We start from the raw sequence: 121,896 nt of genomic DNA, 5'->3' as shown, positions 1-121,896 counted from the left end.
GTTTCGTTTTGGCTGACCAGTCCCAAGTCTTGTGAATCATTTCCGGACTGGTGGCATTTAAAAAGAGGATTTTGAACCAGCTATTGAGGTTGGATTGCTACAGGCGACGTAGTGGAATAATGGCGATTTGCTGTAGCATCGTCCGCTGTGTTCATGTCCTGTTGTCGCTCCTCGGTTGCTAGGAAACACCTACTTAGCTGCTGCTGTGTCGCCTGTGTTGACGTTGTTCTCCGAAGTGCTGGTCACATTGGTGATATTGACCTGGTTGCTAATTTCCGAAGTAGATTGCGGTGGAGTTGATGTAGAACTACTTGATAATCGTGGCACGATGTCGATCAAGGGGTCCCAGTGAGGCCAGGTCTTTATCTGATTGTACAGGGCTTCTCCTGGACATTCTGTAGATCGCACTTGCTTGTGACCGACCAACTTATAGTCGGACTTGATTGAGCCACGAGCAATTCCGCATGCGATCAAGGACTTCGCTAGGTTGAGCATCTCTTCACTTGGCAACTCGGCTGAAAAGGGAACAAGGAACAACGTGAGTTATTTTGATGGGCTAGAAAAAAGAAAACGTTAAGGGGCTGAGGAATACACGTTTTATTAAGTGAAATTTAGTTAAATTCAAATTGGCCACATTGGTGATATTGACCTGGTTGATAATTTCCGAACAACACAACAGAGAGAGGATCTGCCACTTGAGCGACTGCCCTAAATGCAGATCAGGATTGATTGATTGATTGATTGATTGATTGATTGATTGATTGATTGATTGATTGATTGATTGATTGATTGATTGATTGATTGAAGTTCCGAAGTTATTTATTTATTTATTTATTTATTTATTTATTTATTTATTTATTTATTTATTTATTTATTTATTTATTTATTTATTTATTTATTTATTTATTTATTTGTAAATCCCCCTGCGGCATTTACGGGTTGCCACTATGATAAAGAATACCGAATACAGTACAAGAAAAATAATTATGTGGAAGTAGATAGTTAGAAAGAGAAACGAATGACTAAGTATGTAACTAAGCCATTTAATAAACAGTTCTCTTATAGTCTTTAAGAATGGTTCCTAAACATGCAAATAGAATCTCCGAGTACAATTGGAGCAACTGATATAATAAAGGTTCTGGTGAGGCCAAGACGTTTTTTATAATTCAGCGAAGAAATTAGACGTAGTTCCTCTGGCTATTATAATTAAATCAATTACAGTTTCAGACTCAAAATTATATTTTTCTCGGAAGTCTTTAATAGTACGATCGTGGATGCGTCGACTTCTTCAGGTTGGCTATCGTTGGTCTTGAATATGTGTCTATTTCTGCCATCGGTGAAGAGACCATGTACCGCTTCATACACGTTAAATCCCTTGAATGCACCAGCCAGTTTCTTGACATGGCTAGTAAACAGCATTCTGGAAATTGTCAAATAATCTTCGTAGCAGTTCATTTCTCTCTACCAGATGCATACAGAGACAACCAGTTCAAGATCAAGGAACTGAGTTTCTTTCTCTGAATGTAGACCGTCCTACCGGAATTGGCTGATACGCCTATCCGGGGAGTGGAGGTTTTGGGTTCGAATCCAGAAGATAAAATAGATCATGGGAGACTGCTGGCAAAAATGAATGCACTTGGACTAGACAAAAGAGTGACTGAATGGGTGGCTATATTTCTAAAAAATATAACTCAGAGAATTAGAGTAGGCGGAGCTTTAACTATCCCTGTAATAATTCAGAGGGGGATTCCTCAAGACAGTACTTTTGGACCTTTATGTTTTCTTATGTATATAAACGATATGAGTAAAGAAGTAGAATCAGAGATAAGGCTTTTTACAGATGATGTTATTCTGTACATAGTAATAAATAAGTTAGCAATTGCAAAATGACCTCGATAATGTTGTGAGATGGACAGCAGGCAATGGTATGATGATAAACGGGTTTAAACGTCAGGTTGTGAGTTTAACAAATAGGAAAAGTATCCCCAGTCTTAATTACTGCGTTGATGGGGTGGAAGTTCCTTTTGGGAATCATTGTAAGTACCTACGTGTTAAAATAAGCAAAGATCTTCACTGGGGTAGTCACATAAATTTGATTGTAAATAAAGGATACAGATCTCTGCACATGGTTATGACTGTATTTAGGGGTTGTAGTAAGGATGTAAAGGAGAGGGCATATAAGTCTCTGGTAATACCCAACTAGAGTATGGTTCCAGTGTATGGGACCCTCACCAGGATTACTTGATTCAAGAACTGGAAAAAGTCCGAAGAAAAGTAGATCGATTTGTTCTGGGTAATTTCCGACAAAAGAGTAGCGTTACAAATATGTTGTAAAGTTTGGACTGGAAAGACTTGGGAGAAAGGAGACGAGCTGTTCGACTAAGTGGTATGTTCCGAGCTGTCAGTGGAGAGATGGCGTGGAATGACATCAGTAGACGAATGAGTTTGAGTGGTGTCTTTAAAAGTAGGAAAGATCACAATATGAAGATAAGGTTCGAATTCAAGAGGACAAATTGGGGCAAATATTCGTTTACAGGAAGGGGAGTTAGGGATTGGAATAACTTACCAAGGGAGATGTTCAATAAATTTCCAATTTATTTGCAATCATTTAAGAAAAAGCTAGGAAAACAACAGAGAGAGGATCTGCCACTTGAGCGACTGCCCTAAATGCAGATCAGGATTGATTGATTGATTGATTGATTGATTGATTGATTGATTGATTGATTGATTGATTGATTGATTGATTGATTGATTGATTGATTGATTGATTGATTGATTGATTGATTGATTGAAGACTATCATGTTTTCACCTCTTTTGCCTCAGATGGTAGTAATGATAACACAGTAATTCTAATGTATGTTGGGTATTCAGCCCGAAGGCTGATTTGATCCTCCATTGCTCCAGCAACAGCTGTCATAGACAGCCTAGACACCACTGAAGAGGCGTACTAGAGAAATGAGGAGTGAGAGAGTTTCCCGTTGCTTTCCTCACTGGGCCAGAAGTTGGCATTACATAACAGTCTGCCAAGCCCACTGAAATGCATGCACTACCCGGCCCTATGAGCGAAGTTTTCAAACCATTCATAACAGGGACTGGCTGCATAATGAATGGTATTGCTAGCATCGCTCATACCTCAGTCACTTTGATATTGTCTAAGCCAAGGATAAGACTGAGACAGGTCAATGAAAGTAACAAATTTATTCTAGCCCATACCAGAAGACATAGTGCACTGTAATCACTATATCTCAACAGCAAAGGCATGTTAGTCTAATAACGCTGCTATCTGCTCAACATCCTCTCAGTTGTTATGGTATTTTTTTGCGATAATGGAGTAGTGGTGGGAAGATAATTGTTTTAAGAGGAAATACAACTAAGCAACTATTCTTCAGAAGAATAGAGCGTTGGGGGAAGATCACTTTGGCTTCCGATGAAATGCAATTAAATAAAATTCAAGTGTCATGATGTGGGAAATTACGGAAATCAGTTCCAGCCATTTATTTGTGGGTATGTTGCTTTGTATGCATGAGTGAAGCGTAAAATTAACGTTAAAGCTTGACTGTGTAATCATATTTTGTTCCGTGCTGTACTTACTTCGGTAGTCTCCGATGAAAGAAATTCCGATGCTCATGAAGTTGTATTTTGGAGAATGAGCTCCCACAATATCCCATCCTCGTCCTTCGTACACCTTATTGTCGCCACCAATTACGAAACTGAAATATACAAACACATTGCTTTAAAAATTGATGGTATAAAAGCAAAGTGGCTAGGAATATAAAGGGAAAATTAGTTTATCAAGATGTATAATTGAGTAATAGAATTCGAGAGGGAGCTAACCCACACAGGTGTAGACCTGAGGTATTTTGAGTTGTCTTTATTTCATGAGATTTAGCACTTTAACAGTTACATTTTTGGTTCATAAACAATTATTTTCTGTCCAAAAAATAATTAAAATCGTCTTCTTATATCCATTATTTATCTGAAAAATGTCAGCTCCAAATAGCCAAATCTGAAAAATGAAATGTTAAAAATCTGTTACGTTTACAACAGTCCAATTTTAATCAGTTACGTATTTTAAAATTCAGTTAGGTTCAGGTTTACTTCAACATGGAATTCTTGTTACATCTGATTTACTAATAGTGTCTAGGGTTTAATTCACACCGAGTATAAGCAGCCATCTGTCACCGCTAGTCCTGATGTCAACACTAAAACATGTGACAGTAAACGCGTGTGCTATTGGTTACCACTAGCAGACGTAATGTTACCGCGTGGCTTAGCTCCCTCTCGGATTCTAGCACACAGTTGTAATCTGTGGTCGGAGCAATGAGAGCTAGGAAGACCTACGATTACAAATTCAACAGCATCGAAAGGACGGGTATCAAAGATGGACGAGAGAAGAACATGAGGATAAACGAAGAGATATTTAGGATGTACCATAACTATGTATATTAAGTATTTTGCATATTCGGCCCGAAGGCTAGTTTGATCTTCCACAGCTCCGCCAACCGTTGTCATAGATAGCGTAGGCGTCACTGAAGAGGAAATGAGGAGTGAGGTAGTTTCCCGTTGCTTTCTTCACCGAGCCAGAAGTCGCTATTATATATCAATCTGCCAAAACCAAACCAAACCCGATGGCACTATAGCCCTTGAAGGGCCTTGGCCTACCAAGCGACCGCTACTCAGCCCGAAGATCTGCAGATGTCGAGGTGTCGTGTGGTCAGCACGACGAATCCTCTCGGCCGTTATTCTTGGCTTTCTAGACTGGGGCCGCTATCTCACCGTCAGTTATCTCCTCAGTTCTAATCACGTAGGCTGAGTGGATCTCGAACAGGCCCTCAGGTCCAGGTAAAAATTCCTGACCTGGGCAGGAATCAAACCCGGCGCCTCCGGGTAAGAGGCAGGCGCGCTACCCCTACACCACGGGGCCGGCACATCAGTCTGCCAAGACCACTGAAATGCATGCACCAAGCGACCTAATGAGCGATATTTTCACACCATTCATAACAGGGACTGGCTTCATAAAGAATAGAATTACTAGCATCGCTCATACCTCAGTCACTTTCATATCCTCAAAGCCAAGGATGAGATTGAAAGTAACAAATTTATTCTAGCCCATATCAGAAGATATCGTGCACTGTCCAAGGTACCGTCCTCTGAAAAAACAGGGGAAACACAAGGAAATCAAAAAGCAGAAAACATATAGGGAAAATACTGGGAAATGACCTGTCACGTCAAAATTAAGCTTTCGGTCTAAAACTGGACCCGAGCAGATAGAGTGATCGATAATGTAATTCCAGGTCTTTACTTTGATAGATAATTACGTTCGCCTATTAATTTGCAATTGCCTTGTTCTTATTAAACCTAAACTTAAATAATAATACTAATAATAATAATAATAATAATAATAATAATAATAATAATAATTGTTACGAAAATCTCCGTGGTAGAAGGTGCGGACTCAACTACAAAATTAAAGTTAATTTACAACTTTAACAAAGGTTATATTTTCTTTTCAAAATCAACAAATAACAGATAACAACATTTAACAATTTCCACTAGGTGAAATAACAACGAAAGGCAGGTACAAAATAATTTTACCCGTTCAGGGGTTTTTTACAAGGTTTTGGGCTTCGAGCCCCACAGTCACAATCCTTGAGCTATTAGCCCAACTTTACCAAGGTACAAAATTGAACAAAAGGGCAGAAAACCCCATCATGCCAAGGAGCACTTGCTCCTAATTACAATGTTAAGCCTCCTAGAGGCGCACAGAGATCAAATTTAGGAAAGAGCAGACCTGCTCTCAATAGTTCAAGCCTATCAGGAGGCCATAAGCAGACCTTACACTCAACTGCCCTTAAGGCATTCTTATAAATAAACAGGGGCAACTTGTACCCATTCTACTGGGCCTAAAATGAAAAAATAATAGATTAATTTAAACGGCCCTAAATACAAGGGGAATGGAGGCGAGAACTTGCACTCCTAAATACACATATTAAAACCTAAGAGGCACTAGGCCGATAATACATGGGCTAATCCCAATCTATGGAGGTGACTCGTATGAGGAAACTTAACACATTAAGGAAGTGTAGAAACGGTTATGAAAACGTAGTCACCTCAATTTCAAAATGAAGGGGAGCTCGAGAGGGTAAAGCACTCTCTATCCCCGCTTTACAGTAAAAGAGATTTGTAGTTTTTACATAGACTGAAAAGGAATTTACATTTTAAAGTGGTAGGTTACATATTAAAGGTTTCGAACCTTCCCCGAGAGTTAAACTGCTGAGCTAGCAAGAGATAAAGATGTTAAGAGGCCATTACCTTGATGAAGAACTGCTGCCAGAAGAACGGGGCGCTTCCCGCCCCCTGCTACATATCCACACACTAAGGTAGATGTTACTGAAGTGGCCAGGAGACCAGAAAATCAGCAGTTTTTATACCCTCGTGGAAAATTCTAGACCTTTCAGGAATGAGTAGACACCCCCACTCAAAATTTATTGGTTGACAGCAAAAACTTGTACACAAGGCAATGAAGAAACCCCTTATTGGTGGGAAATTAATTACAAAAATTCCTGATTGGCTACATTCAAACCAGGCAGAAGGAAAGGATTAATATTGCCAACCCACAAATAACAGAACAAAATATAGTAAAGACAAAACTTATGATTAAAAAATTTCTTCCAGAGAGTTCATTCCATTGCACCAGAGTGCATTACCATAGTTTTTTTTTTGTAGAGACATCTGTTAGAGAATGTCCACACTTCTTGATTAATGAAACAAATTGAAAACACACAGTGACATCTTCTGATAAACAGTAGAGTTAGTTCGGTTTTTAAAGTTCAGGGTTTCTCCTGTAGAGTAGATTAAATTGGCACAAGATTTGAACTTGCGTCGTAGAGGTGTACCGCCCGGTACAATAACAATAATAATAATAATTGAGAAGATAATTTTTATTTACTTAATGATTTTTAAAGTGTCCAATGTTTTAAAGGATTTTAATATGTGCTAAATATTATGGAATGTCAGTAATTATTATGCATTTTACCTCACTATTAAGGAGAAACTATTACAGAAAAGTCAAATTATCACAAGAGAAAATTCTACAAAGAAAGAATCACTACTTGAACAGCATACGTGTCCGAATAACACTTCCATTTGCTACTGGATCTTATTGCTGAGCTTCTGAACACTAACCCATATGTTTCTGTTAGGAGTGTGTTTAGAAACTGGCGTACTCACTCACGCCAATTCCAAGAATAATGTCCCTGATAAACGCAGGCATTAGTTTGAAGATTGATTGACTGATGGCTAGGGGCGTCACTTTTATGTAGAATGTCCCTCTAAATTTAATTGCAGGGAAAATGAGAATACCCCAGTGAAATCACAGGGGAAACATGTAGGTTACTAGCAGGTACCCTGTAAAGACTACACCTGGTCAGCAGAGCTATACCGTCGGTAGATGCAGAGTGGGTCTCGGCCCACCAGTGGCCACGGCTGGTTCGTGGTCCGACAGCTCTGCACTCCGACCGGCCAACCGAGAAGGGGAGAGGTGGCCACGGCTCTACCGTGGCTCTACGCCTCTGCATTCGGGAGACAGGACAGGGCTGGACCTCACGGCTGGCCTCAACCGTCGGCTGTCCTGAGAGACGGCGTCACCGTCTAAGAGGCCCGCCTCCCCCCTTCAGGGGAGGAATGAAAACGTTTAGTAGTAGTAGTAGTAGTAGTAGTAGTAGTAGTAGTAGTAGTAGTAGTAGTAGTAGTTCGTCAATTTGAATCAGCCAATCCGATTGCATCATCATTCTTAATATAATGCGAAGTGCATCATGATGCTTTTGTCGGTATAGTCATGACGCTTTCTGTATAGTGTGATTGGTGGATACCGGATCACAGACAGATAACACCATCGTGCATATTCCGTGCTGTATAATTGTAAACACCTGCCATAGGCACCCCCCTGCCGCATTTGAACCGACCGCCGCTGCAATATACTCCTCTAAACGTTCCAGAAGGATTGTTTGGCTGCCTGAGGAAGCGGAAGTTCCTGCCTTATTTTCATTACTCTTTCCATCCGGGAAAGAGGAAGAAATTGCATTTTGACATAGCAAGTGAATACTGAAGTTGTGGACTAGGTATTAGTTCGTGCTTTAGATAAAGATTTCTAGACCTACATGGTAGCCATGCAAATAAAACCACTGTCTATACGCCCAGAAATCATGTATGCAGTCTTACTTAGGCTAGGTCCACGCTTGCGTGATTTCAAGCTGTGTCCTTCCGTCTTTTTCACGCATCTGGACGGCCTGCGTGGTGAGTAGCCACACTTGCGTTTATAAACGTACCCTCATCGTAAAATATGGCATATCTGTCTGCCTGTTCTTCGGCTTCTTCCGCTGTCATCGTCTGCTGGCCGTTGCTCCGTTTATTTCCACTTTGAACATCGTCTTTATAGTCTACTCTGTCTCCTCGCCATGTTGATTGTGTTCTGTAGTGCGTTGCTCCCTCCCTTACCTGCTCCGTTCTACGTCATCTTGCCACGTCACCGATCCTTCTCGACCTTTTTCTGCTGACTTGCTATTCCACTATATAAGTGAGTGTGATTGCTTAGCTCGTCTGTCGGGCATCGAGCAAGGAACCTTGTGTATGGAGGGAAAAATTCACTCGTACAGCTATGCTAGTCAACGTCCTCCTGGGTGAGCAATATTTTGTTCTATCTCTCAAGGTTATGCTGGAACTTTTACTTTGGCCTTCAGCCAGCTGTGGCAATTCTAACTTCACGCCCTCACCAAAATGAATTATTCTATGCCCTTTTCTGAAAGATTTCTTGGCATAATAGATTGAAGCCGTGCTTGATCTTGTCCTATATATTTTGTTACGTGTGGACTAAGAACGGGGAAAATCAAATCACATTGCTTTTGGGAACACTGTGCACCTTATTTTGGTGCACCATACGTATTTTATATATAAAAAAAAGCAAATCAGCCGTACTCTCCTTCCTTTTTCCTCACCCACTTCCTTTTTTTCCCTTCAGTACTAATATTCTTATTTCTAATATTTCCTGGTAAGTTTCATGTCTATAGAAACTCTGTGTGTAACCCTGGTGTTCTTTGTACTTTACCACGGTGGCCTGTTAGGTATCTAAGCTTAGAAAGCAATCTTTGCTATGGCCTTTATTATATTTGTGCTTAGTGCCACTTTCCTTTTGTTGCCGATGACCTTCGATGTTAGGCCCCTTTAAACAACAAGCATCATCATCATCACTTTCCTTTCGATAGCGATATAAACGCTTTATTGTTATATTCATTTGTGATAACTCTACTCATGATCCTGAAGCGATATATTCTATTTTATAAAAAAAATTATACTGCTGTTAAAATAGGGCAATAACGATTACCAACTTTTGTCTCCTATTCAACTAAAACTTTTTTGCTTGATGGATGTTTACTCCAGTGCAAATACTGAAAGCGTAATGAATTTTTTATACTTCTGCTTAAGTAAATGATAACGATTACTAAGATTTGTCCGCTATTTTAATCAAAGCTTTCGCTTGAAAGATGATTACCTTTGTGGAAAATTATGAAAGGATAAACATAGGCTATGTTTGGTCATTTTACTGAAAATCTTTCAAAATATAATGTATTGTTAGTTTTGTTGCTGAGAAACGTGTGTCTGTTCTTATTTTTCTTAAATCTTGTTCCCCTTTTTTCAAACCTGTACCTACCACGGTTTAGTCTGGATCGCCAGTACTGCTTTCGCGTTACTCTGCTGATTGATCAATATTTGGTATTATATCCCGATCCCGCAAACATATGCTTCGTGTGTATTATTGAATCGAGGATGGTGTTGTCCTTGAAAGTCTCTTGCGCGTTGTGAAGACAATACAACCTTTGTAGCTGATGTTTTATGGTTTAATTTCAGATGTTTTTCTCCGCCTTTTCATGTACCTTGAGTTCTGCCTTTGCTGTTTCAAAATTTGAGTGTCACTTAAAACAACTTAGCTAAATAATATTTGTTCTATTATTACTATTTCGACCCTATGGGTTAAAGTGTGGCAAGTTGGTAGCGGTGTTTTTTCCTTTCCAAAATTAGCGCAGCCGTATTGCCTGTCACACACCTTTACGAGAACACTTTATCCAATACGTGCCCACTTCATGATGCAATCCATACTTACAATAACTAAACCATTACACGTTTTGTCACGCTAGATTTCTGCGTGATTTTCCACGCAATTCGATAACAGGGCGCGTGACCACACTTGCCTGTTTGCAAGGCATGATTTTATTAGTCTGCTGCATATTGTATGTAGCAAAGCATCGCCATTGCTCTGCATATGGAAAAAAAATCCATTAAATAATAATAAGTGAGAGGTAATCAAGTGGACAATGTGTGCTCCTATACAATAAACTAAATGACAGCCAGTAGCAATTTTTGAGTATTACAGACTCTCCATGAAATAATTTGAAATGCTTTTCTGTTTGTTGAAAAATGCTATCACCAAAAGAAACACAACGTCTCTCCCAACACACCACCCGTTGCTGATAGCCACGCATCTCTCCTCGTGCCTCTGTTTTTGAATTCTCGGTCTTTCATTTCTCCAATATTATTAATTCACTGTCTAATTTCATTTTAGCCGGGCTGAGTGGCTCAGACGGTTAAGGCGCTGGCCTTCTAACCCCAACTTGGCAGGTTCGATCCTGGCTCAGTCCGGTGGTATTTGAAGGTGCTCAAATACGACAGCCCCGTGTCGGTAGATTTACTGGCACGTAAAAGAACTCCTGCGGGACTAAATTCCGGCACCTCGGCGTCTCCGAAAACCTTAAAAAGTAGTTAGTGGGACGTAAAGCAAATAACATTATTATTATTATTATTATTATTATTATTAATTTCATCTTGCAAAGTGAAAATGCAAAACGAACGCAGATGGACCATGCGCAATATTCAAACAATACTACAGCGTCTCCACCCCGCAAGTGTGGCCAGGCACCGAATGGGAAAACACGCAAACAAATTGGACCTCGGCGGGCGACCTTGAAGACGCGCCTTGTCGCTGCGGGTAATCACGCTGTGTGTGGCCCTAGCCTTAGCGTCATTTATCTACAAAAATCATAGCCCATGACTGGCTAGTCTCTCTGCCTCTGCAGTGGCGACGATAAGGACCCCGCAGACCCCGCGGCTTGTGAGGGGCCCTTGACTGTTTTATGCTTCAGTAGCTGAAGAGTGATTTTACACATTAATAAAGCTACAGCACACAACACAGTATTATTTGTATTACAGAGGGTTATTCCAAACTTAGGCTGTCGTAGTGCAGAGCTTCTTTCATCAATAGTTTACCGAAAGAATGTGGGTTTGCCAGCCTGTTCCAAAAATAGCCATCCCTTGCTGCCACTCACAACAATCAACAAGGCTTTTGAAGTAATCAGCCAGTTCTGAGAACCCAGCAGTCAGCGAACATGCGATAACAAAGACATCCTCCTTATCTTAACTCTAAATACTGAAGTTTCGAGCCGGCTTAGAACTCTCTGCAGTCGGTGTAGGTAAATAGGCTTACGATGGATAGTGTCGTTGTAAACTGTTTGGTCATAGGAACGAGATTATTTCTTAATATTGTGACGGTCAGCGTGTTTTGGTTACTATAATTAGAATATGCATTTCTTGTGCATGTGTTTGTGTGTACGATAGAAGTGTATTAATTTAATTTAATTCCTTCGGTTGTGAAAACTAAATTGTGTAACTTGTTGTTGTGTTGGGTATTCAGCCCGAAGGCTGGTTTGATCCTCCACAGCTCTGCCAACAGCTATCATAAACAGCCTAGGCGTCATTGAAGAGGCGTACTAGGGAAATGAGTGAGGTAGTTTCCCGTTGCTTTCCTCACCGTGTAACTTATTATTCTTATTCTTATTATTATCGTCTTTGCTGTTCATTGTACTAATATACAACCTTGTACTACGAAATAAACTTGCAACGTTCCTTATCAGGAAACGATGGGCCTATTTTCAATTTTTGCGGGGGCCCCGAGCTCTTAGCGGCGTTACTCAGTCTCTGAGATGTGAAAGGTTGTAGTCTTATAGAAATGTCACCGCTACTCCAAGCATTTGCGAATCGAATTTAATAAGCTGAACATGCTATTATTCTGAGAACATACTTGTATCCTATGTCGTTCCAACCCTTTGCTTGGTGGGACCGTTGCATTGCCTTCATTCCCTTGCTGCAGCCTTCCGTGGTGTTACACGCTCCAGGGTGATACGTGTGATGTATGACCACGTACGGTACAGGCACTGTCATGTTCTGCTTTAACGTGACCGGACCGGCGCAGCATTCCACCCCTCCTTGGTGACGATATCAGGACACACGCCTGGAAACAAGTTGAAATCCTTAATTAGTCAAGAAAAAAATCACCTATACTTTTTACCATGCCGTAGAAAACGTCATCAGAGAATGAAGAAAAACCCTCGAAGGGAAAGAAGTCCAAAGTAGATTCAGCTTCAATGGATCTAAAATTAGACTTCAAAAATTGCCTGCTTTTTACAGACTTGATTGATTTGAATTTTATTTTATTTTATTTTATTTTATTTTATTTTGTTTTGTTTTGTTTTGTTTTGTTTTGTTTTGTTTTGTTTTGTTTTGTTTTGTTTTGTTTTGTTTTGTTTTGTTTTGTTTTGTTTTGTTTTGTTTTGTTTTGTTTTGTTTTGTTTTGTTTTGTTTTGTTTTGTTTTGTTTTGTTTTGTTTTGTTTTGTTTTGTTTTGTTTTGTTTTGTTTTGTTTTGTTTTGTTTTGTTTTGTTTTGTTTTGTTTTGTTTTGTTTTGTTTTGTTTTGTTTTGTTTTGTTTTGTTTTGTTTTGTTTTGTTTTGTTTTGTTTTGTTTTGTTTTGTTTTGTTTTGTTTTGTTTTGTTTTGTTTTGTTTTGTTTTGTTTTGTTTTGTTTTGTTTTGTTTTGTTTTGTTTTGTTTTGTTTTGTTTTGTTTTGTTTTGTTTTGTTTTGTTTTGTTTTGTTTTGTTTTGTTTTGTTTTGTTTTGTTTTGTTTTGTTTTGTTTTGTTTTGTTTTGTTTTGTTTTGTTTTGTTTTGTTTTGTTTTGTTTTGTTTTGTTTTGTTTTGTTTTGTTTTGTTTTGTTTTGTTTTGTTTTGTTTTGTTTTGTTTTGTTTTGTTTTGTTTTGTTTTGTTTTGTTTTGTTTTGTTTTGTTTTGTTTTGAGTAACCCCACTGTGCGGACAGTGAATTCTTTGCCCTTTTCCTCAATCCACGTGAAACGTAGCAAAGACATCTGTTCCCCGCTATGCGTGAATTGTTGGAGAGACATCCACTTTTACAGAGATTGACAGGTCTGCTCAACACTGTGGCTTCTAGCCAAACTTACCTGAACCAGGTTAACATACCTTCTTCGCTGGGTGCTCTTTCCGTGGTATATGCTGTGATACTGTCGTACTGTGGGCTGGTCTGGACTGGTGAACTGGACGTCGAGTCCTCCAGTGATCTTGCCACAATGTTGTGGGTGGTGTCCCAGTGAGGCCACGTCTGTAGATGTTTGTGCAGTGCCTCAACGTTCCCATGGCCAATCAGCTTGTAGTCCGACTTGACAGAGCCACGCGCTACTCCACAACCAATCAGGGATTTCAGTGCGTTGAGCATCTCCTCACTGGGCAATTCATCTAAAAGCAAATGAAAACATAGTCTTTACTAACACACTATTGTAAGAATACAATCCTAATACTGGAAAAGTCCCTGCCATCCCGTAGCCATGGTGACGAAAAGAAGTGTGTAGGCGCCAAAAATGTCCTAATTGTGATTGCTAAATTCCATTCTGAGAACAACACAGCTTTTTCATTATTTCTTTCTATTCTAGAAAAAATGAAAATCCATAGTCTGTTTCTAGTTTCAGCCGGGTCAGGAACGGAATGAATGAAGCCCCCATCTAGCGGCGAGGATAGGAATTGTGCCGGCTGCCGAAGCCTGTCACACTCCTCTGTGGCAATGAGTAATGACTGACAGATGAAATGAAATTATATTGGAGAGTTTTGCTGGAATGAAAGATGACAGGGAAAACCGGAGTATCCGGAGGAAAACCTGTTCCACCTGCGCTTTGTCCAGCACAAATCTCACATCGAGTGACCGGGATTTGAACTACGGAACCCAGCGGGGATAGGACGGCGCGCTGCCCCCTGAGCCACGTACGAAAATTTAATTTTGGGCATTTAAAAAAATAGCCACGCAGTAGTTCTTTTACGTGCCAGCAAATCTGTGCGTAAGTCGATGTTTTCTATTAGCAGCATGTACGTTATTAGGAAGGTTCTGCTATCTGTCGAGTATATTTAGAAGCTGGAGAAGGTCAGAGAAACAAAGAGTATATAGCACAGAATAATATTCTTCCTTGACTTAATTAATTTGTTCATTTATGGCCGGTCAGTAACTAAATTGAAGCTAAGTAAAAGTTCCTAATTAAGGGATGAGTTTGAGTGAACTTAAAAGCACTGTTGGATTCCTTCGTCTTCATGATGATGGTTTAAATGACCTACTGTCTTCCCAGTCGTTTTCAGAAGTTCTCTTCATTGTTGCCAACTTATTTTCTAGTAAGTCTATATAGACCACTCAGGATGTGCCTATGTTCATTATTTTGAAGCCCCTGTACCACATAACATTGAATGTAAGTAAACAAAATACGTAAGATTAATAAAAGTATTACCTATAGGAAAAGCACCCATTAGACATTGATATATGTGAAGGAATAACCTTTTTAGCAATTTCGGAAGCTATATATTAAAGAAACTTAAATTATCAAATTATCAGTCGTTGTGTTCTTCTTATTCTTATTCATACCGGGCGAGTTGGCCGTGCGGTTAGAGGCGCGCGGCTGTGAGCTTGCATCCGGGAGGTAGTGGGTTCGAATACCACTGTCAGCAGCCCTAAAGAGGAAATCTTCTTCTTCTTGCCACATTTTCCTATACTTTTATTTCCGGCTTTATTTCTCAGCTCTGTCTAGTTCTCCTCAGAACTTCCTTCTTCCTTTACGGGACTGATATCGAAAGAAACTGTCGCTACCGTACCAGTATTTTACAGTTTTTTTTTGCTAGGGGCTTGACGTCGCACCGACACAGATAGGTCTTATGGCGACGATGGGATAGCAAAGGCCTAGGAGTTGGAAGGAAGCGGCCGTGGCCTTAATTAAGGTACAGCCCCAGCATTTGCCTGGTGTGAAAATGGGAAACCACGGAAAACCATGCTGCTCCACAGCATGCATTATAAATACGTCACATAACTCGTCTTGCTATGCTTGTCATAGTCACATTGTTTGTCTACCCTTTCCAATACTTTTATGAACATTTAATGTCGGTTCATGATAACTTTCCATGCAGCATTCACTGTGCTTCGACCATTCGGGCTATCTGGATCTTTACAGTTTCAAACGATCTTGCCCCAGATGGTGCAACATACAATTGGCCGAGACTAATTGAAGGTCCCCCCCGGAATAAGGGTCTATACCACATTTTCACAAGTTTAATACAGTGTTACTTATTGCGAGATGAATCACTTCAAATCACTATAGAATCCTCTGAATTCTTGAGACATATAGTCACACATCTTCAGTAGGTCATTCTTCTTTCTTTCTTTCTTAATGGGCAGTGTTGAGCCGTAGAGTTGTGGCAATTCTTGAGGCAGGAATAGTGGCTGATTCCGTCTGTTCTTGACACCTTTAACTAAGGTATATCTTTCCCGAGGAGCAATCAAAATGTGGCATCTTCGCATAAACACAGATGTGGGGTCATCTTCTGGAAACTTCAGTTACATTGCTTCAGTAACCTTGAATTTAGGGTCTTTGACCAACATTTCGCGTCTTTGAAGTCAGAACTCTGGACAGACAGACTAAACATGTCTGAGAAAGTTCTTTTACATACCTGTAGTGAACTAATGTCACTAACTTTTGCTGGAACGTGGTATTCAAAAGAATGTTTCCGACGTGAAGTGGCGTCTGTTCTCTGATTACACCTCCTTTTCGGTTCAGAGATTTTGAGGCACTTATTCACAAGAAACGAAGACTGCTCATCTAGGTCCATGGTATAGTATTCTGTACACTACGTCTCCTTTTCACAGTCAGTGAGCTGAATACACCCATTCTTGTTACAGAACTCTGGATCATACACACGGCCCCGAAACAACGAAGAAGCAGAAAATTATTATAATGTTATACCCTATACAGTTTTACTGTAATGATAATTAAATGAATGGTTTGTATAATGCATTATGTATTAAACAATGACCAAATTTATTCTAAGGATCTTCCTTAGCACAACATAACCCATTTATTATAGACCGTTATTTCACTCACTTGTTGTGGCCTCGTGTTTTGCTTCTTTTATAACGCCTTTCCTTGCTGTTTAAGCCTCACCAATATTTCGTTTCCTTTTACGTTCATTATCCTTCCAGTTATCCATATTTATCTTAGTTTTTCTGGTTTTATTCAAGTTTTTTAACTCGTTGGACGAAACATTCAACACAATGGCAGCCATCTTGAATGAGTGGCATAGACCCTTCTTGCAGGCAAAGAAGTTTTTTAACAGACAAATAACCTATTTCTGTTAAAGGTATGACTATCATAGTTCGCATGCAATAACCTGAGATGATATAGACCCTTACTCTGCAAAAAACTCAAATTGCTGAAAAATGTGGCTTAGACTTTTCTTCCGGGGGGGCCTTCAATTACTGTTTCGGGTAAGTAGACACCCACCTTTGTCCCTGCGCTTTGTTACTGGTAATGGTCATAGTCGACTTCCCGTCTGTGCGTACGTCCATGTCTTCTGTTTGCAGTATGAAAGTTATTAGGAAGGTTCTGCCATCTGCTGAGTATATTTGGAAGGTGGGGAAGGTCAGAGAATCAAAGAGTATACAGCACAGAATAATATTCTTCCATGATCAGAAGAATTGTATACTCCCAACTTGGCAGGTAGTAATCAAACATGGCTGCATGTAATGACGTTACTAAGGATGGAAATCATATATATCAGAATTTTAATGAACCTGTACTTAGCAACCTGCTAGGTTGCAGGTTGCTAAGTAGAGAATGTATTGCGGGTTAGGGTAAGCCATAGCTTGCAATTATTGGAGTGATCATTTAACGATTTGACTTAATGATTACTGTTGTGTATGTCCGCATCGCAAGCTCTGCGCCTACAAGCCCCGCAACCCGTCGCAGCACCGAAGTTTCTAGCAGCTACGAGGTGTCTTCACTGCGCCGGGCACGCTCACCGATGACGTCAGCCAGCGATATATAAGGAGCTTCCTTCCGAGCCTCTCCAGGACTACCCCAATGTTCGACGACCAGACCACACCGCAAGTCAGACACGGAGGCATTCCTCTTAAAAACGTGTTTTGAACAGGTGGGCAAATTGCTGGCCGTGAGGTTTCACCTCTGAACAGTGCTTCATTATCTTGAAACACGTAGCCACGGCGAGCCCCGAGTATAGCATTCTGCTACTCCCTTTAGTCCTCACCAGTGCTCCGACGTCCACCTTAGCATTCTGCTATTTGAATAAATGTATGCAAGTTCCTTGCAAGTATAAACCTAGTACCAGCATTCTGCCTCTCTCTACAAGTTACGCTTGTAATTTCACAGAAGATAGTTTTCGACTATCAGGACAATTTATTAGTGAAATAGACTATCTCCTCAAGATAGAACTAAGTGTATATAGAACGCTCGTATTGTATAATTGTACATATGCAACAGACATTCAATTTAGGATTCAATTTCAACATTAACTGCGTGCATTCAAACAAGTTTCAAGAATAATTCAGTTTTATTTCTTATATATATTGTGTCAAATGATTGAAACAATAAACTTTATGCTGTGTCACTGTATACCAAGTTCCTTGTATACAACAATTACTCCAAACTGGATGAACTTATTGTCTCCTGATTCACCGTCGGATAACTCCGGACAGAATAAAACAAATATGGTGCCATTCGGTCCAGTAGAATTAACAGACGGATTTGTCAAAGCTGTTTTTAGTAAACTCGTTTAATATACAGATAAATGCTGAAAGCTATAGTGTAGGTACCATATGAACAGATTGTTTCACTATGTAATAAGACAGCTAACAATTCACTGCTTGATTACATGCCTTAAAATCCTGCGGGCGGGAAATATCGAGAGGATTCCCCTAGCAACATACATCCCTACACAGGACGAGATCATGTCCACCAATTTATCCAAACATAGTGGAAAATTTGTATTCTACTGTAGAAAGTACTTATTTTTTCTGTAATTCCTTATTGTCTCCGTATATGGTTAAAAGATCCCTACATTTTGAAGTGGAATCAGAAATCCGTCCCTACATTACAGTAAAATGAACCAAACATCCCTTTGCATGGGGAAACGTCTGGTCGGTTGGCAACACTGATTTTGTTTGCTTACGAATTGTAATAACTTAGTGAAACTTTAAACAATGGGAACTCTACGAATTCCATCTTTCATTAATCATAATAGTACCCATTAGACCGGGCGAGTTGGCCGTGCGCGTAGAGGCGCGCGGCTGTGAGCTTGCATCCGGGAGATAGTAGGTTCGAATCCCACTATCGGCAGCCCTGAAAATGGTTTTCCGTGGTTTCCCATTTTCACACCAGGCACATGCTGGGGCTGTACCTTAATTAAGGCCACGGCCGCTTCCTTCCAGCTCCTAGGACTTTCCTATCCCATCGTCGCCATAAGATCTATCTGTGTCGGTGTGACGTAAAGCCCCTAGCAAAAAAAAAAAAAAAAAAAAAAAAAACAAAGGTACCGGTAACCATTAGAATCTGTACACTTCTCCCAACGAGACGCCAGTGCAATTACAGAAGTCTGAATGTTTTAGACGGCTTTTCTCATTATCGAACCAATTCCCTGCCAAATAAGATGATATAAATATTTAACAAGGAGTTGTGGTTGTTCTCAGCGGAAATACTATGCTAAGTGTTTATAAACTGCTTTTGCTGTCTTTTGAAATCAAAATGTAATCAAACTACGAAATGTGTACTAAAATACGAATAAATTCGAAACCCATCCTCTTTTCAAATAATACTTTAATTATATTCTTTATTCTTCTTCTTAAACCGATGAATTAGTACACTATTGGACTACCTGCAAATGCTGTTGGCTGTTAGGCTTAAACGATCAGAGTTTGCCCAAGCCGTTCTGCAGTGTGTTTTGTGAGTCCTACGAATATTGTAGTCACTGGAAGATATTTTAATAAATACAATTTTATTCAGTGAAATGAGAGTCCGCCTCTGTGGTGTACTGGTTAGCGTGATTAGCTGCCACCCCCGGAGGCCCGGGTTCGATTCCCGGCTCTGCCACGAAATTTGAAAAGTGGTATGAGGGCTGGAACAGGGTCCACTCAGCCTCGGGAGGTCAACTGAGTAGAGGTGGGTTCGATTCCCACCTCAGCCATCCTGGAAGTGGTTTTCCGTGGTTTCCCACTTCTCCTCCAGGCGAATGCTGGGATGGTACCTAACTTAAGGCCACGGCCGCTTCCTTCCCTCTTCCTTGCCTATCCCTTCCAGTCATCCTATCCCTCCACAAGGCCCCTGTTCAGCATAGCAGGTGAGGCCGCCTGGGCGAGGTACTGGTCATTCTCCCCAGTTGTATCCCCGACCAAGTGTCTGAAACTCCAGGACACTGCCCTTGAGGCGGTAGAGGTCGGATCCCTCGCTGAGTCCGAGAGTGAAGCCGAACCTGGAGGGTAAACAGATGATGATGATGAAATGAGAACACGGACGATGGAGCAAAATGTTCAGTATATTTTGTGATTTTCTTCAATGGTAACACTTATTCATTTCAGGTTCATTTTGTGTACTTCATTTTTGTAATTCTGATATTGCATCAGTGTAAACGCGTTTTCATCTATTTTATGTCTTGGCATATATAAATTTGAAATAAATGTATAATTTCATCTATTTTAATTTCATTGTTAGCTTTACGAATATGATCAATTTTATCAAAATATTTATTTATCAGAATTAACTCAAATTCCAATTTTTCTTCAAAATACTACAAAATATTAAATTCGATGGTTTTATCCATCACTTAACCAAGCACCAAAATTTGATTTTTTAAAAAATTATTGCTCCATCTGGTAGCTAAAGGAGTAAACTTTATACACGTAGTAGTATCATGAAGTTCGTGTACTGGCCGCCTAGTGTCGCGGTAGGGCACTACAGCGAAGAGTTTCATTCGGATAAGGTTCAACCATGTTTCATTCCCCGCTCACCTCAACAGGATTGGAGTTCTCCAATCAGCACAATGTCCGTGTAGCGCAAGAAACGCGGGAGATGTGAACCACATTATCTTCGAGTGCGGTAGAACTGTATCCTTTCGCAGAGAATTGTTCGCTACCCTTGTGCATCTCCGGGTTCCCTTACCCACACATATTCAGCTATTACTGGCAACTGGAGACTTACGTGTGTACAGTGCAATTGCAACATACTTCACAAAAACTGGAGTTAATATCTAAAGAGTAAGTGTCTTTATTTCAAGTGTGTTTTGCTTCCTTTTTTGCTCTGTTCTAGGTCATTTCTGTTATTTTGTATGTCTTTTAACTTGTTGTCCCTTTTTATTTCTCTTTTCTGTAACAATTTTTATCATTGTACATTATTGATGGCCAAATGTCCTATGGACGAAGGTCAAAATAAAGAAAAAAAAAATACAGCGAAGAGTTTGTACCACAGGATATTGCCATAACAGTTCTTCCTAGTTCCTTTAAGAGACAGTTGTGTACATAAAGTATAAGCAGAACTACCGACTGTATTGTGAAGGATGCTGAATGTCAGCGGTGAAACTTGAGAATGTCCTACTTTGAGCAATGGGAAAATTTCAAGTACTCCCAAAAACATTAGGCATATCCGCTAGTGAAACGTTTGAGGTGATCCAAGTCGAAATCGCTTGGAACACCACGACGGAAATAAGACGCGAAAAGGCAGGTCGATAGACCATGTGATCCTTGAACTGTTAGCGCCTGTCCACGAACTTAAGATACTGAATGTAGTACACGAGTGTATGCCGTGTTGCCTACGCTCTGGGCACCAGTCCAAGAACTTAAGATACTGACTGTAGTACACGAGTGTATGCCGTGTTGCCTACACTGTAAGCTCCAGTCCTCGAACTCGTCGAATAGTAGTAGTTTATAGTTCGGACTTTATTCTCACCATGGTTTCGCGGGAAATTAATTTTGACCAAACGCCTACCCCGCAATTATTCAATTAGTTTTGCGTCAACTGACTAACCACCATTTCTGTGTCTGAATTACGCACCAAAATTGCAGGCATTTGTAAAAGAGGTCTCTAGGCGAATATGATCAGTACAGTATAACACATGATATGATTTGACAGGATATAATCCTGTACTTAAATGAGGAATAACATTTGTTAAAACGTACCATATTCTACACTGCACTGAACTTGTAAAAGTCAAATTGAATCAGTAAATGACATTTTTGTTGGTTAGATGATGTTATTGGCTTGAGGTTCCCCTACCTTTACTGTTCTCGGAGACTCCTAGATGCCTGAATTTAGTCCCACAGGAGTTCTTTTACGTGCTAGTAAATCTACCGACACGAGGCTGACGTATTTAAGCACATTCAAATGTCACCGGACTGATCCAGGATCGAACCTGCAAAGTTTAGGTCAGAAAGCCAGAGCCTCAACCGTCTGAGCCACTCAGCCGGGCTTTTGTTGGTTAGTAAGTGACGCAAAACTAAAGGAACCGCAATAAAGCACCAATATATTTAAAATATTACTAATTTTGATACATTAAAAATGCAATTTTGATGTACAATACTTTACAAAGGACTTTGCGTTTGTGTACATATCTCGGAATCTATTTTTGGCGTTTCGTCAATTACAAATGTATAAACGCTACCACCCCCGCGCTATGGCGCAATATCCCCGAAGGGCCATGGCCTACCAAGCGATCACTGCTCAGCTCGAAGGTCCGCAGATTACGAGGTGTCGTGTGGTCTGCACGACGTATCCTCTCGGCCGTTGTTCTTGGCTTTCTAGACGAGGGCCGCCATCTCATCGTCAGATAGCTCCTCAATTTTAATCACGTACGTTGAATGGACCTCGAACCGGCAGGTAAAATTCCCTGATCCGGCCGGGAATCGAACCCCCCTCCGGGTAAGAGGCCGACACGCTACCTCTACACCAAGAGTTCGGCTATAAACGCTACAGAATGATAAATTTCAGATTTAGAAACGCTGAAAGTCACGTTGTTTGTACGTATGCGATAAATCGAAAAGTCATCTTACTGTAACTGTGAACGTATCTGTTTGTTGATGTAATACTTACTGCGATAATCACCAATGAAGGCAATACCAATGCTTCTGGAGTTGTATTTGGATGAATGAGTGCCCAGAGTGTCCCAGCCTCGACCCTCGTACACTTTGTTGTCGCCACCAATCACAAAACTGGAACAGACACACGAACATTGTACAAATGCCACAAGTTAGTAATAATGCATGTGAGATTAATTGATAATTAGTAACACGAAATGGAAATTATAGTAAAGAAAGAGTATCAGTTAAACTAAGCGCACTTTGTGATTATGATCGTTGAGGCATCTGACACCATGGTTAGCCGGTTCGAGTCCCGTTCGTCGAAACATTTTCACCATCAGAATGTTTACCGGCAGGCTAGGACAGGAGGGGGTATACAATTTATCATTTCTAGACTGCGTACTAAAAGCCTCGATTAAACTCCAAACCTATCCGCAGTGCTCAAATGGAGTGGGGGGGGGGCATATGACACTGTTGGTGATTTGTCCGTCGGATGGGATCGTTAAGTCTTGAACAGACCCCTTGGTGTTATTCGACAGGAGTAGGCTACATACTGATACCGGATTTCACCCTCTCCCTACATCATCATCAACATCCCACATCCAGAAGCGCATGTCGCCCATGGGGGTCAAAATTAAAATCCGTACCGGGTGAGCCGAACACGTCCTCGGACACTCCCGGCACTAAAGGCTATACAATAAATAAATAAATAAATAAATAAATAAATAAATAAATAAATAAATAAATAAATAAATAAATAAATAAATAAATAAATAAATAAATAAATAAATAAAATTAGCACCCTGGCAACTTAAAAAATAAGTACAAGGAAATCTGGGGCTCCAAAATACCGCGAAGGGACAGAGCTGAGAGATTCATAACTGGGACGCAGAACGTACCCGTTAAAAACACGCAAGTGTAAGCCCTTGTAAGACAGACTCTCCGGTTGGGGTGGACGACATCGGCAATGTGTAAGTAACTGCGTGTTATTGTGGTGGAGGATAGTGTTATGAGTGGTGTGCGAGTTGCAGGGATGTTGGGGCCAGCACAAATACCCAGCCCCAGAGCCATTGGAATTAACCAATGTAGGTTAAAATCCCAGACCCGGCCGGGAATCGAACCCGAGACCCTCTGAACCGAAGGCCAATACGCTGATGATTCAACCAACGAGTCGGACAAGGAAAGATATTGCAGGTAGACCCCTTTGTCTACCGCAGCCGTTTTATTTGGTGACAAGCCTTTATTGTTTAACTGTTTAATTTGCAGTTTGTATGCGAATGAAGGCGCATGGGTATAAGACAATTAAAATGATCTCTTTCGTTGTCCAATGAAGACTTTTATATACAGCGCATTCTTACTTGTAGCCGATATCGCCCCATCCTTCGTGCTGATGGTATCGCTGCATAGATCTCATGCTCGAACTGCAGTCAGCAGTGTTGTTACACGCTCCTGGGATAAGCGTATGATGTATAACGATATATGGTACTGGTAGAGTGAGGTTCTGTCTTCCAGTCACTGGTGCTGCATTCCAATCCTCCCTGGTCACAGTTTGTGGACACGCCACTGTAAGAGAAGAATAAAATCAATTAAAATCAAACCACTGAATTCAAAATAAATCCATTTTGCAAATATGTTTAGTATTTTTGATTCATTAATTAATTAGTGGCCAGTGTAGCCATAGTTTTTTTTACAAGTTACTTTATGTCACACCGACACAGATAGGTCTTATGGCGACGATGGGACAGGAAAGGGCTAGGAGTAGGAAGGAAGCGTCCGTGGCCTTAATTAAGGCACTGAAACGATCTTTCCTCATCCGTCTCCCAACTCCCTTTAACAATCTTTATAAGAAACTAGCTGTTACCCACGGCTTCGCTCGCGAGGATTTCCTAAGTTGATAAAAATTAATTGTTCCTCGGTACTGCACTAAGATATCTGAAAATCCCTAAAGTATAAAAACTCGCCGAAAAATTGAATTTCATTTACGTCAGAACCTGTTTGTAAACCACGTTTGTGGTATTGCCTTTTGGGGCTAAGGTGACCAGGCTACTGGCAGAGTTAAATCTGCAACATGCGACATGGAACTCTACATATGAGAAACAGTCCAAAAAAAAGGAGGGGGGTTCCTTATTTCTAAAGGAGATTACAAATACAAATTTTCACGCCTGTAATGTTAAGTTTATGACTAGAGTCCGGATTATTAGGTACTGATAGGTTAGAATGCAAACTTACTTATGCCAGTAACAAGTATACCCTACACTGTACAACGGTTATGCTATAGAACTCCTTGAATTTATGCTACTCTTCCTATACTGTGGTACAACGGGTTGCATTACACTTCCTACAAACCAAATTACTTTGCATTCTAACCTATTACCACCTAAAAATCCGAGGTATATTTATGACATATACTGTAGCTATTCTAATTTTAAAAACTGCACCACTCCTTGGCTGAGAGTTCATCGCTGAGGCCTTCGGTTCACAGAGTTGCGGTTTCGATTCCGAGTTGGGTCGGATATTTTAATCGCGTGTGATTAATTCTTCTGGCTCGGGGACAGGTTGTTTGTGTTTGTCCCAACACTCTCCTCTTCATATTCACTCAACACACCACATTACCAACCACAACAGGAATACGCAAGAGTAATTACATCCCTACACATAGGGAAGAGCATCCAGTCATAAAACAGCGTCAAATCTACATGTGCGACACAGTTCGCACCCGTGACCCCACAGGTGTGGAAAAACCGGTGTAAGAGAAGAAGATACTCATTTTAAAATATCACCCGCTTAAAAAAATGTCACCCCCTTAAGTGGATTTTCCAGAAAAGTGCGTTCATTTATTTTTAAAAGAGATTCCAAGTACGGCCTACCAATTTTAACGTCTGTAACATCTTCCGTTTCTGAGATATATGTATCGTCATATAAAGAATTCAACTCCTTCCTCACTTCTTTTCAACCCTCATCCCTTAAGTGGATTTACTGAAAACAAAAAATTGTGTTCTTTTATTTTAAAGGAGATTCTAAATACCAAATTTTATGTCTGTAACATGTTAGATTTTTGTGATATATTGTAGATAATCTCGCTGCTGTAGGCATACTGGAGCTGACGTTGCCGTGGTTACGGCAGTTCATTTCTTTATCCGATTACTAGAGCAGGGTTAGTGTGGTGCCAATATCTCAATAACTGTTGGTTTTAGGGCCTTAAAACATAGTTATCGGTCCCGTAGGGCTTACTGAGTTTTGTTCTTTGCGTCAAGGGGCTTAAATAGAGCTTTGTCTCGATCTTGTACGACAAAATGGATATTTCGCCTATATTAGCCTAGTATTTTTATATCTCCCCACGTCGCCCGCCCCCCCCCCTCTCGAATTGTTTTGAAAATAAAATATAGCCTATAGCACTCAGGGATATTAGTGAAAGAATTTTTAGAATCAGTCCAGTAGTTCCTGAGATTAGCCATTACATACAAACTTTACCTCTTTATATATTAGTATAGATAAGAGCTATCGGTGTTATCCCTACGGACCTTTTTAATGGTCCGGCTAACATAACCTAGATATGTGCTAGTTACATAATACACAGTTCAAAAAATATAGGGGAACATGATTTGTAACGTCTGCTATGTGAACGTTAATTTGGTAGATGAGGTTCCAATGGTCGTTCAGCATACCTTGAGACCTTAGCTAGTCAGGGTATGTCAGATCGAAGTTATACTCCATCTGTGGGCGTAGCCATGCATTAAACTGTCAGGTGACCCCTCAAAACAAACTGAATAGCGGTGCGTCCGTGTGGCGTTGTGAGGTACACAGACTACTGCGGTCGTTTGAGCACGTTGTACGTCAACCAGCATATCCCATGAGACATCTTAACGAGGTTCAAGTCGCAAGGGCCGTCACTTTGATCCAAGAAGTATGGACTTTTCGTCGTGTTGCTGTAGATCACAATGTCTCTACGTCAATTATTCACCGCTTGTGAAATCGCTACAGTGAGACAGGCCAGTTCACAAGGAGGGTTGGAATAGGTCGTGGACGCATGTCAACCCCACAGGATGACCTATATCTAACCATCTGTGCGTTGCAGCGTCGTTCAGCAACTGCCAGAGAACTGCAACAAGACCTCAGGCAGGTCACTGGAGTCACGATGTATGACGAGACAGCAAGGAACAGGTTAAGAGAAGTGTCCTTACGACTCAGACATCCTGTTCGAGTGTCTTATTTAACACAGCAACATCGCGCAGCTCGCCTTCTGTTTGCCCGTACCCACGTCAACTGGCAACTTCGCCAATGGAGACGTGTTGTTTACAGACGAGTCCATATTTCCTTTGACACAGCGTGATGGACGTCAACGTGTATGGAGACGCCGTGGTGAGCAGTTCATGCCAAATGTTTTCCAAGAAGACGACCGATTCAGACAAGGTTCTGTGATGGTGTGGGGTAGCATCCGTATTGATGGCTATACGGATCTTGTCGTCGTCCGTGGTAATCTTACCACTGCGGGGTGCATCGAGCAGATACTGCTACAGCATGTGTAGGTTGCTGCATACGGTGTTGGCCCTGAATTCGTACTCATGCACGACAATGCCAGGGCTCATGTAGCGCGCATCACCAGAGCTGTCTTACGAGAACTGGACATTGAAGGGATGGAATGGCTAGTAGTAAGTCTCGATCTTAATCCCATCGAGCATGTATGGGATAGGCTTGACAGAAGTGTCCGTGGGCGTCCTGTTACACCACAGACTCTCCAAGTCCTCGAACAGCCTCTCATTGAAGAATGCAGGTTTACTTTCTGTAGGACGTAAACTATTCCTACCAACACTGCCTCAACCTTGATCTCTCTGCATTTCAAGTGTTAGCTCTCACTGTAAATGGAATAATATCATTGTCTTTGAAAACTCTTATCCTTCAAATGCAGCTAGCCGAGCAGTTACGACCGACGGGTTGCATACTGTACAGGCGTAATTTATCGTGTCGTCTCTCTCACTATCAAGATTTTTATCAAGATCTATTGTGTTGTTCCAATATAATTAGATGGCACAATCCACAAAGGAGAGCCTCCGAGGCTCAGACAGCAGCGCATCGGCCTCTCACCGCCGGATACCATGGTTCAAATCCTGGTCACTCCATGTGAGATTTGTGCTGGACAAAGCGGAGGCGGGTCAGGTTTTTCTCCGGGTATTCCGGATTTCCCTGTCATCAATCATTCCAGCAACACTCTCCATTCTCATTTCATAGCATCTATCAGTTATTAATAACTCGCTTTGGGAGTGGCGACCCCATCGTACTAACAGCCTATATACGCTTCATTCATTACATCCCTGACGCGGTCAATGGCTGGAAAACAGGTTGTAGGCTTTCATTTTCAATCCACAAATGATGTAGAGTTGGATATATGGTATAGAAATTTGGTAATATTAAGATTATATTTAAAATTAAATATCAGGACCCCAGTCATTTGAGGGGTTTGGAAATGGCATGTTTCTAAAATAGCATAATTGAATTACTAAATTATAAATATAATGTTTGATTGTTATAGCTCTAGATTTCCAGTTATAAGAGTACAAACAAACAGGCACACAGATTGACAGCAATAAATCATACTTTACCTTCACAAAGTGAAGAACACGGTGTTAAGGGGAGTCGGAAAGCTCTATCTTGATAATGTTATTTTGACAAAAAAGATGCCCCGTTATCTCAGGAAGTAATAAGTTTAGAGCTTTGATATTTTTACTACTTGTATTTACACCCTTTCCATAAGTACTGAACCAGGATGGAATGGTTGTCGCAAACGATTGTAAACTTATGAATTTGTTTATTAAGTTCCAAATTTTTTATAAAAAAGTCATTAAAAGTATATGTAAATGAGAAACTATATTTGTGAAGTGCTTTTATCTGGTTCAGTAACTGTATCATGTTCACTCACACATTTACCCATAAGAGTGCCAAAAATCCAACTCCATTTAATTGAAACTATTGAAATGTTTGTTATAACAGTGCCTGAAACCTCTGCATATAACATTTAGGAATAGAACAACGAAAACCACAGCCTTCTAGATTAAAGGGCTCACTCTCTTAGGAGTCAGGAAGGGCATCCGGCCGTAAACTGAGGTTAGGCCCTTCCATGAGGTTAGGCTAGCTCTCTTACGCATAATAAGTTAGGTTAAGCCCCCCAAGATGGCGGATGTGAGGTTAGGCTCGCGCTCTTAGCCAGCGTGAGGAGGAGGGCTCTCCCAAGAGCGTGTGGAGGAGGTGGTGGAGGAGGCCTCTCCCGAGAGCCGGAGGCGGAGGTGGCGGCAGAACCATCCACTTATTCTACTTTCGATGCTTTCGGTTCCCTTCGGTCTTCTGCTTCCACACTAGCATCACTGTTGTAACATTACGTCCCATACGACAAGCAATGTCGCAGTACGAAAATGTACCTTCACAGGCTGACCATTCGGGCTAATTCAAACTCTGTTATTTTTAGTATAAAATAACGTGAGACGACGAGATATAGAGACTGTTGGAAAAAAGTTGAGAGCCTGTTGACTCTAATTGTTGAGATCCTCAACAACCTACTATTTATACATCTAATATGACAGTTTAGAGTTAAATACTGGGGCCAGGAACGCAAAATCTTCTGCAGTTATAATCTTCTGCTTGTCATACGCTACTTTGCATTTACTGTAAGTATTTTGGCCATTATGTTATTCTTGACTCATTTAACGAGTGTGCAAAATTTACGTAAGATCGGCAATTTCCCGGTACGCGCCCTTCCCTTGTCAGGGCATACATCCGAAAGTTTACGATGTGCATTATTTAGAATCTTGACAGCATAAATCACAATAATAAATGGAAGTTACCTTGGTGACTGGTGACTGCATCTGCATTGATGTATGTGTTGGTGCCTTCAGAACTCGCCGTAATATTGACATTGGTGATGCTGAGCAGTGTGGAGCTGTCTAGCTGTGGAGTGGACGAAGAGTTGTCCAGTACACTTGATACGATGTCGATCATCGGATCCCAGTGTGACCAGGTTTGTATGTGGTTGAAGAGGGCCTCCCCAGGGCATTCCGTCGACCGCACTTGCCTGTGACCTAGCAGTTTGTAGTCAGACCGAATAGAACCACGGGCAATCCCGCATTCGATCAGTGATTGAGCTAGATTGAGCATTTCTTCACTCGGCAGTTCGGCTGAAACAGAAAGAAGCAAGTGCTCAAAACTTCTGGAAAGCAATGGAGAAATCAAACCTTGAGTGAAGTATTAATTAAATGTGTTACAAAATTACGTGAATTTGTTATTCAGTCAGGAAATAAAATAACAAAAATCTTGCAGAAAGGGAAGAGGGACTGTAATTTGAAAGTAATCCTGAGGGATTTACATTTCATGTGAACTTAAAATCTAGAATATTGTAAAGCCTTTTGGGACTTGCAAGTTTGCTTGCAAATATAAGGGAAAATTGAACACCTGCTACAACATGACCATGGAATGGTTTCATTTTAAAGTAATTACTAAAAGGGGGACGATCGATTTCATTTTTGTAGAAAGGGGTAGGTCACTGACGGATCCACAACCGCACCCAATCTTGCACATCCTCGTCAGAATGAAATCGACGTCCACGAACGTCTTTGTTCATGTCGTCAAGAAAATGTGAAAATCACTAGGTGAAAGATCCGGGCAGTACGGAGGATTTTGAAGTGTTTCTCTACCAAATTGCTAAAGCGTAGCCTTCTCCAGACTGGAAATATGGGGGCGAACATTATAATGCAACAGGGTGACTCCGTGCGACAGCATTCCAGGGCGTTTCCTCTTTATGGCGCGTCGCAGTGTCTGCAAAGTGACTTTATACCACTGAGCCACCAGAAAACGAATCACACTTCTCTGTTCTTTTTTGCTCGTCTCCATTTCTACACCTGGCCGAACGGGCCGAAAACACTAGACGAGTCCGCGCACTAACAAAGATGTAACCCAACAAATGTGTTGTCACTATGCGGTTCTCCTACCACAGCGGTGGCAGTATCGATACTTAAGAACAGTGTCCCCATCTTTTGCGTGGAATGTGTGTTATAGCGGGTGTTCGGTTTTCATATAAAAATGAAATGCCATGTGGCCTCCAGAGAGGCCTGGTGCAGATCTTTTGATTTGACTCCCGTAGGCAACCTGCGCGTTGTGATGAGGATGAAATGATGATTCAGACGGCACATACATACAGTCCTCGTGCCAGGGAAATTAACCAATTATGTTTAAAATTCCCGACCATGCCAGGAATCTAACCATTTAGCCATGGAGCCTGATGGTTTTCATATGTCAGCCCCTTATAGCTATTAGCATACGAGGTTGCAGAAAAGTATGGTGATCAAAGAAACCCACGGGAGACCAAAAAAAGGAGGATTTTTCGAAAGATTATGGCACTGTAAACGATTTCCTTTCCATTCCATAATTCATATTTTGCATTCACTGACTCACTTTTGGAAAAACATCTAGGAAATTCGAATCAAGAATTCGGTAGGAACACGAACGTTCTAGATTCAAGGACAATGAAACAGAAATTGTCAAGCAATGGAAGACCTAGGAACCTGTATGTTTACATCCCGGTAGCCCCTGCACTTATACTTGGCTACTTGAAATTTGCAAGGGGATCCTAACATAGGGAATTTTCCGAACAAGATGTGAACTTCCTAAATAAATCCTTTCCATTGTCACACTGACTTATCTTTCACATTAAAACGATCACCTTTCCCCTTTATTCTGGCTTTCGCTATTACCATCAAGATAGCCTCTGGGTAATCATTTAACACTGTTAAAGGACGGAATTTTCCCCCACATACGAAGTTATAGTTTGCACTCCAAAACCAAAAACCAAACCCCATGGCACCACAGCCCTTGAAGGGTCTTGGCCTACCAAGCGACCGCTGCTCAGCCCGAAGGCCTGCAGGTTATGAGGTGTCGTGTGGTCAGCACGACGAATCCTCTCGGCCGTTATTCTTGGCTTTCTAGACCGGGGCCGCTATCTCACCGTCAGATAGCTCCTCAATTCTAATCACGTAGGCTGAGTGGACCTCGAACCAGCCCTCAGGTCCAGGTAAAAATCCCTGACCTGGCCGGGAATCGAACCCGGGGCCTCCGGGTAAGAGGCAGGCACGCTACCCCTACACCACGGGGGCCGGCTATAGTTTGCACTCACCAGAATGAAATCCAAAGAAAATGTACATTCTTCATTCAGGAACGTGATGAACAAGGCTATGTTCTAAGGAGTGATAGATATATGGAAATATGTAATTCAAGTACAGTTTTCTTCTTTATAATTGAGTTGATATTTCCTGTAAACATTCTTCTTATAAAAACCACCTTCTGAATATTAAGAGCCACTAAAATGATCCTTTCTTTCATCATTCAATCCAGCGAATGGAAATGGGATGCTTTTAACTGGCAGAAACAATGCTGTTGTTTTTTTTTCAATGAATGTTTTGTTAGTATATAAATGCCGGGGAAACAAATCTTAGAAGTCAGAATACATAAAGATCAAAATGAACAAGAAGTGCATCTTATACATTAAGAAAATCATTTTTCAAAAATGAAAATACACAGTCTATTTTTAGTCTACCGAGCAGGAATGAATGAGGTCCTAGAGGAGAGGAAGTTATGCCGGCAGTCGAAGCCTGTCCGACTTCCTCTTGGATAACGATTAATGAATGTCAAAGAAATGAAAAAAAATGAAATGATTATAGAAAGTATTGCTGAAATGAAAGATGACAAGGGAAATTGGAGTGCGCGGAGGAAATCTGTCACACCTCTAGTTATCCAGTACAAATGGGGCGTGGAGTGACCGGAGTTTGAGCCATGGACTTCACCTGTGAGAGGCCGATGGACGGTACGTACGACAGACAGTCGTCGGAGCAATGGAGGGGCTTAAAATCATTTTCAATAATATGAAATAATGACAAGTGATAATGTACATTTTTCCTGCACCATATTGAGAGTGAATAAGCACCAAGTGAACTAGCCGCGCGGTTCGGGCCGTTAGCTGATAGCTTGAATTTGGGAGATGTTTTCCGTATTTTCCGATTTTTACATGCAAAATGTATCTTAATTAAGGCTACATTGTTTCACTTACTTAACCACCACTACAAGCGCTAATGTAAGTCAATGCATTGTTTCACTTAACCACCACTACGAGCGCTACTGTGAGCCAATGCATTGTTTCACCACGGCCGACTTGATGCGTCGCTCTAGCTAGAGCGCAGCGAGGTATCCAGTCGGCCGTGGTTTCACTTAACCACTTACCAATACTTACCAAGTTACTGACAAATAAATTAACTGGAAAACTAGACAACAATTTGCCAGAGTAGCAATTTGGTTTCCGTAAAGGCAGAAACACACTACACGCAATAAAAAAAACCTGATTGATGATATAGAAGAATCTCTGAGACATCCAACAGGGAAGCCCTACTGTGTATTTATTGATTATACAAAAGCTTTTGATCTACTAGACAGACAACTACTATTTCAGAAACTCGAAAATATTCTTGGGAAAGTACACGACTAGTTAAATTATTAAGATTCAAGATTCAAGATTTTCAAGATTCAAGATACCCGTCTCCCTTAATCTCGAAAATCATAGATTAGGGAGAGGGTATTATTTATTGTAATCGTTTCATAATTTCATAATTAATTAAGGCTACAGTCACGTCCTCAATCTCAGTCCTGTTGTATCCTATCGTCGACATAAGTCATAGCTGAATCGTTGCGACGTAAAACCAGTCGAAAGGAACACACAGAACGCATATCACAGTTGCGCCTGTGAAAACCGCTATGTAAAATACTTCAGCATAGAACTTCGGCTGGTAAGATTCTCTCATGTATACTCCCTGCCATACAAACTCATAAGGGTACACCCTTACTATTTCTCCCGTGTTAATAGTGAACGTGGTGATTTATAGTAATTTTGTAACCATTGGCTTTGATTCAGTGTCCCTAACCATACACTTTAGAGACCCTACTTGTCGATACGATGTCTTATAGTTTCTGTTACGTTGACATTCCGGAGATAAAAATTGAAAGGATTGGGTATCTTTTTTCTTGTCACGAAGTTGTTCCACTGAATTGAAACAATTTATCAGTGTAATAGTGCTTTGTTAGCCAATTGTAATTGTTCATTTAAATCCCATTTTTCTCCCATAATATTCTGCCAAATGTAACAAAATTTGTACAATATGTATCACAGCTATATTAAAAAAACCTCCGTATGGAATTTTTGATTGAAGAATTTTTTCAAGTAGTAGGGATTTTTAAGTCCAAAATTTTAGAACGTAAAAATTACACAAAGTTTAGTACGGTATATCTCCTTGTATAAATTATGTATAGAATGTTAATACTTCAATACTTTTAAAAGAAGTATTATCTACCTAATTACAAATGTATATTAACATGTTAATTAAATTTCATGAAAAATGGAATTAAAAATTTCAAAAAATATTCTGGAAAAAACTATTAATTGTATATGAAAGAAAATAATGTTCGCGATATCTCTACTTTTATGTAGGTGAGATTCCGACAAAGTTTCGTGAAAATCTATTCATTTGATAAAAATATATTTTTATCTCCGGAGTGTCGCCTTAATCATGCACGTTGGTACTTTATAGTCATGGTATTTTCGTGTCTTGCGAGATATACGTATTTCCACCGCCATATTGTTAAAATCACTAGTGTTACTTTTGCGGGTATAAGTAAAGCATATTTTTTTCTTTTTCTGTACGTGTAATACCAGCTAAGTAGAATTGCGACCTGTTCGAATAATGTATTTAATAACGTAGTTATTCTTCTTCTTCTTCTTCTTGTTTCCGAATTTGGCCGCCTATGGACCGCATTGAACTTAAGGCTTCTTCTTCTTCTTCTTCTTCTTCTTCTTCTCCCAGAACCTCTTCATTCTTTCACTTCTGATCTTCCTTTCTTTCTCAGATATGACCAGTTTGGGTCTACATTTTGGTGGTTTCTCCTGGAATGTTTTGATGCTGTTCACTCGACTTCTAAATTCTTTTCTGTTGTGAACCATATCCACTGTAAGTCCACTTTCTATTGCATCTCTTTTTACCTCTTCCACCCACTTCGTCGAAGCTTTTAGTCCAGTGATGTACTTGAATATTTTCTTAGTTAACCGTTTCTCATCCATTCTTTCTAGATGCCCATAGAATTTTAGCCTTCGCTTTTGCATGGTGACTGATTTTTTCGGTGTATTTATAGAGGTCATCATTTTTCCTATTCCTCCACTCCCCATCAGCATTTTTCTTTGGTCCTAAAATTTTCCTTAAGATTCTCCTCTCCTTATTTTTTTTTTTTTTTTTCGAGATCTTGAAGCTCACCCTTTCTATTCGTTGTCAGGCTCTCTGGCTTTACCACTGAGCTGTGGTGTCTAAGTTTCGCCTTGTAAGATATTGCTCTTTTGTTGTATCTGTTCTGGGTTAACCTGTAAGCCAATTCTAGTTTTCTAATTCTTGCCCTAATCGCCTCTTTATCCAATCCATTAGGTTCTATCGATTCCCCTAGATATTTAAATTTCTCAGTTCTTTTTACAGTCCCATGCTTCACTTCTAAGTGTCTCTCGCCTTCATGTCCATATTCCATGCATTCCTTCTTCTCATATGACACTTTGAGACCCGTTTACTCAGCGATCTCATGTAGAGTATTCAGCATAAGTTGGGCATTTTCTCGGTTGTGAACCAAGAGTGCAAGATCATCCGCGAAAGCCAAACACTTAATTTCTAAGTTCTGTCCTTTCCTCCCTAAATGTATTCCCTTTATTCCCTTCACCTCCAAGGCTTTTTCCCATGTTCTAATGATTTTTTTCTAGAACAATGTTAAAGAGAATTGGTGATAGGCAGTCCCCTTGTCTGACTCCTGTTTTTATTTCAAATGGTAAGTTATTGTTAAATGCTGGGTATTTTTTTTTTTTCAATTTCTAGGGACAGATATTCTCTTTCATATTTCTCTATCTTTTTTGCATTTCTTTTATAGCCCCTGATTTTTGTGCAACTCATGCTTCTTTGCAACATAATGACAAATTTTGTGTGTGAAAAATATGGCTGAATTTCTTAGGAAAGCTCTTCAGGCATCAAAGCCTCTATAAGCCTTATACTTACTTCGATAGTCTCCGATGAAACAAATCCCGATACTGATGGAGTTGTATCTGGGTGAATGAACTCCTACAGTGTCCCAGCCTCGACCTTCGTATATTTTGTTGTCGCCACCGATACAGAAGCTGGAAACGAGAAAAATGTCGTTAGTCCTCTTTGACCTATTATTATATTATAATGTTTTGAGAAAATAGCATTCTTTTACCGTTTAACCTGTTCCAGCACAGTAATTAGTATCAAACTAGTTCAAAATCTGGCTTCTTTAATCATAACAATTATAAAAGTTAAAAAAGATGTGTACATATGTGTCTGTTCGAAAGTTTGAGCATACTTCCTAACATGCTTGAAATTTGATATGTGGGTAATAGAATGGAAAAATGACAATGTAATATTTTACGTCAACTCAATCAATCAATAATGATCTGCATTTAGGCCAGTCGCCCAGGTGGCAGATTCCCTATCTCTTGTTTTTCTAGCCTTTTCTTAAATGGTTTCAAAGAAATTGGAAATTTATTGAACATCTCCCTTGGTAAGTTATTCCAATCCCTAACTCCCCTGCCTACAAACGAATATTTGCCCCAGTTTGTCCTCATGAATTCCAACTTTATCTTCATATTGTGATCTTTCCCACTTTTAAAGACACCACTCAAACTTATTCCTCTACTGATGTTTTCCCACGCCATTTCTGCACTGACAGCTCGGAACATACCACGTAGTCGAGCAGCTCGTCTCCTTTCTCCCAAGTCTTCCCAGCACAAACCTTGCAACATTTTTGTAACGCTACTCTTTTGTCGGAAATCGCCCAGAACAACTCGAGCTGCTTTTCTTTGGATTTTTACCAGTTCCTGAATCAAGTAATTCTGGTGAGGGTCCCATACACTTGAACCATACTCTAGTTGGGGTCCTACCAGAGACTTATATGCTCTCTCCTTTACATGCTTACTACAACCCCTAAACACCTCATAACCATGTGCGGAGATCTGCACCCTTTATTTAAAATCCTATTTATGTGAATAGCCCAATGAAGATCTTTCCTTCTATTAACACCTAGGTATTTACAGTGAATCCCATAAGGAACCTTCACCCCCATGAACGCAGTAATTAAAAGCGAGAGGACTTTTACTATTTGCGAAACTCACAGTCTGACTTTTAACCCCGTTTATCATCATACCATTGCCTGCTGTCCATCTCACAACGTTATCGAGGTCACATTGCAGTTGCTCACAATCGTGTAGATTATTTATTACTCTTACCTATGATTCCACTCTTTTACTCATGTCATTTATATATATAAGAAAACATAAAGGTCCAATAACTCACAACACACATGTGGTAAGTAGTCTACAAAGGTTTCGAAACAAGGCCCGGCTGATGAAGCCATTGACTTCTCTGAATGAACCATCTGGTGATGGTTATGTGTGTTAAATGTCATACTTTCATACGTATGTACACCGGTTATGCCAGCCTCCCTCCTACACCATCTCACAACATTATTCATCCTCTAGTTTTCTCCATATACTTCCTTTCCATTCTTCAGCTCTGTTTTATCCTGGTGTCTTTCGTTGATTTTTATTTTATTTTATTAGTTTCTGTTTATTTCTTCAATGACATTCGTCTATATCCTGCATGGTACTTCTCGCGCACACACGGTGTGATAGAACACCTTAATTGGAGCACGGCCGACTGGATCCCTCGCTGCGCTCCGAGCTAGGGCGACGCATCAAGTCGGCCGTGATTGGAGCTTAATGTTGTCGTCAGCTCCCGCTTGGAGCGCTGTCTCAGCATACAGCGAGCCACCTAGTGGCAAACGAGCGTACCACTACAGTTCCATCGTTCATGCATTTTTGAGTTCAAACGCTCATTATTGTAGAACTTTTCCTCGGGAACTGTCGAGATTTTATTCTGAAGATGCAGAACGAAGTTTTCAATTAAACGTAAAGAGTTTCACCTCGTTTTCTTGATACGGCATAAGCCTAAACGCCCGTATGATGTCTACAAGTTCGGGCCGTGAAAGCATCAATGTTAGTATGATGGTGCTTGTTCCGAGATATCTGTGGAACAGCAGAGGTGAAAGAAGGTGCGGGCTGGAATGGGTCTAAGTACAAAGCTGAAAGATTAATTAAAATTTAAATAAAGGTTATATTTTCAATAGACAACAAGATTTAACAAATTTTCACTAGGTGAAATAACAATCAGGTACAATTATAAATTTACAAACGAAAGCACAAGTTAAGGGGTCTTTACAAATTCTGGCTTCGAGCCTCAGTTACACAATCCTTGAGCTATTATCCCAACATTAACAAGGTACACTCATATAAAGGGCAGAAAACCCCTTCATTCAAGGAGCACTTGCTTCCAACTTTTAACCTCAAGCCTCCCAGAGGCACTTTTCAAACACAAGAAAGAGCTGACACGCTCTCAATTTTTCAAGCCTATTAAAAGGCAATACCAGACTTTACAAAACTTGCCATCGAGGCACAACTTACAAGAATTAAACAGGGGTATCTCGTTCCCAGCCTACAGGGCCTAAAAGAAAAACAATATGTTAATTAAATGGCCCAAAATACCAAGATGAATGGAGGCGTTGCTTGCACTCCTACATGAAACTTTATAAAACCTAAGGGGCACTAGGCCGATGATACAGCGGCTATTCCCAAACTAGGGAGGTGACTCGTATAAGAAAATTTTAATACATTAAGAGTAGAAAATCGATTATGAAAACGTAGTCACCTCGACTCAAGATGAAGGGGAGCTCGAGAGGGTAAGGCACTCTCTATCCCCGATTTACGATTTACAGTTAAATAATAAGAAACTTTTACAAAAGCCGGCACTAAGTTATATTATTCGAAAGGTAGGTTACATTGAAAAGGTTTCGGGCCTTCCCCGAGGGCTAAACTGCTGAGCTAGCAAGAAATAAAGATGTTAAAAGGCTATTACCTTGTAGAAGAGCAGCTGGCGGATGAAAAAGGCGCTTCCCGCCTACTGCAATACTTCCATACACTAAGCTAGATGTTGTACGAGTGGCACAGAGCCAGGAAAATCACCATTTTTTATACTCTCGGGGAAGATTCGAGACCTTTCATGAATAATAAGTAAGACACGCCCACATACGTTTATTGGCTAACTCAAATTTACACATAAAAAATTGGGGAAGAAAGATACAATTGGCTGAAAATTGACAGAAATTATTGATTAGCTAACTTCAAAACTGGCGGAAAGAAAATATTTTTATTGCCAACCCACAAATGAAAGAAAGAAATTTAGTTATAGGAAAACTTATGAGTAGCAAATATCTTCAAGAAAAGTTCCATCACTTCGCACCAGGGTGCATGATCATAGTTTTTTGGTAGAGACATTTGTGAGAGAATGTCCACACTTCTTGATAATAGTGAACAAAAACAATTCGAAATTAACACGGTGACATCTTCTGATAAACGGTTGAATTAATTCAGTTTCAAAGTTCAGAGTTTCAACAGTAGAGGAGTACTTTAAGGCGGAAAATTCAAATGTGCGGCGTATAGGTGTACCAACCGGTACAGTGCTTATTTAAAATCATTTGAAGGGCCGTTTTCATCAACGTGGGTTAAACCTTAACCCCGACTTACACAGTTTTAACACTGAATTAGACTGTTCATTTTGTTTCATCAAGAAGGGTTAATTTTAACTCTAGGTTAAGGCCAGAGTTAACTTAACCCGGGGTTAAACTGTTAACTCGAGGTTAAAAGCAAAGTGGCCGCCGTAAATCTTGTATCTGGTGCAAAATTGCTTCATTTAGATTTGTTAAATGGTGTTCGTAACAGAAATATGCCTATAATAAGAAGGAACGACTTTCAATATATATCTGAGGAACAATTTCTGAAGAGGTAGAGACCATCAGAAACCGTCATCAGTAAAGTCGTCGATGAAATTCGCGAGAGGTTAGAACTGACCGAAACAGGCCTCTCTCTCTCTCCTATACTAAAGGTATTGATTGCATTAAGATTTTATACCACATATAATGGTCTTTTCATATAATGGTCGGAGACAACAAGGTTTATTTTTATGTCAATTGTCAAGTAATCAGTGAATTTAAACTCAGAATTCGTTAGATAGTTGGAAGATGGCCTGTAATGTAGGCAATGCTATTACATTTCCCTGTTACTTTTAATTTTACACCGTCAGTTTTCTTGCATTCTATAATGTTTTAGTAATTGTGGCTAATTCAATAAGTAATCTTTTTCCTAAAGCCCCTATTTCTCTTCTGAACAACTTCCATTTTTCGATCACTGCAATCAGTTCTATCACGATCATGAAATAATAGTATCTACCACGGAACTGAGAAAGAAAACGAAGTACCGCGCAAGAAATAAACAAAAGAACCACGCAAGAAGTGTGTTCATAATCTCTGATTTTTTAGTCACTGCCTCCTTGATCGGTACGGCAGCTGTTTCCGGTGTTAGTTAACCCTCTGCCGAAATAGTTTGGTGAAACGCGTGATTCGTAAGAATGAGTTAAAATATTAACCCTAAGTTAAGAAACCTACGGTTAGAGTATATTTAACCTACGATGATGAAACCGGGCTTTGTAGCGGTATATTGAACACATTGTAAATTATATACGAGACGAATGTTTTATAAGATATTAAATTACATTATTTACTTTTTGAATCTGAAGGATTGCGATTAACTACGCTTTGCATGCTTGTGTTAATTTATACTTCAAATTTCAACAGGCGCTGAGAGGTGGCTCTATGTTCGTAAGAGAAGTCATGAATACATAAAGACATTTCAGAGGTTGTAACGTAAAGGGAAATAGTAAGAAAAATACAAAAATATATTTTCATTATTATGTTCACTGGGTTTAGAGCCTCCGTGGCTCAGGTGGCAGCGCGCTGGCCTCTCACCGCTGGATACCGTGATTCAAATCCCGGTCACTCCATGTGAGATTTGTGCTGGACAAAGCGGAGGCGGGACAGGTTTTTCTCCCGGTACTCATGTTTTCCCTGTCATCTTTCATTCCAGCAATACTCTCCACTATCACTTCATTTCATCTGTCATTAATCATTGTTCCAGAGGAGTGCGACAGGCCTCGGCAGCCGGCACAATTCATATCCTCGCCGCAAGTTGGGATCTTCATTCATCTCATCCCTGACCCGGTCATTGACTGGACAACAGGTTTGAATACATGAGAAGGCAGATTTTCACCTTACACAGTTTCATTCATATAGACTACGTGTTTCCGTCTTAAATGGTAGACTACTCTTTTATCAGTTTTCGTCTTAAAAGGTTTTCATCTTCCCTACTTTACATATTAATCAGGTTTCGACTTGAATGTACAAAATAGCGCGTAACATTCCTCAAACTGTTTTTTTTAATTCCTATTAAGGACTGGCTTCCGCTATGGTTAGGATTCACTCTGATACTCACCTGTAGCCAATGTCGTCCCATTTTTTGCCCTGGTGGAAACTCTGCATTGCTCGCATACTCCTACTACAGTCCTCTGTGTTGTTGCACGGACCTGGAATGTACGTGTGGTGTATAATGACGTATGGCACTGGAACTGTCAGGTTCTTCTTCACTGTGACTGGGCTCGCATTCCACCCTGCCTTGGTCACAATGTCCGGACACCCGGCTGAAACATGCAGGAGAAAGGAGAATGACTTCCTGAGCTCACGTTTCTAAGGCAATAAACAAGCAACAGAATATGCGACGAAAGACAGTAGAGACTTGTGCTTGGAGCGGCTGGCAAGAGCCTCAACACGAGCTCTTGGTTCCAGAATCACGTTTTGTGCATCTCTGATGTACGGAAGAGAAGAACATTTATTTATTTATTTATTTATTTATTTATTTATTTATTTATTTATTTATTTATTTATTTATTTATTTATTTATTTATTTATTTATTTATTTATTTGTCCGCATCTGTGGTGTAGTGGTTGGTGTGATTAGCTGCCACCCCCAGAGGCCCGAGTTCGATTCCCGGCTCTGCCACGAAATTTGAAAAGTGTTACGAGGGCTGGAACGGGGTCCACTCAGCCTCGGGAGTAGAGGTGGGTTCTTTTCCCACCTCAGCCATCCTCCAAGTGGTTTTTCATGGTTTCCCACTTCTCCTCCAGGCAAATGCCGGGATGGTACCTAACTTAAGGCCACGGCCGCTTCCTTCCCTCTTCCTCGTCCATCCCTTCTAAACTTCCCATCCCCCCACAAGGCCCCTGTTCACCATAGCAGGTGAGGCCGTCTGGGCGAGGTACTGGTCATCCTCCCCAGTTGTATCCCCGACCCAGAGTCTGAAACTCCAGGACACTGCCCTTGAGGCGGTAGAGGTGGGATCCCTCGCTGAGTCCGAGGAAAAAACCGACCCTTGAGGGTAAACAGATTAAGAATTTATTTATTTATTTATTTATTTATTTATTTATTTATTTATTTATTTATTTATTTATTTATTTATTTATTTATTTATTTATTTATTTATTTATTTATTTATTTATTTATTTATTTATTTATTTATTTATTTATTTACGTGTATCAAGAACGCTCTAATTTAACGGACATACACAAATTCATTACTTTCTGTCTTCAAACACCAGTATTCTATTTGTATAAACTTTTCGTTACATTATACGTATAGTATTTGTCGAAATATCTTACAAGTTGTGAAAGGATTATAAATAAATAAATAAATAAATAAATAAATATTTAAAACCCCTTTTCATAAATTTAAGTGCGGACGTTTTCTCATATTGTTATGAAAACGAAAAAGACCCCTCTGAAACCCCCATCCCATTGAGTTCATAAAAATAATTTTCAGCTTAGTTTCTTCCCTTGTTTACAGTATCTTGGATTTAAATACTGAGTTTCACCAGTATATATGGCGCCTTTTTCCTGTGATACGGTTGAGCAACCTTGTTCTTAACATAGAATCACCTATAGCATCCGGAAAGTAAGCAATCAACTCACCTTGATGGCTCGAAATATATTTACGTACTGCCATAACCGCCAAACCCCATGGCACTACAGCCCTTCAAGGGCTTTGGCCTACCAAGCGCCCGCTGCTCAGCCTGAAGGCCTGCAGATTACGAGGTGTCGTGTGGTCAGCACGACGAATCCTCTCGGCCGTTATTCTTGGCTTACTAGACCGGGGCTGCTATCTCACCGTCAAATAGCTCCTCAATTCTAATAACGTAGGCTGAGTGGACCTCGAACCAGCCCTCAGGTCCAGGTAAAAATCGCTGGCCTGGCCGTGAATCGAACCCGGGGCCTCCGGGTAAGGGGCAGGCACGCTATCCGCACACCATATTTACGTATTGCACTTCAGAAAATTGAGGCGTCTTGAATGAGGCATATTCTGCAACAAATCAGCAGAGACCTAAGGCTGTGGTCCTTGATACTTGTGATTTGGCACCCCAGTTTCTCCATCTTAAATTCGATAATGTTGATTGGACCAAACTATTTGAAATTCTGAAGTTGAGCGTGATCAGATGCCGAAGAATAAGGATTATTTACAGTCTGTACAAAAATCAGTCTGCAGTCATAAGAATCGAGGGCTATGAAAAAAGCAGCAACAATCCAGAAAGATGTGAGGCAAGACTGCAGTTTGTCACCTTTCCTTTTCAATCTTTTTGTAGAGCAGGCGGTGAAGGAGAGGAAATAAAAACTCTGAGATTTGCCGATGATATTGTTATTTTATCTGAGGAAATTGCTGAATGGTATGTAAACAGTCTTGGAAGAGTAAGGGATGAAAATAAATAAATCTAAAAGAAAAGTAATGGAGTCCAGTCGAACGAAGTCAGGTGATGCAGGAAAAATTAATTAAGAAATGAAGTATTAAAGGAAGTAGATGCATATTGTTACTTGGGTAGTAAAGTTAATAATGATGGTAGAAGTAAGGAGGACATAAAATGTAGACTAGCACACCAAGGAAGGCTTTTCTAATAAAATACACTTGCTCACTTCAAACATTGAAATAGGAATTACAAAGCTGCTTTAGAAGACTTTCGTCTGGAGCGTGGCATTGTATGGAAGTGAAACTTGGGCAGTAACTAGTTCAGAAAGGAAGACAATAGAAACTCTTGAAATGTGGTGTTACAGAAGAATGTTGAACGTGAGATGGATAGATCGAATCACGAATGAGGAGGTATTGAGAGGAGAACAATTTGGCTAAATTTGACCAGAAGAAGATATAGAATGACAGGACACATCTTAAGACATCCACGGCTCGTTCAGCTTGTTTTTGAGGGAAGTGTAGGTGGTAAGAACAATAGGGATAGACCAAGATATGAATATGACAAGCAGATTAGAGTAAATGCAGTATGTAGTACAGTAGTTACGTGGAAATGAAAAGGATGGCATGGAGAGCTGCATCAAATCGGTATATGGACTGATGATCTAACCAAGAACAAGAACAATTTCTGTAGGATGTCCTTTCCGACATTGACCTTTTGCTTGGTATTAGAGCAGTAGTTTTTTTTAATTATTCTTAAGTTTACGAGAATGGTTCAAAGTGACTCCTTGGTATTTTGGAGTGATATAATGTTCAAGAGGTGTTCCATTCCACGAAACTGTTAATTTCCTCGTTGCCTCCCTGTTTTTAAAGTGAAAAGCGCAGAGTTGTGTTTTCATTATATTAGATTTCAGGTGATTAGCTTTATAATATGTCCTAAGTTCTTTCAGAACAATGTCTAGGTCGATCTGCTCATCTTCAGAGGACAAAGGCAGTGTTCTGTAGTTTGAGACATTGGGTCGGGGATACAACTGGGGGAATGACCAGTACCTCGCCCGCACGGCCTCACCTGCTGTGCTGAACAGGGGCCTTGGTGGGGAGATGGGATGATTGGAAGAGATAGACAAGGAAGAGGGAAGGAAGCGGCCTTGGCCTTAAGTTAGGTACCATCCCGGCATTTGCCTGGAGGAGAAATGGAAAACCACGGAAAACCACTTCCAGGATGGATGAGGTGGGAATCGAACCCACCTCTACTCATTTGACCTCCCGAGGCTCAGTGGACCCCGTTCCAGCCCTCGTACCACTTTTCAAATTTCGTGGCAGACCCGGGAATCGAACCCGGGCCTCCGGGGGTGGCAGCTAATCACACTAACCACTATACCACAGAGGCGGATTTTTAATATTTTTAACATTTTAGGGCAAAAATTTATCAATATTACGTTTTAATAAAAAAAAAAGTAACTCTCAATCGATTCTATGGCCATATTTTATAAAAATGTTATTAGGTTAAACCAAAAATACCTTATTCTTAAAATGTACCTGTTTTAATATGTAATTTTTAGTGATTTTTGCAAAGAAACATCATGAAACGTTCAGTCGAAGGGATTTAGGCCCTATATGCAATGCAATCTAATACCTAATTGAAATCAAATGAGGGCGGCTTCATGATGACTTTGAAGGAACATAACCGATAGCACACTAGATAGTTAAAAATAATACAAAAGACCTTAATTGAGACACTACTCGGGAAAGGTTTGCCATCCCTGGTCTAGGTCGATTTGTTCATCTTCAGAGGACGAAATTAGGGTGACCAGGGCTACGTCTTCAGAATAAATAAAAGTAGATAATCGAATTATTGTTGAAATAATCACTAACCTTCTCGAAAGATGGCATTCTCGGGAGGAATGTTGGCATTGATGATGTTAATGAGCACGTTAACATCTGAAGTCTGGTTTGAGTCTCTCGGCACGATGTCTATCATCGGATTCCAGTGCGGCCACGTCTGGATGTGGTTGTACAGAGCATCGCCGGGACACTCTGTTGATCGTACTTGCCGGTGACCCAACAGTTTGTAGTCCGCTTGGATGGAACCTCGAGCGATGCCGCACTCGATGAGGGACTTGGATAAATTGAGCATCTCCTCACTCGGGAGCACGGCTGAAACAGAGGTTATTTCATTAATTATAGCTTCATGTCCGCTAGAAATATACACAAATACGCAACAATAGAAATGAGAACATTATCCATGAATATTCAACCCCCATTAAGGGGAGTAGGAAAGCCCTATCTTACAATGTTAATTTGACAGAAAAGATATCCCAATATTGCAGGAACTATTAAGTAGTGATGGGTTAATCGAATACAAAATAATCGCTTATTCGATTATATTTCCCATTCGAGTATTCATTCCAATGAATGAGGCAATCGAATAGTGAATATATTTTTCCATCCGATTATTTTTAAGGTTATTCATTCGAAACTCCATTCGAATGAATGAGGCAATTGAATAGTAAATGCTTTCGAGATAATCGGATGAAAAGTGATTTTATTAAGGCAGTTAATTCACTAATTTAGTTTCAACAATTGGAGATAGTTAGGAAAAATGCGTATTTCTATTTTTCTAAAGAGTTCATCTATTGGTTTATTTCTATCGATTATCAATCCGACATCCATTCATGACGCATCCTAATATTCTATGCGATACAACTGAATGATATTTCAAACTCATTAGATTATTTGTTCGATTATTTTAATAATCGATTATTAAAAGTATTCGATTATCCCATCGCTACTATTAAGGATAAAGTTTAGAATTTTTTTTACCGCTGATAATTGCAACCTTCCATCTAGTACTGAACTAGTACGGGGCAGTCAAATGAAAACAGACCACCCGCCATAACATATATTTCGTGCGAAAGGTGGCAACACTGTTATTACGTACTGATACTGCCACTGCTGTGCTAGGAGAACTATAGCTGGGCCCACGAGAGTTGAAGTCTGACGTTTAGCGCCACCGGCGAGAACAAATTGACTAACGCTGCTCGAAAAGAGTCTGTTGCTATGGCAACGATAACAGAGATGCCACATTTAAAAAGACAATCACCACGTGGGTTGGCTTGCTCTCAGTCGCTTTTGTGGTATTATTCGGAGTAGTACTGTGTTAGCTGCGTTAGCTGTTGCTGGTTTACTTAATAATTGAAGTGTTTGTTTCCTGAATATGATCTTCGTTGTTAGTTTATTTTTTTTGTAACTTCAACAGTGGCCAGTTGTACAGTTCGATTCTATATTTGACATGTGCATTTTTTGTATATGAAATTTCATATTTATCGGCAATGACGTGTTCTGTCTTAAAAGCCAGAATTATTAGTACGAGCTTAAGAACGGGTCAAAGTTTATTGAACTGCATTAGGCCAACATAGTTGATTAAATATCCAGCCTGTATGAAAGGGTGATATGCCGTAGTTTGAGGTAACTATGACAACGCAGCGTACTTCGTAGTTACTGCTTTTGCCCCTCAAATGTCATACTTCAACTCTTGTGGGCCCAACTATATATAACAAGTCACAGGTGCACGCTGTTGTTAGGTTATGTCTTTGTCAGTGGCGGCGCGTGACTTTCATTACTGGGGGTTCAAAAGAAGAAAAAATTGCCTCCCGCCCCCCCCCCCCCAACCACTCCTCTCCCCATCTCCGCCAGCTTCTCTTCCGTCGTGGGCCGTAACCTCCTAAACTAAGATGGCATACGTTCTAGAAATGTGATCAAATACGAGAGGAGCAGAAAATACGGTAGGCCTACATGCCGAGTTTTACCACATGCAAAATAAGAAACAACTGCTTCATTGAAGTCCGCAGAGTCTCGAACAAAGTTCCTTTCAATTGACAACATAGCAAGAGCAATAAATCTATCCTCGGTCATTGTGCTGCGCTAGAAAGTCTTTATTCTCTTCAGGGTAGAGAAACACCTTTCCGCTTCCGATGTCATGGGAATAGTAATAACTATATTTAAAAGTTTTCATTGGTATTGCCTTCTTCTATTCTTTGCCTCAATGATTTTTGAGTTAAGTTTCTCTCCAAAAGGTAATTATTCCAAAGAAGGCAAATTAATAGGTGTTTAGTAAGTAATGATATATTTGGGACAAGATATTAATTGGAATTTGACAGTTTAATGTGACTTTTGGTAGTAACGATGCTTTTCAACACTAGCGCTAGTTACGTGCACTATTCTCTGTTGCCTAGTCAAATTCCCGTAAGGCCAACAGATGGCAGGCACATACCCCAACCCCAACAACACGACTAGCTAGTCTTGAGACAGTGGCCTATTGCGCATGCGTAAAGAACAGAGATCCGTTTCTGCGATATCCTGGTCTTGCCTTAGTGCTGGCTTTCGTCCCCTTGCACCTCGCCGCTCCCTTCGCCTATGTACGGACGGAGAGATCGCTTTTGCAAGGGGGTTCATTCCAGACAAGTATCCAGCCACAGACCTTGCGCAGCTCACATGGATTGAAAGCCAGTACGAGTATATTACGGATAGAGGGATTTAGCAAGAGCTTCGAGATTGACAAGGGAGTTGTGAAAATTACGTAGTTGAGTACAATTTGATATAAACTGGAGGTTCATTGCTCCATTGCGCTATACCAGAAACCGCCACTGGTCTTTGTTGGTGTGCGGACTGGTCTTGTGTGTTCGTTCAGCTGTAGAAATGAAGGTAAGCAAAGGACAGAGAAGTGTGGTTCGTTTTCTGGTGAATGAGGGTCCTGGAGTATGCGAAACTCATCTGCTGTGTATGGCGAACACTGCATGTCCATGACGAGTGTGCACGAGTGACATAGGAGATTCCGAGAAGGGCGCACATCACTGCCCAGGACAGGCCCATCGAGCCATAACTCCTGAAGTGATAGGGTGGACTGATGGCCTTATCTGGGAAAACCGACGAATCACAGAGGAAGAAAGACCTTCGTGGACGTCGGTTTTATTCGGACGAGGAAGTGCAAGAGTGGGTGCGGTTGTGGATCAGTCAGCGATCTACCTCTTTCTACAAAACTGGAATTGATCGTCTCGTCCCCCAGTAGGATAAATGTATTAACGCTTTTGGTGTTTATTGAATAAAACTATTCTATGGTCATGTTGTAGTGGGTGTGGAAGTAGATTGTGTGAAACAGCTGTACGTTTATTAATTTTTAATGTTCCATATTTTAGCAAAAGTCCTTAAAAATTGTTATAAATTAGAAACCAATCAAAGGAAATGTCTATTTCTAGTTCAGTAGCTGCATTAAGGCATAAAATAATCTCAGAAAAAACAAATGATCTCCTTAGCTTGTATACTTCATGAGATAATGGGTCAGACATGAGAAAAAAAGTCAGTTTTCAGAAAGTGAGTTCAAAGTAAGACAATGTTCACTCTCACAGCAATATCTTAGTGTTTGTTATGGCAGTGCCTGCAACTTCTTCACACTTAATTCTGGAACAGATTAGTGAAAACCACAGCCTTCTAGATCAAACGGTTACAGAAATAGGTAGTTTCAAAGAGAAGCATGCGTGAAATGGTAACAAAAAAAAAAAAAAATGCTTTCCCACTTCCCGTAAGATGTACCACCACTGTACAGGGTGGCCCAAAAGTCCGTTAACATTTGACTACGCAATACTTCACGGAATATTGGAGGTAGAGAGGTAATAATAGGCACACATGTTTGGCATGACATGGAGTTTTATTGACACGAAAATAAAGCTTCACTAACGGTGCCTTTTATGGTAACGTCAACATGCCAAGCGCATCTGACGCCTTCTCTCACGACAGATCCTATTATGCCGTACACTGACGTGTTTCTGTCCATCGCCATCTATTGGCCATTTTGTGTACTTTATGGTAAATATATTTTCAACGAAGGGGACTCAAACTCGCTAACCACGGTTAAAACCATATATATAAACTGGACGCGTTAACGACCATCACCACTAGGTGGGGTGCTGTAATTCGTGCTTATCGACAGTGATAAGTGGAAAAATACGATTAATTCATTTCGCTGAAAGATAGCAGTTTTCACTAAGTTAAAATATGATGGTCTTCATTGCCTTATTCTTGTAGCCCATATATGGTGCCAGTTTAACTCTAGAACGTTCCCGTTTTCTCCATTATAGCATCTGTGGAAAGCAACAGAAGTCGCAATGTACGTAGTTCGACCCCATACCTTACGGCATCATGCCGAATGAGGCAGTAACTTCGCTGATAGAAACATATTTTTCTTATAAAAAGTGTACAAAAATCGTGGTCGTGAGAGGTTCCTTGTGTTTTTCTTGTAAGGAAGACATAACAATGTATAACTGGTACCGATTTTAACTGTTGAAATCTCGTCATTTTCTCAATATCGCTGTGAAAGACAGAATTATAGGTTTTATGTACAGGATGACCAAAAGTCCGTTAATATTTAACGAGGCAATACTTCACGGAATATTGGAGGTAGGGAGTTTATAACTGACGCACGTGATTGGCATGACATGGGATTTTATTGACACCAAAATAAGGTACACAATATGGTCAAGAGATGGTACTGGACAGCAACATGTCAGGTACAAATAGCGACTCTTGCTTGACATGACATGGGATTTTATTGACACCAAAATAAAGTACACAAAATGACCAACCGATGGTGCTGGACAGCAACATGTCAGGTACAAATAGCGACTCTTGCTTGACATGACATGGGATTTTATTGACACCAAAATAAAGTACACAAAATGACCAACCGATGGTGCTGGACAGCAACACGTAAATGATGCTGCATGAGACCCGTGTACGGTATAAACGGAGCTGTCGTGAGAGAGAGCGTCGGATGCGCCTGCAATTGCGGCATGTCATGCTTGGCCCCCTCGGTCCCCCGACCTCAATCCGTGTGATTATTGGTTGTGGGGTTACCTGAAGTCGCAAGTCTACCGCGATCGTCTGACCTCATTAGGGATGCTAAAAGACAACATTCGACGGCGGTTTCTCACCATACCTACGGATGTGCTGTACAGTGCTGTTCACAACATTATTCCTCGAATACAGGTATTGTTGAAGAATGACGGCCAACATGTTGAGCATTTCTTGTATGCTAATTATTGCCTGTGTAACTTACGAAGCGCCATCTTTTGGTCATTTTGTGAACTTCGTTGTGGTGTCAACAAAACCCCATCTCATGCCAAGCAAGAGTCACTATTTGTAGGCCTACCTGACGTGTTGTTGTCCAGCGCCATCTGTTGGTAATTTTGTGTGCTTTATTTTAGTGTCAATAAAATCCCATGTCTTGCCAATTATGTGTGTCAATTATTACCCCTCTACCCCCAATATTCCGTGAAGTATTGTCTCGTCAAATGTTAACGGAGTTTTGGATTTAAGATAAAACGTACCGGGCGAGTTGGTCGTGCGGTTAGGGGCGCGCAGCTGTGAGCTTGCATCCGGGAGATAGTGGGTTCTAATCCCACTGTCGGCAGCCCTGAAGATGGTTTTCCGTGGTTCCCCATTTTCACACCAGGCATATGCTTGAACTGCACCGTAATTAGGTTACGACCGCTACCTTCCCGGCTCTAATCCCTTCCTATCCTTACATCGCCGAAAGTTCTATGTGTTAGTGCGCCGTTCATCAGACAGAGACAAATACTTACAGCGATAATCTCCGATGAAGGAAATGCCGATGCTCATGAAGTTATATTTTGGGGAATGAGCTCCCACTATGTCCCAACCTCGTCCTTCATACACCTTGTTGTCTCCACCAATCACGAAACTGGAAGAAGAAATAAATACGTTATTATTATTATTATTATTATTATTATTATTATTATTATTATTATTATTATTATTATTATTATTATTATTATTATTATTATTATTATTATTATTATTCCGTCCAGATGTTGGTGGTTCCGGTGGTGGTTTCGTCTGCAAATTAATGATTTTTGATAAGTGTTCGGAATTTACATCTACTGGAAAAAGTCCAGAGGAAAGCAGTACGATTGGTACTGGGTGATTTCCGACAAAAGAACAGTATCACGAAAGTGTTGCAGAGTTTGGGTTGGGAAGGCTTGAAAGTAAGGAGATGAGTTGCTCTGTTAAGCGGTATGTTCCGAGCTGTCACTGAGAAGAGTTGGCGGGGAATGACATTAGAAGACAAATAAGTTTAAGTAGACTTTTCAAAAGTAAGAAAGTTCATAATATGAAGATGAAGTTGGAATTCAAGAGGACAAAGTAGGATGTCTTTTTAAATATAAGATGATGAGTTAGTGATTGGAATAATTTATAAAGGGAGATGTTCAATACATTTCCAACTTGTTTGAAATCATTTGAGGAAAGACTAGATAAAGACTGTATAGGGATTCCGTCACGTGGATGACTGCCTTAAATATAGATCAGTGCTAAATGGAAAGGAAAAAAAAAATGGAAAACAGAGATTCATGAGTCGAAAAACGTTTGGGGAACACTGTTGTATTCTAATTCTATTCTGTACGTACCTGTAGCCAATGTCGTTCCATCCTTTACCCTGGTGGTAAGTCTGCATTGCTCGCATACTCCTACTGCAGTCCTCTGTGTTGTTACACGGACCTGGAATGTACGTGTGGTGTATAACGACGTACGGCACTGGAACTGTCAGGTTCTCCCTCACTGTGACAGGACCCGCGTTCCATCCTGCCTTGGTCACAATCTCCGGACACTCGCCTGTGAACAAGATATGTTTTATTTGGTATTATAGTATTTATTTATTTCACAGGTGTGTACAGAGTTATATTTCCATTGCAACAGACACTGCTGCGAATGAATGAATGAATGAATGAATGAATGAATGAATGAATGAATGAATGAATGAATGAATGAATGAATTTAATTTATGCTTGCATTGGGTTGGGAAGGCTTGAAAGTAAGGAGACGAGTTGCTCGGTTAAGCGGTATGTTCCGATCTGTCAGTGAATAGTTGGCGTGGAATGACATTAGAAGACAAATAAGTTTGAGTAGACTTTTCAAAAGTAAGAAAGTTCATAATATGAAGATGAAGTTGGAATTCAAGAGGACAAAGTAGGATGTCTTTTTAAATATAAGATGATGAGTTAGTGATTGGAATAATTTATGAAGGGAGATGTTCAATACATTTCCAACTTGTTTGAAATTATTTGAGAAAAGACTTGATAAAGACTATATAGGGAATCAGTATTCATGATCAAGTGTTCGAATGAACGGATTGAATGAATGGTTCGAATCTGCCAAATTGAGTTAAGAAGGCCAGTGCCTCAACTGTCTTAACTAGAGATGAGATAATCGAATACTTCTAATATTCGAATAACCTCCATTCGATTATATAGTTAATCGAATAAAGTATTCGAATGAGTTTCAAATATCATTCGGTTGTATCGCATAGAATATTCGGATGCGCCATGAATCATTTTTTCGGTTTAAGTGGGTCGGATGGATAATCGACTGAAATAAGCGATTAAATGAAGTCTTATGAAAAATAGAAAGACGCCTTTTCCCAAACGCATCCCCAAATGTTGAAACTAAATGATTGATTTAACGGTGTTAATAACATCACTTTACCGGGTGAGGTGGCCTTGCGGTTAGGAGCGCGCGACTGTGAGCTTGCATCCGGGAGATAGTGGGTTCGAATCCCACTGTCGGCAGCCCAGAAGATGGTTTTCCGTGGTTTCCCATTTACACACCAGGCAAATGCTTGGGCTGTACCTTAATTAAGGCCACGTCCACTTCCATCCAACTTGTAGGCCTTTCCTATCCCATCGTCGCCATAAGACCTTTCTGTGTGGGTGCGACGTAAAGTCACTAGCAAAAAGAAAAAAAGAATATGCGAAAAAATAATCGGATGAAAAAATTCACGATTCGATTGCCTCATTCATTCGAATGAATAATCGAAAAAATAATCAAATGGAAAAATTCACTATTCGATTGCCTCGTTCATTCGAATGAATAATCGAAAAATAATCGGAAGGAAAAAATATTCACTATTCGATTGCCTCATTCATTCGAATGAATAATCGAAAAATAATCGGAAGGAAAGAATATTCACTATTGGATTGCCTCATTCATTCAATAGGCTAAAGCACATTGATCGGTTAATCGGATTTTAGATTAATCGGTTCGATTAATCGATTCCGTCGACAACTCTAATAATAATAATAATAATAATAATAATAATAATAATAATAATAATAATAATAATAATAATAATAATAATTGTACCGGTTGGTACACCTATACGCCGCACATTTGAATTTTCCGCCTTAAAGTACTCCTCTACATCTGAAACTCTGAACTTTAAAACTGAATTAATTCAACCGTTTATCAGAAGATGTCACTGAGTTAATTTCGAATTGTTTTCGTTTACTAATTATCAAGAAGTGTGGCCGTCCTCTCACAGATGTCTCTACCAAAAACTATGATCATGCACCCTGGTGCGAAGTGATGGAACTTTTCTTGAAGATATTTTATACTCATAAGTTTTCCTATAAATAAATTTCGTTCTTTCGTTGGTGGGTTGGCAATATTAATCCTTTCTTTCCGCCTGTTTTGAATTTACCCAATCAGTAATTTTGTGACTTCCCCTCTCGGAGAACAATCATCAAATGAGAAATGCAACCAAGCAAGCAAAGGGCGCCAATCTTTAAGTTGAGGACTTAAAGATAAAATTTATAAGCAAGCTTGGACAGACTCTTATCACAGGGGTGATAGTGATAGTGATAGTGCACTAATCATTAAGCAGGAGAATTAAAAATCAAAAGGCTAGTTAAGGCAGATTGATTAAAGTGAACTTGAAAAATACTATTTATTATATTTAATATAAATGACGACGGTTTAACGAGAACTGAATTTAAAAATAGAAAATGAATTTAACAAAAAAAAATTGAATGACTCTACTTCGCGAAAACTTGCAATATCTTTAACTCGCTTGCTCACCATGTAGTCTTGTTCTGCTGGTCCTGGGAAAGTTTCCATCCTCGTAGCGGGAACATCATCGGTCGTCTTTGAGATCTCTTCATCTGCAGCTAAGTACCATTCCTGCCTTGCCAATTGCACCCACCACTAATTGGAAGATGACTTCAAAACTAACACTCCCTATTATGCTTTATCCCATATATTGGAGATAAGCCCTAAGTCATAGTTAGAAGAACCACCTTGGGTTATATGGAGAGGATACTCAATTAAGAATCCTTCCAACTTTACTGAAAATGTTCTCTGAAGTTTCATTTCTATCTAGATTAAAACTATCTATTGACTTAGACTGGTTCAAACCGGTCTTGTAGCCGTGCTGTACGTAATTCCTGATGAGAGTGGCTCTACATCCCTCATTCAGAATTTCTAAGTATCGAGACGAAGAATCAAGTAGATTATCACGTAGAAGATCAAGTAGCGAATGAATACGTAGAATAATGTAGAGAGAATCGTAGAAGATCAGAAGATCAGTAGAAGATGAAGCCACGAGCGCCAACACGCCCTTTTATAACCTTCTCTCGCGCTAATTACAGGTCGCTACACGTGGTCCAATCAGATGACACGTCTCTCCCCACTCCAGATATTAGAGTTGACGGGCCATAACCAAGATATCAACTGTTCTTCTATTCGTCCTTTCACTCAGTATCCATGGCAACATGACGCTCCTTTCAAAATATAGGCGTTGATCCGTTTGAATAATTCTGGTCGAAATACGGTAGCTTTCGTTGGGACGCGTGAACACGTGCTCGCTTTCCCAGAACTTGGTGTCTAAATTTGTCCTTCCTCCCTCCTCGGTGATGTGGCAAGATAGCGGAAATCTACTGCAAGTTAATTTTAAACAAATGTCGCAAGAATCTAAGTGAATATTAGAATATTCAGCCCTCGTTTATAAGTCGTAGTTACAAAGTAATGAAATGATAGTGAGCAAATGATTAAACATGAATTATAATACAATTACATACTAAAATAAATATCATGACGTTAAATTCCTGAATTAATTACACATAATAAAATTAACATAATTACACTGTAACGTCTGGAACGTTACATACGCCCCCATGAGTTCTTAACAAATATCACATGAGTTGAGAACTCACACACTTACTCCCACATTGACTTGAAATACCTCTATTACCTGCCCATAACGAGCGACATTATTTTCATACAATTAATTATATCTCTCTGTTTCCATATCTCGCTTAGACTGCTTACCATTGCGAATGTCTGTTATTTCAGTTCATCTTGAGGTTTAGATGCTAAATTATGCCCATCATGAGCAACTTTTCACTTTTGTAAAAAAAAACAAGATTATCCTAGAAAATATAACATAATATATATACAATTCAGATTACAGACTCTGCCGAGTGTCTATCTGTCCTTTTACTCCCCACATCTCTCCGACATTCTTTGCTAGATAGCAATAACACGTTCTCTTCCAATCTTTTACATTAGAAACATAGAAAACAAATAATACAAACAATTTACACTTTTATCACTCTTTCGAATGTTTCAACTTTATCTTGAAGCAGGATGCAATACACTTCACTCGAATACACACGTGATTTAAGCTCACGGTAAAATTATTGCAAGTTAGAAATGCACATACGGGAAAATTAATTATTTGCCGTCGTCAGCTTTAATTAGCCTTCTGTAACATCTCAGAAAACAAATATATAAAATTTCATGGCCTCACATACGGAAAACAGATGATCGATCGTCTTTGAACAAGCGTAAATCTACCGCCACACAAACACCTCCCTTGTTTACAAACACAACTAGGAAATACCACCACAATTGAGACGTAAACTCATCCCGCTCGTAGTCTGACATAACAAGTAGCAACTTCCCCGAGTTACTGACCTATATCTCACAATCCGGTTCAGCCACCTCACACGACAGGTATCTCCGTAAACTACTAATGTTATATGAACCATTCATTACGCTCTCGCCATCCGCTAACTTGTAAGCACAGGGTCCTAGTTTACGATGTACTTTATAAGGGCCTTGATATAACAGAAAAAATTTCTTAGTCACCTTATTCTCACTGTTTGACAACATGGGAACTCTCACCAAAACCATATCACCTACCTCAAAGTTATCCAGTACTTTACGTTTCTGTTGCCTTCTACGTTTATCTCCAGATTTAATCAGGTTCTCCCGTGCCAGTCGGACGTAAAATTCAGCATTACGAGGTGGTTCCTCAGGCAAACCTAACACTCTCACTACGCTCTCGCATTCAATACACAGACGTATTGATCCATCAGACTTAGGCACGACAATTAAGGGATTAACATATTGAGTGTTTGATAATTCAATCACATCGTCTGCTAACATAGCTTGAATTTGATCCTCTACGGCTTTTGCATATTTGTGTGGTATCGGATACCGCGGTCCGCTGAATGGAGTCTTATCCAGCACAGAAAAAGAATGTTCATACAGATGGGTAACACCAGGTTTCTCGGAGAAAATCTCCGTGTTCACATAACACTTCAAATAACTTGTCCTTCTGGATTTCATTTAACTCGTTTCTACTTACGGCTTCTTTCAAGCCACATATTTTATCCTCATTAATCCACAACTGACACAACTTCAGGCCCTCACTAGCCTCTTCATTTACTTTAGAAACCTCTCTCATTCTCCACACTGTACTAACTTCCGTTTTCCTCTGAATTTCCTCCTCAAACTTGACCTTGATATCCTCATTATTCCACCTCAAATTTAGCACTAGATCATTGTAATTTAACTGAGCCAATTTTAACATTAACCAGTCAGATCCCAAGATAAGATCAGATATCAAATGCGGAATTACCAAACATATCTGAACGCTAATAAAATTATTAATACAGATCGGGACAACTACTTGTTTACAAATTTGCTTAGACTTCTTTCCAACAGCCGTAATGATAAACGTAGACTTAACAGGCATTTCCTCCAACTGAATACCCTGTTTCACTAATGACTCATACCACTGAGAACTAATACATGATATTTGGCTACCAGAATCAATCAAAACTTTAACCCACGCCCCCCAAACTTTCAATTTAACAACGGGATTGACTACTTTATTACTTGAATCTCCATTATTCTGCTCGGGTTCATACAACAAATCGTCTCTAACATCGAGGTCATATGGTAACACTTTCATGGCAAGACACTTCGCTACCTTCGTACTAGACTGGAATTCTGACCTAACATTACAGCCTCTAGTTAGTTTAAAGGTTCCCTTTGTGTATTGACGTTGGACTCATTAGTACATTGCTCTGGCCTCCGTTGGGAATTTCCTGTCCTATATCCAGGTGCTCCGCTCCTGCTGTTCTGCTGAGGTCTGAACTGATTGCGAGCTTCGTGATTCTGTGTACTACCGTTATGTCTCATTCCGTTGTGATGACTAAAGTTCTGAATATTCTCCGTTCTACTTCTAAGGTTACCTAACGCATCAAAACTGCCTAGTAGATTCTCCATCTCCTGAATAGTTCCAACTTTTTGCATGCAGGCCGCTTCTCTCACCCTGTCCGGAAAATGTCTTAAAAGTAGTCTTACTACATCAGACCCCTCGGTTATACCATCTAAGTTCTGACAAATCATGACATGTGCCAGGAAGTACTCGGTCATAGTAACTCCCTCATGCTGTTTGTACCTCCCAAATACCACCCTTTCTCTCTCCCGAGCTTGTATCGCTTCATTCCAGAATTTCTCTCTAAACTTATTTCTGAATTCTTTCAGGTTCGTCATCGTCTGCCTATATACCATGAACCAAGACCGAGTTTCTCCTACAAAAGCATGGTCAATATTTTCCATAACGTCTTCCCAGTCCATAGACCCTTCCTCTAGACGCTTTTCAAATCGTTTTTCAATCATCTTAAGGAAATCTAGCGGGTTCGTTTGTTTCCCATTAAATTTAGGTAGTTCAATTTCCCTAATGTAGCTATTTCCTAGACATTGCCTTCCCGTGAAAACCTGTTTATCCTTTGCCACCTGTTTTAACTTATTTTCTGCTTTCTCCATCCGGCATTCTACATCTCTGTCTCTCCTATCAATTTCTCTCTCCAAATTAACCTGCTTCTCTTTCAATGTCCTAATTTCAATCTTATTCTCTTCAGCTATCGCAAACCTTTCTTCACTTGCCCGGGTCTCATCTTCTATTCTAAGCTTTACCGTGTCAATCTCTTGTTGGACGTGGTCTTTAAATATCCGTATTTCCCCTCCTTGAGTCTCAACTCTCTTATCAATACTAGTGACCTGCCTCATTACTTCCTCCCTAGTAGAGTTGTTTTCCTTCCCCATTAATTCCAGGAATTCACTTCTCTGCCCCGCAAACTTTTCTTCTACCTTTTTCCCTTGCCGTACATATTCACTTTCCTGGTCCTCTAATCGCTTATTAAAATGTTCATTTTTTACCACCAGATCGCGTAACTGCCTACTGTGTTCGTCCATTCTCCGATTCGCTTCCTCCTTATTTTCCCTCATCTCCCTACTTAATTCAGCTTTAGTTTGCTCTAACTGTTCTTTAAGTTCATATTTAATATTCTCAATTTTAGTGTTAGTTTGTTCTAATTCACTTTTAAGCTCAGATTTAGTTTGTTCTACATCTGTTTTAATTTGTTCCAATTCACTTTTTATTTCAGCTTTACTGTCCTCTATCTTACTTAACATTAACTGCATCATTCCCATTAACTGATCATTATTATTACTTTCATTGTTAGTGTTTACTTCCGCTTCGCCCCCCATCCTACTATCATCTGACTCCATACTGACTTCTTTCTGCTTGCCTTCACTCTCCATACTACTTACACTTCTATCTTCAATTTCCTCTACTAGACTACACAGCTCTTCCTCTGAACTCAATACGTTATTGCCTTTTATCGCCCGTCCACTGCGCAACATCCTCTCCTCTTTCGTCTGATCAGCCATGACCCTTCCCACAATCAAACACTCTTAATGAAACGTGGATATCCAAATTTTGCCCATAATACGAATTCTGATATTGTTACTGTCATTAACTGCTCCGTACTTAATGATTTTCTCGCCACACGTTGGAGCGGCATTTATGTGACTTCCCCTCTCGGAGAACAATCATCAAATGAGAAATGCAACCAAGCAAGCAAAGGGCGCCAATCTTTAAGTTGAGGACTTAAAGATAAAATTTATAAGCAAGCTTGGACAGACTCTTATCACAGGGGTGATAGTGATAGTGATAGTGCACTAATCATTAAGCAGGAGAATTAAAAATCAAAAGGCTAGTTAAGGCAGATTGATTAAAGTGAACTTGAAAAATACTATTTATTATATTTAATATAAATGACGACGGTTTAACGAGAACTGAATTTAAAAATAGAAAATGAATTTAACAAAAAAAAAATTGAATGACTCTACTTCGCGAAAACTTGCAATATCTTTAACTCGCTTGCTCACCATGTAGTCTTGTTCTGCTGGTCCTGGGAAAGTTTCCATCCTCGTAGCGGGAACATCATCGGTCGTCTTTGAGATCTCTTCATCTGCAGCTAAGTACCATTCCTGCCTTGCCAATTGCACCCACCACTAATTGGAAGATGACTTCAAAACTAACACTCCCTATTATGCTTTATCCCATATATTGGAGATAAGCCCTAAGTCATAGTTAGAAGAACCACCTTGGGTTATATGGAGAGGATACTCAATTAAGAATCCTTCCAACTTTACTGAAAATGTTCTCTGAAGTTTCATTTCTATCTAGATTAAAACTATCTATTGACTTAGACTGGTTCAAACCGGTCTTGTAGCCGTGCTGTACGTAATTCCTGATGAGAGTGGCTCTACATCCCTCATTCAGAATTTCTAAGTATCGAGACGAAGAATCAAGTAGATTATCACGTAGAAGATCAAGTAGCGAATGAATACGTAGAATAATGTAGAGAGAATCGTAGAAGATCAGAAGATCAGTAGAAGATGAAGCCACGAGCTCCAACACGCCCTTTTATAACCTTCTCTCGCGCTAATTACAGGTTGCTACACGTGGTCCAAACAGATGACACGTCTCTCCCCACTCCAGATATTAGAGTTGACGGGCCATAACCAAGATATCAACTGTTCTTCTATTCGTCCTTTCACTCAGTATCCATGGCAACATGACGCTCCTTTCAAAATATAGGCGTTGATCCGTTTGAATAATTCTGGTCGAAATACGGTAGCTTTCGTTGGGACGCGTGAACACGTGCTCGCTTTCCCAGAACTTGGTGTCTAAATTTGTCCTTCCTCCCTCCTCGGTGATGTGGCAAGATAGCGGAAATCTACTGCAAGTTAATTTTAAACAAATGTCGCAAGAATCTAAGTGAATATTAGAATATTCAGCCCTCGTTTATAAGTCGTAGTTACAAAGTAATGAAATGATAGTGAGCAAATGATTAAACATGAATTATAATACAATTACATACTAAAATAAATATCATGACGTTAAATTCCTGAATTAATTACACATAATAAAATTAACATAATTACACTGTAACGTCTGGAACGTTACAATTTCTATAATTAATTTCCCTCCAATCACAGGTTTCTTCTTCATTTTTGACTTGTAACTTTTAGCCGACCAATAAACGCATGTGGGTGTGTCTTAATTATTCATGAAAGGTCTCGAATCTTCCCCGAGAGTATAAAAACTGCTGATTTTCCGGGCTCTCCGCCACTCGTACAACATATAGCTTAGTGTTTGGAAGTATAGCAGGAGGTGGGAAGCGCCTCTTTCATCAGTCAGCAGCCCTTCAAAAGGTAATGGCCGTTTAACATCTTTATTTTCTTGCCAGCAGTTTAATCCTCGGGGAAGGTCCGAAACCGTTTTTTATGTAACCTATACCATTTCGATGTAAAATTTTCATGTTACTTTAACTGTAAATCAGGGATAGAGAGTGCTTTACCTTCTCGAGCTCCCCTTCATTTTGATCTGAGGTGATTACGTTTTCGTAACCGATTTCCTTCTCTTTCTTTATGTATTAACATTTTCTTATACGAGTCACCTCCCTAGTGTGGGAATAGCCCCTGTTGAATCGGCCTAGCGCCACTTAGGTTAACAAGTTTCATGTAGAAGTGCTAGTACTCGCCTCCATTCATGTTTGTATTTTGGGCCATTATCTTAACCCGTTTTGTTTTCCTCCCTGCGAAGGCCCAGTAGATTGGGTACGAGATACCCCTGTTTACATATTTGTAAGTTGTGCCTTGGTGGCAGTTAATTGTAAAGTACGGTATTGCCTTCAATAGGCTTGAAAAATTGAGAGCTGGTCAGCTCTTTGTTTGTGGTAAAAGTGCCTCTAGGAGGCCCGGTATGGTTTTTGGAGCTTATGCTCCTGGTACGAAGGGGATTTCTGCCCTTTGAACAAATGTGTATAGGTGGGCTAATTGCCCAAGGATTGTGAAATTTGGGGCTCAAAGCCCAGAATTTGTAAAGGTCCCGGAACTGGTGTTTGAGTTTGTAAAATTATACTTGTACCTGATTTTTCATTGTTATTTCACCTAGTGAAAATTTGTTAAATCTTGTTGTCTATTGAAAATATAACCTTTATTGAAATTTTAATTCATCTTTCGGATTTGTAGTTAGACCCATTCCAGCCCGCACCTTCTTTCACATCTGCTGTTCCACAAATATCTCGGAACAATAATAATAATAATAATAATAATAATAATAATAATAATAATAATAATGTTTTCCCAAAACCCTCTCATAGTAGCCAGCGTCATTGACACGTCTTACATACGTCTGCTGGTAGTTTGTAGTAAGTTGTCTATTGTGCCATAGTCGTTCTGTTATGTCATATCGTATATGTGTGTCGTAGTAAGACACGCTTCAGCTGTTTCAATGTATACTATGAATGACGTCATTGTTCCACAAGTGAATGAATGCCTTTACGAAACGAGATACGATAACTACAAACTGGACGGTTCTTCCCGTCCGAGTATAGTTGATAAGAAGTAGTGGAGTTCCGCGACCCCACGCCTACAAGATAACGGAACATGTGTAGGTTGCTTTAAAAGCCATTAGCTACCCAGGGTTATCGATAGAACTCTGCACGGATGTGGATATCCGCGCGAAGTTAGCGTCTTGGCGGGTGCAAACTCAATGGAAGTGCGGATAATTTTCGCTGATAATTTCTAAATAATGAAATTTATTGATTTTCACTCAGGTATACTGTTATGTTTGCCTGTGGTTAGGTGGCCCTTAACATTGGCGTGGGAGAAAGGTGTTTGATGACATGTCATCTTTTGTTTGACGCCAAAAATAATCCCTATTTTAACATATGGACTGGAAATCATTTGGGATAAGCTAACAAAGAATGACCTACACACTCTAGAAAAAATCAAAGCCCGATTCTTAAAGACAACCCTCTGTGTGTCCAGTTTTACTAGATTAAGACTGGTTTATGAACTTGCAAAGGAGCCTTTTTTAATTGAAGATTTGAGATTCAAGCTTGCTCTACCTTATACAGACCAATGGAACAAACTCTTGGATGAAAGAGTGGCCAAAAGGAATTATATTTGTCCTGAATTCTATTCGACTGAAACAATGGCGAATAGAACTTGGACCAATACAAACCAGGATCTCCGACATTTTATCAATTCTATGCAAATTCATGGATACCACTATAAACTCTGCAAAACTAGGATCTTTCATGAACCTGACGATAGTTGTGCGTGTGCACTGTGTAATTTGACTTGTCCTCGTCACGATATTGTGGAATGCTCTAAGAGAAATAGTCCTATAGTAGACTTATGTTTAAATGACATGTAATTGCTTTATATACACAAATGGTGTGCTCTATTAAATTAATTAATAGGTTCACAACAGACATTGCTAACTTGTGCGGAAGTCTTCATTATAGTTCCCACACTGTAGAAATGCTAATTTATTAGGTCATTTTTGCTATTTTGTATTTGTAGGCCATTTTCTGAAATTATGCGTAATTATTTGAATATTTTATGGAATTTATTAGACTATTTTATACTGTTTGAGTCACTGGTATTGGATATTATCGCTCGCAACTTCGAGGATGAATACGGAGACTTGAGAATCTTCACAACACTTTCTCAATCTGGGAACTGAAGAAACTCTGTTCACGACATTCTAGCAGAGACATCTCCAACTGGAGAAGTCTTCCTCGTGGACAGTCGAGATTTTCTTCTGAAGACACGGAGCAAAGTTGTTTGTCAACTGTTTGTCACCCTGTTTTCTTGACATAGCATCAGTTGATTATATTGTCTATAACATAAATATAGACTATATCAACTCGATTAGTAAACTGATTGTAAAATTTCATTTAAAATTATGTCATTTTCGAAAGTTTTTGGATCACTTTACTGGAATGTTTGCCGTTATTTTATAGATCATTTTTTGAACATTTTTAGGTCATCAAAATCCTGGCCCTGGTGATATATAAAGAGCCTTGAGACCATAAATCCGTAAATCTGATCTAAGCCTAACTGGCTCCGGCCAGGAGTTGAATGGAAGGAAGGTCTCCCTATCTTGAGTCTGGTTACTATGGAGTGACAGTTGCCATTTTGCTTTGTTATTGCTCTGAAGACGATCTTGGTCGCAGGATCGAAACGCGTCAGCTGGTATTTAATATTACACGACCTAATATCCTCAAATAATTATCATAATGTCATTTAGTGGTCGTGAAAGTCTATGTATTAAGATTACTAAACTCTATGGGGAGAGTATTTATTACGACATGAAACGCTTTGAACCGTGAACGTCTTGAGGCTGAAAGGCTCGTATATTGTCGTCTCTAAAAGGTGACGGCTGAGTAGATCATGGCTACCCTCCATAGTTAACTCAACATCTCTCTCCGTGACTCTGGAGGCCCTGGAATGAACTATATTTCTAACAGGGTCTCTCTATCTTGATTCTGGTTACTATGGAGTGACAGTTGCCAGTTTGCTTTGTTATTGCTCTGAAGACGATCCTCAAGTACAGTAATTATATCTTCTTCTGAATCATTTTCTTGTCTAACACATTCTACTCCTCTTTCCCCTGTTGCAACTAAACATATTCGACTTTCCCTCTACATAAGGGAAGTAAGTATTTATACTGACGGATCAAAATCAGCACACGGCGTTGGAGCAGCCTTTTATATCCCCCAACCGAATACTCTCTCTGAGTTTTCCCTCCCTTCTGCCTTTTCTGTTTTTACCGCCGAATTGTTTGCTATTCGACAAGTCCTCATTACCATCAGGTCACATGCTTATGATAAGGTTACGATTTTCACGAATGCACAAAATGTTCTGCATGCCTTATGCTCGCCTCTTTCTTCCCCTAATTGGTACTTATATAGCGTCAAGTATCTCTTATATATTCTTACTTATTCTGGCGTATACGTAACTCTGGTTTGGGTTGCCAGTCACTCTGGTATCATGGGGAATGAGACTGCTGATCAGGCAGCTAAACGAGCATCACAACAATCCCCCCCTCTTTTTCTTGCGATCCCCCCTTCTGATCTCATTCATGAAGTGCGGGATATAGCATATCGACATTGGCAGTCCGATTGGAATGAAACGTCACGAGAAAAGGGATGTTTTTATCATCAATTACAACCTGTTATTCCTCTTAAACCGTGGTTTTATTATGGTACGTACTCTCGGCGCCATATCACATCTATTATACGTCTACGTTTTAATCATGCCCTTACTCCCCAAAATAAAAATCGTTTTCATCTTCCTCCCCCAACTTCCTGTGCTTGTGGCTTGTCTGATACTGACAGTAATCACCTTCTGTTACAATGTCCTGCTTTTGATGTTCCCCGCCAGCGCTTCCTATCCTCTTTGCTTAACATGGGCATCCCCTTCCCCACAAGTATTTCGTGTTTATTATCCTCTCTAACTCCTACTCTTGTGAATAGCATAAATCAGTTTCTTGATGATGCACATATTATATTATAATCCTCTAACAGTCTCTTTATGCTCACTCTTCCATTGCAAAATGTTTATCATAATTTTGGTAGGATATAAATCTCTTTACCCTTTGTCTGTATGTTATCATCGTTTCTTGTGTGACTCCTATGGTATGTTTTTTCTATCAATTACATTTTAAAGTACAATACGAGTGATACATGTGTCAGTGTTAAAGTAATTAATGTTTTCGTGACTGGACGATAACACATGAGTCCAACCACACCTTTCAAGAAGAAGAAGAAGAAGAAGAAGAAGAAGAAGAAGAAGAAGAAGAAGAAGAAGAAGAAGAAGAAGAAGAAATCCTGGTCGCAGGATCGAAACGCGTCAGCTGGTATTTAATATTACACGATCTAATCTCCAAATAATTATCATAATGCCATTTAGTGGTCGTGAATATCTACGTATTAAGGAACACAGGTTTCGAAAGGGAACCAATCAAAACGTTGGTAGGTAGTTGTTGCACGAGGAAGCCCTCATAAAACTGTGACTGTAGGCGGTCTAGTGTCAGGTATCAGGTCTATTGTATTATGTTAACAGATGTGTCCGTTTCGATACCTTGAGTGCAATATAGTTAAATACAGTCGAAATCGGTTACTAACGATGCTGAACGGACCGCCAATCAAGCTCGTTATAGCCGATATTCGCACAAATATTTCCTTCCTAAAACGTCATATCTGCAAGTTTTAGGCTTTCACACATACATCAAGAGAATTAGGGTAAAACTTCAAAAACATAACTGAATTGTTTTGGTTTTTATTTACAGTACAGTATTAGTACAGTAGGAATGCGAGGAATTGCACTGGCTTTCGCTTGAAGAATAGGTCCATTGATCAGAACAACATTTATTCTTTGCCGCTTAAACCATATAAGTAAAAATTCTTCAATACCTTCGTGCTCAGGTCATCTGGCTTGCTTGAATTTTTAAAATTTTTTAAAAGAGACTGTATTTTCTCTCTGTACTTCCAAATTGTAGAAGTCGTTCAGCGTGATACACCCGATTCCATCGCGAAGCTGAAAGTTTGATCGCCGTATTATGTGTGACTTTTTCTTCATTGTTAAACACTTACCTTTCCTTTTGCGCCATCTTCACAGCGATGCTTGCCTTGACAATTTAACAGACTCATTTGTAGAGGCATGATTTTTTCGCATTAATTTATGTTCGATTTCGCGAAAAGAAAACAATTTTTCGCGTTATTTCGCAAAATAGGGCTGACCTCATCGCTTTAATTTCACTTTAATCATTTCGTATAATTTTTCATAAAATGTTTAATTCGTGAGATTGGTGAATTATTTATGTGAAAGATAAATAAATAAAGAGAAACAAAATTGATAATCATTCATTATGCCTTATGTGATCTTGATTAGAACTATAATATAGGCCTAATCAAGATTAATGACAAATTGCCCTAACACTATATATGGCCGCAGCTGTCACTCTACTGTATAATACCATACCACTAAGGGATTTTACAATTTTAATTAATACGAAGAGTTAATTCTGTCGAATTAAGAAGTCGTTATTCTGTCATCTGTTTCTCTTCAGACACGAGATATTGGCGTACAATTTCAAGATCGTTATTTTCAATGAATTTCGCTGCATTTTCGCACTTATCGCAAAATAAGTGCATTTCGCTTTAAACTGGCATTGTCGCTTTAATTCACAGTAATTCGCGAAAAAAGTCACTTATTTCGTAACCAGAATCATACGATTCTTTAAGATATCTCAAAATCGCTCTAAAATATTTCTGTCGCGCTTATCGTTAAAGCGAAAAAATCATGCCTCTACTCATTTGAAATAAGCGTTACATTGTTGTCAGCAATCTCCAAATATGTAAGAACAAAAAAATTAACATTGGACGTTATAGCCGATACATTTATCCGAAAATGTGATTAAAATACATCGTTATATACGATATGTCGTAATAAGAGATTTTTAAAATACAGTGTTTATATAGGATTTAGACGGAACCGCTAGATTTCACCGTTATATCCAGTACGTCGTTAAAAGCGATGTCGCTATAAACGGTGTCGAATTAATATACAATATCTGCGGATAACCATTCGCAGATGCGGGTAATATTTTGTATATCCGCTCAGCACTCTAGTTATCGGTTCAGTCATTGTACGGAATATTAAATGAATTCACATCTGCAGCTTACACCTTGATGTGGTGGTGATTATTGAGGGGGATCTTACAGTACGAACGCTACTCTTTGTTACTACTCTAGAAAATACACTGACTGAGCAAATGTCATGGGATAGCGGAGCACTGATGCGCAGGTGTGTTGTCTGTGCACCACACGTCCCCTGTACCAGCGGCCGTTGTATAGGAGACCTTGTGAGCAGTAGCTGTGCATGTGACAGGTATAACATGGAACGTCGTCGTGAGCTGTCACCGTTCGAACGCGGTTTGGTGGTCGGTGCCCGACGGATGGGAAGTGCGATTTCGGAAGTGGTGCGGGAATTCGACTTCACACGATCAACCGTGTCCAGGGTGTATCGTGGATGGTTGAATGCGGGTGTCACCGTCCACAACAGACGAACGACCGGCCGCCCAGCCACCCTCGATGACCGTGACCGGCGACATCTGAGACGGATTGTCAATAGTGACAGACGGACAACCGTGGAACAAGTCACGGCTCAATTCAACACATGCTGTGCTAGAAGCGTCTCCCAGTGGACAATCCATAGGAACATAAGTTCTATGGGGTATGGGAGCCGGCGCATCACACGGGTGCCACTGTTAACCCAACGTCATCGGGCACAACGACGCGCATTTGTCGCCAGTCACCAGGAATGGACACTGGAAAATTGGCGTAACGTGATATGGTCGGACGAATCACGATTTCAACTGCATCATGCCGATGGGAGGCACCGTGTATGGCGCAGACCACATGAAGCGATGGATCCCGCCTGCCTCAAAGGTGTGGTCCAGGGCGCTGGTGTCTCTGTTATGGTCTGGGGTGCATTTTCCTGGTATGGAATGGGCCCCCTAGTTGTTCTGGAAGAGACTTTGAATGGTACGCGGTATGTTGAGCTGCTCGGAGACCATCTCCACCCAGGCTTGGCCTTCCAGCGCCCAGACGGTTCTGCGGTGTTTCAAGATGATAACGCACCGCCACCTCGCTCCCACGTCGCCCGGGAATGGTTCCAGGAACATGCAACGGAGGTCCAACGACTGCCATGGCCACCCAGGAGCCCCGATATGAACCTTATCGAGCATATCTGGGATGTCCTGCAACGCAGGCTCCGTGCCATGGATTTAATGAATGAGTTAATATTAATTCTTTCAATTACAATAGGTATAAATCTATGGTTGGCTCCGGATCCTGCACCCACGAACAGACCAGCATTGGCGGCCATTCTGCACAACGATTTGGTGTCAGCTGCGTCCAGAGGACTACCAGGGACTTGTCGACTCACTTCGACGGCGTCTCACTGCAGTTCGCAGGGCCAGGGGAGGCCCCACACGCTATTAGGTAACTATCCCATGACATTCGCTAAGTCAGTGTATATCTCCTATATTAATTCATATAGGCTATTACTTGGAAAGTTTGCATAATTCTAGATGACATCCTGACCTATTATTTCTAATGTCATACTTCAAAATTGAATAGAAAATTACCACATTATTAGTACACTTTTATAAGAGCCTCCGTGGCTCAGGCGGCAGCTCACCAGCCTCTCACCGCTGGATACCGTGGTACAAATCCCGGTCACTCCTTGCGAGATTTGTGCTGGACGAAGCGGAGGTGGGACCGGTTTTTCTCCGGATACTCTGGATTTCCCTGTCATCCCAGTAACACTTTCCACTATCATTTCATTACATCTATCAGTCATTAATCATTGCCCCAGAGGAGTGCGAGAGGCCTCGGAAGCCGGCACAATTCCTATCCTCACCGCAAGATAGGGACTTCATTCATTCCATCCCTGACCCGGTCATTGTTGGAAAACAGGTTGTAAGTTATCATTTTCACTACACTTTTATACTATGCATGTTGTCCTCATCGCGAAGGCTGGTTAGATCCTTAACTGCTCCACCATTAGCGGTCATAGATGGCCTAAATATCCCTGAAAAGGCGTACTTGGGAAATGAGGAGTGAGGTAGTTTCCCGTTGCTTTCGTCACAGAGCCAGAAGTTGTTATTACATATTAGTCTGCCAAGCCCACTGATTTTTTCATAGGAAATGTAGGGTGTATACACTTGGATAATAAACAAATCATACCTATAAGACTGGAGACTTGCAGATAAAATTGATTTTCCCAAACATTTATCAAAACTTTCTTTCTGTGCTTAGAGCCCTTAAGGTTTTCTGCGTCTCGTGTAAAATTAGAACACCATAAACTGCTTCGTTCTTTTTCGCCGATCAATGTAGTACAAATGGTTCTGTTATCGTGTCGCTGGTGTAACCTTGAGCTCCTTGTGACGTCAAACGGTCCTCGACCTTGGCTTTTTCTCACGTGTTCGTACCAGACACTAACCACATCTCTGCACTTCGTCATTTATCATACCCAAGCACACTCTTGTCTACCGCCCAAATTCGCGTTCTGGCGTCCTCTGAACCTATTTAAGGCAAGCTTGCAGGTTACGTCACTGTTTATACCCTGTTCATAGCCACGGCACGACTGATGTGCTGTGACTCTGAACAAGTGATATGAATATTCATTTCAAAACTCGCACATGCCGGCTGGATTGCAATAATAATAATAATAATAATAATAATAATAATAATAATAATAATAATAATAATAATAATGAAAACCTACCACCTGTTTTCCAGTCATTGACCTTGTCAGGGATGGAATGACTGAAGCCCTATCTTACGGTGAGGATAGGAATTGTGCCGGCTGTCGAGGCCTGTCGCACTCCCCTGGGGCAATGATTAATGACTGACAGATGAAATGAAATGATAGTGGAGAGTGCTGCTGGAATGAAAGATGACAGGGAAAACCGAAGTACCCGGAGAAAAACCTGTCTCGCCTCCGCTTTTTCCAGCACAAATTTCAAGTGGAGTAACCGGGATTTGAACCACTTAATCCAGCTGTGAGAGGCCGACGCGCTGCCGCCTGAGCCACGGAAGCAAAATAAATAAATAAATAAATAAATAAATAAATAAATAAATAAATAAATAAATAAATAAATAAATAAATAAATAAATAAATAAATTAATAATAATAATAATAATAATAATAATAATAATAATAATAATACTTAGACTGAAGTATGGATTAGATAAACTTGAAGTTCTAGAAAGGAGAATCATGAGAAAATCTTAGGCCCTGTGCCGGGAGTGTCTGAGGACAAGTTCGGCTCGCCAGATGCAGGTCTTTTTGATTTGACTCCCGTAGGCGACCTGCGCGTCATAATGAGGATGAAATGATGATGAAGACGACACATACACCCAGCCCCCGTGCCAGCGAAATTAACCAATGATGGTTAAAATTCCCGACCCTGCCGGGAATCGAATCCGGGACCCCTGTGACCAAAGGCCAGCATGCTAACTATTTAGCCATGGAGCCGGACAATTGCCTAGTTGTACTTCCTCTTAAAACAATAATCACCACCACCACCACCTGACATGACCGGGAATCGAACTCGGGCCTCCGGGTTAGAGGCAGGCACGCTACCGCTAGACCGGGGGGCCGGCTAGTAATTTCATTCATATCCTAAAGGCAAGGCCTTGTCGCTGCAATCACATTTGTCTCTCATCTGCTGAGCCTTTCAAGTCAGGTATTTCTTGAAATTCAGTCTGTCCATCATCGACTCCAGAGGCTCTTCACTTCTTCCACAGAACTTTTCCTTCCAACATGGTTGCGAGGAATTTGTAATGCCGTAGTGTGTAACCAAGGAATTTGGTTTTCCACTTTTATATAGTGGTGATCAACTCCCTTGTTTTATCTAATTCTGTAAAGGACCCTTTCGATTGAATTTTTCTCTGTCCAGCTTATTTTCAGCATCCTTCCTTCTCCATATCTACATTTTCATTGCTTTCAGGCGTTTTATATCCCTTTTTTGTTAAGACCCATGTTTCCGCCACACAACAAAACAAAACCAGTAAAGCTAATAATAATAATAATAATAATAATAATAATAATAAAGTACCTAGGTGTCAATATAAGAAAAGATCTTCGTTGGGGTAATCACGTAAACGGGATTGTAGTTTTTTGTACCTGGTTTTGAGGGTATTTAGGGATTGTAGTAAGGATGTAAAGGAGAGGGGATTAAGTCTCTGGTAAGACCCCCACTAGAGTATGGTTCCAGTGCATGGGACTCTCACCAGGATTACTTGATTCGAGAACTGGAAAAATTCTAAAGGAAATTAGCTTCATTCGTTCTGGGTGATTTCCGACAAAAGAGTAGCGTTACAAAAATGTTGCAAAGTTTGGGCTGCGAAGACTTGGGAAAAAGGAGACGAGATGCTCGACTAAGCAGTATGTTCCGAGCTGTCATTGGAGAAATGGCCTGAAATGACATTAATAAACGAATAAGTTTGAGTGGAGTGTTTAAAAGTAGGAAAGGTCACAATTATGAAGATAAAGTTAAAATTCAAGATGTCATATTGGAGAAAATATTCGTTTATAGGAAGAGGAGTTGGGGATTGGAATAAGTTACCAAGGGAGATGTTCAATAAATTTCCAAATTCTTTGCAATTATTTAAGATAATACTACGTAAACAACAGATAGGGAATCTGCCATCTGGGCGACTATCCTAAATGCAGACACTGATCAGGTGTGGATGTTGTCCAAACGGTAAGCTGTAGCAGGCAGGTAGATTCAGTCACTTTTCAAGACAAGTTACATCGTGTGATCTCATCCTTCCTTGTGACTGTATACAGGCATTCTAATCTTTTTTAAATTCCCCCGCTTTCGCTGTAGGCGTCATAACTGCCAGTTCTTAAAAGTCTCTTTTCTGAGAACAATGTCGCCACTACAAAGTGCCAAATTACTTTTACTTGACTGTACTTCCGTGACATGGACGGTAATTACAGGATATTACGTGTCATTATCCCCCCAGGATTTGCGTTCACATCTACATTCGTGACGAAGAAATTAATTATGTAGTGTGAAACTCTGCTGTCTCCACATAAGGCCCCTTATGGCCAGTTGTAGGTAGTCTACTATCCCCGTATGTAGCTTGGACCTACTTCAGTGGTTGGTTAGTTACTGTCCTTCTGTTTTCAAGACAGTGAGTTCAATCCCAGCTGAGATTGGTGGAATTTCAGTGTGTTTAATTGCGACAACTCCTGGCTGGCTTCTGGAATGTTTAAGAACTCCTGCAGAACAAAATCCGGACACCCTGGTGTTTTCTAAAAACCTTTGTCAGTTGAAACAAATCATCATCTCTATCAGCACAATCATCTTTCTACATTTCCAGTTTTTCGGGTACTGTTGACAAGCCTCTTTTACTCTACTCCATTCATGACGGTTTCATTCTTCATGACACCATCCAGTTCCCTTCCCCTAACTACAGTGTCGGTCCTGACCAGACGCGGCTCGTTCTATATGTCACAAGTAATCCTTCTTAGCCATCATGTTTCTAAATATCATCAAAATCAAATCACAAGTACAATGACAAGAGTAATCTTTCATAATGTTCCACTTCCGTTTACATCACAAGTGAAGAGCCTCGGCGTTATCATAGACGAACGCATGACTTGGTCTGGACATATTTTACACATCTGCCAGAAAGTTTTCTCAGCTCTACATTCTTTATATAACTATAAACATATATTTGCAATAAAACTTAAACACAAAGTAATCGAAGCTCATGTAATGCCACATTTTGATTATTGTGATGTTGTTTTCAAGTGATGTGAGGCCACACTTGTCATTAAGGCTACAACGCGCTCAAAATGAATGTGTGATATATATAAATGCAATTTAAGAAAATATGATCAAGTCGTCGTAACCATCATACTTCGTCTCTCCTCCACCGAGGACTTACTACATCTTCCCCATCTAACCGTTCTTCGTGTTTCAATCACTTCTCCTATGTTCATAACAGAGATACAAGGGCTCGAACATCGAACCTGCTCGTTCCTCACCATGGAACTGTCACATATAACAAGTAATTTTCTGTGTTTGCCGCACGAGAATGGAACCGTTTTCGGGATGACGTCAGAGGAATAGTGCAATTTGACTTGAGAAAAGAGTGACTGAATGGGTGGCTAACTTTCTAAAAAACAGAATTCAGAGAATTGCGTAGGCGAAGCTTTATCTGTCCCTGTAATAATTAAGCGAGGAATTCCTCAAGGCAGTTTTATTTGACCTTTATGTTTTCTTCTGTATATATCAATAATATGTGTAAAGAAGTGGAATCAGAGATAAGGCTTTTTGCAGATTATGTTATTCTGTACAGAGTAATAAATAAGTTACAATATTGTGAACAACTGCCAAATGACCTCGATAATCTTGTGAGATGGACAGTAGGCAATGGTATGATGATAGACGGGGTTAAAAGTCAGGTTGTGAGTTTCACAAATAGGAAAAGCCCTCTCAGTTTTAATTACTGCGTTGATGGGGTGAAATTTCTTTTTGGGGATCATTTTGCTAGTTGCTTTACGTCGCACCGACACAGATAGGTCTTTGGCGACGATGGGACAGCAAAGGCCTAGGAAGGGGAAGGAAGTGGCCGTGGCCTTAATTAAGGTACAGCCCCAGCATTTGCCTGGTGTGAAAATGGGAAACCACGGAAAACCATCTTCAGGGCTGCCGACAGTAGGGTTCGGCCAACTCGCCCGGTTTTGGGGATCATTGTAAGTACCTAGGTGTTAATATAAGGAAAGATCTTCTTTGGGGTAATCATATAAATATGATTATAAATAAATGGTACAGATCTCTGCACATGGTTATGAGGGTGTTTAGGGGTTGTAGTAAGGATGTAAAGGAGAGAGCATATTTGTCTCTGGTAAGACCCCAATCAGAGTATCGTTCCAGTGTATGGGACCTTCACCAGGATTACTTGATTCAAGAACTGGAAAAAAATCTCAAGAAAAGCAGCTCGATTGTTCTGGGTGATTTCTGACAAAGGAGTAGCGTTATAAAAATGTTGCAAAGTTTGGGCTGGGAAGACTTGGGAGAAAGGAGACGAGCTGCTCGACTAAGTGGTATGTTCCGAGCTGTCAGTGGAGAGATGGCGTGGAATGACATCAGTAGACGAATACGTTTGTGTGGTGTCTTTAAAAGTAGGAAAGATCACAACATGAAGATAAAGTTGGAATTCAAGAGGACAAATTGGGGCAAATTTTCGTTTATAGGAATGGGAATTAGGGATTGGAAAAATTTACCAAGGGAGATGTTCAATAAATTTCCAATTTACTTGCAATCTTTAAGAAAAGGCTAGGAAAACAACAGATAGGGAATCTGCCACCTGGGCGACTGCCCTAAATGCAGATCAGTAGTGATTGATTGATTGATTGATTGATTGATTGATTGATTGATTGATTGATTGATTGATTGATTGATTGATTGATTGATTGATTGATTGATTGATTGATTGATTGATTGATTGATTGATTGATTGATTGATTGATTGATTGATTGATTGATTGATTGATTGATTGATTATACCAAGTACAGTACCATTTAAAAGAGCTATAAGAGGTACAGCAGGATACGAGTGAACTGTGTATTTCTGATCTTTCATTGATCGTGCTATTTTATTATTATTATTATTATTATTATTATTATTATTATTATTATTATTATTATTATTATTATTATTGTGAGTATGTGTATCTCATTTCATTTTTATAGTCATATGGGACCTGTTTCGACAAAAATTGTATGTCATCACCCATCACTATCATTGTATATACTTTTGTGGAACGTCTTATAATTGCGTACCTTTTTTTTAGCCTCATGAAACTTGATTACAATACCCATATATTTTTAATAATGTTTTCAATTGTGTGTAAACAAAATATTACATTTATTTAGTGCCGAAAAATTGACAATTGTATACATTTTACTACAAAGCATATTGTACAAAGATTTTTTAGCATATCTCTCCATTATAATTATTATGGTGTGCACCTCATTATATATGTAATACGATTACCAGTTCATGTTTGTATAAACATTTTAACCCTAATATGAATAATTTCCTAAATTAATGGTATAATTTTACTAGAGAAGTAAATTTTAATGTATTTCTAATGTCCTTGTTTTCTTTTCTTGGCTGATGATGACATACAATTTTTGTCGAAACCGGTCCCATATGACTATAAAAATGAAATGTGAAGATTTAACAGACTTGTAGAATCTATCACATAATTTTCAGTATTTAATAGATGGACCTTATAATTCCCTCGTTTATTTGTGAATCCCTAATATTACCCTAATAAATTAACAATATTCAAATATAATATATTAATTAATTGCTCTAATTTTCACGATACAACACTACGAACGTTGGCATCTCAAATCACGAAAAAATGTCGCCAATATGAGAGTTAAAAACTAACCACAAGATGATTTATCAATAGGGAAGAATATATGCTTCAGACGGCAGAAATGGAATTTCTTAGAAATTCAGGTAATTTTCAGAAGATAACGAAGAACAAGAGTAAGAAATGAACATACACGGGAAGTTATATAGGCGGAAAACTGACAAGGATAATTTGGACAAGCGAAACGAATGAATGTAGAAATAATACCTGAGCACGGTGGTTCCTAATCTTTTTCTATCCATAGCAGCCTACATAAAACATGCGTATGAGTCATGCGCTGAACAATTACATCATTGAACAAATCCAACTAAAAAATGCCACACAAATTAATTCTTCAGAGAGCTGTTGCCTTGCTCTGATGTATGTTGTAGTGGTTAGTGTAGTTAGCTGCCAACCCCGGAGGCCCGAGTTCAATTCCCGGCTCTGCCACGAAATTTGAAAAGTGGTACGAGGGCAGGAACGGGGTCCATGGCTAAATAGTTAGACTGCCGGCGTTTAGTGAAAGGGGTGCCGGGTTCGATTCCCGGTCGAGTAGGGGATTTTAACTTCCATTGGTTAATTCTTCTGGCTTGGGGCTGGGTATTTGTTTCGTTTTCAGAATTAGCTTTCATCTTAGGTAGGGCCCCACTTCATAGACGCGCAGGTTAGGCGTCTCCTGAGGCCACACGCCATTATTATACAGTAACTAATACATTTGTCCGCCTCTGTTGTGTAGTGGTTAGTGTAATTAGCTGCCAACCCCGGAGGCCCGAGTTCGATTCCCGACTCTGCCACGGAATTTGAAAAGTGGTACGAGGGCTGGAACGGGGTCCACTCAGCCTCGGGAGGTCAACTGAGTAGAGGTGGGTTCGATTACCATCTCAGCCATCCTGGAAGTGGTTTTCCGTGGTTTCCCATTTCTCCTCCAGGCAAATCCCGTGATGGTACCTAACTTAAGGCCACGGCCGCTTCCTTCCCTCTTCCTTGTCTATCCCTTCCAACCTTCCCAACTCCCCGCAAGGCCCCTGTTCAGCATAGCAGGTGAGGGCGCCTGGGCAAGGGACTAGTCATCCGCCCCAGTTGTATCTCCGATCCAGAGTCTGAGCTCCAGGACACTGGCCTTGAGGCGGTAGAGGTGGGATCCCTCGCTGAGTCAGAGGGAAAAGCCGACCCTGGAAGGTAAACAGATGAAATGTCGTATGGCTTTTAGTGCCGGGATATCCCAGAACGGGTTCGACTCGCCGGGTGCAGGTCTTTCTATTTGACACTCGTAGGCGACCTGCACGTCATGATGACGATGAAATGATGAAGACAACACACACCCAGCCCCCGTGCCGGGAATCGAACCCGGGATCCTCTGAACTGAAGGCCAGTACGCTGACCGTTCAGCCAACGAGTCGGACAGGTAAACATATAAAGGAGAAGAGCTAATAAATTTGTGAGATGTAAATCATTACTTATATTCTTTTTACTCTTTAACACAGTGATTGTCAAAACTCAGCTTGCCGGGCTGAGTGGCTCAGACGGTTAAGGCGCTGGCCTTCTAACCCCAACTTGACAGGTTCGATCCTGGTTCAGTCCGGTGGTATTTGAAGGTGCTCAAATACGACAGCCCCGTGTCGGTAGATTTACTGGCACGTAAAAGAACTCCTACGGGACGAAATTCCGGCACCTCGGCGTCTCCGAATACCTTAAAAAGTAGTTAGTGGGACGTAAAACAAATAACATTATTATTATTATTATTATTATTATTATTATTATTATTATTATTATTATTATTATTATTATTATTATTATTATTATTATTATTATTATTATTATTAAAACTCAGCTTCGCACAAATAAGTTGGAAAGTACTTAGTACTATTCCGGAGCGCTCTAGGGCGCCACGGCGCACACTTTGAGAACTACTGCGTTAGCAAACTGTGGAGTTAAAAACGAAAGTAAAGAGAGATCGAGGCATATGCAGATTATAATGAACGAAGCTAGCTAACTCGTTAATTAGCATTTTTTTTCATGTGATTTAAACAGTTTCCTAAGTTGTTTTAAGGCAGTCGGCGGATACAGACAGAGACTCGGCCTACAAATTGCTACGGCTGGTCCGTGGTCCAACAGCTGTGCATTCCGACCGGCCAACGGAGCAGAGGAGGGGTGGCCACGGCTCTACCGTGGCTCTACGCCGCTGTATTTGGGAGTTGGAGAGAGGCTGGTCCCCACTGTCGGCTGTCTTGAGAATGGTTTTCCGTGGTTTTCCATTCTCCTGCACTAAGGCGAATGCCGGGACAGTTCCTAGTATAGGCCATGGCCGCCAACCCTCTCACCTTCTCCGATACAAATCTCCTGGCCTGAGAGACGGCGTCACCGTCTAGGAGGCCCGCCCCACCTCCCTTTCAGGGGGGGGGATGAAAACATTTAGTAGTAGTAATGGCAGTTTTTAGCGCACCTTGAAACCGAAAAAAAACACAAAGAACACACTTTGGATAACTATCCATCATTATCTACCATGAGCTCGAAATGGGGATAAATCTTAAAAGTACTTCACTATAGCAAAAGAAAATCAGTTATAAAAACGCTATTAGATATAATCTATAAACTTTAAGAAACAAAATAATATGATGTGTTCATCCTACAATTTGGTGTCCGGCTCCATGGCTAAATGGTTAGCGTGCTGGCCTTTGGTCACGGGGGTCCCGGGTTCGATTCCCGGCAGGGTTGGAAATTTTAACCATCATTGGTAAATTTCCCTGGCACGGGGGCTGGGTGTATGTGTTGTCTTCATCATCATTTCATCCCCCCCATCATGACGCGCAGGTCGCCTACGGGAGTCAAATAAAGAGACCTACACCTGGCGAGCCGAACCCGTCCTGGGATATCCCGGCACTAAAAACCATACGACATTTCATTTTACGGCGTCGGGTATGAAGTTATACGAATCATTGTAGCGATTTTTTACGACCGGATGCCCTTCCTGACGTCAGCCACGTCAGAGAAGTTAAGAGGATGTAATGAATAATGTGATATATGATAGTAGGAAGTGAAAGGGTGAAACTGAGTGCCGCCACATCTCATATTCCTGGCAAATAGCATCAAGGAGTCAACTCAAGGCTTGACGTCGCCATCCGACGGATGAATCCCCATGAGCAGCGGCATATGCCCTTAAATACTGTATGGCTTTCTCAAACTCAAATTGATAACGCTTAGTTTACTTGTATCTAATGAATTGTTTCCGAGGGACATCTGTATAGAATGGGGAGTGGACAAGCGTAGGATTCGGTGGATCAGGGTGAGTTTTACAGAGTCTGCGATTAGTACCCAGTATGTGAGGAACACCATAGGTTTGTGTTGCCTGTAAATGGCGCCGCAATGTGAGAAACACCATAGGTCTGTGTTACATGTGTGTTTTACATTACCTATGAGTAGTACTACAATGTGTGGAACACCCCGAGTCTACACTACTTTTGATTAGTACCGCAACATGACAAATACCATGGTTCTACTTTCCTAGCGATAAGTACCATTATGAGGAGCCGATGACCTGGATTTTGGATTCCTTTAGACATCAAGCATCAACGTTTCAAGAATGTGCTTTAGAAGCAGTCCCTTGGTCAGTAATACTATTGTTTAACACTAGTTTCTGGGAATCTGGGGCATTGCCGGCTACATCCACTGATTGTTTTCAATTCAAATCCATCCATTCATTCTTCGTCATTACGTTATGAATTCTAGTCAATGGATGATTTTGGACTTTTAAATTATAATTACATTTCGTCTCATGTCGTACCACTAGGGGCCGATGACCTAGATGTTAGGCCCCTTTAAACAACAAACATCATCATCATCATCATCATCATAAATATTATTAAACGACATCATCGAACACTCAAACTGTTCTGTCTCTAATGGTTACGTGACCCGGGAATGGCTCCTCATTGGCTACATAGATGCGTTATGTTTTGGCCAATTTACACCGTTGGATTTGGTATTTATTAGCATCAAACGTGATTTCCAACGCCCTGTTCGACATGGATTTGGGCCGTTTTTACGAGTTCTTTTTATTTCACGTTGTGAAGTTTCCTGTTAACGTATGTTTTCCATCATCAACTCAATTTTGAATTCCATTTTTTGAATTTGGTACCTTTTGGAAATAAGTTTCTGGGCTGGTCCCCGCCGTCGGCTATCCGGAGAATGGTTTTCCGTGGTTTTCCATTCTCCCCCACTAAGGCGAATGTCAGGACAGTTCCTGGTACAGGCCACGGCCGCCAACCCTCTCACCTTCTCCAAGCATCTCCTTCACCGTAACAAATCTCCCGGCCTGAGAGACGGCGTCACCGTCTAAGAGGCCCGCCTCCCCCTTCAGGGAAGGAATGAAAACGTTTGGTAGTAGTAATTACCTAGAATGTGTCAAGCCTATTTTTCTATATGGTTGTGAGGTCTGGTAATTAGATTTTTCAAAATAAAACGCTCATAATGATGACTGAAATCTAATAAAAATATACGATCCCACTGTCGGCAGCCCTGAAAATGGTTTTCCGTGGTTTCCCATTTTCACACCAGGCTGTACCTTAATTAAGGCCTTCCTTCCAACTCCTAGGCCTTTTCTATCCCATAAACCCTATCTGTGTCGGTGCGACGTAAAGCAACTAGCAAATATGTATACACGAACTTCGTATTCCGCTTATTAGTTCTCAGATTCAGAAAATAGTAAAGATGACCAAATCTCCTTCTTAGCCACTCAAACTCCTACTCATAAAACAGGTCATAAGGACCATGAAGGCGAACACACGATTCAAACTGTGAGACCCTCGGCTCACTTACGACCTGTTCCAAATAGGAAAATAATAAATCTTTCGGTTTTTTTTTTTTCAAATTTCAACCAAGAGTCACTAAAATTTAGAAATTCGTTTCTTGAGAAGTGAAGTTCTCCTCTCTATCCTCTTTTCTTCTGACGGGAGGTCAAATACCAGCTGAAATTTGAGGCATAGGCAATTCGAGACTATTTAAAAGAAAGGTACTGAAACCTGTTGAAAATAGATGGCACTAACGTAACAAAACTAATATTTAGTTCTTAATTATCAATAAAGTAAAGAGGTTAAGTAAATTAATTTTAGTGATACTTAATAATATGGTGTTCAACTAACGCTTATATGTACAATGCCAGTCAAAAGTTTAGGACCACATTAAAAATCATAGGACCACATTAAAAAATCATGAAGTGTCATCTAGAACCTAAAATTGTGCTACTAGACCTCTGTATTTTTTTTCCTGAGCGTTCGCATCTGACATGATATTCGTCGCCTGATTTCATTGATTTACGCCAAGTAGGCTAATGCATATGTTATACATTTTAAACTGTTGGAAGGTCACATCAGAAAGTCAACATTTTTGGAAATGTTGTGTACTATATACTCTAATTGGTTTCAAGTATCACCACCAAGATTCTTTTGTAGACTTAGCGATAGTCGGGGGTCATTTTAGTATACATATAAAAATTCCGAAAAAATGTGGCACCGATTTTCGTGCCTTTATTTATTTATTTATTTATTTATTTATTTATTTATTTATTTATTTATTTATTTATTTATTTATTTATTTATTTTCATACTAGCGCTAAAATGGTCATTTTTTCCTTGTTCTTGTCATAGGTCTCGGTATCAGAAATGTGTTCTTGAATGCCATCTGCAGAGTGCAAATGAAACTATCAGCGTAGATAAATGTGACGCCGATAACTCGCCCCGAGACCGTGGGCCACACATGAGAAAGGCAAAGAACAATAAACCATTTTGACGCTGGTTCGAAAAAATAAAACACGCAAAAAACGGTGCCGCATAATTTCGGAATGTTTATATTTATACTAAAATGGCCCCCACCTATTGCTAAGTCTACAAAAAAATCTTGGTAGTGATACTTGCAACCAATTAGAGCATATATAGTAGATAATATTACCAACATTTTTTGATTTTTTGGTGTTACCTCCCAAAAGTTAAAAATTAATAATTTCTACAGTATTTGGACTAACGTCCGCCTCTGTGGTGTAGTGGTTAGCGTGATTAGCTGCCACCCCCGGAGGCCCGGGTTCGATTCCCGGCTCTGCCACGAAATTTGAAAAGTGGTACGAGGGCTGGAACGGGGTCCACTCAGCCTCGGGAGGTCAACTGAGTAGAGGTGGGTTCGATTCCCACCTCAGCCATCCTGGAAGTGGTTTTCCGTGGTTTCCCACTTCTCCTCCAGGCGAATGCCGGGATGGTTCCTAACTTAAGGCCACGGCCGCTTCCTTCCCTCTTCCTTGCCTATCCCTTCCAATCTTCCCATCCCTCCACAAGGCCCCTGTTCAGCATAGCAGGTGAGGCCGCCTGGGAGAGGTACTGGTCATTCTCCCCAGTTGTATCCCCGACCAAGAGTCTGAAGCTCCAGGACACTGCCCTTGAGGCGGTAGAGGTGGGATCCCTCGCTGTGTCCGAGGGAAAAGCCGACCCTGGAGGGTAAACAGATGATGATGATGATGATGATGATTTGGACTAACTCAATGAAATCAGACGACATATATTTTATTAGATGTGAGAGCCCTGAAGAATTACAGAGGTCTAGTGGCTCCATTTTAGGTTCTAGATGACATTTCGTGATATCTTTATGGGGTTCTAAACTTTTGGCCGGTACTGTACCGTATACTATTCATATTACTCTATAAATTGTATAACGGTATTGTATAATATGGTTTGGCATTATACCAGGCTTCATAGCCCGAGCCCTGCTGCATAACTAAACGAAACCTCTACCGGGCTGAGTGGCTCAGACGGTTAAGGCGCTGACTTTCTGACCCCAACTTGGCAGGTTCGATCCTGGCTCAGCCCGGTGTTTTTTGAAGATGCTCAAATACCTATCGGTAAAATACTAGCACGTAAAAGAACTCCTGCAGGACTAAATTTCCGGCACCTTGGCGTCTCCGAAAACCGTAAAATTAGTTGGTGGGACGTAAAGCCAATAACGTTATTAGGCGTATAAACGAAACCTTTCGGGCAGATCGATTTTTCCCGCCTCCAGCGCAATAAACAGAGATTTTTCCGACTCATCGGGTATTTTTGGAAACAGGTGAGTAAAAGGGCTTGGTTTTCGCCCTGAGACTCTTATTTACTTGCCCTCGACGACAACAACAACAACAACAAATCATGTGTTCTTAAAGAGAAGAACTACTACTACTAAAACATTTTCATTCCTCCCCTAAAGGGTGAGGCGGGCCTCTTAGATGGTAACGGCGTCTCTTAGGCCGGAAGATTTGTTGCGATGAAGGAAGTGCACGGAGAAAGTGAGGGGGTTGGCGGCCCTGGCCTATACTGGGAACTGTCCCGGCATTCGCCTTAGAGCAGAAGAATGGAAAACCACGGAAAACCATTCTTAGGACAGCCGATGGTTGGGGCTAGCCGTGAAGTCCAGCCCTGTCCCGTCTCCCGAATGCAGAGGCGTAGAGGCACGGTAGAGCCGTGACCACTCCTGCTCTGCTCGGTTGGCCGGTCGGAGTGCAGAGCTGTTGGATCACGGACCAGCCGCGGCCACTTGAGCGCTGAAGCCCACTTTGCATCCACCGACAATAGAGAAGAGCAATGGACGCATATTATTTGTGCGCACGAGAAAGTTAAAAGTATTGGTATATGCCTTTGGAATGTCCGTCTTCAATTCGGTAGATGTACAGTTATTCTTCGTTATATGCGATCTCACTTTATGCCGTTTAACTATAACGCGATTTTAAAATGTTAATTTTAAAATTCGTAACCGGTTAAATTTCGCGGTCAGCCTGTAAATAGCCGCGTGACTCGTGTGCGCTCTAGTGTGAAAAGGCAGCATCGTGCTGCATGTCACTCTCACAGAAAGTGTATAGAACTATGAACAAGAAGGAAATTAATCAAAAAAATAAAATATATTATAAATAAAAATATAAATATAAATAAAATATATGAAGAAGAAGAAATTAATCAAGAAAATAAAATATAAGGAAGTTCTACAAGTACGGATGAGAATATCGATAAATAAGATAACACTGATAAGAACGCCAATTGTGGAGATATTGAAAAGAATGTTGACCCCACTGGATTGGACAGGAAAATCAACGTACTGTTTCGTTATTCACGTTAATTAATCAGGCTAAAGCGAAAAGAAAAAAAAAGCAGGATTTCGACATTTTCTTTAAGAACAGTAGGAAAACTGCACTGTGTATGAAAATCAATTATATACAAGGCAAGCCGTCTCTGTTTCTGCAAATTTTTCGTATCCCTCTTATCTTTTCTACTCAGGACTTCACAATCTACCATCATCTCCAGCTATTCATTCATTAAAATCTGTGTGTTTTGCTTAAAGAATCCATTAAATTTTAAAATATTTGACGGTTGTACCAGAAACGGTGTGGTATTTACTCATTACGATTAAATGAAATGGCGTATGGTTTTTTAGTGCCGGGAGTGTCCGAGGACATGTTCGGCTCGCCAGGTGCAGGTCTTTTGATTTGACTCCCGTAGTCGATCTGCGCGTCGAGATGAGGATGAAATGTTGATGAAGACGACACATACACCCAGCCCCCGTGTCAACAAAATTAACCAACGACGGTTAAAATTCCCCACCCAGCCGGGAATCGAACCCGGGACCCCTGTGACGAAAGGCCAACACGCTAACCATTTAGCCATGGCGCCGGACACTCATTACGATAAGTTTACGCCAATCAGACAGGACGAAATTTTTTTAAAAAATCAGGAAATAACAAATTAGATCATGAAAATTACAATACAAATTACAAATTAAAAGGCTAGGAAAGCAACAGATAGGGAATCTGCCACCTGGGCGGCTGCCCTAAATGCAGATCAGTATTGATTGATGATTGAAATTACATTTTACCAAATACCCTATTACAAATAAGTATTTCTTCAATCCGGATCCAACGTCTCAAAATTCTTCATATTGAAAACTAAGGGCTCCATATTCAATTCTTTAGAAATAATAGAAATATTAGATTTAACATTTTGATGATTTTATTGTTGTGAAGAAATCCCTCTCACCCATACAAAATTGAACTGATGCAACGCGATTATTTCACTGATGGTGTGAAGTGGGCGATACGTTCTGTACTCACCAGTGGCTGTCATGAAGACGGCAAAAGCCGTGAGCGCTGCTGTTAGCGAAGTCGTGTGATCCATGGTCACCTTACTTACTACCCGTCCCAACTGTGCAGAGATACCGCGCGACTCACTTGTTTTATCCTCCAGGCCATCGCTACGTCACTAGGAGTTCCTCAACCAGCCTCTCTCTCTCCCCGTCTAATGTTTGTTGTACATGTGACTTGCTAAAAGAAGAGAAGCAGGCAAACAAAAAAAGTCGGTCTGATTTCGCTTGAGCAGATCAGCCGGGGAATTTTGTCCTTCTCTCTTGATCGTCTTGAGATGTTTCTTGTCGTTCAAGATGCTACTGTTAATGAAAGAGGGGATTTTATACGTTTTATTTACTATGTTATGTAATAGCAGCTATCTCCGAACGGATCATGCAGGTCCCTGGAGGAGTTGAAGTCAAAGACTTACTCTTCTATCATTTTTAGAATTTGCTTTACTTCGCACCGATACAGATAGGTCTTATGGCGACGTTGGGATAGGAAAGGGTGAGGAATGGGAAGGAAGTGACCCTGGCCTTGATTAAGGTGTAGCCCCAGCCTTTGCCCAGTGTGAAAATGGGAAGCAAGCCATCATCCTTAGATACCCGATATCACTCGCGAAGATCAATCGACCAGAGATTCCGTCTATAAGGTTATGTAATACTAATATATCATGTTATCAGTAAAAGTCCTAGGCATTACTTTCGATGATGACGTCATGGAAAACGCATATTACGAAAATCACCCAGAAAACATTCTCTGCACTGCACATGTTGCGCGGTTATAAATACCTATTTCCTAAAAAACTAAAAAAATGCTGGTAGAAGCCCTGGTTTTCCCTCATTTCGACTACTGGGACGCGATTTAGAGTCGCTGATTGCAAGTTATTGAGCGGTTTACAACGTGGTCAAAATGCATGTGTGAGACAAGTCTGTAACCTACGGTTCTATGTCCATGTAACTCTTTCATATTGTCACCTCTTGGTCCCGACTAGAAATCCGTCGCACTGTCATCTCCATAAAATCCTTCATACTTCACAGTCATTTTACCTTTCTTCTTCTTCTTCTTCTTTATATGTTTACCCTCCAGGGTCGGTTTTTCCCTCGGACTCAACGAGGGATCCCACCTCTACCGCCTCAAGGGCAGTGTCCTAGAGCTTCAGAGTCTGGGTCGGGGATAAAACTGGGGAGGAGGACCAGTACCTCACCCAGGTGGCCTCACCTGCTACGCTGAACAGGGGCCTTGCGGGGGGCTGGGAAGAGTGGAAGAGGTAGACAAGGAAGAGGGAAGGAAGCGGCCGTGGCCTAAAGTTAGGTACCATCCCGGCATTTGCCTGGAGGAGAAGTGGGAAACCACGGAAAACCACTTCCAGGATGGCTGAGGTGGGAATCGAACCCACCTCTACTCAGTTGACCTCCCGAGCCTGAGTGGACCCTGTTCCAGCCCTCGTACCACTTTTCAAATTTCGTGGCAGAGCCAGGAATCGAACCTGGGTCTACGGGGGTAACAGCTACAGTAATTACAGTACACTAACCACTACACCACAGAGACGGACATTATTATTATTATTATTATTATTATTATTATTATTATTATTATTATTATTAGGCAGCCCCGTGGTGTAGAGTTAGTATGGGCGTCTCTTATTCCAAGACCCTAGGTTCGTATTCCGACCAGTCCAAGGCGTTTTATTCTGGACTGAGGAGTACAGTAGAACGGGTTCAATAGATACAAGAAGCTGTCAAACTCTTAGTTACAGGAAGAAAGCGCACAGTGAGAAGATGACGCTACTGGTCGAGTGTACGTAGACGAACAGTGGTCGCCATGGTTACGATGGTGTGGGGAAACATCACACTAATTCCAGATAGACCTCTAGCCCAAAAAGACATCCACGTTAAAATGAAGTTACGACTAATACCAAGCCAACGCCCAGAAAGCTCGAGGGGGACAGGGGCATATTAAGCTGACGGAAACGTTAAAATATGCTCTATACGGTTAGCGGACAATTCCGGTCACGGACATTTGCGGTCGCTGCAGCAGGGGGTGGTCCTCATCAGATTAATCTCGGGATATCCCCGCTAACCTGCCTGAGCAACTGCTCGCTCCTTGCAGACCAACCTTTTCTCTCGCGGGCATTATTTAGACACAAACACAATTCTATATCGAACATTTCTGGTGTAAGTATTTACTGTCCGGTGCTGTAATGGATTTGAGATTCACTAATAAGGCACAGAAAGTATAAGGAAGGTCAACATGAAATCTTCACCTGGGTGTGTCTGAAGGAGAAGAACAAGCCATGTCATGTTTGTGGTAACATACAATTCTGTAGATGATAAATAAATATATTCTATTCGATTTCCTATCCGGCTTCTCTTGGTCAACTCTTGTTCTCTTCCGACCCCTACGGCACGATGTTTGCCAAGCCCAGGAAGTCTTACATTTTCACGTCCTTCGTGGCTTTTCCCTTCATTTTTCATAAATCCGTGATTTTGTGATGACCGCAAATGTCCGGACACCCTCTATACGGCTGTTGATCACGTTGACCGTATGTCACTTTTGATCAAGTAAACCCCCAACAAAACGTATTATAGTAAAAAGTAAATCGATTCAACTATATTGATGTGAGACTAGAAAAGAGTCGATGATGAGAGTTGGAAAGCAGCCTAATATGGGGAAAATAACGAAGGCCCTGACACCAATGTTGTAGTTGTTACAGGTACCGTCATACTGGGCCACGTGTGCGCCTGATTGAGCAGACCGTATTTTGGGTCACGGGTGTCAAACCTTGCCCGCCGCAAGCGCAGTTCCCGTGCTATAGCTCATTCCATGTTAAGAGAATAATATTGCTCAACACCATCACGGGAAAACTGCGGCACATTAATTTGTGAAATTCAGTGTTTAAGTTCAAGACAAAAAGCGGAAGAAAGTAAGCTACAAATTATTTTCATGAACTAAAGGGGACGAGGGGTTTACAGGGGCTATTTTTGGTTTGTACAGAATCAGAGATGAACTTACTTTCTTTCTTTCTTTCTTTCTTTCTTTCTTTCTTTCTTTCTTTCTTTAACAGCTTACCTTCCAGGGTTGGTTTTTTCCTCGGACTCAGCGAGGGATCCCACCTCTACCGCCTCAAGGGCAGTGTCCTGGAGCGTGAGACATTGGGTCGGGGGATACAAGTGGGTAGAATGACCAGTACCTCGCCCAGGCGGCCTCACCTGCTATGCTGGACAGGGGCCTTGGTGGGAGAAGGGAAGATTGGAAGGGATAGACAAGGAAGAGGGAAGGAAGCGGCCATGACCTTAAGTTAGGTACCATCCCGGCATTTGCCTGAGGAGAAGTGGGAAAACACGGAAAACCACTTCGAGGATAGCTGAGGAGGGTATCGAGCAATCCTCTACTCAGTTGACCTCCCGTCTGGTACGAGGCTGAGTGGACCCCGTTCGAGCCCTCGTACCACTTTTCAAATTTCGTAGTAGAGCCGGGAATCGAACCCGGGCCTCCTGCGGAGGCAGCTAATCCCAGTAACCATTACACCACAGAGACGGACATCAGAGGTAAACTACAGCACATCAAAAAAACTCAGCAATGAAGTGTGAAGCAAAGAGGGAGAGAAAATAGTCAAATAATTTGTATGGGCTCGAGGGGTGAGCGATGCATTTAATTGCATTTAATAAATTTCTCCAGGCAAAAAAGGCTAGAAAACAGACGCAACAAATAAATGCTGTACATGACTCGACAAAAGGTAACAACGTTAATGTTATTTATTTATTTTTATTTATTTATTGGTGATAAAAGGTCCCATGAGCCTCTAGCTCGTGATAGGGACAATACAGTACATACTTTTTTAAGGCAACACAATAATTACATTTCATATACAATGGCTTTTCTGTAAAGTGACAAGTACTTTTTTTTTCTTTCTTTTTACATGTTAGGATCATAATTTTTCAGAAGTATATTCAGATATTGCATGGCTGTAATATACTAAATATGGACAATATATATATTATTGTATTAATTAAAGCAAGTTATATAGAGATTATATTAAGATATCTGTAAAAGAGTAATATTCCTTCAGTTTTTTCTTAAAACATATAATCGATTTAGAGTTCTTTATAACAGGAGGCAACACATTATATTCCCTAAACATTGATGATTCTATGCCTTTCACTCCGTACTTTACTGAATTAGAATGAGAGGGATATATCCTTAATGATCCTCTAGTTTCATATCCATGAATTTCACTAAAGTGGGAGAAGTTAACAGTAGAATGGGTTAATTTCCTGTCTAGCTTATACATAAAGACTGCTGATGAAAATGCAATTTGTTTATGGAATGGCAGAATATTTGACTCTGAAAAAACTTCATGTGATGGTTTGAGGAAGGGGAATCCATACATGATTTTGATGGCTCTTTTTTGTAGGATTTCCAAATTATTAATGTAATCTTTCCTACATCTTCCCCAAATAAAGCTTGCGTATGTTAGATGTGGGTGGATTATTGCATAATATGTTAAAGAAAGAAATCACACACGTAGGCTTATCGCATAACTCTCACTGAACACAAGACAATTATGCACTGATCTAAAGACTAAAAACACACACGCAACAAATAAATACTGCAGATGACTTCATTACAGAAGTGAGCTGCCGGCGGTTCACAGAGTGAGGGACTACACGAGGCTTGTACCAGAGCAACACAGAAGAAGGAAAATGAAGGGAGGCAACGAAGCGACGGCTGTTCCTGCCATTGTTCTTCCTCCCTACAAATTTATATATGAAATAATGTTATGTAGTTATTTTAATAACTCACGGACAAAAATGCCTCATCCTTTTTTATTTATATTTCTTAATATATTACAAATTACGGTATATTATCAGTTAATCACGAGGAATTATGGGTGTCTCAGAGAGAATGTGTTTGGTCTAGAAGAGCAATACTGTTTTCTTAACGTGGAATGAGCTATAGTAATACTTGTGCACGCGGGCGCAAAGTCGCTTCCCCACAGTCAGCTTGTACTTCTCCTCGCTGCTGACTCAGGGCTGTGCACGCCAGTCTACAAGTAATGGTTCAAACCTTAGCTGTGGCATAAGGATTGACACAGTAATTTGTTGGATGGTGTCTACATTTGTGAACTGCTGGGGCCGTACCTTATTATTATTATTATTATTATTATTATTATTATTATTATTATTATTATTATTATTATTATTATTATTATTATTATTATTATTATTATTATTATTATTATTATGTTCGCCATACTGGGGGACTATGGAATTAAAGGTAGATTATTAAAAGCATTCGAAGGCATTTATGTTGACAATTGGGCTTCAGTGAGAATTGATGGTAGAATGAGTTCTTGGTTCAGGGTACTTACAGGAGTTAGACAAGGCTGTAATCTTTCACCTTTACTGTTCGTAATTTACATGGATTATCTGCTGAAAGGTATAAAATTGCAGCGAGGGGTTCAGTTAGGTGGAAATGTAGTAAGCAGTCTGGCCTGTGCTGACGACTTGGTCTTAATGGCAGATTGTGCCGAAAGCCTGCAGTCTAATATCTTGGAACTTGAAAATAGGTGCAATGTGTATGGTATGAAATTTACTCTCTCGAAGACTAAATTGGTGCCATTGGCTGCGATGGATCCAGTCGACCGTGACACAGGTCAGGACACGCACAAGTAGCCGCCATATTGGGACTAAGTCTGAGCGTTCCCCACAGTATTTCCGTGTTGGATACAGGCGAGTTTCGGATTAAAAAATGGATTTAAGAACAAAAAAGCTGTTAAAATTAGGTGTTTGCCTTTGATTGCATGCAATTAATAGTTTTACCATAACCTGTGAATTATGAAATAATGCTCATTTATCCTATTGACGTCAGAAAAGTTGGATGGCGCAGCCATGCGGTAGAATGTTGAAGCTGCAACATAGTGATTGGTGAAGCTTATTTACATGGCGAAGCATTGACGTCGTGATGGAAACAGAAAGAAAATTGTCAAATTTGAGGAGGCACTGCTCTGCATACGGTTGCAAATCGTATAAAACGGATGCGAAATCTCTTCACTACTTTCCTGTACAAAAAGTTCAGAGAAAAAGATGAGTTTCCGAGCTGTCAATTGGAAAACGCGTTACGCGATACATGACAGTGTGCAGTCTGCATTATCGTGAAGACGACTTCCTCCCACAGCGTAGGTACCGGTACTGTTTATTGTACTCATTGATAGTTATTGACCCTAATTTGTATTCACAAAGATTTAGCTACATCAAAAATACTGATAAACTTGTAGCCTAATACTTCTGTGCCGCACATAGAATGTAATCCGCTCTTTATAAACTTCTTCATATGTGTAACAGCAAACAGTAAATTAACTATCTACACGTGAATAATATCTTTAATTGGTAGTAATTAAGCACTGCATTTAAATTGCTTATAAAATACTTCTATCAATGAAAGAAAATATGTAGTATTTTGCCATTATAAATTAGCCCTTTTTTGCTATTTGTTTTACGTCATACCGACACAGACAGGTCTTATGGCGACGATGGGACAGGAAAGGTCTAGGAATGGGAAGGAAGCGGCCGTGGCCTTAATTAAGGTACAGTCCCACCATTTGCCTGGTGTGAAAATGAGAAACCACGGAAAACCATCTTCAGGGCTGCCAACAGTGGGGTTCGAACCCACTATCTCCCGGATGCGAGCTCACAACTGCACGCTCCTAACCGCACGGCCAACTCGCCCGGTCATCATAAATTAGAAGCCATAACCTAATTATTTGGTAGAATTGGACAAACCAAGTATTCTTCAACGCCAAACAGCTGTGACTGTAGAGGTTATAGTACTCTTAAATTATAATTTTCAAACTTTGCTCTGCATATTCTGTAGGTAGTTATAATTTTTATACTTATTATGGTCGGTTCTAAGTTCTAACTTTTGTGCTGATGGTAAAAATGGAAGAACATTAAGATTATGTGGGCTGTTCCAACACAAGCCTGTATAAAGCCTAGGATTTATTTGCTTTACAACATTTACTTAGTATAATTATTATTTTATTTCTTCCCCAAGATTATAGTTTACAAAACAGGTAACTCCCCCGTCACCTGGCTAAGGCTTTGGCATGCACCAAATCAACAAGAAATTACTCCATAACCTCTAATAGTGGAAAATTACAGTAGCTTAGCTGTTAAGGTGAATTAGCGTAACAACGGTAACATTTCTCTGAAAACCCGCTTTACATGTACAGTTGCACTTCACATTTTCACCCCCTTTGTTCAAGACAACATTAACTTTGTGGGGTTTTGAATCGATGTGGGATGATTGTAAATACAACGCTACAACACCAGCTTCATCTTCTTTTTCAAACTTTTTACCTACACATATCAAGTAATTACGCTTGAATATTTATTCCCCTTCCAATAATGGACGCGTGAAATTCCGACAACTCTCAACAGTTGCGCATACGACATCAAAGACATTTTGAACACTTAATAATAATTTCGTGTGGCTATTTCTAGCCGAGTGCAGCCCTTGTAAGGCAGACCCTCCGATGAGGGTGGGCGGCATCTGCCATGTGTAGGTAACTGCGTGTTATTGTGGTGGAGGATAGTGTTAAGTGTGGTGTGTAAGTTGCAGGAATGTTGGGGACAGCACAAACACCCAGCCCCCGGGCCATTGGAATTAACCAATTAAGGTTAAAATCCCCGACCCGGCCGGGAATCGAACCCGGAACCCTCTGAACCGAAGGCCAGTACGCTGACCATTTAGCCAACGAGTCGGACATTTTGAACACTTAATAAATCCTACTGACGCACACCCGATCACTGTCGTGTTTACTTCCCGTCACTATCTCGCCGCCATATTGGAAATAGCTGACCGTAAGCTCCTCCCCCATTTCGGACGTCAATATTTTGTCATCTACACCTGGCCACTTTATTAGACTCAACATAAAAATCTTCATTTTTCTAACAAAATGTTTTATTAACAGACTTTTAATGGAATATTACACATTCGCTAATGGATAGCATTACAGTATGTTTAAGTTACGATGCCATACGCCGTTTTAAGACTGCAATTCTAATATTTAGTCAGTCCACTCTTAGCTTTTATGACTGCTTGCACCCTGCGAGGCATACTTGCAATGCAAGACGAAGCTGCTGCTGACAACTTTTCATTATGGTTCCAATGAAATATGATCTTTTCAAGTAGTTGAAGCTTGGTAGTGATACACTCTTTACCAATTTAACGTTTCAGACATTACCGCACATTCTCAATCGGGTTCAAATCGGGTGTATTACCAGGCCAATCCAAAAGAGGAATTTCTTTCTCTTTCAGAAAAGCTTTAATAGATTTTGCTGTGTGGCATGGAGCCCCATCTTGCATGAAAATCTTGTTTTCACCTTCACTAAATTGTGGGATCAGTCTCTTTTCAAGTATTTGTCTGTACTGATCCTGACGCACTATACCCTCCACAATCTGAAGACGTCCCATTCCCTTTCCGCTTACCACTGACCAAATCATGACCTTGGTAGGATGTTTTACTGTTTGCTGGACGCAATTCTTCTCATACTTTTCACTAGACAATCTTCTTACAAACCGGGATTTCTCACTTGACACCTCAAAAGTTGATTCATCACTGAAGCAAACCTAGAAATTAAGATGATGTGTATGTAATTTAAAGTTGTAAATACTCGTTGGAATTTTCCTGGCTAAAACATCATTTGTTAAGGAATTTATGTAAGGAACTTACCCTTTTCCAGTCTTCTGCTGTGAAATGTTGGTGTTTTCTTGCCCACTGTATCCTCCGTTTCATCATTCGCTCAGTATGTTTGGCTTTCTTAGCTGGTCGACGACATCGGTACCCCAAGCTGCAATACGTCGACGCACTGTTCTCTCAGAAACCTTGATACCACTGTTGTTCAGTTCTTGGGTTATAGTAGCATAAGATGTCCTTCTGTTTCCTTTCACAATTTTGACGAGCAAACGTTCTGCTCTTGGAGTCAGAATTTTCTTCCTACCACATTTCCCTCTTCTGTTCTTCGGGTAATCTCTCCCAGTTTTATTTGTATTGCTTATACGATGCACAGAAGTCTGCGATATTCCTGAACGGGCAGCAATTTCTCGTTGTCAGATTTCCATGCTGCAAAAGTCCCTTCACAAACTCAATTTTGCGAGGAGAATGATATTGAGACTTCCCCATAACTCTGTTATCAAGAAATTGTTTGATTTCCCAAGTAACAAATTTAAAACCACTGCTACCTCATAAAGTTCCTGTTATCAACACAGATTGAGCGTAAATATCTAAAATACAGCATGACAAACTGTTCAAGTTAATTATCAGTAAACCAAACACACATCTGGCACAAAAACCGCGGGAATTATTACCTCATATGTTTATGGCAAGGTAGGTACTAAGTTAATAAAGTAAAAAAGGCGGGAATTTGTAAAGATAATAAGTTCCAAAACTCACATTATTATCAAGAATACCATGTCATACAATGCAAGTATCATCAATGGGTTTGCTGTCACATAAATCCAAGAATTAGGGTGTCAAGTGAAAAGAATTGCTAAAAAGGTCCTTGAGTCTAATAATGTGGCCAGGTACTGTATATGCACTCAGTTTTCATATATTGTGAGCAGTTGCAATGGCATTAAGAACAGACTATGGTACAAAATAATCATCAATTTTTTAGCCAGTAGGCCTAATTTAGTGTACCTAAGCATGAACAGAGTAATATAATGATCAAAGAAGTGTGATGACGATGTTTGTTGTTTAAAGGGCCTAACAGGTAGGACATCGGCCCCTCGTAATGGTAATAATCACTGGTAAAGCAGAACCATGGTGTTCCTCCTATAGTGGTATTACTCACAGGCAACACAGACATAGACTAATTATAGGCGCCGGTATTCCCGTGGTGTTCCTCACTTAGTAGAACTAATCACAGGCCACGTATACCCATTGGTGTCGCTCACATAGGGGTACTAATCATAGGCTATGTAGACCCACGGTGCATCACACATTGTGGTAACACCCACAGGCAATACGAACCCGCGGTGTTCCTCACACAATGGAACTACTCTCAGGCAACGCATACCAACATATTAGTACCAATCACAAGTAACCGGAGGCGGGAAAATATCGATAATGCTATCGATAGTTATCGATAATGCTATCGATAGTTATCGATAGCGACCACTATCGTCTGATGTCGATAGTCAGTTCCCTATTATCGATAGTCAACGATTTCTTTTTCCTCCTCATTGACTTATTTTATCCCCTAACAGAAATTGTACAGCTGTTTGCAGTTAACTGGTGAGGAGTTTGTCCCAATTCAAAGGCGTGCATTTAAGTATCTCCGTGTACCTACGACATCAGTGCTGGAAGAAAGACTATTTAGCATTTTGGAAGGCGGGATTCTCCATTTAGCCTAACCTTAATTGAGTTGGTGCAAATACGCGACAAAAAATGAGATTTATAAGTTGTCAGAGATTGTATGTAGGCGATGAAAGATAAGGCACATTGTAGTTCAAAGACTTTATGAAAACAACTGAAAAGTTTCCTGCCAGCTGTTGAGATTCCTGTAAAAGCATTTTTCCAAAAATGTTACAGTACCCGAGAAAATGTCGGGCGATCGCAAAATGAACACTACAGTGGAACGAGAATGTCTCGGACGTGCCTCTGAAGAGATTTATAAGTGATTCCGATTTGAATTTCAGAAATTACATAGCATGAAGTAGTTGTGCTTTCTAATGATTTTTTGTAGATTGTGTTCAATAAATTTTCGATTTCCAGGCAGAGCAGTATGATTCGTTCCACATTTTGAAAACTATCGATTACTAACGATAGTAGAACTCATAATATCGAAAAATATCGGTGGCGATTACTATCGATAGTTTACCGCCTCTACAGGTAACGTAGACCCATGGTGTTTCTTATAAAGGGGTACTGTTCACAGGTAACGCAATCCTATTCTGAACAAAGTGGAACCGACTAGTGGAATACACATGATGACCCTTATCACAAACAGCACTCAGAACCGTAGTGTTCCTCAAAGAATAGTACTGCTATCAATTTGAAGAAGACCAAACTCATGATCATTGATCGTGGAAATCAAGTGCACCTCACAGGTCGATTAAAGGGACTGGAGTTGGTTAATGACCTTGTATACCTTGGATCGTGTATAAGTGACAGGAAATTGCAAGGAAGATAAAGAGGCGTATTGTCCTGGGACGTGCAGCCATGAGTAAACTAACTAAGATCTAGCAGAACAGGGAAATACCAAAATCACAAAGATTCGATTGGTTGAAGCACTAGCATTTTCCGTGTTTTATTACTGTTGTGAGAGATGGACCGTCAAGGCTAACTACAAAGGCCACATCGATGCCTTTGAAATGTGGTGTTGGCGTAGAATGCTACGTGAAGCTTGGACCGAAAGGAGAACAAATGAGTCCCTCATTAAAGAGCCGAAGAAAGTGAAACGTCAGTGAAAGAATAATTCAGTTCCTTGGACATGTCTTAAGGAGGGATGGAAACAACCTGGAAAAGGCAACGAAACTGCTGATCAATTGGCGAAACAAGCAGCCAGCAGGACAGACCTAGAAGTGACTTTCGATCAAATTCCTGATGGTGCAGTAAAAAAGTTATTGCGTGAGAGAAGTTTACAATTGTGGGAGGAAGAGTGGAGAGAAACTTCCAATGGATCAATAACGAAAGCATATTTTCCGAGTGTTAAAGCGAGACTTGACTCAAGAATTCTCTTAAGCCACAATATGATGGTTATGTTGACAGGCCATGAAAAAATAGGGACCTATCTGCATAGATTTAAAATCCAAGAGCATGCAACGTGTCGATGTGGCGAAGAAACACAAAGTGAACCACATCCTATATGAGTGCGAATTATTAAAACACGAAAGGATAAACATAAAGACAAATGTAATCAACTCAGGAGGCCACTGGCCTACAAACAAGAATGAACTTATAGGTAAATACTTAAAGTTCTTTAAACTGTTCGTGAAGTGTATCAATTTTGATAACCTGATTTGGGGCATAGTTATGCCAAGAAAGAACAGTTTGATTGAAAAAGAAAAACTGTAACATGTTTCTAGACTAGACACAATAAAATCAAACTTGTAGGTATAGGTAACATAATGAATAGAAAACATAATCGCGACTACAAAAGAATACTAATGCATGTAAATACTATTACTTAAATTGCAATGGAGGATGCAGTTGATGAATATGTTCTTTTTTTTAAAGGCAAAATAGAAGGCAGAAGACCACATGGAAGGACAGCAAGCAGGTGGCTAGTTCAGGCTAGGAAGATAACTGGCATTCCTCTTCAGAACGTCCTAAGAAAAGCTTAAGAACGAGATGGATGTCGACACTTTGTGAAGCATGTAACTCTCTAGAGACAAAACAATGGGGTCACGGCACTCAGTAATGAGTAATACGACTGATGATGATGACTATTATAACGTAGACCCATTGATTTCCTCGCAATGTGGCACTAGTCGCAATTAACGTCCACCCATGATGTTCCGCACGCAGTGGTACTTATCACAAGTAGTCTCATGGTTCTAATTCAATCATCCCTTGGACGCCCCTTTTAGTTGCCTTTTACGACCCGCAGGGGGTCATATTGTTGCACGTAGAACATGATGCTAAATACTATTATTTCGATTTATCGGAACTCTTTATTTCCCCTCTGGGTGGAGTCAAAGAATGCATTATCTTTATCCCCTGAATGTCGTAAGAGGCTACTAAGAGGGGAAAAACCAAAGAATCCGTCTTCACCCTCTCGTCTTCTACGCCCTAAATCATAACCATGATTCTATGCATTTCCGCGTAGCGGAAACATTTACGTATCGCACATTCTTTATTATTATTAAATATCATACAAATAAATACTGAGTGGATTATGGCAGAAGATTCGATTTAGTGAATTTTTAGCGACTTTTAATTTAGAATTTGGCGATATTTTGGCGAACACTAGTTGTCAACACTGCTACTAACGTAATATACCAGATAAAATTTCTCTGTTTAACTGTTTCGCATGAATACGCAACATAAAGATATTACTAAATAAATTTAAAAAAATAAAAAAAAACAGCTAATGATAAGAGATGTATTCCACGTACTGGAGTTTTAGTAAATCTTAGTCGGATGATGTTTACTATTTGTTTATCGAAGTTTGTTATCGAAAACTAGTGTCTTCATGCAATCAATACGTCATAAAGTCAATGTATTTCCGCGCTATTGATTACATACAATCGGATTGCTCGTACTCGCCTTTTATCTCGGCAAGATAACCGTAATCGACTCGATAACGTATTTCACTGAACACTTGACTTCCCCCTATCCTTCACAATAACATGAGGTCACTTAGCAGAACACGCTGTTAAAAAATATGCTTCCTCGAGTATACTGAGTGTGTACAAGTTACGGGAAGGGGTATCCCATTAGAAGATGTACCGTGTATGACCCCTGAGCTGCGGCGTAGCTGAGCAGTCTATCACAGACACTAGTGTCGTGAAGATGGCAGCACGTCGCGAGTTAACCGACTTTGAACGTGGGATGATCACCGGCGCACGACGCATGGGTCATAACATTGCGGAGATTACACGCGAATTCAGGTTTCCGAGGTCAACAGTGTCGAGGGTGGATCTTGAATATCGCAGAGAGAATGTTATCACCCGCGTAAACCGCCGCACGGGAAGACCACAGGTGTTTAATGTCACTTCCGCTGAACCATACTGGACGCTCGACGGGCTACTGTGAGGCAGATCACTGCCCAGTTGAATGTTGGGAGTCAGGAACCAGTTTCTACCTGGACTGTAAGGAGGCAACTGCGCCGCATAGGCTTCACCAGTCGACGACCAACTCGTGTCCCTTTGCTGACACCTCGACATAGAGCTCAACGACGTGCATGGGCCCGCGAACATCAGCAATGGACCATGGAACAGAGGTAGCGTGTGGTATGGTCCGATAAATCCCGGTTCCAGTTGTATCGAGCTGATGGGCGCGTGAGAGTGTGGCGTATGCCCCATGAAGCTATGGATCCTGAGTGTCAGCAAGATTGTATCCAGGCGGGAGGTGGCTCAGTTCTGGTCTGGGCGGCGTTCTCATGGTCGAAATTAGGTCCCATTGTCCGGCTGCAGGGAGCGCTGACAGGTGCACGCGCTATGGACATTCTTTCAGACTATTTGCATCCCTTTCTGGCCCTAGAGTACCCTGATGAAGATGCCATGTTTCAACAGGACAATGCGCCATATCACCGTTTTGTGGTGGCATGCAGGTGGTTGGAGGAGCACTCCAGTGAAGTTATGACCATGGATTGGCTCTCCAGATCCCCCGATCTTAATCCAATCGAGCATTTGCTGGTGTACGCTCCATGAAGTCCGCGCCAACTGCACAAGATCAATTCCAACACCTTGTAAAGTAGATGCCTCGCCGTATTGCTGCCGTGTTGAGGGCTCGCGGAGGAGCAACTCGTTATTAACGTCACATTCAGTGTCTTTCCATAACTTTTGGTCACTCATTCGATATACCGAACACCTCCTGACAGTTGGCTGAATGGTCAGCGTATTTGCCTTCTTTTCAAAGGGCCCTGGGTCCGAATTCCGGTGCTGGTCCGGGAATTTTAACTGCATATAGATAATACCTCTAGTTTAGGAGTTTCCAACTGGTGGCCGGGGGGTCGGATGGGACTCGTGAAAGCTTTCTGAAAAAATAAATAAAGACATAGGAAGAAAATTTACGATCAAGAAATGTAATCATTTTCATTAATTATTTAATATTATTTCCTACCTTTTCTGTATCACTTGATCTAAACCGAGTATATTCGATTGATTTTTTTTTAAGTTAAAACCGTAAGTTGCGTGAAAATGAGCCCTCACAAATGACAGTGTTAGGTCTTAAGCATTATAAAATTGGATATGGGATCCTTTCCTAATCTTGAACTTCATACCGACCTGAACCGTGGAAATGTTATACAACCGTGCATATAATGAGTACTAAAAAATACTTTCATTTCCATTGGTGAAGGAGACTGTTTCTGTCCTTCATTCTTGTCTTGTTGGTAGTACTGGCTGGTACACAGTGCTGTAAATTTTCAGAGAAGTATTCTTAGAAGTACATTGCTGGGATTTTAGGCTCTTGGAACTGAATATCAAAGTTCTCGCCATAAGGGAAGGTTTTGTATTTGGACCAGACAAGAAAGGAGATCACAATATTTTTAAAAGTGCTATCCAGCGTAAAACATCTCATCTTAAGACAACTTAGGCTAAAAATCACTTCAATACTTGGGAGCAAGTACATGTGTGAAAGTGTTTTCTCTTTCTTTGAAATTCATTACAAATCTGTACAGCAGTACATTTTTAGATTTTTCCTTGCTCTACCGTAAGAGATTAACAGCAACAGAATTGGAGGTGGACATTCGTTCATTGGTACATGCAACAACTGATCGAATACAGTACTATCACCAAATTCTCCTTTTTGAAGTTATATTTTGGCTGCCTTATTCATTTCAGTTTGTCATTAGGTTATTTGCATTCCCTTGTCACTTTTCAAGTATTAATTTAAATGAACTGACATTGTTTAGCTCTATTCTTTAAAATGCAGAGGTGTAGAGCCACGGGGAGAGCCATGCCCATCCCTCCTCTGCTCGGTTCGTCGGTCGGAGTGCAGAGTTGGCTGTCCACGGACCAAACGTATCCACCTTAGTTTGAAGCCTACTGTGCAACAAAACGTTACAATCCTTCGCCTTTTCGGGAAGAATGGCACTAATTAGATCTGTGACGAAGCTCATTCCTCAAACATCTGCCAGATGTTGAAAGATAATTCCTATTTAGGGGGAAATCTAGCTTTTGAAGAGCATTTTGCATTATCTCTACAGCGGAAAAGATGCTATCATTTGTCAACAAAACGTTGACTTATGTTGACATTCTAAATGCAAGCCTCCCGTTCCACTTTCATTATACAGTATAAGGGGCGATGACAAACTTTCCGTTCGACGCCGTACAGTCCTAAATCGGGATGCCAGTGAAGAAGTCCGTGATGCCTGTTGCACATCTTCGTCCGGCAGGAAGCGTCGATCTTTCACTGCCTTTTTGAGGCGTGATAATCGCATAGGGAGAGATCAGGACTATATGGCGTGTCCTCGATATCTCCCACTTGAGTTAGCGTAATGGATGAGGCTGGCCTCCCAGCGTCGAAACGCGACCTGCACGGAACTTGGTACATCTTTCCACAACGGTGGTTTTCAACAGATATTCTGCCCCATTCACAGTCTTCATTCTCCGATGGATGTCCACCAGTGTTTGTCCTTCGGCAGCCAAGAACAGAATAACAGCACTTTGGTCTTGTTCGGACGCATTTGGGGCATAACTATAGAAAGAGACACGCAAGGATTAGTAACACGAGCCACCACCAGGTGGCGCAAGCGAGTTTACTGTCGCACTAGAAGCGCTTAGAGGGAGCGCCGCGAGGAACGACAATGCTGCCAACTGTTGCTTGTACAGCTGTATTGTGAAGTATTTCTTGCATTTCAGAACCCCTAAATGACTTTTTTCTTGCCGTGCGGACAGTATGCGCCGCGGCCATAGTGTTCTCATGACAGAGCTTGGCCTGGATTTAAAATGATAGGTTACAGCTACTAAATTACGTTATTTCTTGCCGTGCGGACAGTATGCGCCGCGGCCATAGTTAAGAGCCTTTGTTCTCATGACAGAGATTGGCCTCGAGGTGCAAAAATACCTTAAATCTAATAAATGATCTTTATATCTCGCGCCGAGGCCATTTCAAACTTCCCTGGCCGCTTCATAATTTTTTTCTCCTGTAATGGTTGGTAACACAAGCTCGGCCTCATCCTAGGTGTCAATGACGTCATCCTCTTCCATACGTGAACCAATCACCGTTAAAAGCAATGGAGTATGGCGTTTAAAACAGTATTTTTGGTTATAAAAGCAAATGTACTTCTAGGGGCGGGTGGGTTGGTCCCTGGCTAGCGTTTTGAACACATCCCTCTTCCACAATCATTTTCAGGTGAGAATAGCAGCATTTAAAATAAAATTTTATGTTTTAATTCTTGCGTGTCTCTTTCTATATTTCTACCCGCATTTGGTAATCACGTCGCCATAGTTCACGTGGCAACATTTAACCCCTTGTTGCATGGTGTAGCATATATTATGCAACGTAGATTAACAAATTGATTTGCAATGCTTCTGGTGGGCATTTCATGAACCATGAACATGTCTTCCAAGATGTTTATAGAATATCTTTGACCTTAGTTAGCCATAGGTTGGCTCTATTGTGGGCTTGGAGTAGCATATGTTAGGAGATGGGAGAGCTACACACTAGGCGGTGTGGACAGGACGGCTGCGATCATGCTACATCTTGCGGTGAACATTTTTCGCCTTCAGCTGAGTAATGGCGTAGAGGGACGTGTCTTAGAACCATGTGAACAAGTAAGTTTCCAATATGGCTAAGGTTTATGTTTTCTGTCCTGTCCACACCGCCTCGTTTGTATGTCTTGAAAGCCACTTTGCATTGTGATTCTTTACGATTACGATTTTAGATAACTGCTTTTCGTTGTGATTATTCGGTGCGACAAGTAGTTCACGGTCAAGGGTTGTGTGTCTTGAAAACTATTTTGCATTGTGATTCTTTACAATTTTAGATAACTGTTTTTCATTGTGATAATGGAAAGAACATGTGAATAATGCGACAAGCAGTTCATAGCAGGAAAGAATTTACAGTATTTGCTCATCTGCGAAACATTCATAAAGTAGAACCTAATGTTTCAGATAAATTGAGTTGTTCATTGTGTGATTCGTATCACAAAACATACGAAGGCTTACGAGACCATTATGTTGAGACACATATTAAAAACATTTTCAAGGAAACAAAAGTATTCAGTTCCTTAGCCGTAAGTACACAGTACAATAACAGAATAATTAAAAAGCCTGTTTTTCCCCACTAATGTAGGCTATTTTTTTTCTTACAGATTTTCTTTCACCCCTTTGTTGCGTGGTGTAACTTAATTATACGCAACATAGATTAACAAATTGATTTGCACGCCTCTGTTGGGCATTTTATGAACCAATGCGTGTTTCGCATTATTGTTCTGAGGTGTTTAAAGAATACCTTTGACCTTAGTTACCAATTTGTTTATATTTTATGTAGTAACTAGTTGAATGGCAACCGTATGTTTACTCATGTACCACGTTTCCATGGCGAGTTCAAATCGATTTGAATACGCTTTCCGTATCGAATACCTCATGGAAACTGAGATAGTTTGTATTCGGTCTCAAAGACGATCCTACTAGAAAGTGGGATCGAATCGTACTCAATACGGATATAGTATCATAGAAACGCGGAACGGAACGCATTGAAATCGATTTGAAAATACTACGAATGCTCCATTGTAGTTTGTTTCAATGTGCTTCCTGTGATATCTTTCGTGTTCAGTTGATTTCAGCTTACTGCTCTTTATATATTTTACCGTGTGTACATAAAACAAGTTTGTATAACGGACTTTACATTCCTGCGGTAATAATGCACGAGGACTTCTTTACGAGTGTCGAGACTATCGTACCGTATTGAAATCGATCTGATTACTGATTGAATCTTACATGGAAACAGGATGACGTATTGAATACGGAAAGCATATTCAAATCGATTTCAATCCCCATGGAAATATGATAATGATATAGCATATATGCAACATTATATAACGCTTCTTTATTCGAAAACTTACTGACATATTTTTTCAATATTTGTATGCATGTAAGTAAGTAATTTATTGAACATTGCAGGCATTTAGCCCAGATACATGTTCACAATTCCATTACATAAAACAAGAACCATTAAACACAGTGAAGCTGAACAATTATAGACAGAACCAAAAACACACCAATTAAATTACTAAGCGGCCCCTTACACGGGCGGATGACCAGTCCACATGTAAGGGCCAACCCTACAACCCTCTAATCTTACAACTAACTTGGTGGTCCCACACATGGGCGGAATATCAGACACCATGCAAGGCGCTACCCCTAACTAAATCTACTAAGCTGCCTCCAACATGGGTGGATGACCAGTCCACATGTTAAGGCACCCCTACATCTAAATTAACCCTATAATTAACTACTTAACTACATTATATCTATACTAATTCTATCCTAAATCTGTCTGGCCGCGACATCCCCCTGGTAGGGAACTGCAACCACCCTTATGTTTTATCAATATTTTTCCGTTCTATAAACCATACGGAAAGTTTTAAAATAATGTTTAAACATTAAAATAAAAAGTCATGCATTTTAGGGCTAAAAGATGCACCTCGGCACGACACGACTCTCACACTAATCCCTTTGCCTACATGTCTCTGCTTATATACTCGCATCGGAGTTGCGCTACGTTGCATGCCCGCTGCAGCAACACCCTCAAACAGAAACTTTTGTTGTTGTTGTTGTTGTTGGAGAGGTTATGGGCTCTATTATTCCACCCAGCCACTACACTTATTATCGTGATATTACACTTAATATGCGAAATCACACGCAATTATTCACACTACGAAGGTCACACGCAATGAGTCTCACTACGCAGGTCACAAGAACAAAGATGAGCATCATGTCTATGTACACATCTTAAATAGCGCGTAACATAAAAAAAGGAAGTGCATAGAAGTACCTAGTCGTATTCCTCGAATGTCAAAGAGAATGGGTGGGTAAGACACATACGTGCGCGTCACCAGCCCGAAACAAATATACACCAAGGCCCGGTTTCACAGTTTGAGTTTAAGCCGAAGCTTTAGTAAGCCACGCACGCCGCTTAAGCAAGGCTTACTCTTTGGCATAAACACTACGAGTTTCACAGTAGGGGGACCATGTGCAGCTTTACTAAGCTGAACATCTCCGAAGTTGGTAATGCTTGCGCATGCGCAATGATTCAATTCTCATCTTTGTTTACATCCGTAGCCTATGATTGATTGACTTGTAGGTTATACATCGTTTATCAGCCAAGATAATTTAGAAAAATGAACGGAAAATGTTATTCCAATAATAGTAAGAAAAATAAAGTTTAAAAAAGGTCACTCGCCCGCCCCGCTGACACGTATTACCACGGCAGTCTAAAATGGCCATAACTTCTGAACCATTCATGCAAATAATGTCCTGACAAGGTTATTGTAATCCTTATAAAATACTGGAGGAGGTCAAATAATTTACTTCGATGAGGAATTCGAGGATAATATCGAAATATTTATTTAATGTTAAGGAGTTATATTTTTTACCGTTGAGTATAGCATAAAATCGCTTCTAGAGGGCAAACGGTTGGAAATACGTATATACCATCACGGACATTTTTGTAGAGGTTTCTATGCTCTACAATTCGTACACTTACACTTGGGGTCTATCGTTGATGGTTCACGCAGCGTAAGCCAAGAAAGCAAGTGACCGACCGACATTTTTGTCTCTTTTTACTGTATATCGGAACACGGAAACTGTATTATTTCACGAGCGTCGAAATATATTCAGAAATATAAGTTATTTAATGTTAATGTTATTGGTTTTACGTCCCACTAACTATGAATGTGAGCACCTTCACCACAGGACTGAGACAGGATCGAACCTGCCAAGTTGGGCTATAAGAAGACCAGCGTTCTACCTTCTGAACTGAATCCTTAGCTTAAACCTCAGTTTCATACAGCTTAAGCCAGCCACAGATAAGCTCGGCTTACCACTTGCGCTCCCCACTGTGAAACTCGTCCAGAGTTTAAGCTCCCGCTTAAGCCCGATCCAAGGCTTAAGCGTATACTGTGAAACCGGGCCTTAATGATTTCTATCACGGCCGACTTGATGCGTCGCTCTAGCTAGCTCGAGAGCTCCAGTCGGCCGTGGTTCTATCTCGGAAACCGTTCAGAATAGAGCATAGGTCCATATGAAGTATTTTGCTTCAAACGATCGCTTCTGTCTTATCCCTGAATATTGACCACTCCTTCTGGGACACCCTGTATAGCCAGTGGCGGACATGAACCTCTGTTTGCCCTCTCGTGCGTTCGCAGTTCCATCTCTTCAACCGTTAAAGCACACAACCTTGATTGTGACAGAGGTAATGGTCGCGAATTAACTAACGCCTGTTTGCTAGGGATTTCCTGTCTTTGTTGGACAACTGTCGTCATATCCGCGGCTCTGACTTGGCAACCTTCTCTCAACAAGAATGTTCTGTCGGAGAAGAAGAAGAGGAGGAGGAGGAGAAGACTCTGCAATTAATAACCGTTTTGATGTTAAAAACAAACTCTTAAAACGAAAACAAAAAATGTGGAAGAAGGTAATGCATAGGCCAGGGATGGCAAACCATTTCCGACTTGGATGTCAAGTAAGGTCTTGTCCGTCGGATGGAGACGTTAAGCCTTGTGAAGACCCCATGGTGCTATTCGACAAGAGTACGTAGGGCATGTGCCGGCACTGGTTTTCGCTTTCTCCATTCCTGCTATAACATACCACGTCATTCATTCCATCACATTATGTCTTCTGGTGAGGTTGACGTCAGGAAGGGCATCCAGTCGTAAAACTCGCTACGAAGAGTCATCTCACTTCATACACAACCTCGCAGAGAAACAGGACAAGGGTTTGACACACTAGAGATCCAAGATTTTTCCGCATACATTTAATTTACGATTATAACATATGGTGACATATTGTCGTCTAGTAGACCTTTAATTTATTCAGATCAAAATTCCATTACTTTTTACAATAATGCTCCTATCTTTCCCAACGAATTTTTAACAATTCATATTATAATTCGTTTCTTTTTGTGCTTTTTCTTTCCAGGCGAACACGACAGTTTTTTGCACCTCAGCGGAACAATAGCCAGGTATGACTCTGTGAAATTCATCTTACTTTAAATATCTACAGTCGAAAGAGGTTATAACGATCTCGAAGGGACCTCCAATCAACGGTCGTTATAGCCGATAGTCGCACAACCGGTTATAACGACTCCAAATAGACTGCCAATAAACGGTCGTTATAGCCGATAGTAGCACAAACCGGTTATAACGACTCTGAATTAACCGCCAATCAACGGTCGTAATAGTAATTGTCGCACAAACCGGTTGTAACGACCCCGAAGGGACCGCCAATCAACGGTCGTTATAGTACCTAGTCGCACAAATCCGTTATAACGACACCGAAGGGACTGCCAATCAATGGTCGTTATAGCCGATAGTTGCACAACCGGCTATAACGACTCCGAATGGACCGCCAATCAACGGTCGTTATAGCCGATAGTCGCACAAATCGGTTATAACCACACCGAAGGGACCGCCAAACATCGGTTGTTATAACCGATAACCGTACAAAGAAGTCATGGTTACATGGTTAATTAACAAAATTAAGTCAAAACTTCAAAAAAGTGAAATAAGAATATTTACAGTAAAGTATTTATGTTGTGGGACTGTGAGGAATTTCATTGGTCAGGACATTATGTGTTGTTTGTTACTTAAACCATTTAAGTAAAGATTCTTCATTATCTTTGTATTCAGATAAGTTTGCCCGCTTGATTCTTAAAGAATTCTGTTCGAAACGAGACTGTATTTTCCCTCTTTCCTTCCAAATTGTAGAAATATTTTGGTGTGATACATCCAAGTCCTTCACGATGCTGATGTTTGTTTTCCCATTTACCGAGCTCGATAGCTGCAGTCGCGTAAGTGCGCCCAGTATCCAGTATTCGGGAGATAGTAGGTTCGAACTCCACTATCGGCAGCCCTGAAAATGGTTTTACGTGGTTTCCCATTTTCACACCAGGATAAGGCCACGGCCACTTCCTTCCCACTCCTATCCCTTTCCTGTCCTATCGTCGCCATAAGACGTATCTGTGTCGGTGCGACGTAAAGCCACTAGCAAAAAAAAAAAAGAGTTTCCCCATTTTCTAATCGTTATGTTACGTGTGACTTTTCTTCAATATTAAACACGTTTCTTTTCTTCTACGATATCTCCACAGTCTTGATCGGTCTTGATTATTTAACAGACTGATTTGAAATTAATAATAAGCGTTACATTCTTGTCAACAATCCCCAGCTACGTAAGAACTGAAAATTGACACTGGACGTTATAGCCGATACATTTCTCCGAAAATATGATGAAAATATGTCGTTTTATACGATACGATGTTATAAGCGATGCCGCTATAAACGGTTTCGACTGTACGTGTTTAATAAAGAAAATTCTGCCATCTGCACCGACTGATGACATCATGATTTTGCTAACAAATAATCATTTTGAGCACTGGTATTGGCATATATCAATTACACGTGACTTTAAACCACAATATTCTAAGCCATTAAAAGTAGCAACATTTAAAATTTCATTTAGATCATCTTAACGGTTCGAAATGTGTTTTTATGCCGTGGTCTTGGTAGAAGCCTGGTGCCGTATCGGCGACATGCGCTTCTATGAAAGTGTTTCCCTGCGTGTGGCGAATTCTGATGATGTAGACGGCACACACCCCCATGCCCCGAACCATCGGAATTTACCAACGAAGGTTCAAATCCCCGACACGGCCGGGAATCGAAACCGGGGCATCTGACCGTAGAAGAATCTCCTGGCTGAAGAACCTGAGGGACTGGTTACAGATGAGCACAATATCGTTTTTTTTTTTATGTGCCATACTCAAAGACTAGAATATCCATGATGATCGTCAAACTTCGATAGTAGACGGCACGGCAAGAAGGAGAAGAAGAAGAACATATACCTACAAATAGATCGATACGTACATAAACAAGAAATATGAATCTTATGGCATCATATCTAATTTGAATGTTCAGTTCCTTGATCCGCCGTTAACTTTACATTTTAGTTCCAGAAAGTCACTCGAACTACTGTACATGGAGAGCACCGCAAGTTGCACTCACTCATAGTATGGAGAACTGTTTGCCGTGAGGCTCCACAGTCACATTCTGGTGTTCAAGTTTCTTCTTCTGCTTCTTTTCTTCATGGGGCCTCTAAATACTAGTTCGTAATTAGCGTAGACCTCTAAGATCTTTTGCTACCATGTTTTTCCTTCATTCCCACCTAGATATTGCTGCTCCCTTCACAAAGCTGCAGGTTGTTCTTATTGGGTCTTCTTGGATTTTTCCTCTCTCTTCACCTGGTAATCCTAGAGTGGAGAGTCTGATTCTACCCAGCGCCTCACATTCGAAAGTATGTGTTCAGCTGATTCCTCCGCTTCATTGCATTTCCTACGTATGTTGTCTCTTATTACTCCAATTCTATGTAGGTGTTTTCTCAGATGGCAGTGTCCTGTCAACAGCCCTACTACCCATCTTATATTTTCTCTGCTGAGTTTCAACAGTTCTTAATGCTCTTCTTCACGCCACTAAAGGAATGTCGCCGTACGGTTTTTTTGCCGTACGGTCGAAACCGTGTAGTGTGAAAGGAGCCTTATGGCATCATCACGTAAGGGTGGGTGAGATTGGGAAGGTCTTCTGAAACATTGTTGAGAGTTCGTGTAGATCTTCGAGGATGGCTGGTGTCGGAATCGAACCACCCCCCCCCCCCCCTCTAGTCAGTTGACCTCTCGAGGCTGAGTGTACACCGGTCCGCTCTTTAAATTTCGTGGCAGAGCCGGAAATCGCACCTGGGCTTCCGGGGATGGCAGGTAATCACACTCACCACTACACTACCAGACTCGGCCTCATCCTAAATGTAAATAACTTGTTTTTTGAACATCCATCTATCCATTGTTAATACTCCAACAGAGAAAAAATTAAACTGAACCCTACATAGGCCGGTATTGGTCTTATAAAACCAAACGAAACCCCCATGGCACAACAGCCGCGAAGGGACATGGCCTACCAAGCGACCGCTGTTCAGCCCGAAGGCCTGCAGATTACGAGGTGCCATGTGGTCAGCGCGACGAATTCTCTCGGCCATTTTTCTTGGTTTTCTAGAACGGAACCGCTATCTAACTGTCAGGCAGCTCCTCAATTGTAATCACGTAGGCTGAGTGGACCTCGAACCAGCCCTCAGATCCAGGTAAACATCCCTGGACTGGCCGGGAATCGAAACCAGAGCCGTTTAATATAAATAAATAAATAAATAAATAAATAAATAAATAAATAAATAAATAAATAAATAAATAAATAAATAAATAAATATTGTACTGAGTCGTAACACAAACATCTCCCACAACACGAGCAGCACATACTCCTATATAAAACGCTGTGAAGAAATTCACCTTGTCAACCTCTGTAGCTTACTACAAAACGCCGGGCTGAGGGGCTCAGACGGTTGAGACGCTAGCCTTCTGATCCCAACTGGGCAGGTTCGATCCTGGCTGTGTCTGGTGGTATTTGAAAGTGCTCAAATACGTCAGCCTCATGTCGGTACACTTACCGGCAGGCAAAAGAACTCCTGTGGGACTAAATTCAGGTACCACGGCATCTCCGAAAACCGTAAAAATAGTAGCTACAGTGGCGTAAAACTAGTTTTTATTATTATTATTATTATTATTATTATTATTATTATTATTATTATTATTATTGTTATTCGCTTTACGTCCCACTAACAGCTAGCTATAGTTGCACGTCGCATGGTCTAGTTCCATAGTTTCATTAGACTTTGATGTGAGTACAGTGAAATTTTAAAAATATAAAAGCCAAAAATAGAAGCATGTACTCTCTGTGGTGTAGTGGTTAGTGTGATTAGCTGCTACCCCCGGAGGCCCGCGTTCGATTTCCGGCTTTGCCACGAAATTTGAAAAGTGGTACGAGGACTGGAACGGGGTCCACTCAGCCTCGTGAGGTCAGCTGAGTACAGGGGTTTCGATTCCCACTTCAGCCATCCTCAAAATGGTTTTCCGTTGTTTCCCACTTATCCTCCAGACAAATGCCGGGATGGCACCTAAGGCCACGGCCACCTCCTTCCCTCTTCCTTGTCTATCCCTTCCAATCTTCCCATCTCCCCACAAGGCCCCTGTTCAGCATAGCAGGTGAGGTCACCTGGGTGAGGTACTGGTCCTCCTACCAAATGTCTTACGTTCCGTGACACTGCCCTTGAGGTGTTAGAGGTGGGATACATCGCTGAGTCCGAGGGAAAAACCAACCCTAGAGGGTAAACGGATTAAGAAAGAAAGAAAGAAAGAAAGAAAGAAGCATATACTTATTAATGCCGTATTTCAATCTTTACAAGATATTTAAGTTTTAAAAACAAAATCTGTTAATTCGTTTTTTATCTTATAGTATTTTTTTAAAATCTATATTAAAGAGATGTAGATTGCATTTATATTTTGCTTATATGTGCTGTAGTAGAGCCTCCGTGGCTCAGACGGCAGCGCGTCGGCCTCTCACCGCTGGATACCGTGGTTCAAATCCCGATCACTCCATGTGAGATTTGTGCTGGACAAAGCGGAGGCGGGACAGGTTTTTCTCCGGGTACTCCGGTTTTCCCTGTCATCTTTCATTCCAGCAACACTCTCCATTCTCATTTCATAGCATCTATCATTCATTAATAAATCACTTTGGGAGTGGCGACCCCATCGTACAAACAGCCTATATCTGCTTCGTTCATTACATCCCTGACCCGGTCAATGACTGGAAAACAGGTTGTAGGTTATCATTTTTGTTTTTCATGTGCTGTAGTAAAATTGTGTGTTTTACAGATTTTCTTTGAGGAGGCCCAGTTTTGTTTTCTGCAGGCGGCCCCGTATCGTATTGGGTACCCCTCTGATAGTCTAGCATTAAGTGCTGTATTGCCTACCTTTGATAATGGACATTCGCCGCTATTAACACCTCAGTGATTAATGTGTGAAAGGGAACTTGAGGCTACAAGGAACCTTCAGACACTCGAGAAGGTGTGTGTCTGTGTGGAAAGTGGATCCCAATAATCGCGGGAAGTACCAGATTCTATGCTTCAATTATGTGGAACAGTGCGGGAAGCAGATCCGCTCGACATTGAGTAACATGTGAAGCAACACAGGGACAGATGTGTGTCAAACATATATACCGATACTCCCTAGTGAATACCATTCTGAGTTCCTGGAAACAGTAACACGTGTCGACGAGATAATGACCTTTGAAGGTTTCCTCGACTCGTTACGACACTTCCACCGATATTGTTCGGGGTTAGCCAGCTTAAAGGATTTATCTCAAATAATTTCTAAATCAGTTTAAAGCCTCTTGTAGACCATGAAAACCTTGTCATCTTCACAAGAATTGTCAATACTTCACAAATCTACTTGTCAGATCACTTGCAATACTTCAGAAGTCTTGAGTATGTAAATTGAAAAAAAAATTAGTATAATGGTTCCACCTAGTCAATACTTAAAAGTTTATTTACTGTTTCAAAGTTGTAAAAGCATCTTATTAAAATATTACAGGACATGTTTCGGCCGCATTAGGTCATCTTCATCTGTCTAGAATTGACGTAAAATCAATATACTAATTGTTACAAAACATGGATAAAATTCACACTCATATGATGGTTCAAATCCCTGTCACTCCATGTGAGATTTATGCTGGACAAAGCGGAGGCGGGACAGGTTTTTCTCCGGGTACTCCGGTTTTTCCTGTCATCTTTCATTCCAGCAACACTCTCCAATATCATTTCATTCCATCTGTCATTCATTAATCATCGCCCCAGAGGAGTGCGAGAGGCCAAGACCGACTCCAATCCTCAGAACGTAATGTTAAAAAAAAAACATGGCGGCTGAAGTAGCCGGATTGCTGGTATTTGGCTAACACGAAAATATCACGTACATATTACATGAACGGCGGTAATTTAATATGATAAATGAAATATCGTAGGAAAAGTCACTTTTACGCGTATGAAAACGCTTCGCCAACAACTACGCACCACATATAATCAACTAGAATCACATATATTCTACTAGAAAAAGAGACCAACAAGCTGATTAGACATTTCAATTCGTCAAATGTTTTCTCTTAGAATTCACTTCGCTGTATAGATGAAAATACATGATAAAACTGTTAAAATGATATTTCTAATATAATTTTGAATTTTTAAAATAAATTAAGGTGTGTGAAATTCCTCGATTTGTTCGCTCTCGTGAGAACTGTGAAACATAACTTATTGCCTTAGTTTTGAAGTGGTGGACAATTTCTTAAATTCACCAATCAATGAATGGGAAGTACACCCGAGATAATAATGTCATCGGCTTTACGTCCCACTAACTACATTTTTTACGGGTTTCGGAAACGTCGAAATGCCGAAATTTAGTCCTGCAGTAGTTCCTTTACGTGCCAGTAAATCTACCGACACGAGGCTGACGTTTTTGAGCACCTTCAAATACCACCGAACTGAGCCAGGATCGAATCTACCAACTTGGGATCAGAAGGCCAGCGCCTTAACCGTCTGAGAGACTCAGATCAAGTACACCAGAAATGATTATGTTAACCCAATGAACGGACCTGGTAATGTTAATATAATGTTGACATATGGCATAACAGCGCTTTACACAATGATAGTGACTTTAGTAATGAAACGTTCAGACACTAAAGGTATAATAGGTTTTTACCCATTAATGAGTAAAAAAACTGTGTTGACTAAACATTGATATTTAACCACATGGACGAGCTTCAGTTCGGCGCAGTCTGCTTGATAACAGATAGCCACAGCATGAATCGGAAGGTGTTTGTAGTGTAAAACCCTACGTTACAAACCCAGCTAATCCTTCAGTCACTATTTATTTTGTGTAACAGTATACAGATTGCTCCATCTGTCACACTTATAAGTTTTGTTATACAACAAGATCCAGCCAAACATTTCCGCAGGCAAAACACAGATTATTGTAAAATACACTTGCATCTAAATCACTAGACACTTTGAAGCACACAGACACTGGCGCAATAACACAATATCAATTATATTCTATCTAAGTTAATATTTTTCGATGACACGAATAGTTTGGAAGTAGAGAACTGGCTTCCCTAACCTCATACTTATTCTCAAAATGATGTATGCACGCTACGGTTTTGCTATGGACTTCAAAATATTCGCGATGTATATCCCTAATCGATTTCTCTTCTAATGTTATATTCCGTAGGAAACTTAAGAATAGTTGTATGAGAGTCATTGCCATAGTTAGACTAAAAACTGGTCCACCTAAATGAATGAATACTGATCTGCATTTAGGGCAGTCGCCCAGGTGGCAAATTCCCTACCTGTTGCTTTCCTAGCCTTTTCCTAAATGATTTCAAAGAAATTGGAAATTTATTGAACGTCTCCCTTGGTAAGTTATTCCAATCCCTAACTCCCCTTCCTATAAATGAATATTTGCCCCAGTTTGTCCTTTTGAATTCCAACTTTATCTTCATATTGTGATCTTTCCTACTTTATAAACGCCACTCAAACGTATTCGTCTACTAATGTCATTCCTCGCCATCTCTCCGCTGACAGCTCGGAACATACCACTTAGTTGAGCAGCTCTTCTTCTTTCTCTCAATTCTTCCCAACCCAAACTTTGCAACACTTTTGTAACTCTACTCTTTTGTCGGAAATCACCCAGAACAAATCGAGCTACTTTTCTTTTGATTTTTTCCAGTTCTTGAATCAGGTAATCGTGGTGAGGGTCCCATACACTGGAACCATACTCTAGTTGGGGTCTTACCAGAGACTTATATGCCCTCTCCTTTACATCCTTACTACAACCCCTAAACACCCTCATAACCATGTGCAGAGATCTGAACCCTGTGCACTCATGTTCTTTAATGGGTAAAACACGATCAAAACAAGCACATTCTCACATTACTGCGTATAATTACAGATCCTGTGTATCCACTGATTCATATAAATACTCACACACTTATATTCTACAAAGAAACTAACATTTATCGCTAACTTTCATAAAATTACATCGACTACATACGATAACAACAAACCAAAACAAACCCACATTTCCAACAATTCCGGCTACTCGATTCGCCATCTTTGAACGATCGAGAGTAGCATTAAGGTCTGAGCAAGACCAACTACAATTGCATCAGACCGTAATCCAGGAAAAACATGGCGGACATCGGTGGGCGATATGAGAGGTTGAGGGTAAGGTTATGCATGTTTATTCCGAGTCACCTAAAGAAAAGATCACATGTCGAACGTCATAAAATGCAACTCATTAACTCGAAATATGAATAATTAAACACCAAAAGTAGCGTTATCGCGTATTGTAAGTCTAAATGTAATTTCAGAGGGGAAAATAACGAAGGGAGAATTATTGTATCAACGTCAGGTTGAAACAGACACAGAGTACTGTATAAAATTATTTCACATATGAATCTCCGGTCAGCAAATACGATATATAGATGTCAACAAAGCATTATTATCCTTACATGAAATACTATGACACCACCATTAACCACATCCCATTATGTAAAACACGCAAACAAATTTCTCCAACAATATTTCAACCCTCCAAAATCCACCTGTATTGTTGAGTAGGTACAAGCGGTATTTGTATGATACATTTGACCATCTAAAGCACTCGTCACCTTAAAACTCACCAGAATTGATGGCATAATTGTATATTATATAAAAAAGAATATAATCCTCATGTTCACTCACGGGAAATTGTAATTGTTCATTGTAAAACGTTGAAAATTAATTACATCATTCTTGCACCACCGTTTACGATTAATTTCGTCTCTAAGTCATAAATCTTGATCATGATTTTCCGGATCTTTCTGGGACTGATTTAATTTTCTTTGTAGTAAGGTACGTTGACTGATAGGGCATCATTAGTTTAAACTTCGGAAGTTTGCGCGGCACTCGAATTAGATCATCACCTTCTATGGGTATATAATGTCTTCCCTAACAATACATCTGATTTCAAAAATGATAAAATGATTAATGCACAGAACATTATTAGGCCTATGACCCGGTTCGAAGTTTTCCTTACGAATGATCTTAACCCAACTTTGCCTTAATACTAGGTCTTTTGGAAACGGGAACACTGAAACTCTTATACTTACGTCCAGGCACACAGCACATTAAACTATACACATATTGCATAGGTAACTAAAAATGAAGAAAATACTTTCAGAGAGCAACACGAGAATGAACATTAACCTAATCACTACCGATATTGTTGGAATAAATAACCTCTTTGAGAACAAACAACTTCTTACGGCACTGCAAGAGGATCTATAACCTTCTTAAGACTATAAATAAATATAATGTACGATTAATAATATTCAAATTTCCGTAAATATTTGGTAACAACACGACTTTCACAAATCAAAACAAACGCATGCTAGCACTCCAGCTGCCGCCATTATGGACAGTTTCGATAGGTCGATAAGGTCTGAGATATTGTAGTTGGTCTTGGTCTGAGATATTGTAGTTGGTCTTGGTCTGGACAGGCGTCGGCAGCCGGCACAATTTCCATTCTCGCTGCTAGATGGGGGCTTCATTCATTCCATTTCTGACCCGGTCGAATGACTGGAAACCGGCTGTGGATTTTCATTTTCATGATACATGGAATTTACAAATGAAAAAGTACATGTTGAATCATCATCAGATGAACTGTGATGAAGTTAGAAAAGTTCTATGTAAAATTAAGAAGGTGTAATTAAAAAAGATTTTTCTTTTTTTAAATTCGTTTCAGTCATTTGATTCAGTAAAATTGTTGTCCCACTTAATATAAAGAAACCTTTAAAATATTGCGATTTTTAAAATGTTGATCAAAATGATTCAATACCAGCCATACTATTGATGATGATATGACGTAAACACAGAGCCGTTATTTCATATCACACAACATGACCGGACAGCAGTTGATTCCTACTCAATAATTTAACAGAGCATCGAGAGCAGGAGGCTGAATGCAGGAGTAGTGTGTCCCTCATGATGTTGAACAGAATAAGACAAGTGATTAATATGAAGATAGATAATGTCAATTGAACATAAACAAGAGGATTCATATGGTGGTTGATGGGAATTTATGTGAATACGGTATGTCTCTTGCGTGGCGAAAAACGAGATGATTTTCATCTGTTAAAAGTGTGTAAGGAAAATCTAGATACAATAATACAATTAATGAGTGAGAATCAGTTAATCGTATTAAATCAGGAAAATAACGAGCATAAAATTATAGGTTGGATGATAAAAGAATGGAAAAACACTAGTAATATAAGTAGATTATTAGATCAAGGGCGTCCATAGGATAGTTTTTAGGGAGGGGGGAAATACCTGGGGGTACGTAGTATTTTTAATATTTTGGAAGATGAATGGCGACTTGTATTCCACGGTAGAATACCACATACTGTATCCCCTACCACTTCTACGTAAAACCGATTTAAAAATCAATTTTCTCGAAAGAAAAGCACCTGACTATATTAGATTTTTTGTTTTCCCTGAAAGTTAGAGGAGGCGGGGGGTCATCCCCACCTTGCCTCCGGGCATGGGCGCCCTTGTTTTAGATGTAGTTAGAAAGATGTGTTTAAGGATGTTAAAGGGGAAGCAGAGGTAGAAGCTAGAAAAATATGAAGCGAAAATAGTATGTAAAAACAGATAGGAGTACTTTAGTTGTGTGGTAAAAAACGAGAAGATTTTCACTGTTAAAAGTGCGTAAGGAAACTCTAGATACAAGAATAAAATTAATGAGTAATATTCAGTTAGCCGCATTAAATCAGAAAAAAAAAAAACATAAAATGATAGGTTGGATAATGTAAGTAGATTTTACGATGTAGTTAGAAAGATGTGTGTATGAAAGAAGTACTCTGTAAAAACAGACAGGGGTACTTTAAATCTGCACAAAATACATTTCTCCACAGTATAACCTGACCACTGACCGAACAAAAATATATCTTAACAAATCACTTCCTGAGCTCTAGGCTGAAAGCACTGTTGGTCACCACTTTATGGTAAAAATGAAATTGCACATGGATGTTAGTGCCGGAAGTGTCCGAGGACAAGTTCGGCTCGCCAGGTGCAGGTCTTTTGATTTGACTCCCGTAGGCGAGCTGAGCGTCGTGATGAGGATGAAATGATGATGAAGACGACACATACACCCAGCCCCCATGTAAGCGGAATTAACTAATTACAGTTGAAATTCCCGATCCTGCCGGGAATCGAAGCCGGGACCCTTGTGACCACAGGAGAGCACGCTAACCATTTAGCCGTGGAGCCGGCCAGCATTTTATGGTATTTGTAGAATACTGCTCTTGCTATTCCAAATCGCACCTTGACATTTTGATGACAGTAGCCATCCTCAAGATATTGTATTTCCCGGGTATTTAATAATAATGTTATTTGCTTTACGTCCCAATAACTACATCCACAACCGAGCTCGATAGCTGCAGTCGCTTAAGTGCGGCCAGTATCCAGTAATAGGGAGATAGTGGGTTCGAGCCCCGCTGTCGGCAGCCCTGAAGATGGTTTTCCGTGGTTTCCCATGTTCACCCCAGGCAAATGCCGGGGATGTACCTTAATTAAGGCCACGGCCGCTTCCTTCTACTTCCTAGGCCTTTCCTATCCCATCGTCGCCATAAGACCTATCTGTGTCGGTGCGACGTAAAGCAAATAGCAAAATTTAAAAAAATAATAAAACCTACATCCACGGTTTCTGGAGACGCCGAGGTGCCGGATTTTTTCCCGCAGGACTTCTTTTACGTGTCAGTACCTCTACCGACACGAAGCTGACGTATTTGAGCACCTTCAGTTAGCACCGGACTGAGCCAGGATTGAACCTGCCAAGTTGGGGTCAGAAGGCCAGAGCCACAACCGTCTGAGCCACTCAGACCGGCCCCAAGTATTTAAAGGAAAATACGTGTTCGAATGGTCAACCTCCGTGGCTCAGGCGGCAGCACGTCGGCCTCTCACCGCTCGGTTCCGTGGTTCAAATCCCGGTCACTCCATGTGAGATTTGTGCTGGACAAAACGGAGGCGGGACAGTTTTTTCTCCGGGTAGTCCGGTTTCCCCTGTCATCTTTCATTCCAGCAACATTCTGCAGTATCATTTCATTTCATCTGTCATTCAATAATCATTGCCCCAGAGGAGTGCGACAGGATTCGGCAGCCGGCACAATTCCTATCCTCGCCGCAAGTTGGGGGCTTCATTCATTCCATTCCTGACCCGGTCAAATGATTGGAAACAGGTTGTAGGATTTCATTCCACTTGTTCGAATGCCACAACATGAATGCCGAAAATGCCACATTTCCTTAATTTACTTACCGATGTAACTTTGGTCTTTGTTATGTTGATTTTTATCCCATATTTTTTCTGACAATTCACATATGCGTTGAGGGTTCTAGGGCTACCTGCTAGTATTACGTGGTCATCTGTAAATTTCAGTGTGCGTACAACTCGACCTGCAACCTTTAGGTCCAAGTTTATCCCTCCTAAGGCTTCACTGAGGATTGCGTCAGCAAAAACATTGAAGAGACCTGGTGACAGTAAGCATCCTCGGAGAGCTACATTACATATTTTTGCCGGTTCTGAACAAGTAACACCAATTCTGACTACTGCTTTTCGTCGCCACTTACGACAGGTAGGGGATAGCGTGGATGTTATTCTACCATCCACACCCACAGGGGATTGTTTGACGTTCTTCCAGTTGTTACCGATTCTTAGATACGCAGATTAGGGCAGTTGCCCAGGTGGCAGATTCCCTACCTGTTTTTCCCCTAGCCTTTTCTTAAATGATTTTTTAAAAAAATGGAAATTTATTGAACATCTCCCTTGGTAAGTTATTCCAATCCCTAACTCTCCTTCGTATAAACGAATATTTGTCCCAATTTGTCCTCTTGAATTCCAACTTTATCTTCATATTGTGATCTTTCCTACTTTTAAAGACACCACTCAAACTTATTCGTCTACTGATGTCCTCCCACGCCATCTCTCCACTGACAGCTCGGAACATACCACTTAATCGAGCAGTTCGTCTCCTTTCTCCCTAGTCTTCCCAGCCCAAACTTTGCAATATTTTTGTAACGCTACTCTTTTGCCGGAAATCACCCAGAACAAACCGAGCTGCTTTTCTTTGGATTTTATCCAGTTCTTGAATCAAGTAATCCTGGTGAGGGTCCTATACACTGGAACCATACTCTAGATGGGGTCTTACCAGAGACAAATATGCCCTCTCCTTTACATCCTTACTACAACCTCTAAACACCCTCATAACCATGTGCAGAGACATGTACCCTTTATTTACAATCCCATTTATGTGATTACTCCAATGAAGATCTTTCCTTATATTAACACCTAGATACTTACAATGATCCCCAAAAGGAACTTTCACCCCATCAACGCAGTAATTAAAACTGAGAGGACTTTTCCTATTTGTGAAACTCACAACCTGACTTTTAACCCCGTTTATCAACATGCCATTGCCTGCTGTCCATCTCACAACATTATCGAGGTCATATTGCAATTGCTCGCAATCTTGTAACTTATTTAGGCCTATTACTCTATACAGAATAATATCATCCGCAAAAAGCCTGACCTCTGATTCCACTTCTTTACTCATATCATTTATAAGGTAACGCACGAGACAAGAGGCATATTCTACGTCGAATGTAATCGTATCCGTGTGTGCTAAATTTAGTACCAAGAATGTCTTCCTGTAATTGAACCGTGATAATACACACAACATAATTACCATGACCTTGGTCGAAAACTAGAGGTATATCCCCTGTCCATTTGTGTGGGAAAAGTGATGATATGCCCTTGTCTGGAGGCATAATGAACCGTGAGGTGTTCTGAGCTGACGAAAGAGAATGAGTCTTGCTAAATACGGTAAATACCACGGCCTGGATTTTGTTTACTTGTCATTGTTGTTTGAGTTTGTTGGTTTGATGCAGCTTCCAATCCACCCTATCCTGTGCTAAACTTTTCATTTGTTCGTAACTACGACATCCTACACTTGCTCTAATCAGCTTATCATATTCATGTCGGGCTCCATGGCTAAATGGTTAGCGTGCTGGCCTTTGGTCACAGGGGTTCCGGGTTCGATTCCCGCCAGGATCAGGAATTTTAACCATAATTGGTTAATTTCGCTGGCACGGGGTTTGGATGTATGTGTCGTCTTCATCATCATTTCATCCTCATCACGACGCGCAGGTCGCTTACGGGAGTCAAATCAAAAAACCTCTTCCTGGCGAGCCGAACTTGTCCTCGGACGCTCCCGGCACTAAAAGCCATACGCCATTTTATTTCATCATATTCATAATTTGATCTACCCTTACCGTTGTTACAGCCTACACTTCCCTCAAAAACAACTGAACAAGACCTGGGTGTCATAAGATGTACCCTATCATTCTGTCCCTTCTTCTGGTCAAATTTACACAAATCGATCTCCTCTCACCAGTTCGATTCAGTATCTCTTCATTCGTGATTTGATCTACGATATTACCGTGAGCATTCTTCTTTAACAGCACATTTCAAAAGCTTTTGTTCTCTTTCCTTCTGAGCTTTCATGTTTCACATCCATACAATGCCACGCTCCAGATGGAAGTCTTCAAAAACATTTTTCTAATTCCTATATCAATGTTCAAGTGAGAGCTTTTTTTTTTTTTTAAAGAAAGGCCTTCGTTGCTTGTGCTGGTCTGCATTTGATATCGTCCTTAATTCTGCCATCATTAGTTATTTTACTACCAAAGTAACAATATTCAAACCCCCTGTGGGTGGGGGTCGCAGATGAAGAATACATCCACGGTATCCCTGCCTATTGTAAGAGGCGACTAAAACGGGCCCCAGCGACTCTCAACTTGGGAGCGTGGGTTGACGATTACTGGGTCCTTAGCTGAGTCCTGGCATTGCTTCCACTTACTAGTGCCAGACTCCTAACTTTCATCTACCCTGTCCGACCTCCCTTGCTGAACTCTTGTCCTTTTCCGCCCCGTCGGTATTACAGTATTCGAGGCCTAGGGAGTCTTTCATTTTCACGGCCTTCGGGGCCCTTCTCTTTGATTGTCCGGTTCTTCATATTTCGGGTCCCTTCTTTTCCTTCCTTCTCTCTCTCTCTCTCTATATATATATATATACTGTACCATTAGAGGCCTATGACCTATGTATATATATCCCCTGTGCGTGGGGGACACAGACATAGAATACACCAACGGCTATCCCCTGCCTGTCGTAAGGGGCGACCATGAAATGATGACATTAGAACCATGAGAATAATTGTGATTAGTATCCTTACGTGCGGAACACCGGGTGTCGTCCTGATTGCAAACTGTCCAGATTGCGAACAAGTGGGTACCTAAAGGGGATGATTTGGTTTTGACACACATTAATGAGTCGAGATTGCGGCCAGGCATAAAGTAGAGGCACTTAAGCGAGAATATAATGAGCAAGAATATATAATTTTATATATGTCACGCTGCTTATCTAAGTGGATTGTAGCAGCAGTACACATCACTAGATGCACCTACGGTCTTTTGAAGTTCTTTAGA

The 121,896-nt window shown here is 40.5% G+C and overlaps 1 protein-coding gene across 1 annotated transcript; it reads right to left on the bottom strand.

Annotated features, from left to right (window-relative positions):
- Positions 1-12,144: 12,144 nt before the first annotated feature.
- Positions 12,145-84,578, bottom strand: LOC136886731 (peptidoglycan recognition protein 3). The gene is made up of 11 exons (XM_068230975.1): positions 84,496-84,578; positions 51,557-51,761; positions 50,714-50,832; positions 44,952-45,233; positions 40,784-40,988; positions 35,385-35,503; positions 29,112-29,441; positions 23,637-23,841; positions 22,292-22,410; positions 13,359-13,631; positions 12,145-12,338 (listed from the first exon to the last, which is right to left on the bottom strand). Exons 1-11 carry the CDS (start codon positions 84,557-84,559, stop codon positions 12,277-12,279), a joined length of 1,983 nt encoding a protein of 660 aa, XP_068087076.1. The 5' UTR covers positions 84,560-84,578; the 3' UTR covers positions 12,145-12,276.
- Between the last annotated feature and the right edge of the window lie 37,318 nt (positions 84,579-121,896).

The sequence above is a fragment of the Anabrus simplex genome, chromosome X (genome assembly GCF_040414725.1).
Source record: "Anabrus simplex isolate iqAnaSimp1 chromosome X, ASM4041472v1, whole genome shotgun sequence".
Lineage (NCBI taxonomy): Eukaryota > Metazoa > Arthropoda > Insecta > Orthoptera > Tettigoniidae > Anabrus > Anabrus simplex.
The sequence above is the reverse complement of the archived record's forward strand: the minus strand, read 5'-3'. Positions and strand labels throughout refer to the sequence as shown.

Coding starts and splice junctions, on each gene's coding strand:
- LOC136886731 (XM_068230975.1), bottom strand. CDS start 84,559: ATGGATCACACGACTTCGCTAACAGCAGCGCTCACGGCTTTTGCCGTC. Junction 45,234..50,713: donor CTTCATCGGAGATTATCGCT/GTAAGTATTTGT, acceptor CCTCTGTTTCAG/CCGTGCTCCCGAGTGAGGAG. Junction 29,442..35,384: donor TTTCATCGGAGACTATCGAA/GTAAGTATAAGG, acceptor TTTCTGTTTCAG/CCGAACTGCCGAGTGAAGAA.